This window comes from Musca domestica, unplaced genomic scaffold, assembly GCF_030504385.1.
Source record: "Musca domestica strain aabys unplaced genomic scaffold, Musca_domestica.polishedcontigs.V.1.1 2, whole genome shotgun sequence".
Lineage (NCBI taxonomy): Eukaryota > Metazoa > Arthropoda > Insecta > Diptera > Muscidae > Musca > Musca domestica.
In genome coordinates this window covers 41,974,457-42,118,635 of record NW_026712249.1, presented here as the reverse complement: position 1 = coordinate 42,118,635, position 144,179 = coordinate 41,974,457, and the positions used below count along the sequence as shown (strand labels likewise).

General features: G+C 35.3%; 6 protein-coding genes and 1 long non-coding RNA gene across 8 annotated transcripts in view; 3 read left to right on the top strand and 4 right to left on the bottom strand.

Annotated features, from left to right (window-relative positions):
• Positions 1-988, bottom strand: part of LOC101897866 (ADP-ribosylation factor-like protein 5B) — a 27,488-nt gene extending 26,500 nt beyond the window's left edge. The window contains exon 1 of one of the 2 annotated variants that reach the window (XM_005186679.4): positions 1-988. This exon is cut by the window's left edge and continues 465 nt beyond it. The gene's annotated coding sequence lies outside the window, so the exon portion shown is untranslated. The other variant, XM_005186680.4, reaches the window with a different exon arrangement.
• A 1,738-nt stretch (positions 989-2,726) lies between these two features.
• LOC101900045 (trichohyalin-like) lies at positions 2,727-8,241 on the bottom strand. Its single transcript, XM_005186692.4, has 2 exons — positions 4,004-8,241; positions 2,727-3,948 (listed from the first exon to the last, which is right to left on the bottom strand). Exons 1-2 carry the CDS (start codon positions 7,984-7,986, stop codon positions 3,894-3,896), a joined length of 4,038 nt encoding a protein of 1,345 aa, XP_005186749.1. The 5' UTR covers positions 7,987-8,241; the 3' UTR covers positions 2,727-3,893.
• A 4,859-nt stretch (positions 8,242-13,100) lies between these two features.
• Positions 13,101-18,063, bottom strand: LOC101900217 (trichohyalin). Its single transcript, XM_005186693.4, has 2 exons — positions 13,544-18,063; positions 13,101-13,488 (listed from the first exon to the last, which is right to left on the bottom strand). Exons 1-2 carry the CDS (start codon positions 17,551-17,553, stop codon positions 13,434-13,436), a joined length of 4,065 nt encoding a protein of 1,354 aa, XP_005186750.1. The 5' UTR covers positions 17,554-18,063; the 3' UTR covers positions 13,101-13,433.
• Positions 18,064-26,546: 8,483 nt separating this feature from the next.
• LOC109613280 (uncharacterized) lies at positions 26,547-30,797 on the top strand. Its single transcript, XR_002194889.2, has 2 exons — positions 26,547-27,357; positions 30,052-30,797. It is a non-coding gene; the product is annotated as an uncharacterized LOC109613280 (long non-coding RNA).
• A 7,732-nt stretch (positions 30,798-38,529) lies between these two features.
• Positions 38,530-62,507, bottom strand: LOC101900395 (centrosomal protein of 162 kDa). The gene is made up of 7 exons (XM_059121983.1): positions 62,469-62,507; positions 57,333-58,476; positions 57,062-57,269; positions 56,369-56,991; positions 44,638-44,816; positions 42,156-42,308; positions 38,530-38,655 (listed from the first exon to the last, which is right to left on the bottom strand). The coding sequence occupies exons 1-7, from the start codon at positions 62,505-62,507 to the stop codon at positions 38,530-38,532; spliced, it is 2,472 nt and encodes an 823-aa protein (XP_058977966.1).
• An 18,424-nt stretch (positions 62,508-80,931) lies between these two features.
• On the top strand, positions 80,932-105,418 carry LOC101898328 (titin). Its single transcript, XM_059122179.1, has 6 exons — positions 80,932-83,432; positions 83,469-84,713; positions 94,532-94,720; positions 104,131-104,272; positions 104,328-104,853; positions 104,930-105,418. The coding sequence occupies exons 1-6, from the start codon at positions 80,969-80,971 to the stop codon at positions 105,224-105,226; spliced, it is 4,863 nt and encodes a 1,620-aa protein (XP_058978162.1). The 5' UTR covers positions 80,932-80,968; the 3' UTR covers positions 105,227-105,418.
• Positions 105,419-114,300: 8,882 nt separating this feature from the next.
• On the top strand, positions 114,301-128,118 carry LOC109613279 (carboxypeptidase A2). The gene is made up of 6 exons (XM_059121975.1): positions 114,301-114,646; positions 115,702-115,745; positions 121,917-122,367; positions 126,884-127,081; positions 127,142-127,809; positions 127,869-128,118. The coding sequence occupies exons 1-6, from the start codon at positions 114,301-114,303 to the stop codon at positions 128,112-128,114; spliced, it is 1,953 nt and encodes a 650-aa protein (XP_058977958.1). The 3' UTR covers positions 128,115-128,118.
• Positions 128,119-144,179: the final 16,061 nt, after the last annotated feature.

The following is a 144,179-nucleotide window of genomic DNA, read 5'->3' as shown; positions in this document are numbered from 1 at the left end:
CAGTAAGCAACAAGAAAGAAAATAAACAACTTTGACGGTAGTGTTGTTGTTGTCGTCGTTGTTGTCTGTCTGTCTGATCGTTGGAACTGGCGAACTGTTTGTTGCGCGTATATTCGCGTACAAAAGTTTAACGAAAAATTACGTAAATTAAGTTGAAATTGTAATAAAATACGAAGAAGAAAAAACTACAACAGAGCACACCAATGTTAGACGACAACGATGTGGATGACGATTATGATGACGTTAGGTGGACGGCGACGATACCGATACCATTTCAACTGGTTGTTGCAATCAAATGGAATTTAACCAAATTTAGTTACTCAGAAAGGTGGTGCGGAACACACTTGAAAATATTGTTCAACAAATAATTGCTGATGTTTGTTTTAACTTTCACTTGTAAAAATGGTTTGCTACTTTTTTGGCACTAGGGTGTTGTGGTTAACCAGTCGAAGCTGTAGCAGCGTAGTAATGGATGACATTTGTCATACTTTATGGCAAAGAGACAGTAATGATCCAATGGGATGGGGAAAAGGGGATGTTTTCTCAATAACGGTATCGAAACAGCCGATTTTGTCATTAACACACAAAGCTTTTGTTGTTCCTCACTTCCTATATTGCTTTCCGGAAATTTGCCAGTTTGTTATTACAACAACTCATGGAATGTATTGTAACAATAAATTATTTCACTTTTTATTGCATCTCAACTTTTATTCTGTATTTTACATACATATCCTCTTTCACATGCACTTACACCAATACACTTCAACCACAAAGACAATGTGATGACTCTTTCCGCAGATTTCTTTATTTATTTATTTTTTTTAATTCTTTATGCAGAACAAAACGTACACAAATACAAAAAATAATTTAATTAAAAATCATCTCATAATTTTAATCCATTGAGGTATAATTTATTTAACAAACTGATAACTACGCGACTTGACTTTGTCTCTCGCCATGAGAATAGGGATACCGCAGTCGACTATCGACTTTTGGAATTGAAGGGTGTAGTGGTCGAATTTTGCCCGTGGTGAAAAGTGCTAAGTTGACTTTTTGTAATCGGTTTACGATTGTGAGATAATAAAATATGAGACTACATTTATACATACCAAGTTCACATGTTTCAGAACCAGAGGGAATGTACTAGTAACGGATTTTTTTCGATTTCATAAAAGAAACATTGGTTATCGTAGTAGATTTTTTTACATTCTTGCATTTCTGGAACAGAGAATTTTCACTTGAAACCATGGTAAAATAAAGCAATAGAACACCTTCGTTAAACTACAGAAATAAAGCCTTGAGGCTATGCCCGCTTTTTGCTGGAATTATTCAAAATTATATGAAACAAGATGTTTTCATTCCAATCTTTGATGATGAAAACATTTTGTTTTTTCGAAATAATAAAAACATACACAAACACACATCCAGAACTGCAGAATATAAACGTTTTTACTACAACAACCGATTTTTCCTGTATGATGTCTAAAAAACTTGCAAAAATAGTGTATTCTTACGAAACATTTCTCTCGGATTGATCTTATATTGCCCTGTGAAAAATTGATTTAGAGTATTGGTCGGTTCCTGAACAGCAAGAATGTGAAAGTTTTTACTACGATAACGAATTTCCCTTTATTGGACTGTTCAAAAACTGCAAGAATGTAAAAGTTTTTACAACGATAGCCGATTTTCTCTTTATGATATCGAAAAAATGCAAAACTTGTTGATTCTTGTGAGTTCTGGAACAAAGCATTCTTGCTGGTATTAGAAAAAAATTTTAGATTCTTGCTGGTATGATCTTACTGGTATGATATTCAATAAAATCCTTTTATATGGTTGATAACTGCTTTGTTCTATAATATGGTCTGAAAGAATGTAAAAGTTTTTACTACGACAACCTATTTTTCAATGAGATCAAGAAGTTTAAGTTATTATATCATAGGTTTGCAATTTTTTCAAAATTATTACTTTGACAACAACTCATCGTCAAAATGTATGTTTCTATATACACACAAATCAGTGATGGTAGCCTTAAAACTTTTCAGTGAAATTTGACAAGGTAAATTACAGAAAATACGGAGATGGATATTAATATTTCATATGACGTTACCTTCTTCATTTTACTATGGAACAGAGCATAGAATTATAAGTTTATTTTATTAAAGTTTTCATTTCAGATTCTCAGCGAACAAGAGTTGAGCCCCACAACTTGCAAGAATATACCAGTGGAACTTAGCAAACATATTTTAAATTGCAAATATTTTAACGTGTAAACCTGTTATAAATTCATCGAATCTCCAAAAATGTCAACCAATCGATTTGTCAAAAAATCGACTTTGGTATCCCTACACAACAGCTGTCTTGTTTTGTTATTTTGTTTGTTTACCGGCTGTCGTGAACGCCAAAATCTAAAAAATCTAAGGTAAGTTCTGACGATATTAAATAACTTCGAAATTATTATTGTTTTTGTGCATTTCCAGATGCGTAAACGCGAACTGCAAAGCATACCCCTCAAATTGGCCGAACTAAAGGAATACGATAACGCTAAGGCCGAGAGACTTTTAAACAAATGTAGAAACACATCTGCTGAGGGGAGCAATACTTCAAAAGAACCTTCACCAATAGCCAATGTAGGACCCAAAACCAAAAAGGAAATACAAGATCGTTTAAATACTACGATGTAATTAGGAACAAAATATAATTTTATACTGTCTTATATATTACATAAGTGTTGTGTTTATTGGAGGCGGATGAAGTTGGTTTTCAGTGCAGTGTTTAGTTATAGTAACGAAATGCGGGAAGTATTGTAGTAAATGTACTAGTTGAAAAATGTTAATAGAATGGAATCATTTTGAGATTTTGTAATTTGGATCGAGTGTTATTGAATTAAAAACACCTACATTTTAGCAATATAAGGAATATAAGGTCACAAGCAAATGCTGGCTCAGAATTGCTTACTTTTGCAATGTTAAATTTATAATGGAAATTGAAAGCATACTTCTAGGCGTTTATATTTTTACATTAAACCTTGAATATGGATCAAAAATTGCGAATGCTAACGTTTAACATATTCTAGGAAAACAAACAAAAAAAAAAAAAACGCCGTTTTATTGAACCTTAATGCCAGTTCGGTTAGTTATTAAAAATTTTTTCAATGGAAAATATTTCTATGGAAGGCTATTATTATGACCAGCGGCCTTGCAATAATACAACCTTAACGTTTATCAACCAACTTTGGATGTATAGTATGTACATTATTTTAGAAATTATGACGTTTTACACAGATATTACAAGTTTTCGACGTATACAACTTTTTGGCAGTCGAAAACCCAAAAATACTGTCAAACGGTCCATGTATGGATATATGGAACTGTTTTATGGTTCTAAGAAAGATTGAATGGGAACCTTACCCGATTTATCGAAAATTGTATAAGTTGTATCAAAAAAGATTCATGTCAGTAAAGCTGAACTAATTTAGACTCACACGGCATTAAGCACTTCCTCTAATAAGTTCTAAGAAGTAAATACATAAACATTTATGTTGCTTGTTTCATAATTTATTTGCGTAGAATGATGTTTTATTACAATTAAATATAGAATATTGTTTGTATATATACATGTATATTGTTTAAACTCTTTGAATTGTTAAACTCATTGCTGACAAATTTTTTTTACGGATAACACAAAAATATTGGATAACTGCTGCTGATTTTTATTTAAGGATATATTTACTTTGCTTTTAGGTACACATTTGCTTTAAAATACATGTTTGGGTCAAAAAAGAAAAAACGAAAATCTAAAATCAAATTAAAAAACGTACAGTGTTTCTAAAGAATCATATCCAAGTGTAGTCACATTATTCCGTTGATTTCGTGTGGTCCATATTCATTTATACCTTAAAATCCTAATAAAGCCAAAGTGTCTCGTAACTTTTGTGGAATATTTTGGTATCTAAAAATAGATAAACGTTATTTGGGTATTCGCTTTTAAGAAGGGGGATACTTACTTCATTATCATTTTGCCGCCTAGTGTTTGAGCCACAATGAGAGATAGGATTAAGCCTTGTCCCAGCATTACATATGTCCTCTTAAATGATAGGGAAGTCTCTACTACAAATTCTTCTTCAAGGTAGCGAATGTTACGATTCTCGTTTTCACCCAGATGGTTTCTTGTATTTTCAGCTGATATACGTTGCAAACGTTCCTGGTCGCGGGACTCAACTCGTTGACGACGTTCTTCATTTGCATCCCTTGGTGATCTAATAAACTCGAAGTTCCTATCACGGCTATCCCTGGTATTTTCTATCCGTCGATTCGACAGATGTTCATTTTCTTCTACAACTAATCGTCTTGACTCACGTTCCTGCCTTTCATAAACGCGTTGGGTACGACTGATACTAGATCTATTTTCGTTTGATCGTCGTGAAATATCATTTCGGCTAATGCGTTCAGTATGGCGACCCTGAGTTTCACGATCATCATCAATTTCTTGCCTTGATATGATATTTTCATCCCTGTCCGTTGATTCAACTCGTTGATTGTTATCTTCACTGAGGATTTCACGGTTTTGCCTAGTTTCCTCACGTCTCTCGCGAATTTCACGATGTTCTTCTTCAGCGTGCTGATGCCGTGCGATATCATATGAGCGAACATCGCGTCTTTCATTTTCGTGGCGTCTAGCAAGAGCTTCACGAGTTTCTTTATCATTACCTTGTTCTCGGACCTCGCGATTTCTTTTCACTGATCTGGTAGAATCATCATGTTCTTCTTTACGAACAATTCCCCGTTCGTTGTTCCTTTCAAATTCATCATCACTTGTTCCTCGTGATTCCGGTTCCTCGCGTTCCATTCGACGAGCGAGTTCTCGTTCACGTCGATCATGAATCCTTTCGGGATCAATGTCGTTAACACTTCGCGATTCGAACCTATTGCCGATATAGTCATTGCGTCTTTCTCGGATTTCACGATTCATTTCTCTTTCGGTATTATTAGATCCAGGTTCGGTTTCTCTCTTATTGCTAACAAGCCTATCATCTACTCGGCTTTCTCTAATTTCACGATTCAATGGGGATCTCTCTAGTCGAACATTTTGTGCGTCTTCACGGTTGACTTCACGAACTTGGCGTACATTGTTGGAAACCCTGTCACCCACATCACGGCGTTCATCTACATCACGAATATTTTCATCTGAAGAAATCGAACGCCGTGTTTCGATTTGCCGTCTGCTTTCGTTATTTCGCTCGAATTCCGCTTGCCTGCTCTCAGAGCGATCTTCCCTTAACGCATTTGGATGTGCTCGGGATTTATTGTCATCTCGTCGTTGTCGAACTTCACGAGCTCTTATTTCTCTTTCGATACGATCGGTTTGCCTTTGGTTATTTTCAAGACGTCGCTCGACGATTTGACGATTGGATGCAGAGTCTTCGTCTCGAACATTTCGTTCATCTTCATGGTTACGGCGTTCACGTTCGTTGCGAACATTGTCGGAATTCCTATTGTTTTCTCCGCTTCTGTTTTCTACATCGCGAATTTCAATTGATCGTCGATCGCTCTTTTCTCGCCGAGAGGTGCTTTCTTCCCGCAATGTCCTTTCTTCGTTCTCATTACGTCGTTGTTGAATTTCACGAAGACGATTGTCTCTATTTTCTAGGGAGCGTTCTTCACGTCTAGCCAGTCTATCATCAGCATTACGGTATTGGACATTACGTCTTCGTTCGAGGCTGTTTTCATTTTGTCGGATACGAGTCTCACGTTCTTCATTTCTGTTGTCCTGGTCACGCCTTTCTCGAACTTCACGAATTATACCGTTATCAGATCTTAGAGATTCAACTCGTCGTGAGGTTTCTTCCCTTCGTCGTTCGCTCTGTTCCTGTGCTTCATTTTCTCTTTCAAATCGTTGAGAGTTTCGTTCCCTACTGTCTTCGCCTCGTCTCTCTGAAACTTCACGAATTCTTTCAGGACGAGAGACATCTTCCCTTTGGGAGACATCTTCCCTTCGTGAGACTTCTTTCCTCTGGTTGCGAAGTTTGTGTACTTGAAGTTGTCGTTCAATTCGTTGACTGCTTCGTTCCGTATTATCTTCGTCTCGTCGCTCTCGAATTTCACGAATTCTTTCAGCAGCTGATCGTTCAGATTCAATACGTCTTGAGACCTCTTGCCTGCGTTCTCGTTCTTGCAGTTTATCATAGCCAGGTGTATCTCTAATTTCACGATCGTGGTCGATAGATTGCCTTGGTTCAACTCGGGAAATGTTGTCTTTATTTTCATCTCGCCGTTGTCGAACATCACGAATACGATCGGAATCCGTTTCAACCAAATTTTGGGAATCCTTTCGGCTTTGCTCATTACGTTCATTTAAAGCACGAAGTCCCCTGTTGCTAGATCGCTGAGATTCAACTCGTGATTTTGATTCTTCGTTTTGTCCACCCAAACGAATTCGACCGAATTTTTCTGCACTGGATCGCCGATGATCTTGCCGCCTGTTGTCTCGTGCATTGTCACGATCATCTCGAATTGAGGCCCTTTCCATGCGTTCACGTTGTTCTTGTCTATCACCGATACGAGTCTCACTTATTTCACGTCGACTATCACTAGCTCGCCGTGATTTAACTCGCAAGGAGGTGTCTTTGTTCTCGTCACGAATTCGATTGGTTGCAGCTTCATTGGAGCGTCGTAGCTCTTCTTGCCTATTCTCTCGTTCTTCATCAACACGTCCACCTCGAATTGTGGTTCTTTCCGTGCGTTCACGTTGTTCTTGCCTATCGTCGTTTCGATTCTCTCTAATTTCACGTCGGCTATAACTAGCTCGCCGTGATTCAACTCGCAAGGAGGTGTCTTTGTTTTCGTCACGAATTCGATTCGATTCAACTTCATTGGAGTGCTGTTGCCTATTATATCGTTCATCATCATAACAATCGTCTCGAATAGAGGTTCTTTCCAAGCGCTCGCGTTTTTCTTGCCTGTCGTCGTTTCGAGTCTCCCTAACTTCACGTCGACTATCACTAGCTCGCCGTGATTCAACTTGCAAGGAGGTGTCTTTGTTTTCGTCACGTCTTTGACGAAATTCGCTTATACGATCGCTAGAGCGTCCTGATTCAATTCGACGTGTTTCTTCTCGGGCATCTCGTTCTCGTCCACTCAATTCAATTTTATCATCGGCTTTCCTGGAGTCAAATCGCCGTGCATCTCGTTCTGTTTTAAGTTCACGTCTGGTCTGCACGTCACGTTCCAACTCCTGCCTATAAGCATTTCGTTCATGTCGAATTCGATAATTTCCAGTTTGCTGTGATTTGATTGGATTATTCTCTTCTTTACGCTCTTCCCGACGTCGCGAGGTTTCTTCATTTCGATCATTTCTTTGTAGCCTTTCTTCTCGAAGTGAAACATTTTCCTCCGTTTCAAACATTCTTCGGGTTTCTATGAGACGTGATGCAGTTTTTTCGCGGATTTCGTGTTCCAATCTCTCTTCACTGCGTCGATTTGTAATTCGCCGGGACCTTTCAGAGTCAACAACATTATCCATGGGATTTTCAGTTCGTTGGCTATGTTGTCCAATACGACGATTTTCTTGCTCATTAGGGTTTCGCAGTTCAGATATATTTTCATCGCGACGATAACGATTTTCATGATCTTGTTCCACACCTTGACCATCACGTCGGTCTTCTAAGCGTTCTCGTGTAATTCTCCGATCAGCATTTCTAGTGTTTATGTGGTCATCCGGAGATCGAGATTCTCTCTCTTCCCGATATTGCCGCATAGTATCATCGGTGCGATCAAGAATCTGAGCTCGTTCTCTAACAATTCGGTTGTCGACGATGTTGATATGGCGATTGATTAAGCTGTCAGGCGATTTCACTTCCCATGCTATGCCAGGGTCATTTCGTTCAAAACAATAGTCTCGTTCACATGTTCGAGTAAGATGTTGACCAAAAATAGGAACCAACAATAGAAGGCTTAAAGCAGATTTTAACTGCCAGGAGCCAAATAACATTTTCACTTTCAAAATTGAAATTAACTTCTCCGATACTTTTACTTTTGCGGATATGAACAAATTGAGTTATTTTCAAAACTTTTCGATTTGCTTTTAAATATTTACTTTTGTCGCGTTTGTACTCTCTTTATATTCGATTTATTTCGTTCGAAGTCGTTACAGTGACTGTGGTCCTGCCAACATTTTCCAACTCCTTTTATACTCTAAGATTCCTTAACGCAGAAATATTTTTTTGACGGCAATTTAATTGGAGTAAATGCAATTTATTTTTTCTCTTATCGCACATGTACACCAGGACATCCATCCCACATCCTTTGTAGATATGTTTAGGTTTTTATGAATGAAATGCCTTCGAAATTCATTCAAGCGAATATTTTGTAAATTGTGACGTCATTGAATGGGTAGAAAAATATCCATCAAGTTAGCTAATAAAATGGTGCCTATTTATAATCGAGTTAAGATTGTCACTCGATAAATAAGATATTTACATCACTATTTGATCAATTGAAGTAGTTAATAAAAAAGCTTGGTCAAATTTAAGGCAAGAACTGCCAGATTGAGCATTCCAATGCTGTTGCACCATTTGAAAAGTCCCTTATGTAATAATACGGAACATCAAATAATTATATAAGGTGGCTATAGGAAAACGTGGATCTATATAGACAATATTGTACAACATAATGTAGAACCCGTTGCTCTACTCTAAACACCAACTTTTAAACAATTCCAATAAAGAGTATGGCTAAAATCAAATATCGGATGGTACCGTTGCATGGGTGATATAGGATATCATTGATCCATGTAGACAATTCTCTTTGAGGGGGTAAAGTACTCACAAAAATCTCTACACCATGAAAAAAAAATTGCCCACAATTATCGAAATACCAAATATTGGGGGTATCGTTGTATGGGGGCTATATGATATCGTGAACCTATGTAGACAATTATCTTCCCGGGGATATATTACTCACAAATATCTCCTGGTGTTGAATTTCTGACAATTCTATTAAAAAATGTGGCCACAATCATCAAAATACTGAATATTGTTGTGGGTGGGCTATACGATATCGTGAACCTATACAGGGCGAGATGAAAAAACGGCAACCAATTTCAGACTGCTGTCATTTTTAAGCCACTCGTCCGACAGCTGTTAAAATTTTTTCAGTCACAGCTCATTACATTGTTTACAAGCGTACAAAAGCATTTTGGTAAGAATTTTCCAGAAAAAAGTTATTCGTGATGGAATTCAAGCGTGATTTCTTTATATTTGGCTGGAAAACCACAAGTGGCTATTGTTAAAGTAATCCTGGTACCTCCAGCAGAAAAGTTAAACAATTTTTCAAGCATAAAATAAAAATAATAATATTAAAAATAATCTCTTACTCAGTGAGTAACCTTCGCATATCGCAGTATTTGTATAAGACATAGATCAGAGGCGAAAATGGACTAGTGTGGCAATAGTCCATTTTCGTACCTCCATATAAAAGTTAAAAAAAATCACATGTATCGGTTATACAAATTTGGTCTGTGATAATATTTTAAAAGACTTATGTAAGGAAGCAATTTGGAAAATATTGGCTTTCAATTTCTCTTATCCTCCCCAAAAGGTCTATATTTTTCGCATGAAGATATGATGGTCGACTTCTTTTAATACCTCTGCTACAAAAGACGAATTCCGTAATTTTCTCAAAGTTATGCTGCATTACAGGGACGAACACAGAAACATATTTCGATATCATCTCAGGGGTGGGTCCAACTAATCAAAAAAAAAAAAAACAAGTAAGCAAAGGCTATAGTCGTGTGGGGCCGACCATGTGATACCCTACAACCCTAAAATATGTTAGAAGACCCCTTGTGTCCAAATCCATTTTGAAAGATTTTGAAGTTTTGTCACTGAGCACTGCCCAGATATTACCCTTAGTATTTTGACCAGGGACATTTGCCCAATATTTACGCACTCCGTCGTGCTGTTAGTTGTTGTGGTCCATTTTACAGCTAAATATATTCCAATGGCCATCCATTTTGGTTCATTTGAACCCCTAAATATTTTGTCATCATTTCCAAAAGCAAGAGACTGCTCTGTATCTCCAAATTTATTCTCATCTATATGATTTGCTTGTCTACGATATTTGTCTATATTCCTCAACGAAATCAGCGTAAAAAGCCAGAAGTTCGCCTTTTGTGTATTTTTGGTTTCGCATGCAAGTTATTTTCAGCGTTTCGATAAAATGGAAATGTTGGTATTTTTTTCACGCAAAAGTTTTGGTCCATACTACACGCTGTCCTAAACTGTAATTTCGTGCCAGATTTAGTGTTCTTTTGTTTCTATTTGTGACTTTTATAACGGCTGCAAAATCAGGAACATTTTTATTTGTTGGTCCATTTCAACCCCTAAATATATTGAGGACATCTTTGAAAACAATAGACCTAGCCCTTCTGTGCTTAACCCTACCCTTATGACAATTTTCGTGAGGATCCAACGACAAATGCAATCTGTATATAATAATCCCAACCTGTGTTGTAAGGTGTACAAAATGTACACTTATTTATTATAGGTTAAATTGAAGAAATCGCATGCGATTAAAAATATGAAAAAATAAAAAAAAAAATACAAAATACTACAAAATCTATATTAACATCATTATTGGCATCTTTTATGCGTTTTTTTTTTTACATTTTATACTTTTATCCAAGGGGCATTCTAAATTGACAAAAATTTGTCAAAATCCTTCCAGCCATTTTTGAGCTATAAACATTCTAGCTAACATCCCCTTCCTTTGTAAATACACATTGTATATATTTCGCTATATATATCCGATATATTAACTACCGGCATCTACGTAAAGGTCAGAATTGACATGTTCGTCAATTTGTGATTTTTCCGGGATTAAAAATATTCGCGTTTTAATCCTATGCAAACTTCCGCGTCGATTGGTCTATAATTGCGACCCGTAGAGCAACTGCAAAATCAGTAATTTTTTCAGTTTTTGGTCCATTTCAACCTCTAAATATTATGCGATCAAGCAATAGGCTTCTATTCTAGCCCTAACCCCACGTCCATTCTAAATTTCGTGATCGGGCCATAATTGCGACCTGTAGAGTGATTACAAATTGACATGGACAGACGGACATGCATAGCTAGATCGACTCGGCTCGGCGAGATAGGAAGATCCATATATACTTATACTAATAAAATTAGAAGATAAAATTTCATCAAATGTTGAGGGTGTATGTTAGTCGGAGTACTGACTGCAGTTTTTTTAAGTAGTTATTTTCAATTTTAACGTTTTGGAGATATATTGTCAGAATCGGGTGTATTTTCGAACATTTTTCTTTTTGTGCGCACATATCCATTAATCGGTCTTCAAATTTGGATTGTGTAACGAAATTCGGTACAAAAATAAATCTGCCAAATTATATTGAAATCGGTTCAGAGTTTTGCATATAGCTCCTATATATATATTTTCGGTCGATTTCATATATTTGATGCACCAAACACGATTTGTTGGTCCGATTCCCATGAAATTTGGAATGAATGACGCAATTTGGCACAAAAATAAATTTGCCTATTTATGTTGAAAATGGTTCAGATTTGGATATTATTAGTAACTGTAAAAACTAAAAAATAATTTAAATGAGATTGCGATTGTTTCGGGGAAGCATGTAGGTTTACACGTATAGCTAGCTCGAATCCCTCAATAGCAATAAAATGCCGTTCACCTTTAAAAGATTGTAGTTTTCTATATGCTTGGCATTTGCAACGACAATTAATACATCCCAAGGACAAACTCTTCGTGTATGCGTACTACATTTGGCATGTCCCTGCTTTTCTCATGGAAAGCTGTACCAGGCATGTTCACGCGTGGGTAGACCGAGTGATTTGTTTGTTAACGCTCCTGAAGGAAAAATAAAAAACATTGTATATCCTAGAGCATCATAATAAATACTTTTTTTCTAGGGTTTGTTTTATTTTTATTTTAAAAGAAATTCTGATTTTTAGTCCTTCAATTCGACCTTTATTTTAAATTCATTTCGACTGTAGTTTAATAAAACAAAGACCTCGACCACAAATTTATTAAACTTACATTTGAAACAAGTAAAAAATTATCGTTCGGTTTTGCCGACAGATGTATAACCTCAGCCAACGTTCGATTATTTAAAAATATTTTGACTTCTGTTATGATTATCCAAATATTTAATCTGTTATGCAGTAGGTTCCGAAGTAATGGGCCAATATTGGTCATTTCGTATCGGACCTAAATAAATATGATATAAACATTGCGACGTTCTAGGTTTGGACTGTGTTCTGTTGATGGAATCGGATGTCAATTTCGCGTTTTATAAGTTTAATGGATATTTAAAATTTCGATCTTGGGTTCATGAACATAATGGGATGTGTGAAATTTTAAGACAATCGGATTCTTACATCACATTTTATAAGACTTATAATTATTCAAAATGTTTACCCTTTGTAGGGGAGGCTTTTGATGGAGTGGACCGATATTATCCATTTTTGTACCTGACCTAGAACTGGCGCAAATATTAGGATTGCAAAGTTGGAGCAAACCCGAATTATTGCTTCTCTTTCTGTACAAAAAAAAAAAATTTCCTGTTTTTTTTTTTTGAAAATTTCGACCTTGTGTGGGGTAGGTACCAGAAGGAGTGGACCGATATATTCCATCTTAACACCAGACCTTGGGTTAATATAAATATTGGGGTGTGTGAAATTTGAAGACAATCGGATTCTTACATCTTTTTCTTTTATAAGAGTTGTAATTATTTGTAAAATTATTGTTGTTTGAGAAAAATATTACGATGTAACAAGTTTGGAAATTATCTAAAAACGAGAAGTTGTAAAATAAAAAAGTGCTTGCACTAACTTCTATATTCAGTTGAGTACTTTAAAATCTTTTAATATAAGACGGAATTGTTATATGGTGCCAAAGACTGAGTTGCTTTCTCATGAGCGATGATGAAGTAGTACTAATTATTTCGAATTGCATAATAAATTTAATAAATTATAATTTTTATAAGGTGAATCTCACATTTGAGGCTCCCAAAATTCTAAAATCCTCGTAAAATATGGAAGGAAACACAGATATATTCATGTTGCATATTTTATCATTTATTTGCATAAAATTATGTTTTATAACAATTAAATAAAGAATATTGTTTATATAGATATTTGTATATTTGGTTAAACTCGTTGCTCACAAATATATTTTTTTAACGGATAACACAACAATATTGGATAACTGCTGCTGATTTTTATTTAAGATTCTATCAACTTTGCTTTTAGGTACACATTTGCTTTAAAATACATGTTTGGGTTAAACAAAACAAAAATTTTAAATCAAATTAAAATATGTACAGTGTTTCTTAAGAATCATAGCCATGGGTAGTCACATTATTCCGTCGATTTCGTGTGGTCCATATTCATTAATACCTTAAAATCCTAATAAAGCCAACGTGTCTCGTACCTTTTGGGGAATATTCTGGTATCTAAAAATAGATAAATGTTATTTGGGTATTCGCCTTTAAGAAGGGGGATACTTACTTCATTGCCATTTTGCCGCCTAGTGTTTGAGCCACAATGAGGGATAAGATGAAGCCTTGTCCTAGCATTACATATGTTCTTTTAAACGACAACGAAGCCTCTTCTACAGATTCTTCTTCAATGTAGCGAATGTTGCGATTCTCGTTTTCACCCAGATGGTTCCTTCTATTTTCAGCTGATATACGTTGTAAATGTTCATGGTCGCATGACTCAACTCGTTGACGGCGTTCCTCAACGTCCATTGAACGACGTGATATATCTCGCTCAAGAACATAGAAATTTTCACGAGATTCAGTCCGCCGCTCATTAATTTGAGAAATTCGTCGAGAATCAACAACTACAGAGTGTGGTGATCTAATGGGCTCGATGTTTCTTTCACGGCTATCCCTGGTAGTTTCTACTCGTCGATTCGACAAATGTTCATTTTCTTCTGCAACTAATCGTCTTGACTCACGTTCCCGCCTTCCATCAACGCGTTGGGCACGATTGATACCAGATGTCTTTTCGTTTGCTCGTCGTGATACATCCTGGCGACTAATCCGTTCAGTACGGCGACGCTGAGTTTCACGATCATCATCAATTTCTTGTCTAGATATGATATTTTCATCCCTGTCCGTTGACTCAACTCGTCGATTGTTGTCTTCATTGAGGATTTCACGATTTTGTCTAGTTTCCTCATGTCTTTCACGAATTTCACGATGTTCTTCTTCAGAATGGTGACACCGTGCAATATCATATGAGCGAACATCGCGTTTTTCATTTTCGTGGCATCTAGCAACAGCTTCACGAGTTTCTTTATAATCACCTAGTTCTCGGACCTCGCGATCTCTTGTCACTGCTCTGGTAGAATCATCATGTTCGTCTTTACGAACAACTCGCCGTTCGTTAATCCTGTCTTCAGTTGTTCGCCGTGATTCCCGTTCCTCACGCTCCCTTTGACTATCTAGTTCTCGTTCACGTCGATCTTGAATTTCACGAATCCTTTCGGACTCAAAGTCGTTAGCAGTTCGCGACTCGAACCTATTGCCGACATATTTATTGCGTCTTTCTCGGATTTCACGACTCATTTCTCTTTCGACATTGTTAGATCCGCGTTCGGTTTCTCTCTCCTTGCTAACAAGCCTATCATCTACTCGGCTTTCTCTGATTTCACGATTCAATGGGGATCTCTCTAGTCGAACATCTTGTGCATCTTCACGGTTGATTTCACGAACTTGACGTACATTGTTGGAAACCCTGTCACGCACATCATGGCGTTCATCTACTTCACGAATACTTCCATCTGAAGAAATCAAACGCCGTGTTTCGATTTGGCGTCTGCTTTCGTCATTTCGCTCGAATTCTTCTCGCCTGCTATCAGAACGATCTTCCCTTAATGCATTTGGATGTGCTCGAGATTTATTGTCATCCCATCGTTGCCGAACTTCGCGAGCTCTTATTTCTCTTTCGATACGATCGGTTTGCCTTTGGTTATTTTCAAGACGTCGCTCGTCGATTTTACGATTGGATGCAGAGTCTTCCTCTCGAACATTCCGTTTACCTTTATGGTTACGTTCGTCAAGGCGTTCACGTTCATTGCGAGCATTGTCGGAACTCCTATTGTTTTCTCCGCTTCTGTTTTCTACATCGCGAAGTTCAATTGAGCGGCGTTCGTTCTCTTCTCGCCGAGAGGTGCTTTCTTCTCGCAATGTCCTTTCTTCGTTCTCATTACGTCGTTGTTGAACTTTACGAAGACGATTGTCTCTATTTTCTAGGGAGCGTTCTTCACGTCTAGTCAGGCTATCATCGGCATTACGGTATTGGATAATACTTCTTTGTTCGAGTTCCAGGTTATTTTCATTTTGTCGTATACGGGTTTCACGCTCTTCATTTCTGTTGTCCTGGTCACGCCTCTCACGAACTTCACGAATTATTTCATCATCAGATCTTAGCGATTCAACTCGTCGTGAGGTTTCTTCCCTTCGTCGTTCGCTCTGTTCCTGTGCTTCATTTTGTCTTTCAAATCGTTGAGAGTCTCGTTCCCTACTGTCTTCACCTCGTCTCTCTGAAACTTCACGAATTCTTTCACCACGAGAGATATCTTCCCTTCGTGTGACTTCTTCCCTTCGGCCGCGAAGTTCTCGTAGTTGAAGTTGTCGTTCAATTCGTTGACTGCTTCGTTCCGTATTATCTTCGTCTCGTCGCTCTCGAACTTCACGAGTTCGTTCAGCAGCTAATCGTTGAGAGTCAATACGTCTTGAGACTTCTTGCCTGCGTTCTCGTTCTTCTAGTCTCTCATCATCAGGTGTATCTCTAATTTCACGATCGTGGTCGACAGATTGCCTTGGTTCAACTCGGGAAATGTTGTCTTTATTTTCATCTCGCCTTTGTCGAACATCACGAATACGATCGGAATCCTTTTCTACCAACATTTGAGTATCTCCAAGTCCCCTGTCGCTAGATCGCTGAGATTCAACTCGTAATGTGGATTTTTCATTTTGTCCGTCCAAACGAATTCGACCGAATTCTTCTGCACTGGATCGCCGATGATCTTGCCGCCTGTTGTCTCGTGCATTGTCACGAATATCTTGAATTGAGGCCCTTTCCATGCGTTCACGTTGTTCTTGCCTATCGTCGTTTCGATTCTCCCTAATTTCACGTCGTCTATCACGCCGTAATTCAACTCGCAAAGAGGTTTCTTTGTTTCCGTCACGAATTCGATTGGTTTCAGCTTCATTGGAGCTTCGTAGCTCTTCTTGCCTATTCTCTCGTGATTCATCTTCACGTCCACCTCGAATTGTGGTTCTTTCCATGCGTTCACGTTGTTCTTGCCTATCGTCGTTTCGAGTCTCTCTAATTTCACGTCGGCTATCACTAGCTCGCCGTGATCCAACTCGCAAGGATTCAACTTCATTGGAGCGCTGTTGCCTATTATCTCGTTCATCATCATAACGATCGTCTCGAATTGAGGTTCTTTCCAAGCGCTCGCGTGTTTCTTGCCTGTCGTCGTTTCGAGTCTCCCTAACTTCACGTCGACTATCACCAGCTCGCCGTGATTCAACTCGCAAGGAGGTGTCTTTGTTTTCGTCACGTCTTTGACGAACTTCGCGTATACGATCGCTAGAGCGTCCTGATTCAATTTGACGTCTTCCTTCTCGGGCATCTCGTTCTCGTCGACTCAATTCAATTTCATCATTGCTTTTTCTAGAGTCAAATCGTCGTGCATCTCGTTCTGTTTTAAGTTCACGTCTGGTCTGCATGTCTCGTTCCGATTCTCGCCTAATATCATTTCGTTCTTCTCGGATTCGGTTATTATTTTCTTCTTTACTTTCTTCAACTTCTTGCCTTTCATTACGAATTTGGTCTTCCCGACGTTTTGAGGTTTCTTCATTTCGATAATTCCTTTGTCGCCTTTTTTCGCGAAGTGAAACATTTTCCTCGGTTTCCAACATTCCTCGTGTTTCTATACGACGTACTGCCGGTTGTTCACGGATTTCGTGTTCCAATTTTTCTTCACTGCGTCGATTAGTAATTCGCCGAGACCTTTCAGAGTCTACAACATTATCCATTTGATTCTCAATACGTTGGCTATATTGTCCAATACGGCGATCCTCGCGCTCATTATGGTTTCGTAGTTCAGATATATTTTCATCGCGACGATAACGAATTTCACGATCGCGTTCCACACCTAGACCATTACGTCGGTCGTCTAAGCGTTCTCGCGAAATTCTCCGATCAGCATTTCTAATGTTTATGCGATCATTCGGAGAACGAGATTCTCTCTCTTCTCGATATTGCCGCATAGTATCATCGGCGCGATCAAAAATCTGAGCTCGTTCTCTAACAATGCGGTTGTCGCCGATGTTGATATGTTTAGAAAATTCATGGCGGTTCACTTCCCATGCTATGCCAGGATCATTTCGTTCAAAACAATAGTCTCGTTCACATGTTCGCGTTAGATGTTGACCAAAAATTGGAACCAACAATAGAAGGCTTAAAGCAGCTTTTAACTGCCAGGAGCCAAATAACATTTTCACTTTAAAATTTGAATTAACTGTCTCGGTACTTTTACTTTTGCGGATATGAACAAATTGAGTTCTTTTGAAAATTTTTCGATTTGCCTTTAAATATTTACTTATGTCGCGATTGCACTTTTGTTATATTCGATTTGTTTCGTTCGAAGTCGTTACAGTGACTGTGGTCCTTTCAACATTTTCTAACTCCTTTTATACTCTAAGATTCCTTAACACCGAACATATTGTCATGTCGTATTTTTTTATTGGATTTCAATTAAATGGAATCTGATTTATTTCTCTTTTCCTTATCGCTCTGTCACACTACGGCACAGAATCCTACATCCTTTATTTATTTATTTTTTTTTTTGTATTTTATGCTTCAAGGAATTTTATTATTTGCAATTTGTTCTTCTTGTTGTTATACGTCGTTTCACACTTTTCATGAATGAAGTTTCGTTTTCTCAATGAAATTCATTGATAAGAGTTTTTTCTGGCATGTGACGTCATTGTGTGTCTTGTGCAGTAGAAGGATATATGTTGAGATATGGTATTTTGGTGTTGGTAGCGGCTGTGAAATAGATACTTATGTTTCATAAATGATTGAGTTTACTAGACTATTTTCCGTGATATGTGTTGATTTTAAATCCTGAGATGTGCTTTTTGGGAAATAATCACGTTATAGATAATTAGAGGATTGAATAGTCATTTCACACTTTTATATAATTCTGAGATAAATATAACCATGTGTCTTGTTTGGACCATATCAACTACTCCTATCGGATTATTTGGGAGACGCAAGTGTCTGTTACTTCGTCAGCAAGAGGTCCACCTTAAAACTTTAGATTCGATCTAACAGTTCGTGTAAGGGCTTTTTACACCCTCCACCATACCATGGAGGGTATATTCATTTTGATATTCCGTTTGTAACTCCTCGAAATACTCATGTCAGACCCAACAAAGTATATATATATATATTGTTGATCAGCGTAAAAATCTAAGTCGATTTAGCGATGTCCGTCGGTATGTCTGTCCGTCTGTCTGTCTGTTGTAATCACGCTATCTTTCGAAAGAATTGAGATAGTAGGCTAAAATTTTGCACACATGTTTATTTTTCCAGTGGGCAGGTTAAGTTCGTAAATGTGCCATGTAGGTCAACGATTTCATATAGCCCCCATATAACGGTACTTCCCGATGTTCGGTATTTTGATGATTTTAGCGACATTATTCGTCGAAATTGTTTCAAATTTGGTATTTGTTATTCGTAATGGATACTACAGCCCGTGACAGAAAATTGTCAGTGCAGGTCCACGTCTGCGTATAACCCCCATATAACGGTACCTCCCGATATTTGGTATTTTGATGATTTTAGCGTCATTATTCACCGCAATTGTTTCAAATTTGGTATTTGAAGTTTGTAATATATGCTACAGCCTATGACAGAAAATTGTCTATGCTGGTCCAGGTCTTCGCACAGCTCCGATATACCGGTACCTCCCTATATACGATATTTTGATGATTATAGCTATATTATTCACCGTTTATTTCATTTTATATGGTAATGGCTTATGACAAACAATGCCTATGTAGGTCCACGTCATATAGATCCCAATATAAGGGCTATATTCGGTATTCTTAAAATTTTTGCAGAATTTTTTAAGGATTTTATTTTTTTGAAAATTTCCAAATTCATTCCAAATGGTGGAGGGTATTCAAAGTTCGGCCTGGGCGAACTTACTGCTTTTTAGCTTGTTAGTACTCCAAATGTACAATTGGTTCAGTTTTACAAACATTTTTCAATCCAAACTACATACATCGTACCAAATTTCCAGACTTTCAAGATTTTATATATTATTCGAGTTTTTCCTCTTTCGGATATAATTATAGGAAAACATCAAAAATTCTTCAAAATCTTTAATTTTGAAGTTTATCGAGCAGGAAGGATATTAGTAAGATCATTGCACAATGGATCCACATCGAATTTTTCTGTTCAAAACTGTTTCAACGTTTCCATATATACACCCTAGAAACAAATAGTGGCCTCAATATCAAATTTAAGAATTTCAGATCTATCCCTTCAACCAATACCAAATTTGGTAACATTTAGTACGCATATCCAAAATGATTAACGTCTCTTTATTCTACAATCCAACAGTGACTCAAAAAGTAACGTTTAGTACCTTTGGAACAATTATGGTACACATTTGCAAAACCAGCACCAGATACCAACAGAGGCCTCTATATAAAATTTCGGGATTTCAGCTCTATCCCTTCACTTAATACACAATTTAGTAACATATTCCTTCCATATCTTAATTGTAGACATCAACAGTAACCTTAATCTCAAATTTCACGATTTCAGCTCTATTCCTTCACTTAATAGCAAATGTAGTAGCATTTAGTATTTTTCGAACAATTACAGTACACATTTTCAAAACCACCTCCATATCTCAATTGCAGATACCAACAGAGACCTCAATACCTAATTTGAGGTTACCATCCCTATTCATTCGCCAAATTTAGTACCTTTCTTACAAACATAGAACGCATTTTCAAAACCACCTTCATATCTCAACCTCAGTGACATGTCTACCAACAGTGATTTTAATATAAAATTTCGATCTATTCCTTACCACAATACCAAATAATTTGTTATTTAGTATTTTTCGTACAATTATAAGAGACATTGTCAAAACCAACTCCATATCCAAATTTCAGATACCAACGGAAACCTCAAAATATCAAATTTGAGGATTCTAACCCAGCCAATATCAAATTTAGTACCATTTAGTACTTTATAGTACGCTTTTTTTTAAACAACCTCCATGTTTCCACCTTATATACCAGTAGACATCTTAATAATCAATTTCAGGATTTTAGCTCTTTTCTCTCGCCCAATACCAAATATAGTACCATTTTGTACATCTCGTATAATTATAGTACATATTTCCAAAACCATCTCAACCTCAGATACCAACAGAGATCTCAATTCAAATTCGAGAATTTCAGGTCTATTTCTTCACCCAATACCAAATATAGTACCATTCGGTACTTTTCGTACAATTATAGTACACATTTCCGAAACAAAACTCCATATGTCCAGGCTACACATGAACAGCGACCTTAATACCAAATTTCAGATTTCAAGCACTATCTCTTCACCCAATAGTCCCATGTATCAAATGTAGTACTATTTAGTACTGTTCGTGCACTTTTACCACACATTTCCAAAATCACCACTTTATCACAAACCTACCACCAAAAGGGCGCCAATACAAATTTTCAAAATTACAACTTCATACGATCTCCCTAAGCCAAACAGTTCTATAGTTGGCACCAAATAGTGCAGAACCTTAAAGTTCGAATTTCCCAAAACCTTTTGGTATATCTATTCTGCGCTCCACCAATGATTTTCATTCAAAATTTCAGAATTCTAGCTCATTCCGTTTGTTCAATAATAATTATAACATTTTTAGTACATTTGAGTACGTTTCGTACCTTTTTTGTATGAATGAATTGTTTACACGAATTTTCAAAAACCCTGTCTTGTCACATACCTACACACATCACAATATTTTTACTAACCCAAAGTCTGATGTAAAAGTGTAATATATTGGTCCCATCCTTCTGGTACATCCCCCACAAGGGTCAGAAATTTGAATATTAGTGAAGCTTATAAAACGAGATTTGGTACATCAAGATCAAAATATATTTAAATAATCGAACCTTGGCTGAGAGTATACATCTGTCGACCAAACCGACGTATACTTTTTAACTTGTTTTTTTTTTTTAATTTTTGAACATTTTCAGAGAAGAAGAGAGAATATTTCCGAACAAAGTGAAAAAATTGAAAAAACAGCGACTGTATGATACCCTATACCACTTTGCTAATTTAGTAGAGCTCCACATAACAATTAAAAATTTTTGTGGGAGAATTCAATCATACACGCTATGATTATAATTCTAATTTACAGTTGAAAGGACTAAATATGCCGAAGCATTTGTATCTTTTAAATTCGGACTTGTATTGCCCATTTGGTGCAAAATTAATTTGAAATCATATAAAGATATATATGTGGGAGCTATATCCAAATCTGAACCGATCTCGATAAAATTTGGCAAAGATATTTCTGAGCTGTATTTGATATATTTCCCTGAATATTGTTGTTACGGAGTGCATATTACGGCTGTGGGTAACAAATACAACAAATCGGATGCACAATATATATTGTAGCTATGGCTATATCTGAACTGATCTTCACCAAATTTTGCATACTGCCTTCTAGACTTAATTCGGTCGTATGTGCCAAATTCCATCCCATTCGGGCAAATATTATACGTTTGGTGCACAATAAAAGGTAAATCGGTCGAGGTTATATATGGAAGCTATATCCAAATCTGAACCGATCTCGACAAAATTTAGCAAATGTATTTCTAAGCTGTATTTGATATATTTCCCCAAATATTGTTGTTACAGAGTGCATTTAACGGCTGCGGAAGACAAAAATAATAAATCGCCTGAACAATATATATGGAAGGGCGCCAATACAAATTTTCAAAATTACAACTTCATACGATCTCCCTAAGCCAAACAGTGCTATAGTTGGCACCAAATAGTGCAGAACCTTAAAGTTCGAATTTCCCAAAACCCTTTGGTACATCTATTCTGCACTCCACCAATGATTTTCATTCAAAATTTCAGAATTCTAGCTCATTCCGTTTGTGCAATAAAAATTATAAAATTTTTAGTACATTTTAGTACTTTTCGTACCCTTTTTGAATGAATGAATTGTTCATATGAATTTCCAAAAACCCTGTCTTATCACACACCTACCCTCATAACAATATTTTTACTAACTCAAGGTCTGGTGTAAAAATGGAATATATTGGTCCACTCCTTCTCGTACCTCCCCCACAAGGGTAAGAAATTTAAATATTAGTGAAGCTCATAAAACAAGAAATTCACATCCATTCCACTCAGATTTAGTACATCAAGGTGAAAATATATATAAATAATCGAACCTGAACCGACTGATACTTTTTAACTTTTTTTTTTTAATTTTTGAACATTTTCAGAGAAAAAGAGATAATATTTTCGAACAAAGTGAAAAAATTGAAAAAAAAAAGAAAATTAAAAAAATGACGATAATCGCAAAAGCTTACATTCTCGCATTCTGGAACAGAATTGAATTATTGTGCATTATTTCTTATTTGAGACATCAAGTAAAAAAAATTATGATGGCGCCGCTTCCGTGAAAATAAATGAAATACAAAATAAGTTTCCAAGGACCCTTTACAAATTACAGAGTAATTGCTTCCAAACATTTCGATTTGAAGGATCAATTTGTACCGTAATCCAAAAAAAAAAAAAAAAAAAAAACAAGCGAAAAAACATTAAGTTCAGCCGGGCCAAACTTTTAATACCCTCCACCTTGGGGTAAAGGAGATATTAGAGCCCATTATGACGCACATATACCAATTTTTAGACATATTCATGGGAAAATGTGCCAAAAATCATCAAAATACCGAATATCGGGAACTACGGCTATATGGGGCTATACAAAAACGTGGACCTATGCATACAGTATTTCGCCCATTAAGAACAACGAATACCAATTTCTAGACAAATCCGGAAAGAAATGTTGCAAAAACCATTAAAATGCCGAATATCGGGAGGTACCGTTATATGGGGACTATACCAAAACGTGGACCTATAATTACAATAATTCGCCACACGAACTAGGACCCATTATGACCTACAACTACCAATTGTCAGAGAAATTCGTGAAAAAATGTGTCAAAAATCATCAAAATACCGAATATCGGGAGGTACCGTTACCGTTTCAAAATTACAACTTCATACGATCTCCCTAAGCCAAACAGTGCTATAGTTGGCACCAAATAGTGCAGAACCTTAAAGTTCGAATTTCCCAAAACCCTTTGGTACATCTATTCTGCACTCCACCAATGATTTTCATTCAAAATTTCAGAATTCTAGCTCATTCCGTTTGTGCAATAAAAATTATAAAATTTTTAGTACATTTTAGTACTTTTCGTACCCTTTTTGAATGAATGAATTGTTCATATGAATTTCCAAAAACCCTGTCTTATCACACACCTACCCTCATAACAATATTTTTACTAACTCAAGGTCTGGTGTAAAAATGGAATATATTGGTCCACTCCTTCTCGTACCTCCCCCACAAGGGTAAGAAATTTAAATATTAGTGAAGCTCATAAAACAAGAAATTCACATCCATTCCACTCAGATTTAGTACATCAAGGTGAAAATATATATAAATAATCGAACCTGAACCGACTGATACTTTTTAACTTTTTTTTTTTAATTTTTGAACATTTTCAGAGAAAAAGAGATAATATTTTCGAACAAAGTGAAAAAATTGAAAAAAAAAAGAAAATTAAAAAAATGACGATAATCGCAAAAGCTTACATTCTCGCATTCTGGAACAGAATTGAATTATTGTGCATTATTTCTTATTTGAGACATCAAGTAAAAAAAATTATGATGGCGCCGCTTCCGTGAAAATAAATGAAATACAAAATAAGTTTCCAAGGACCCTTTACAAATTACAGAGTAATTGCTTCCAAACATTTCGATTTGAAGGATCAATTTGTACCGTAATCCAAAAAAAAAAAAAAAAAAAAAAAACAAGCGAAAAAACATTAAGTTCAGCCGGGCCAAACTTTTAATACCCTCCACCTTGGGGTAAAGGAGATATTAGAGCCCATTATGACGCACATATACCAATTTTTAGACATATTCATGGGAAAATGTGCCAAAAATCATCAAAATACCGAATATCGGGAACTACGGCTATATGGGGCTATACAAAAACGTGGACCTATGCATACAGTATTTCGCCCATTAAGAACAACGAATACCAATTTCTAGACAAATCCGGAAAGAAATGTTGCAAAAACCATTAAAATGCCGAATATCGGGAGGTACCGTTATATGGGGACTATACCAAAACGTGGACCTATAATTACAATAATTCGCCACACGAACTAGGACCCATTATGACCTACAACTACCAATTGTCAGAGAAATTCGTGAAAAAATGTGTCAAAAATCATCAAAATACCGAATATCGGGAGGTACCGTTACCGTTTCAAAATTACAACTTCATACGATCTCCCTAAGCCAAACAGTGCTATAGTTGGCACCAAATAGTGCAGAACCTTAAAGTTCGAATTTCCCAAAACCCTTTGGTACATCTATTCTGCACTCCACCAATGATTTTCATTCAAAATTTCAGAATTCTAGCTCATTCCGTTTGTGCAATAAAAATTATAAAATTTTTAGTACATTTTAGTACTTTTCGTACCCTTTTTGAATGAATGAATTGTTCATATGAATTTCCAAAAACCCTGTCTTATCACACACCTACCCTCATAACAATATTTTTACTAACTCAAGGTCTGGTGTAAAAATGGAATATATTGGTCCACTCCTTCTCGTACCTCCCCCACAAGGGTAAGAAATTTAAATATTAGTGAAGCTCATAAAACAAGAAATTCACATCCATTCCACTCAGATTTAGTACATCAAGGTGAAAATATATATAAATAATCGAACCTGAACCGACTGATACTTTTTAACTTTTTTTTTTAATTTTTGAACATTTTCAGAGAAAAAGAGATAATATTTTCGAACAAAGTGAAAAAATTGAAAAAAAAAAAGAAAATTAAAAAAATGACGATAATCGCAAAAGCTTACATTCTCGCATTCTGGAACAGAATTGAATTATTGTGCATTATTTCTTATTTGAGACATCAAGTAAAAAAAATTATGAAGGCGCCGCTTCCGTGAAAATAAATGAAATACAAAATAAGTTTCCAAGGACCCTTTACAAATTACAGAGTAATTGCTTCCAAACATTTCGATTTGAAGGATCAATTTGTACCGTAATCCAAAAAAAAAAAAAAAAAACAAGCGAAAAAACATTAAGTTCAGCCGGGCCAAACTTTTAATACCCTCCACCTTGGGGTAAAGGAGATATTAGAGCACATTATGACGCACATATACCAATTTTTAGACATATTCATGGGAAAATGTGCCAAAAATCATCAAAATACCGAATATCGGGAACTACGGCTATATGGGGCTATACAAAAACGTGGACCTATGCATACAGTATTTCGCCCATTAAGAACAACGAATACCAATTTCTAGACAAATCCGGAAAGAAATGTTGCAAAAACCATTAAAATGCCGAATATCGGGAGGTACCGTTATATGGGGACTATACCAAAACGTGGACCTATAATTACAATAATTCGCCACACGAACTAGGACCCATTATGACCTACAACTACCAATTGTCAGAGAAATTCGTGAAAAAATGTGTCAAAAATCATCAAAATACCGAATATCGGGAGGTACCGTTATATGGGGACTATACAAAAACGTGGACCGATATATCTCATTTTCAATACCAACCATCCTAGACACAATACAAATTGCTCTGCTAAATTTTGGCGCTCTACGTCAAATAATGTGGGCTGTATCGTGATTTCATCAGACAGACGGACAGAAAGACAGACAGACGGACATCGTTAAATCGACTTAGAATTTTATGCTAATTATGAATATATATCCTTTATGGGGTCTTCGCAAATATTTAAGGATGTTAAAACGGAATGACAAAGTTAATATACCCTCCTTTCCAAGGTGGAGGGCATAAAAATGCTCTGTTCCATTACTTTCAAGAATCTGCTAGTTTTGCAATTTTCCTCTATACCGGTTATCGTAGTGAAAACTTTTACATTCTTGCAGTTCTGGAGCAGACCAATAATGTTCCGTTCCAACCTGCAGGAATCTACTAGTTTTGCAATATTATAAAAAAATCGCTCATTGTAGTAAAAAAATACATTTGTGCTCAGTTGCAGAACCTGCTAGAATATACTGTTTTTACAATTTTTTTTCCGATGTAATGTGGGAAAATAAAAAGTTTCACATTCTTGCAATTCTAGAACATAATCTCAATCACAGAAAATTTAAGACTGTACACTCTACAATGTGAATGACGTCAATTGTTCCTTGTTTATAGTTTTGAAAAATCATTTTATAAATTTCATGGTTCAGCAACTGAATTTTATTAAATTAAACCGCATAAACCGATCAAATAAGGATTCGAACACCATTTGTTGATTAGAAATTTAATCGAAATTGGAAAATAATTGAAAACAATGCAGTTGGCTGCGGATGATAAATAACATTAGCTGGGAAGTAATAGATACTCTGTGGGCGATACTTGGATGACATCCAATCAGAAAAATGGAAAAAACCTATCAGCGGTTGCTTTTCTCGGCTGCTTATTTTAAAAGGAGTCCAAAGGAATGTGTGCACATTTGTGATAAGCAGGAATTCCTTTGACACAATACTAGTCTATTTCATATAAGTATAATAATGGGTTTTGGTGTTTCATAGCTTTTCCGTTATAACTTCCTCCATAGCCCCAGAATGGAATATCAAGCAAGGAAGTCATTTAAGCGTTAAATACAAATTGTTTAAAGTACATCCTTCTGTCGACACAACGCGCAACACACCAGTTGTGCTAAAGAAGATAGGACAAATAAAGCCAGTGAGGCGTAACCAATCCTTTGGGGTATAAATACAAATGTTAAGCGGCAAATCGTTAACAGTTTAACCACAAGCTTTGGTGTGAAAGGACTTATGTCCGATTTTTTGGTGTTAACTTGTTGAAGCTACGTTGACAGTTTTTTGGTTGTTGGAGTTTTTGAAACATTGACACGTAACGGTGTTGCAAAACGAATTTGGGATGTAGTCCATTAAAGGTAAGTAAAAATATAGTTATTTAGGGTTGAATATTTAACAAGAAAAAGTGGAAATAAATCCTATAAAAATAATTGATTCAAGATTCTCTGTTTGAATGAGTCCCATTCAATGTTGTAAATGTCAGGATGATAGAGATTTCCTACTCCGTAAATATAAAAAATTCCAAATTAGAGGAACTTCGGCCTTTCAATTCGACTAAAATTTTCAAAATACCGAATAACTTGTAGAAGTGTTACATATACCGAAAAGTGTGTCTAAATTGTAAATTTTGACCTACAAATCATTAAAACATTTCAAGAATGCCGAATTTCGGGTAGTTTTTCTAACTTTCTAGAATGGAAAATGCCAAAATTAAAGTACATATCGGGCGGTACATTTATATGAGGGCTGTATTTCAAGGTGGACCAATTTCTAAATGTTTGTGTATGGAGCTGACATAGTCAATGGAAACTGCAAATACCACCACCTAATAAGCTCGCATGGAAAATGTGGATACAACCTTCAAAATACCTAAAATAGAGCCATACGACTATATGGGAGACAATTATGAAAAGTTTTCGTCCGAATTTGACGTATCTTTTTATAAAAGAATGGTGAAAGGGTTTTTGGAAATTTCAGTTTAAGGTTACGAAAAGTTCTAAAATGTTGCTAAAATTCTAAAGTGGTATCATTTGGTATTATGTGAACATATAATGCTTGAAATCTGAAATTCGGTATTAGGTTCGCTGTTCATGTGTAGCCTGGACATATGGAGATGGTTTCGGAAATGTTAATTATATGGTAAAACCGCGAACTGTATTTTACTAAATTTGGAACAGTTTAGTTTAGGTTGAACGGATGAACTTGGAATTTTAAAATGTCATATTGGAGTTCTTGTTGGTGATAGGTTTTCCATTAAGAGATGGTTTTGGAAATATATACTACATGTGCACGAAAATGTCTAAATAGTACTATATTTTGTACAATTTGGTATTGGTTGAAGAAATAGGGCTTTAAATCTGAAAATTAGTATTAGGGTTGTGGTTCATCTGTAGTCCCGACATGTGGAGGTGGTTTCGAATATGTGTACTGTAATTGTACGAAAAGTACTGAATGGTACTATATTTGGTTTTGGGTGAAGGGAAATTCTGAAATTTGTTATTTAATACGTCCTAAATATGTACGAATAGTACTAAATGATACTAAATTTAATTTTGTTTGAAGGATTGGGTGAAGGGGTTGGTATTGGGTGAAGGGGTTGGGCTTGAATCCTTAAATTTGATATTGAGGCCTCTAGTTGGTATCTGGGTTTGAAGTATAGAGGCAGTTTAGGAAATGTGTACTATAATTGTACTAAATAGTACTAAATTTGATATTTGGTGAAGTAATTCCGATATAGATGTCACTGTTGGTGTCTGTGGTTGAGAGAAGGCGGTGGTTTGGGAATGTGTACTGTAAACGTGCGAAAAATTCAAAAACCTACTCTCAAATGTTGCTTCGAGGTTACTGTGGTTGTCTAAAGTAAAGAGCAGGAATTCTAACATTTTATATTGAGGTTTCTGTTGGTATCTGTAATTGAGATGTGAAGGTGGTATTGCAAATGCGTACTACAATTATTGGAAATGTATTAATTGGTACTAATTTTTCATCACTGTTGGAGTCTAGGTCTAGGAGAGATGTAGATTGTTTTGGATATCCCTACTAAATGTTACTAAATTTGGTAATGGGGAGGAAATTACGAAATAAAATCCTGAAATTGAGGTCACTGTTGGTTTCTAGGGTCCACATATGTAGACGTTGAAATAGTATTGGACAAAAAAAAATTGAAATTAGGTTTATTTTGCAATATCTTTACTAATATCCTCCTCGGTAAACTTAAAAATCAAAGATTTTGGAGACATTTTCCTATTATTCTTTCCGAAAAAAGAAAAAACTTAAAAAAATTGGTAAGTTCTTTTTCATGGCGCCAATACCAGGTTGAAACAATGTCATTAATTTTTGGAAAGAATTTTTTCTACATCCCACGAAAACGACACATTTTTCGGAAATTTTGAAACAAACGCTAACAAACTTAGCAGAGGGCACCATCATATGGCGGCTATACAAAAAAGGTGGCCTTATGAACACAATCTAAGGTTCATATGTCGATTCGTTTTGCCACGAAATTTAAAAATTGAATAGTTTAGATAAATTTTTTTCTTTTGTGATTTTTAATCCATCAACAATTAAAAAAAAGAGAAAAATATCAAATAATTGAGAAAAACTCTGCATTTAAAATCGAATAATTCTGACAAGATGGGGGTATAGTCTCGGGGTTGTATTTCTGTAGTTTTACGAACTTGTTGTACATTTTCAATGTACCATGATATTTACAGCCTTTTTGGAGAAACATTTTTTTACGTCTTGGAATAAAAAAAAGGAACGTTTAGGAGCTCGATATTGTTAATAATTCGGGACGTTCGCTCAATGCTCGCGATTTTCTCTTAAATTAAAATATTGTAAGATAAATGTTAAATAAACAATGCAACTGATTGCACTTGCTATTATTAAATTTGAAATCTTACTTAAGAGTTGTATCTTTCACATACAGTCAACCTAATTGAATCGCGCGTATATATACTTATGAATAGTTAAAATAAAATACAAAATAAAAATATTTAAAAAACTAGAACCCAATATTAAAAATATACATTTTCTATATTTTCTCCTTGCAGATTTTGTAAACCCGCCATGTTGGTCTGGGAAAAACCTTTTTCGTTTCGTTTGGCTGTATTTGTTTTTTTAATTCTTGGTTTTTAAGCCTGTAATCAGTAAAGAATCCATCCAAATAATATCTTAAAAAACTAATATAAAAAAATTTAAAAAATAATCAAACCCAATATTTTAACAATACTATGCAACAATTATGAATTTGGTTTTATTTTAGCAAATAAAAGAAATATAACTAAAAAAAGAATGTAAATCTTGGCTACCCTACTAGAATGAAATGTGAATCACAATAATGCTATGTTTTAAAACTCTAAATTAAATAAATTATTATCATTTTAAAGAAGAAATTATATCAAGTTATTGAAATATCGAAATTATAAATTCAGTATGATTACAAAATATTAATATATTTTTATCAAATATCAAATATATTATAACCAATAAACAAAAAATATAAATATATATTATGTATACTCGTTTGTTATATGCAATCAAATATCGAAATTACAGTGTGTAGTGAAATTTATTGTTCTCAAAATCGGACAGAAACATCCGACCATCGAGAGTCGGTATCCTAGTTTCAGTTACATTATATATGTTATCAATACCTAAAAAGTATATAAATTCAACAAAAAATGAAAAATTAAATAATTGTATTTATGTGTCATGTTGCTGTTGTTTGGGATTCGAATTATCTCAACGGAATAAATAAATAAATAAAGAATATTAATTGAAATGTATGCAATATTAACTATGTATTTTTATTTCACTTGGATAATGGTAGGCGATGTATACTTTAAGCATATGTACACTAACCGAATATGATGAGAAATCAGTGAATATTTTAAAATTTCATTTTTTCAAGAAGTCGCTAAAAACATTTAATTTTAATTTCGATTTTTAGCCGAGAAAATTAGTCTATTCCTTATTTAATCCATGATTTCTTTTCATGAAGTCCTTAGAATTGCGTTTCGTTTCATAACTAAGCCAAAAAATAACACTGTGCGACAAAATTCAATTTTTATACACTCCACCATACATAGTATGGAGGGTATATTAAGTTCGTCATTCCGTTTGTAACTCATTGAAATAATACTTTTAGAGCCAACAAAATATATATATTCTTGATCAGCGTAAAATTCTAAGACGATTTAGCCATGTTCGTCTATTGTAATCACACTACAGTCAAAACGAATTAAGATAGGAAGCTAAAACTTAGAATAGATCTGTCTTTTGTCTGCAGGTAGGTCAAGTTCGAAGATGGGCTATATCGGTCCACGATATCGATGGACCCCCCCCCCCAATTTTCGGTATTTTTATGAATTTCGGCCACATTTTTCAATGGAATTGTCTGCAATTCTACACAAGGAGTTCTTTATGAGTACTTTATCCCCTGAAAGAGAATTGTCTATATAGGTCCACGATATCATAGTATAACGGCACCTCCCGATATTCGGCATTTTGATGATTTTAGCCACATTATTCAATGGAATTGTATGAAAGGAGTTCCTTTTAAGTACTTTATCCCCAGGAAGAGAATTATTTATATCCATTCACGATGTCGTATAGCCCTCATATAACGGTACCCCCGATATTCGGTATTTTTACGATTTTAGCCACATTTTTCAAAGGAGTTGTCTGAAAATTCACACAAGGAGTTCCTTGTGAGTACTTTATCCCCTAGAAGAGAATTGTCTATATAGGTCTACGGTATCGTATAGCCCCATATAAAGGTGCCCCCGATATTTGGTATTTTGATGATTATAGCCACATTTTTCAACAAAAGGAGTTCCTTGTGAGTACATTGCCCCCTGGATGAGAATTTTCTATATAGGTCCACGATATAACGGTTTCTCCCGATATTCGGTGTTTTGACGATTTTTGCGACATTATTCACCGGAATTGTTTCAAATTTCGTATATAAACTTCGGAACATTAACTACAGCCTATGACACAAATTACTTATGCAGGACCACGTCTTCGTATAGCCCTCATATAACGGTTTTCATTTGAGCGGTATTTTCCGACGACATTTTTTTTTTGAAATATTTTCAAGTTTCTTCCAAATAATGAAGGATATAAAAGCAGCTTTTTTACTTGTTTTCAATCTAGCAGATTTTAAAAGTAGAGCTAAAAAAAGAAGACTCAGGTATCAGCATCTTGGAAATTTGCATTGCAAAGCAACCACATAGATAGGGTAAGTTCCTCCCTGTAAAGGAAGATCTTAATGGATATTAGAACCTATGACAAAAAATTACTTATATAGGTCCGCGTCTTCGTATAGCCCCAGTATAAAATTTATCATTGAAACGGTATTTTTCGGAATTTGTTGAAATCGTTCAAGTTCCTTCCAAATCGTGGAGGGTATTAAAATTCAACTTTTGCCAGTTTCGGAATGATTAATAGGAAAATATTTACATTTTCAACCAAAATGTCTTCAAAATCTTTAATTTTGAAGTTTTTCGAGGAGGATATTAGTAAAACCCATACATAATGGAGCCACATCAAATTTTCTGCCCACAATTATTTCAACATCTTCCAAGAAACCAACATAAACCCCAATATCGAATTTCGGGATTCCAGCTCTATTCCTATACCCAATAACCAATTTAGTACCACCTAGTACTTTTCAAACAATTATATAACACATTTCCAATAACACCTCCAGAGACACAAACAGTGACATCTATATCGAATTTAATGATTTTAGCTCAATTCTTTCAGCCTATATTAAATTTAGTACCATTTTGTACTTTTCGTACAATTATAGTACACATTCCCAAAACCACCACCATATCTCAATTCCAAAAACCTCAATATCAAATTTGAGGTTTCCAGCTCTATACCCAATACCAAATTTAGTACCATTTAGTGCTTTTGTACAAATATACCACACATTTCCAAACCTCCGCCAAATCTCAAACCAAACCATCATGTAGACATCACATTTTTTAAATTTATCTCCATACCGTCACAAAGTACCAAGCATGGTACAATGAAGAGAAGGTAGGCCAACTTTGAAAAAATTGCAAGTATAGAGGTCCACCTGTTTGGCTTGTAATGTCAGAATTAGTATCAAAACAATAAAAAATCAAGCAACTTGTTGCATTTAATTTGAATAAATAATTGAAAACCGCGATAACTGAATGAAAGGTCAAGACTTCTTTTCGAAACCATGTTCTATATATCTCTAAAGGATTATTTCGCTACAAAAACTCTAGATTTTGTCGATGCATACAATGAAATTAACATTTTGAAAACACTCGAATTTGAATATTTTCTAAACAATTTTTTTGTTATTGAAAAGAAAACACATACATAAACAAATAAAGATGACATATTAAGCCAAGAAAATAAAAAAAATTAAATCATATGGTATCATAGCCCTACCTTGATTTTATTGTACCATGGTACATTTCCGAAACCACTTCCATATGTTCATTCTATACATGTATTAGGGTTGCTTATACCAAATTTCAGATTTCAAGCGCAAATATTATTTTTTGTATCTTTTTAGTACGAGTTCTAAAAAACCCAGCCTTATCGCACGCCTGCGCACCAAGATTGAGCCTCGTGTAAAGTTGCAAGCTTCAGCTGTTTCGTCTTGGTTTTGATTCTAGGTCAATCAGTCAGTCCTTACACTACTCTTGTATAACATTATTTCTACAGTGAGTTGCAAGTGGAATATCTTTCGATGTGTGTCACCTTCCAAACAAACACTAAAAAAAACTTAAAATCAATAAAAAAGCTTCTAATCGATAAAAAAAAACTTCAAACTATTTTTAACTTTCAAAAAGTCTCATTCATAATTTATTGTTAATTTAATTTAAATTATTATTTCCATTACATTTCAATTAATTCCACACCATACGTATTACTATTAATTGTACCAAATCACTGATTATTTTTAATAATAAAAAAATGAATAATGCTAAGTATGTATACCATTTAAAATCTACAAATTTGATTCGCCATCATATCAATACTGTATAAATGAATTTCATAATAATAGACGACAGTTGTCTTTTACAATTGAGATTAAATTTTCTTCAAGTTTTTGTTTTGTTTTTTTTTTCTTTCGGATATTAAATGTAGAGGTAACAGTAAACGGAAAATTCAAACAATTTTTTTATATGATTATTGATATCAGATTAGAAAACTTATATTTTAATTTGCATCTAATTTTGTATGTTAGGGTTAAGGTGTTTGTCATTTATGCCAATAATTAATTAACGCCACCACATTGGAATTTCTTTTATCGAAATTAACACTAGAGTATTTTAAACAATTTAGACATTTTATATTAAATAATAATAAAAAAAAACAACAAATACAATTGGAATTTAATAATATGGGGATCACCGTTATAGCGATTCTAATTAAAGAACAGAACATTTCAATGACAGAAACTGTGGAAAAATTAAATAAATTTTTGGGTTTTTCGAAATTCGTACTTTAAGGGCACTGAAAAGTACAACATAGTTTGGTATCGTTATTGAGTGACAAATAAGAGTTAGAACTTTGAAATATTATGCGAGGGTCCCTATCCGTGGAGAAGGGTAAAAAAGCAAGGATATACCAAAATTCGTTAGAATTGGGAGTGAAATATGCCAACATTTTGGGAATTCGAACTAAGTACAAAGGTACAAAGGTTAATATGCGATTTGAGAAATTTGTATTTTAAAGGTTCGAAGGATGCATTATTATTGAGCGATAGGAAAGATCTAGACGTTTGAAGTTTTGCATGGAATTCTCTCTTTATGTAGAGGAAACGAGGGAAGACACTTTGTTACTAATGTTGTACCGTTAATTCTAGAATTCAGGTGGTCGACAGATATATACCGTTATAACTTAAATTACATTTTTTTTTAATTTTAGATCGTTTGTCGGGGAGGTACTAGAATTTAACTTTCTGTAGAGGTGTTGTAGGTTTAGTGCTGCTAGAATTCGCATTCAATAAATGCTAGATAAATTCAAAATGTTGACTATTTGTGGTGGATGTTGCCGATTTTCGCACCTGACCAAGTCCGATATAATTCGATGCTTTATTTGAAAATTAATATTGATTTTAATTTTTTTGTTTTTTTGGTTTTTGGAAGTGGCCGATGTACCCCATATAGGAATGTACAAAATTTAGACCAAACCGCATAATCTCTTCGAGGATAATCGTTAACACCAGTCGGCCAGACAGGCGGATGGACTCCAAATGAGTTTTATCCAAAGAGTGGTGTAAAATGCGGTACATTGTAGTCGTATCAAAGATGAGGGCACAATTATACCGAAATATGAAGGAATATAGCTAGAATTCCACAATGATAATTCTGGAGGTGACAAATGGATAGGTATATAAAAATATGGTCTTCAAAAAAGTGATTGAAACTGTTTGTGGTTGAATTGGATTCTACAAAGGAGGTTTATCCAACTCTGAATCGATTTTTCCAGGTAGTTGTACCTCTCGTACCAAATAACATAGCTATAGAGTGTATGATATGATTTCGAGAAGGATTATATTCAAAAATATGTAGGAGTAATAGATATATGGGAATCGAGTTTCATTAAATGTCGAATTTGCGTTCAGGATAAATATGATGGAGTGTGCAAAAATCCGTTCAGTTTGGGTTGATATTAAAAATTTGGTGCACAATAACCTTGAAATCGGACGATATATATGGGAGCTATATCCAAGTCTGAACCAATCTTGATAAAATTTGAGAAAAACAACGAATTATCGTTGTTGTATTATGAATTTGAGGGACTTAAACAAGTCGGATGAAACATATGGGAATCATGGAGCTATATCTGAACTGATTTTTATCATTTTGAAGTACCTACGTCTAGGTCGTTTTTGAACAAACATTATGCATATATCACACAATACAATTCAAATCGGACGAATATATATATATATATGGGGGATATATCTAAATTTACATCGATTCCTTCGTCCTTGGGCGAATCAAATAAATTGTAGAAAATGTCATCTCAATTGGACAATAAATGCGACTTGTACTTTGTTTACAAAAATAAATATAAATCGACTCATAATGTGATACTATGAAGATCACCAAAAGGGACTATAGAACTATACATGGTAAAAACTAGAATTCTAACATTTTGAATTCTATTAAAATAGGAAGCATAGTAGCAGTAAAGAGTTTAGGCACTATTTCCTATAATTGAACTTTTTATACCCTCCATCATAGTTCAACTTTTTCATTCCGTTTGTAACTCTGAAAAATAAGCATTTTAAACCCCACAAAGAATATATATTCTCCATATCCGTCCGTCTGTCTGTCTGTCTGTCCCTCAGTGGAAATAAAATTTAATTTCCATTTCCAGTTTTGAAGTTTTGGTATAGTCCCCATGCAACTGTTCCTTCAGATTAGGTATTTTACTGATTGTATCCACATTTCGCAATTAATTATTAAAAATTTGGTACCTGAAGTTCGGGGCACTATCTGCTATGACAGAAAATGTCCTGTCTTCATCAAGACCGCATATAACTGTACCTCCCGACTTTCGGTATTTTCGCGACATTTTCACCGGAATTATTTAAAATTTAGAAACTGGACTTCGCAATGAGTCCTACTTCCTATTCGCAATGGGTACTACTTCCGAACGAAAATAAGTAGATTGATAAAATTTTGCTGGGGTGCATATTAGGTCTGTAGAATTTTTGGTATAAAGAATCGGTTACGTAGTTTCATATTTTGATATAGTCCCTTACGATATGAGTCCAAGTTTTGTAGTTTTGGTATAGTGCCCATGCAACTGCTCTTCCAGATTTGGTATTTTTAAAATTTTAGCCAAATTTTTCACCGGAATTAATTATTAAAATATTTGCTACTTGGAGTTCGTGATAGGTACTAACCCTATGACAGGAAATTGTCTTCACATCTTCGTATAGGCCCCATATAACTATACCTTCCACTATTCGGCATTTTCCCCGCCGTTTTCACAGGAATTATATCAAATTTAGAATTTGGGTTTCGCTATGGGTACTGCTTCCATACAGAAAATAATTTGTACAGGTACACGGCTTCGTCTAGACCCCATACGATGGTACCACCCTATATTCCGAATTTCCATTATTTTAGCGACATTGTTCAAGGGCATTTATTTTAATGTTGTGTTTGTGTTATACAAAAATGTATATCTACAGACCTATCTGTACCTAACGATGTTCGAAATGTTGATGATTTACAGTACGTTTATATATATGAGGGTTAACCCACTGGATTTGGATTTAAATTGTCATTTCCATTACTTTTACTTCAAATAAATCCTCTCAAAGTAGGTTAACCCTACAAAAAGTTCTAACGTAAACATGGCATTATGCCACATATTTCGACGTAATTGTTTCAAAATTGGTATTTCAAAAATGATATAATTTAAACAAAAATATCTCTAGGTATACATTGGGTTGGTATATAATATTTATTGAATTGCACTGTTCTTTAATATCGCCACCTTTTACATATAGTTATGTAGTTATATCTAATATAAAAAATCCCAACTAGAAATACAAATAAATCAGTAATGAACATTTGTTTAAAGTCTATCAACTATTTCCATACATAATTATTAGTAAATAGTAAAGACATTTGAATTTGTTTTAAAGATTAGTCAATAAGCTACAGACGACATAATACTGAACTCAATAACATTAATTGGTAATTAGTTGTAGTTGTATTATTATTATTACTATTACTATTATTAAGATTCATTAAAAACCACTTATGTTATTTATTATATTTATGTATGTACGTATAATTGCTATGTATGTTTGTATGTGAAAACTCCTTTGGAAGGAAAATGAACGGTTGCGTTATTTTTTGAATATCAAATTTGGGGATATTCTCTTTAAATATTCCACCAAATCGATTTTGGCTTTGTTGTGTTCCTCTCTGACTAAGGAAGTCTCAGTTGTTCTTTGCTTAAACATGACTCTTAATTTTTAAAAAAATTACAAATTAAATTTAAAAAAAAAATTCTTCAAAATATCACCGTTAAAATTAATAAACAAAGAATATGTCATTAATTTATAACATCAATGAGAATGATCTGTGTGGTATTTAATCTTAAAATTCAGTCCATTTTTTATTTTTAATTTTTATAACATTTTGCAAAGTTGTTTTGTATTTTTCATTTTATAATTCTTTGCTTGGTTCCGTATAAAAAAAAAAATAATCAACTGACAATGACAATAATGTGTTAACAAAAAAATCAAAATTCCTTAAAATTGCTGCGAGTTGAGATCTTTTTTTGTAATCAATACAAACTTGATCTCAAGAAAAATCACTACTAATTCAAACTACTCTTCTGCTTAGTACCAAAAACATTTTCTCTAAATATCTTAAGAATAAAAAAATGTATAATTTTAAATATTTGTTTGTTGTTTTTGTTGTTTTTTTTTTTTTGTTGGTAAATTCTTTAAATTGTTTTGTGCAATTAGCAGGGATTGCTTGCATTTAGCTTATTTTTCATTGATTATTGTTGTCGGTCAGTAGATCGTCTAAAGCACCGTTCAAACGTCCTTTGCTGAGAGCCTCCACTAGCATATGCAGACGTTCCTCACGTTCTGTATGGCGTCTCTCTAGCGATGAAACCTTGTTTTGTGGTAGCATGAAAAAATAAACAAATACAGAGGTTTAGTAATTTTGTTGTTAGTATTAAAGGTGTTAGAAAGTTAGTACTAAAAATACGATATATTTATTATAAATAATTATTAGTTATAAATAAATTATATTTATTATTTAACGGCTAAACGAATCTATGAGGCTAGAATTTTGCACGAGTCTCCCTATCGACGTAAATGAGTATGAAACTCGTACTTTTAGGGTAGGAAAAGTACAAGAATGTATAAAATGACACAACCTTGTTGTGAATCGTCGGTAAGAGATAGAAATTTGAAATTTAGCATAAGGATCATTCTTGATCTTGTTTTTTTATGTAAGTTCCTTCAAAAAAGGTACATATTGGTACTACTTTTTTATTGGGTGGAGGATGAGACTTGAACATGGACACATGGGGGTCACTTTTGTTCTAGAGGGGGAAAATGAGGCGGAATTTGTTTTCATTGATCGATAAATGCTACACCTTTGAAGTTTCTCATGGAACTCACTCTTCGCATACTTGGTGTGATAGGGAGGAAACTCTATTGTCCTTAGATGACCTTGAGGTCGTCCATTGTTCTATAGGAGACCTTGAGTACTTCTATTATCCATAGAAGACTTTGAGAATTTATATTATCCATAGGAGACCTTGAAGACTTCTATTGTCCATAGGGGTCTTGAGGTCTTAAATTGTCCATAGGAAACCTTAAGGTCTCCCAATGTCAATAGGAGACCTATGGGTCTTCTATTGTCCATAGGAAGCATTGAGGTATTCTACTGTTCATAAGTCGATATTGTCCATAAGATACTTTAATGTCTTATATTGTCAATAGGAGACCTTTAATTGTTCTATTGTCCATAGGAGGCCTTAAGGTCTTCTTTTGTCCATAAGATATCTTGAGGTCTTTTATAGTCCATAAGAGACTTTGAGGTCTTCTATTGTGGGCTCCTTGAGGCTTTTCATTGTTCATAAGAGAGCTTTAAAGGTTCTATTGTCCATAGGGCCTTTGAGGTCTTATATTGCCCATAGGAGACCTTGAGTTATTCTATTGTTCATAGGAGACCTTGAGGAATTTTATTGTCCCTAGGAGACCTTGAGGGCTTCATAGGCGACGACAAGGTCTTCTATTGGAAGACCTTGAGGTCTTCTAATGTCCATAGGAGACCTTGAGATCTTTTACAGGGTGAGATGAAAAAACTGCAACCAACTTCAGACTGCTGTCATTCCTAAGCCATTCATCCTACAGCTGTTAAAATTATTCCAGTGACAGCTCATTATATTGTTTACAAACGTACAAAAGCATTTTGGTGAGAATTTTCCAGAAAAAAGTTATTCGTGATGGAATTCAAGCGTGATAGTGTGATTTCTTTATATTTGGCTGGAAAACCACAAGTGGCTATCGTCAGAGCACTCCAGCATTTAAATGTGAATAAATCTTTTGTGTCTCGTACCATCGCTCGTTACCGTGATGCTGGTAGCGTAGCCCGACGTCAAGGAAGTGGACGGAAGAAAACAGCAACATCAGCATAAATGGTTCGAAAAATAAAGAAGCGTCCCGCGTCGCAGTTGCCGAAAAATGGCTCGTGAGCTGAACATATTCCATTCGGTAAATATTGATAAATGAGCTCGGGGTAAAGCCATTGAAATTCCAAAACGTGCAGGAACTTACACCTCAGCAGAAAAAAATAGACTCAAAAGAGCTAAAGAGTTGCTTCGCTTGGCCGAAGGTGGTGCACTGTCGAATTTGGTTTTCTCCGATGAGAAAACATTCGTTGTCCAGCAGTTTGTAGACAAACAAAATGATCGTGTTTATTTGCCAAAGAGGTCAGCTGAAAATGTGCACCTTCGGTTGGCCACTAGAACTCAAGCGCCGGCCATGGTGATGGTGTGGGCCGCCATAACAGCCGATGGTCGCTCTCCGCTCGTATTAATCGGCCGTGCCGAATATTATCGCGAAAATATTCTGGAGGGTATATTAAAGCGTTGGCCACGCAAACATTTTGGCCGCAGACGTTGGAGATTCCAACAGGACTCAGTACCATCGCACTCAGCACGCGCCACCCAAGTATTTGGGAAAGGAATAGAGCTGGAATATGTGAAATTTAGAATGAGGGTCTTTGATGTTGTGTAGGATACACAAATCAAAGAGTTTTTGGGAATTCGAACAATAAATGTACCAAAAATAATAAAATGTACTAAATTTGGTACTATTTGGAATCATGTGAACGGAAAATTGGTAGGAATAAGTTTAGAAAATAGAGTTGATGTAAGGTGGTTTTGGTAATATGTACTGAGTGTAATGCATAAAAGGGAAATGTATAAATGTAGTATACAAAGAGGTCATTCTGGAAATAAATACAATAAGTGTACGAAAAGTACTAAATCGTACTAAATTTTTTACATATTATATCTTGAGGTCTTGTGGCTTTTATCATGAGTTTACAGAGCCAAAAATGCAACTGTTTCCACAACATATTTCCCTTGTTGATATTATTTTTGCTAATTAATTTACATAAATTGATCTTCTCTCAATATTTGACAATTCCATAATCATTTCACAACACAAAGATAAAATACCAATAATTGTAGTCAATTAACGGAATTCTTTCCCACTGAAAACCCATTACACAATTAATTCCCATCCCCAGGTAACAATGGCCATAACAAGAAGAAGTTATTGAGACATAAACTAATTACCAAATAGCCAAATTAAAAAAATAGCTAAAAATTAAGTTATTCCGAAAAAAAAAGTCACAACTATCACTTTGTTTGTCGTGTGTGATATAATTTAGATGAGAAAGAGCAAAGTAATCATCTCATCAAATATTTAAGTGGTGATTACAAAAGTCATCATTTCATTTCACTTTGGAAAAAATTTCACATACATGTCGTTAAATGAAATGGAGGAGGGGGGAAAGGGGGTACAAAGTTTTCAAATCTATGCAGACAATAGTCTCTGAAGAATGAAATAAATACACGACAAAAGCAAAATTAAATCGTCGAAAAGAGTGTAAATTTAATTTAATGATGACTGTCTGAACGACCACGACAACGACGACGATGAAAATAAATTACGCAATCGAGTAATTAATTTGTAAATGAAAATCATAAAAACTGTTACAATTGTTGCATAAAAGAAGCCACCGCTCGTTAAGATGCCAAAAATACAACGGCCATTATACAACAACAAGAGACCAGCAACAACAACAATGTCAGTGGTCAAATTATCGACGTTTTTCACACTTGCAGGCCACGGTGATGGTAATGGTAATGACAGGGCCGGTGGTCTGGTCATTGTGGAGTTGCGTTCAAATACTTGCGGAGATTGTTGCATTGTCTTGACACGAGTATGGGAAGTAACTCTTGTTGTTGTTGAAAAGCGTGTTGGCGAACAACAACAACTACACATGAGGTTAGTTGGGGGAACACTTTTGAAGTTAGTTATTCTGGTAGCAGACACTGCAGTAGGGTTAGTGCTAGTAGTACAACATACCTTGGCTTTGAGCGCATAATAGTCAACGGGTACTTTACGACGTTTTTGCATGGCAAATTGCTCATCACGTTCGTTGAGACGTTGCTGTAATAGACGCACGGTTTCGTGACATGTTGCCAGTTCACGTTCATGGGCAGTTTGTAGGGTTTTCAGCTGTAAGGAAATCAAAAGAGAGAGTAAGAAATTGTTAAGAGAGATTTAAGAGAATGTTAATTTTTATTAGTTTTGGCATATTGTACGAGGTCAGGTATGAATATAGGAAACATACGAACAACAAACCATTTTTATAACTTTTCACCACAATACTAATTTTTATACCCTCCGCCATAGGATATAACCTCCATATTAAGTTTGTAATTTCGTTTGTAACACTTCGAAATATACATTTTAGATCCCATAAAGTATATATATATTCTTGATCAGCATAAAATTCTGTGTCGATTTAACGATGCCAGTCCCTGCGGAAATCACTCTAGCTTCCGAACGAACTGAAGTAGGTTGATAAAATTTTACACAAATATGTGTTTGTCTGCAGGACTTTGGTATTCAGGTATATCCCCCATATAACTGTTCCTATCTATATTCGGTATTTTGATGATGATTTATCGACATTGTTTACCGGAATCGTGTGAAATTTCGTAATGGTGGTTCATAATGAGTACTAGAATCTACGACAGAAAATTGTCTATGCAGGTCCACGTCTTCGTATAGCCCCGTATAACGGTACGTCACTATATTCGGTATTTTGCTGATTTGTTTCATTTATGTTTCATAATTTTTATTGGAAGTTACTAATAGGTACTGCAGTCCATGACAGGAAATTGTCTATACAGGTCCAGGACTTTGTAAAGCCCCTTAATATTGGTACCTCTCCATTTGATGATTTAAGCGACATTATGCCCAGGAAATGTTTCAATTTTCGTATTTTAAAGTTCTTAATGGGTAATACAGTCTATGACAGAAAATTGTCTATGCAGGTCTAGGTCTTCGTATAGCCCCCATAAATCGGTACCTTCCTATATTCGGTATTTTTATGATTTTAGCTACATTATTCACCGAAATTACCTTCCAATATTCGGAATTTTGTTGGTTTCAGCGCCATTATTCACCGGAATTATTCTAAACTTCGTAATTGTACCTCGTAATGGGTACTGCAGCATGTGACAGAACATTGTCTATGCGATAACTCCCTTTATTCGGCATTTTTAAGATTTTAACGGATTTTAATTTATTATTTTCCAAATTTGTTCCAAATGGTAGAAAGTCCGGTCGAATTTACTGCTTTTTATCTTTGGGCCAAATCCGTTTCAGGACATTTGGGGTCGATCTAGCGATGTCCGTCCGTCCATCGGTCTGTCTGACTGGTGTGCACGATAACTCTCGAAGGGAGTTTCCGATTTGGTCCATACTTGATATTATTATCGTCACACTTAAATCAAGTTTGGAGATGGGCAATTACGGTCCACTCCTTCTGGTACCTTTCCCACAAAATGTCAACATTTTCAAAGAAAACAAATTACTGAACAGAAAAAGAAAGGATACTCCAATTTTGCTCCAAATTTGCAAATTCTAATATTCGCATCAGTGCTAGGTCAGGTGCGAAAATGGACAACATCGGTCCATTCCATCCAGTACCTCGCCCACAAAGGGTAGACATTTTGAATAATTATAACTCTTTAAAAATGTGATGTAAGTTTCCGATTGTCTTCGAATTGCATATATCACAATATTTTTATAAACCCAAAGTCTGGTGTGAAGATGGAATATATCGGTCCACTCCTTCTGGTACCTTCCCCACAAAGTTTCAAAATTTTCAATATTCAATATAATAAAACATATAATATAAAACACGAAAGTAATATTCGATTCCATTCAAACTTAATACGTTTCAATATTTATACCAACACAAGATCTTTTATAAATATGGTAGAGATCGGACCATTTCTTCTGGTACCTCCACCACAAAGTGTCAAAGTTTTGAATAACAAAAACAATCATAAAACCCGAAATAAGCATCCGGCTCTCTTTAAATTACACACATCACAATATGTTTATTAAACCGAGGTCTGGTGTGAAGATGGGATATATCGGTCCACCCATTCTGGTACCTCCCCCACAAAAGTTCAAAATTTTGAGTATCCATGAAGCTCATAAATCGGGAAATTAACATCCGATTCTAATCAGACTAGGTACAATTAACACAATATCTGTTAAAAATATGGTAGAAATCGGACTATACCTTCTGGTACCTCCCCCACAAAGGGTCAACGTTTCGAATAAGAAAAAAAGTAATAAGCATCCGGTTCTCTTCAAATTACACACATCAAAATCTTTTTGATATCGCAGGATTCCATATTCGTAAATTTTTTTTATTCATTATTTTTTTCTTTTTGTGTACATCCTTGATTTGATGCACTTATCATACCGAACCTCGTAACAAATTTTACTTAAAAAATTTACAAATATTTTATTATTTACTTACATCTTGCAACCGTTTGTCATGCAACGATTTGTAATCGGCTTCCAAGAGTTTGTATTTACTAAGGGCTTCTTTTAAAGCTTGAGATTCCGTTGTGGCAGGCATGTGATCCATATTCGATCTAGACGTACTACTGCTGGAAGCGGAGGCAGTGCTGTGCTGATGCTTTTCATTTTTAAAGGCTACAAAAAGAGAGGCGAAACAAAATTGCAGACACAACATTAAAGCAATTAAGAGAAACAAACAAAATAATAATAATATTTTTTTCGAGACACTATAAATTAAAGTATTAGCTCAGATATAATATAACGGGGATCGGTTATAGTGGTCATAAATCATTTGGGTTTTATAATTTTGGTTGTTTTAATTTTTGGTTATTTTGTTGTCAATCAAAAAAAAAAAAAAAAAAGTTCATTAAACTTTTAAAGCAAAGGCATAACGACAAGGGGAAGAAGAAGAAGTAGTAACAAAAAATAAAGCATTTTGCAAAATCGATGACGTCACATGGTCGATGGATAATACTGCATGGTGCTAATCACATGTATCGCATCGTCATGCTTCACCCACTGGTTTAAATGATTGATTGATCGCCGAGTTCATTTTGGAGGGAACCACCAAAGTTTACATAATTTCTTAACTTTGCCCCACGAAGAAAGTCTGGCCAGAGATTCGAATACAAAACAGTTTCCGAACACTATTCCTATTCCATTGCAAGTAGTGATAAATTTCTTCTTCAATTCTATGGAAACTTTTTTTTAAATAACTTTCGCTTTTACACCGCCTTGTTTCTGTCGGTAGGTGACCTTTGCTCCCAATCAAGTGTAGAAATTATTTTAAAAGATGAATTGAAATTAATATCTGCCAGATTATGGCCCCGGGAGTTAATGAGTTAAATTATGCAATTTTCCATTTAGAAAACAAATCTTCGATTTAAAATGATGTAATGTTTCAGGAGATTTTAAAATCGTCTATCAACTTGTCTAATGACTAAGTTGACAATTTTCAAAGTCCCTAAAATTTGGGGGTTCCGAATATGAGATCTATAGCAATATTGAATATTTTTGACAAAAATGTATCTAGCCTGATCGAATTATCAAAATACACCTGGGTATGTTGGGAATTTGTAACAAAACATGCCAAACACTTGGTAAAGGTAGCCACCGAAACGGGCCAAAAACTTTAAAATACCTACAAATAAGAGGTACGTTATTGCTATTACTGTACTGTTACATTTCCAATACAAAACAGCACAGGAATACTATAAGAACGAGTGCAAATTTTAAAACTCTATCTTTTAATGAGCAGGAGAACATGCAAAAAAATGCCATTCGATTAAAATACCAAATTCCAGAAAGGGATTTAGGAATGTCATATCACAATGTTAACGGCGGACCTATAGACAGACAGACGAAACGGCTGAACCTAGAATCTTGACATTTTGCACGATGATCGGTCTTGATGCGAAGGCATATGATAAGACTGGGCTTTTATGAAATTCGTACTAAAAGGGTACGAAAAGTACAAAAATGTACTGAAAATTTAATACTTTGTATTGGACAAACGGAATGAGCTAGAATTCTGAAATTTGGAGTGAGAGTCACCGATGAAGTGCAGGATAGGTTATTAAAATTGGTGTGAGAATCGAGGTTGCAAAGTAAGTTTGATATGTGAAAGTGGGTTTGGAAATGTGTACTAAGTGTGCAAACTGTACTAAATTTGGAACAATTTAGGATGAACGGATGAAGCTGGAATTTTGAAAATTTTCTATTGGGGTCCCTGTTTGTAGTAGATTTGTTATATAGAGGTTGTTTTGGAATTATATACTACAAGTGCCGGAAAAGTACTAAATAGTATTATATTGGGTACAATTTGGTGTTTGGTGAAGAGATAGTGCGCGAAATCTAAATTTTGGGTCACTGTTCATGTGTAGCCTGGACATATGGAGGTGGTTTGGGAAATTTGTACTATAATTGTACGAAAAGCACTGAATAGTACTACATTTGTTATTGGGTGAAGCAATAGAACTGAGATCCTCGAATTTGATATTCAGTAGTATCTGGGTTTTGAGATTTGGCTGTGGTTTGGAAATGCGTCCTATATTTGTACGTAAAATACTAAATTGTACTAAATTTGGTATTGGGTGAAGAAATAGAGCTGAAATCCGGAAATTTTATATAGATGTCACTGTTGGTGTTTGTAGTCAAGATGTGGGGGTAGTTTTGGAAATTACTACTATACTATAATTGTACGAAAAGTACTGAATGGTACTAAATTTTGATATTGGATGAAGCAATAGAGCTGAAATCCTGCAATTTGATATTTGGTTTATTGATGGTATCTGTGTTTGAGATTTGGATGCGGTTTGGAATTATGTCTTATATTTGTACGAATATAACTTAATTGTACTAAATTTGAGATTGGGTGAAGCGATTGAGCTGGATTCCCGAAATTTAATTTTGAGGTCTCTGTTGGCATCTGGAATTGAGATATGGATGTGGTTTACGATAATTATACAAAATAGTTCTATAGAGCAGAAATCCTGAAATTTGAAATTTAGTTTACTGATGGTATTTGTGTTTGAGATTTGGTTGTGGTTTGGAATTATGTCATATATTTGTACGAAAAGTACTAAATGGTACTGAATTTGGTATTGGGTGAAGGGATATGGCTGCAATACCCAAATTTGTTATTAAGGTCTTTGTTGGTATCAGGTTGTTTTGGAAATGTGTACGATAGTTATACAAAAAGTACAAAATAGTTTCAAATTTCGTATTTGGTAAAGAAATGGAGCTGAAATCAGGAAATTTGATATGGATTTCTATATTGGTGTTTGTGGTTAAGATGTGAGGGTGGTTTTGGAAATGTGTACTATATTTGTACGAATAGTTCTAAATTATACTGGCTGGAATCCCAAAATTTGATATTGAGGTCAGAAATTGAAATATGGAGGTGATTTTGGAAAAATGTACGATAATTGTACAAAAAGTTCTAAATAGTTCTAAATTCTGTATTGGATGAAGGCATAGAGCTAAAATCCTTAAATTAAATATTAAGATTACTGTTGGTGTCTGGGTGCCTATATTTGTACGAATATTTTTAAATTGTATCCCGGAAATTGATATTAAAGTTTCTGTTGGTATCTGGAACTGAGATATGGAGGGGGTTTTGGAAATGTGCGCTACAAATGCACGAATCGTACTAAATGGTACCAAATCTGGAATTAGGTGAAAGTATAGAGGTAAAATCCTGAAATTCGATAATTATATTACAGGTGGTATTGGTGTTTGAGATTTGGCGGTAGTTTGGAATGTATCTTATATTTGAACCAATAGTACCACATGGTACTAAATTTGGTACTGGGTGAAGGGATAGGTCTGGAATCCTCAAATTTGATATTAAGGTCCCAGTTAGTATCTAGGATTGAAATATGGAGGTGATTTTGGAAATATCTACGATAATTGTACAAAAAATACTAAATAGTTCTAAATTGGGTACTACTTGAAGAAATGGAACAACAAATCGGAAATTTGATGCAGATGTCACTATTCGTGTCTGTGGTTAACATATGGAAGTGGTTTTGAAAACGTGTACTACAATCGTTCGAAAGGTACTAAGTGGCACTAAATTCGGTGTTTGGTGAAGGTTTCTGTTGGTATCTGCTGTGAGATTTTATGGTGGCTTTGTACATGAGTACTATACAAAATTTTTCGAAACTTACTAAATAGTACTGAATTTGGTATTGGGTGATAAAGAGAGGAGATGAGATCTTGAAATTTGGTATAGATGTCTGTGTCTGTGGTCGAGAGAAAAATTGAACTAAATCTGGAATTAGGTGAAGGGATAGAGCTGAAACCTTGAAATTGTATATTGCAAATCCTCTTGGTGTCTAGGATAGGGGTGTGGAACGGTTTTGCAAATGAGTACTAAAATTACACGAAAAGTACTAAATGTTACAAAATTTAGCATTGAGTGAATGTTTGGAGCTGAAATCCCAAATTTTGAAAAGGAAAATTATGAACAATATATAAAATCATAAAAGCCTGAAAATTTAGTACGATTTATGAAGTTTTAATACAAAGGTTTTGTCAAGCTGAACAAATTGTGCATTTTGAGTGCTTAAAAGCCCTAATACGAACTGTTGCAACAAAACTAAAATCATAAGGCGGCCATTTCTCTTCAAAAAAAAAAGTTGTTAAAAGACAACGATTCTTAAAAAGTTCTCAAATATATCTCCATCCATTGGTCATTCAAAAAAAAAAAAAAAATATGCTTCTAACGCAAACAATTCTTTTATACGACAAACAAGTTGTTCAGTATTTCCTTTTGGTTGGTGCTAATAACTAACTTTCTTACCTCAAAAGTAAACAACATGAAATGTTTACGGAAAAAACCCCCACAATTTGAATAAATTTGAAACGTAAACAATCACAACAAATGACATTTCTTTTCGCACGCACATACCTACGGTGGTGGTGCTCCTGTTGTTGTTTTTTTTTTTAATTATTACATAAACTTTTCGACGCATGTCAAATGACAACAAATCACCATAACCATCAGAGCCTATTTATGACCATTTAAAGTAAATTCACGCACGTATTTAACTTGATCTAATTTGAACTAAACAATGCTATATCAGCAGCAGAAGGAACAACAACAACATTTTACATAATATTATTTTTTAAAAAAAGAGTAGAAGAGTGTATTAACAAAATGAAATACCAAAATAGTATCATTCACTGGCGAGAGAAGGTTCATTTATATGTCATACGCGTCTAATGTTTGAACGCATTGTCGAACGTGTGTCAAATCTTCCATTACTTTTTTTAATTTCATTCGGTAATAAGCGAAAGACAATTAAACTTTATTTTCAAAGCGTTAATTTTGTTATTATTTCTTTTATTTTGTCATTTCTTAACTGAAGCTAACTAAACAAGCAATTGGCCGGACGGACATGATGTTAGCCGGTAAGCTTACCGATGCGCGCGCGTATTGATGTTGACATTTTTTTAACATCTCAATCCGGCAAATTCTCTTCCCACACAGGGCACACACACCTTCTAATGGTGGCAAAACAAAAACAGACCGAAGAAGATAAATAAACAAACTTAAAAACGTAAAAAAAACAATAACAACAATATTCGCTATTGACAAATGTTTGTTGTTTTTGTGATTTTTTTTTTTGTTGGTTTGTTTTGTATAACAAAAACTTTTGTCAATGATTTATTTCCGCATAATCATTATTTGGTGTTAGTTTTGTTATTTGCCCAGATGTACGTGTCTTTTGTTCAATTCAGAGAAAGTCAATAAATAAATCAGTTAAGAAAGATATCACCAATGCCCCCAACAACAACAACAAAAATAACGATGCAGAGTCCAAGCCACTAAACATCCGATCAACAGCAATAACGTCTTTCCATGCGACCGAAAGCACTGTGGTATTATAATCAAATATTGATCAAATGTATTTAAAAATCTAAATGATTTATATATGGCAGTTGATTTGAGAGAAATATATGAATCGAAGAAAAAGTGAGAATAAAAAACGTGATTCAAAATTTTCAGATAAAATTTTACTCAAATGTTGTTTAGAACCTTAAAATTTCTGGTATTAAAAATGGGCTATATACATCCACGACTTTGGCAACATAGGTCCCCCATATAACGGTACTACGAGATTTAAGACATTTTTGTGATTTAAGCCATATTGTCATCCGAATTTGCTGTAAATTTGTAGTTGGAGTTTCCAATGGACAAAATCACATTCCTACAAAAGAACCACATAGCTCTTAATTGTGGTATCTTCTACCAAATTTTATGCACATTTCGGATTAAGTCTTTTCTGAAGCCGTTGATTTTAGGTTTTCGGCAATACTGCAGGTAAAAGCACGAGGATTATTTTGATCAAGATTTATAGCCCTCAAGCTATTCAACAAGGGTATTTTAAGAATAGGATGTCTCTAATTCTAGTTTTCAGATAGTGGAGGGTATAAAAAGTTCGGGATACCGTAACTAAACTAAATATATATTGTTTAATTTTGCTCTCATTTCCTTTAACCAAGATGAACCCTATTGAAATTTTAGATAAGCGATTCAGATTCGAATATAGTCAATGTGTAACATGCTCCGATTTAAAGTTTATTGTGTAGTAAATGATTAGTATCTGCCAAAAAAGGATATCAACCGAGACCTCAATATTAAATTTCGGTATTCCAGCTCTATCCTTTTTATACTTTTCGAAAAACAGAGACTTCAGTATAAAATTTAAGGTTTTCAGCTCTACTCTTTCACCCAATACCAAATTGTGTATCACTTAATACTTTTCCATTAATTGTAGTACACATTTCCAAAACCACCTCCCACAGACACCAATAGTAACATCCATATCAAATTTCATGATTTCAGCTCTGTCCTTTTACCCAATACCAAATTTAGTACTATTTGGTATTTTTCGTACTATTATTGTACACAATTCCAAAACCACCTACATATCTCAATTCCAGATACCAACAGAGACCTTAGTAACACATTTGAGGATTCCAGCCCTATCCCTTCACCCAATACCAATAATGCATTTCCAATCCACAGCTCAAACACAGATACCATCAGAAATTTAAATATCAAATTTCAGAATTTCACCTCTATCCCTTCACCCAATGCCAAATATAGTAGCATTCAGTACTTTCCGCACAATTATAGTGAACATTTCCGAAACCACCTCCATGTGCCCAGGCTAGACATGAACAGCGACCCTAATACTAAATTTCTGATTTTGAACACTATATTTTCACCTAGTACCAAAATGTACCAAATATAGTACTGTTTAGTACTTTTCTTACAATTGTAGTAAAAATGTCCAAAACCATCTCCATATCTTAATTTCAGATACCAACACAGACCTAAATATCAAATTTCCGTATTCCAACCCTTCACCTAGTACCAAATTTAGTACTTTTCGTACAAATATAGGACACATTTCCATATCACAGCCAAATCTCAAAAACAGATATCATCAGTAATCGAAATAACATATTTCATAATTTTATATCAATCCCAATACCAATTATAGTACCATTTACTACTTTTTTTACAATTTATAGTACACATTTCCGAAACCACCTCCATACGATCAGATTACACACGAACAGCGACCCTAATACCAAATTTCTGATTTCAAGCAGTATTTGTTCAACTATTCATATTTCCAAAACAATCTTCATATATCAATTCCAGATAACAACAGAGATCTCAATATCAAATTTTGGGGATTGCAGCCCTATCCCTTCACTCAATAACGAATATGGTTCCATTTAGTACTTTTCGTTCAAATATAGAATAAATTTGCAAACCACAGCAGCATTTCAACACAGATACCATCAGCAATCTATATATATCAAATACCAGAATATTATATCTACCCCAATACCAAATATAGTACCATTCAGTACTTTTCGTACAATTATATTACACATTTCCGAAACCACCTCCATACGTACAGGCTATACATGAACAGCGACCCTAATACTAATTTTCTGATTTCAAGCAGTATCCATTATTGGATGAACAATACCAGATTGTACCAAATATAGTACAATTTAGTCCTTTCCGCCACATTTAGTTCACATTTCTAAAACCACCTTTTTATCACAAACCTACCGCCAACAGGGATTCCATTACAAAATTTTAAAATTCCATTTCCATCCATTCACCCTAAACCAAACTCATACCAAATTTCAATGTTTTACCTTTATCCCTTCACATAATAACAAATTATACCATTTTGTAAGTTTAGTGCCACTTTAAAATTTTTCATTACCTTAAAGTTCGAAATTCTAGTTTCGAATTTCATTGGAACATATATCCTGCAGTCCGTCAGAGAATTTCATTCCAAATTCTAGCTCATTATGCTTGTCTTATAAAAATTATTACATTTGAAGTACATTTTATGTACATTTTAGTACAATGCACAATTTCAAGATTCTAGCTTGAGCCGTTTCGTCTGGGTGTTGATTAATCAGTCAGTCACTCACTCAGTTTTTTCTCTTTTATGTTCCATAATTTCATATTTAACAATACCCAAAGAGTAATTTTCAATTGATTGGAAAACGTCTAAAATTGCTTTTGACAGTCGATTTTCGATTTTTCGATCATGGACATTTTGGAGTTTTGAAGTTATGTGTTTCAGCACTTCTAAAAATGTCCATTAAAGGAAATAAAAACGATCCCATCTTTGGAGAAAATACAAATATCAAATTGAAAACTAAAAATCAAAAATCGATTTTAGCTAGAAGTTAAAGTAGGAAAACTTAAAGCCAAATTTTGCTCCCATTTTCGTATCTCTAGGGCATATCCATTATTATGTAATATGTTGACACATTATGACATTTCATACACAATCCGTGAGTACCACTGTGCACCAATTAGCCAAATGAGGTAACAGTCGAATAGCAAACGATGCCTTGTTAAAAACAAACGAAACGTGTTATATTAACGCTTCACATGGCTTTAAAATATTCAACATGAATTTAATGTGAAATTTGAGAACTGAAACTAACTGCTATTGTGTTATTATGTTACAGTATAATTTCTGGAATCACAATATTATTATATTGTCTAATTATTATACTTTTAGCAATAACACAATTGATCTACAAATTAAAACAAAATGTTACAATTCTGGTGCAGCATAAAAGTTCATTTAATAATTGTGATAAGTAGAATAATGTGTGCATATAATTAACATCCAATTAGAAAGTAATTCTCAGATTCAAATATATATTAAATAAAATAAAACTTCATTCGACAAAACCACCAAACCGAATATCAAAATGTTTTTCCTTATCACAAAACGATTGGCACTAAACTTGCAGTCAATTTCGATTTGTTCCAACAGCTGTCACCGACGTTCATTACAATAAAAAATACAAATGCATATGAGTTGCCTTGTCGGAAATAACAATCCAAATGCTGGGCACATACTGATAGAGCGCACATTTGCTACCTGTATTTTATTAAATCGAATATAAATTTTAAAGAAAGGCCGTTACATCCACCCTGGTATCAAATTTAGCCGACAAATTTCAAATTACACTTGCCAAGTCACATCTATGGCTGAAATGCATTTTTAATTTACATGTAAATGTTACATTAATTTGAATGAAATGTCAATAAACGAGCGATTATAATTTATGGTGCGGCCAGAAGCATTAATTCCCACCACAATTTCCAAAGATAGCGGCGAAACAAATTGTACCATTAAGAGATTATGTTGATAATAGTAATTTTTAAAAATTTTGTTAATCGTGTGAGAAATTATGAAATTATATGTTGTTTTGTTCCCAAAAGAGGGCCCGGCCTAAGAATGAGAGAAATTGGAAAAAATATTATGTAATTTGAAATTAATTAATGACTTATTTGAGTGAATAATTAATGATCGTTTGATATAACTTGAGGCAATGGTGTGGTAGAAAATTAAAATAAAGCAGTTATTAAACTTAAATATATATTTCTTAAAACGAACCTAAAGGATGAAGAATAAGTCAGAAAGAAGAAAACAAAATAAGGGCGGAACCGACTATATCATACCCCACACCACTCTCCACATTTAGCATAACTATCCGTAACAAATGGACGTTTGCATTGGAGATTTCTATAAAGGAGAGCATGTTATTAAATGCATATTGTGGTAAAAAAATTAAATCGGATGATGCATGGATGGATCGATTGCCCACAAACTTGATAAGCTTTATTTTTTATATTTTGTACCGAATATCGTAGAGAATGTCTATATGTCGTGAGGAAGACTTAAATATGAAACCGAATGAGAGGTATAGCAAACAAATCATACCATCCTATTTATCATATTATACCATTCCATTTTAATTACCGTAACATAGCTTAAATTTATTATAGTTGTAAAAATCAGATTATTTTTACAAATTGGAGAGAATTCCACATTAAACTACATTTAAATCTTAACGGAGAAAGCTTTCTACAAAATTTTGCAGGGATATTTGTAGGCTGTATGTGATATGTGTATGCTACATATTATTTGTTTCAATTTTTTCTAATCAGAATATTCAAAATGAACAATTGGTTCCGTTTGACAATATTTTTTAATTAAGACCAACAGTGACCTCAATATCAAATTTCAGAATTTCAGCTCTATACCTTCAATCAATGGCAAATTTATTAACATTTAGAACGTATATTCAAAACATTTTACATCTCTCCACCCTAGAACCAACACTGATCCAAAATTAATACCATTTAGTACAATTATAGGACGCATTTGCAAAACCATCACCACATCTCAACATCAGATACCAACAGCGACCTTAATATCAAATTTGAGGATTCCAGGCCTATATATTCATTGAATTACAAACAGTGTAGCATTTAGAACTTCTCATATAAGTTTAGTACTCATTGCAATCCTAGACACCAACAGTTATCGCAATATTGCATTTCAACTCCATCCCTTTACCCAATACAAGATTTAGTACCATTTGGCACTTTTCGAACAGTTATAGCAAACATTTCCAAAACAACCTGCATATCTCTAAACCAGATACCAACAGAGACCTTAATATCAAATTTCGGGATTCCAGTTCTATCCCTTCCCTCAATACCCAATTTAGTACTTTTTATATAATTATAGTACACATATTCAAAACCAGCTTCTTCTTTCAACCACAGACACCAACAGTGACATCCATATCAAATTTGAGGACTTCAGGTTTATCCCTTCACCCAATACCAAATTTCGTACTATTTATTACTTTTCGTACAAATATAGAATACATTTCCAATCCACCGCCAAATCTCATGTTCCCCCAATACCAAATTGTATCAAATATAGTACTATTTAGTATTTTTCGTGCACTTGCAGTACACATTTCCAAAACCACCCATTTATCACAAACCTGCCACCTACAGAAACCCAAAAAATGTTAACTTCATCCGTTTACCCTAAATCAAACTGTTCGCACACTCAGTACACATTTTCAAAACCACATTCATATATCAAACTTAACTCTCCAACCTTTATTCTAATACCATACATCAAATTTTTAGCTCTACCCATTCCCATAATACCAATTATTATTAGATTATTTTAGAAGTTTAGCACCACTTTAGAACTTTTTGTATTCAAAAAATAAAACTCGAATTTTCAAAAACCCAAGCCTACGCACCAAGACTAACCCTCGGGTGAAATTTCAAGATTCTAGCTTTAGCCATTTCGACTGGGTTTTCTTTACGAATTTTGTTTATTTTTCGGACTTTTGATTTGGCCTTTGACGGATATTATGGATATCAAGGGATTTTCAAATGTTTCACCCGTTTATTAAGGATTTAGCTAAATGGTGGGGCATTACTTTTTTCCTACCTTTCTTCTTAACTGTTGCATTACTCAGATAATCAAATTCTCGTAACTCATGGTCAGTTTTTAAGGTTGGAGAAATTTATTTTTTTTATAAATTATAATTTAAAATTTATATCCCAAATTGAAAGTTGCATATTTTGCTCAAGGCTAAACATACAAGTAGGGGTAGATGAGTCGGCAACTTAAAATTTCAATTTAAGTTGACACACCATGAATGATTGAAGCGCTATGCTAATTTCGTATTTTTTTTTTTAATTTTTTGACAACAAACACTTCCTCAAAATTAATTGACAACCCATTTCTTCAGTCCCCTTTTGCGAAACTGAATTCGCAATGCTTTTCCCAACTTACCATCTTTCTCCTTTTGTATTTTCTTTATTGTCTTTTTACATTCGTCCAATTCACGGGTTAATCGCTGCATTGCCTTATTCTTGATGGCCAAATCGACCCGCATACCACGTATGGTGGCCAGCAGATGGGCATCTTCTTTGGCATTTAGGGCAGCCTGGGCTGCGGATAGAGAAATTGTCGAATCGGATTGTGAGACAGGTAATTTTGAGGCAATTGCAGAGGACAAGTGTTGTCCCGAAGCTGTGGCCATGGGTTTGCGTATGCCACTCTGTTTGGAATTCGGCCGTGAGTTGTTGGGTGTGGAATTGGCTGTACTGCTGGTACTCGAGCTGGCCGAGAGGGCCTGTGCAACTGCGGTGCCAATTGTATTGGTACTACTATCACGGGTGCATGTGGAATTTATTGGCGTTTGAGTGCAAACGGTTTTGCGTATAATCTTTGGTTTGGGTTTAGCAGCAGGAGGTGGTGGTGTGGGTGCTACCGGCGGTGTGGGTGGAACATATGGTTCTTCGGTCTGCGTACAATTGTTGTAGAATTTCTCCGCCTTCTTGGAGACAAAGTAATCCAAGGTGCGCACCTGTGATTCGATTTTTTCATTGAGTTTTGTATTGATTTCCTGAAGGCTGTAAAGGAGAAGCAGAGATTTTTTGAGAGATGTTGTTTGTAATGAGTGTTCTGGATTGAAGACTATACCTTAATACTTGGGTTTCCAAATCAGCAATGTGGGTTTCATATTTTGCCTGCACCGAGTTGAAACGTGCCTGAACATTGGCAAGTATCTGCTGGGCTTTAAAGTCTTGTTCTTTGGCATCCGCCTCGAGTTGTGCAATGCGCTGCTCCAATAGTTTCCTGCTATTGCGATCTTGATCATTGCTGGACATGCCACCACCCTTGGAGGCAACTGGAAGGAGAAAATAAGGGATATGAAAGACTGGCTGGATATTTATATGGGAGTATACTTTACCTATTAAAGCTGACACCGAATCGGGATGTTTGCGCATTAGTATCCTCTCCATTTCTCGACACTGCCTTTGCAGGTCTTGTATGGTCTTGGCATCCTTCTCCTTGAGCTCCAGGGCCCGTTTACGTTCCGCCCTAGTCTCTTCAAGTTCTGTTTGCAAAACCTTTTGCAATTCCATGGCCTCATCACGATCGTGGCGGGCCGCCTGCAATTCAGTCCTCAACACATTGGCACATTCATTGAGATGTTGGACATCCAGCTTTAACATCTCCGACTCTTCCTGCAATTGGGTATTGCTCTCACGTAACTTTCGATGTAGCTGTGACACGGTGTCATGTTGTATACGAAATGATTCCAAACGTTCCTCGGTGTCTTTTAGACGTTCTTGCAACTGTTCTATTTCCAGTTTGAGAGCATGCTCCCTGCTAAGGTTGTGATGTTGCGGTATGGTCTCACTGATGGGCGATGTCAGGGTGGAGACAACACGCACCGGTGATGAATTGACAGATTTGTCACAGTACGAACGTGTTGTTGTGCCAATGCCAATCGATTTGACAAGTGGTCGTAGGGGGAGTGGAGGGGCAGTAGCAGTGCTGCCACTACTGTTACCGGGCAAAAACGATTGGCTACTGACACCACTATCGGGTGTAGTCATCGATGATCGGCGCCCCAGATAACTGCCGGAATTGCAACGTTCCCTGGCTGGTTGATTGGCGGCAGCAGTGGTGGTGGTGGCGACATTGTTACCTGCCAAACGCTGCAGGGGACTAGCCAAAAGATTTGGTGTTGAGGCGGTTTGTTTCTGCAATGCTTGGGCCGAGCTGTGGTTAATTTCAAAGCTGGGACGCCTAGCAGTGTAACCATATTCCATGTGCATTCCTTGGCCACCATAATGTTGTACCGTACGTGCCGAAGTTATTGAAGATATCGAAGAGAATGTGGAATCGTTGTTGGCAGCAGTAGACGATTGATTTGCCCGCCTTGTATTCAATGGCGGTGGCTGTGGCGACACAATGCCAACGACGAATTGACGTTCCAAATGGGCTTCGCCATCATAATCGCCTTCTCCTCCTCCTCCTCCATCTTCTTCATCCTCGTCGTGGACAATTAATTCAATTGTTTCCATTGCCTCGGTAATTTCTTCAATCTGTAAAAGTGAAGAGAATGAAAAAAAAGAAATTAATAAAAATTAGAGAAAAAAGGCGAAGCAATAAAAAAAAGAGAAGATTACACGCTTAAGTCAAAGCTGATTATTATGAAAGAATGCGAGAAGATAACTATGGATGAATAATGTAACCAATAAACAGGCTTTCACGCCGGGGATACCACCAGTGGTTAAGTATTATGGAAATATGTGACTAATGGAAATTCAAATGAAATGGAAAGTGATGTGGATGCGCTTTTTCGTTCGTCTGTCCGTCCGTCTGACGCTGCCCTGGTGTTGGGTCATTGAAATTTCACACCTCTAAGTATTCTATTGTTCGATCATAAAGCATCAACATCATCCATGGCGTTGGCTATTTGCCCGCCTGCCTGCAAGCCAAGAGCATTATTCATTGCCCTAGGGCGTTTATTGATTTTGAGACGGTAAAGTCTATTTATTCATCAACAACATGGAGGAGCGTTTTCAATTGTTTTCTTCTTTAGGGTTAGTTTTATTTTTGAATATTTTACAACTATTTGAGTATTGGTGGTATGGTTTGCATGCTGGACGCACATGCCTCGTCCATGTATTTGGGTAAGAGCTGCCTAGCTTTTGTTTGGCCACAATTCGTTTTGGGGCGATGCCCGTCATGACAACGTCGTTGAAGGCGATGATGATGATGATGCTGCTGCCGCTTCCAGGTTTGGCTTCTTATTTAGTTGTTTTTTTTTTTTTTTCATCTACTCGACCATTGTTTTCAGGTTCAATGGGACTTGTTAAGGGATTTACACACGAACATGGGTGAATTGTTTCTAAGACGCTTACTTTCGCTTTCAATTGCCATACGTATAGTAAAAGTTAGATGAATGGTAAATTTTTTGTTGGTGTTTTTTTAGAAATTTGGATTTGTTTCAACAGTATATTAGGCGTCTAAGATATCCTAAGAAACTGAATGTATCGTGACCAGACCTACACCAATCCAAAAAGCCCCAGAAGAAAAATTTCGCAACATCATGAAAAACATTCCAAAAATTACGATATTGGGGTCGAAAATTCAAGTCTTGGAAATTGCATAAGATATGGAGTATTTTTGTCACTATTATAGTTTTTGTTGTTGCAGCAGACATACTGTTATTACAGCATAGACTGAAGTAACAGTCTTTCAAGAAACAGAACTCGGGTCTATATATAAGAGCAACAAAATAATTGATTTACTGACTGACTGAACGAGAATCAACGCCCAAACGAAACGGCTAACCGTAGAATCTTGAAATTTTGCACAAGGGTCAATCTTGGTGCGTATGCGTATTGGTTGGATATTCGAAAGGGTACGAAAATACTTAAATATACTAAAAATTTAATACTTTGTATTGGAAAAAGGGAATGAGCTGGAAGAGAAATTTGCAATGGGTGACTCTGATGGTGTGCAGGAAATATGTGCCAAAGGGTTTTTGGAAATTCGGACTTTAAGGTTACAACAAATTTTAAAATAGTACCACTTGGTGCTATGTGAGCGGATAGAGCTAAAAACTTGAAATTTGGTGTGAGAATCAAGGTTGACAATTAAGGTTGATATATTAAGTTGATTTTAGTAATGTTCACTAATTTTACGAACTGTACTAAATGGTACTAAATTTGTAAGAGTTTGGTTTAGGCTGAACAGTTAAGCTGGAATTTTAAAATATGATATAGAGAACCCTGTTTGTGGTAGGTTTGTAATGAAAGGGTAGTTTTGGAAATGTGCAATACAAGTGCACAAAGAGTACTAAATAGTACTATATTTGGTACAATTTTGAATTTGGTGAAATGTAAAATTAGTCATAGGGTCACTGTTCATGTGTTGCCTGGTCATATGGAGGTGGTTTCGGAAAAGTATACTATAATTGTACGAAAAGTATTTAGTGGTACTATATTTGATATTGGCTGAATGGATAGAGATACAGTTCGACTACTAATAGCATCTGCATTTGAGATTTGGTGGTGGTTTGGAAATGCGAGCTATATTTGTGCAAAAAGTACTAAATTTGGTCTCGGGGATAAGGCTGGGATCCACAAACTTGATATTGAGGTCCCTGTTGGCATCCGAGATTGAGATATGGAGGCGGATTTGAAATGATTACTATAATTGTACGAAAAGTACTAAATTTGGTATTGGTTGAAGGAATAGGGCTGGAGTCCTGAAATTTGATATGGATGTCACCTTTGGTATCTGGAATTGAGATATGGAGGTGGTTTTGGAAATGTTTGCCATAAGATATGTGTACCATAAATTAGGTATAGGGTGAAAGGATAGGGCAGGAATCCACATATTTGATATTCATGTCACTGTTGGGGTCTGCGGTAGTAGTACTAAATTTGGTATTGGTTGATGGAATAGAGTTAAAACCCTGAAATTTGATATGGATGTCACTGTTGTTGTCTGTTGTTGAGATATGGAGGTGGTATCGGAAATGTGTACAATAATTGTTGGAAAAGTACCAAATGGTACTAAAATGGGTATTAGATGAAGATATAGAGCTGGAATCCGAAAATTTGATATTGAGGGGCCTTTAAGTATCCGAAATTGAGATATGGAGGTGGTTTTGAAAATGTGTGCCATAATAATGCTAAAAGTACTAAATTGTACTAAATTTGGTATAACTTGGAAGGAATTTCGAAGTTTGGAAATTCAACCTACATTTTACTAAATTGTACTAAACTTGGTAGTGGGTGAAGGGATAGGGCTGAAATCCTGAAATTTGATATTGAGGTCTCTGTTGGTATCTAAGATTGATATATGGAGTTGCTTTTGAAATTTGTACTATAATAGTACAAAAAGTACTTAATAGTACTAAATTTGGTATTGGTTGAAGGAATTGTACTGAAATTCTGAAATTTGAAATGGATGTCTCTTTTAGTGTCTGGAATTGATATATGGAGGTGGTTTCGGAATTGCGTACTACAAAGGTACGAAAAGTACTAAGTGGTACTAAAATGAGTATTGGGTGAAAATATAGAACTGGAATCCCGAAATTTTATACTGAAAGGTCTGTTGGTATCTGGCATTGAGATGTGGAGGTGGAAATCCTGAAATTGTATATGGATGTCACTGTTGGTGTCGGTGGTTAATCTATAGAGTTGGTTTCGGAAATGTGTTCCATAATTGTATGAAAAGTATTAAGTGGTACTAAATTATTCAGTATTCAGTAAAGACATAGGGCTGGAATCCTCAAATTTGATATTGAGGGGTCTGTTGATATCTGAAATTGGGATATGGTGGTGGTTTTGGAAATGAATGAAAATTTGAATTAAGTGAAGTAATAGAGCTGAAATCCTGAAGTTTGATATAGGTGTCACTGTTGGTTTAGGGTGAAGCGCTGATTTTGAAATATGTTCTAAATGTTTACAAAAAGTACTAAATATCTTATTGGGTGAAGTAATAAGGATGGAGGGATAGAATAAAATTCTGAGACTTAATATTCAGATTGCTGGTTGTATCTGTGTGTGAGAGTTGGTGCTGGTTTTGGAAATATTTGTAAAAAAGTACTATATTTGTAAAAAAGTACTTAATTGGACTAAATGTCGTATTGGATATTCCTTCATCCAGGGATGGAATGCTGAAACTGTTGCTGTCTGTGGATGTGTTAAAAAGCGGGAACTTACTAGATTTTTTTTATTTTATATAAAAGTAACTGGTTTCAAACGTGTCCCACTGTAAACTACAAATACCATTGAGACCGGTTGGAGAATGCATTTAGAGTTTGCAAACAACAATAATGTGGGTGGAACCATTATACGAATACGGTTGGTTAAAATCTTCAAAATATCAAAAATCCGGAGGCACCGCTTTATGTGAACTTAAGGAAAACGTGGACCTACCTATACACAATGTTCTGTCACCGGAGCTAGAATCCATTACAAACTACAAATACCAAATTTTACACAAATCGGTGAAAAAATGTGGCTAAAACTTACAAAATAACGAATATCGGGAGGTACCGTTATATAGGGTCTACCCCAAAACGTGTACCAATGTCATTTTCAATACCAACCATTTTAGACACAATACAAACTTTTTTTTGTAAATTTCAAAGCTCTAAGTCAAATGAACTGTATCGTGATTTCGACAAAAACACAGAAGAGCCTTGTTAATTTGACTTAGAGTTCTATGCTGATCATGAATATATACATGCTTTATGGGGTCTACGGCTAATATTTAGAGATGTTCCAAACGCAATGACAATTTTAATATACCCTCCTTTCCATGTTGTAAGATTTAAAAATGTGATGAACTTAACATACCAACCTCCACTTTATGGTGGGGTTTGCTGGTGTTTCCCCAGATCTACATTTGAGATGATATCTGTATTCATTTTAAGTTTCGTTTTCAAATCTATTATTTATGGATAGATAAATGATAGGTAAATATTATGGGATGCATGCACACAGATGGATTATAAAATTTCTCATATAAATCATATATCTACATATGTCTATCTGTTTATAATGGCCATTGTAGCTGCTGTTGCTGTTTTAGCCACTAGCACCAGTACTCCACCACCATCGGTGATGGTGGTGTCTTCTGGAACTACGACAACGAATTTCGTGTAAAGTTATCAAACAAAACAAGCAAACCACTTTCCATTTTTCTGAAAACTTGTCCCGAAATAAAAAACAACAACAACAAAACCAAACTTCCAAACCAAGCCAAAAAAGACTACATCAGCAGCCAATGTTAGCGGTGGACGGACAGACAGACCGACCGACAGTAACAATATAAATAACATGGCTTAGAAAATAAAAGACATATAAAAATTTTGGTATTTATTATTTCTTTCTTCGATGGTGTTATTTGAAATTGTTTGTTGTTGTTGTTGCAAGCGATGGTGGTTTATGCTGGACCAGAAACAACAAACACACCATCAAAGAAACAAAACAAAAAGATCAGCAACAGCAGCTACAGCGTTTATGTAAATGCCGAAAGCTACTGTCACTTTCAATGAAAAGTGATACCATTTGGAAGACTCTTTCGATACCGCCACCGCTGCCGTTGCCACTAGAGGGCAGTAGAAGCGGTAGCGACCACAAAGAGGATACACATCACAAATTTGGTATGAATTCGTTTGCCATAGGAATGAGAAGTGGCCTGCCAATTGTCATGACACTAGCCTTCACCTTGTGCAAAGGATACTCCTTCCCAAATTGCCATACTCGTAGCCAGTGAGTGAGCGAGTGTGTCAGACAAGTCAATTGTAGATTGCATGTTTGGTCTTGCTGTGGTGCCTTTATTGCATTCGTCCACTTCTAGCGGTCTGATGCCTCATTAAACTTAATAAAGTATTTGAATTGGTTTTATTACTTTGGCATTTCTTCTGGTTGGGGGATTTTACTGCATCCACAAAATACGACGAAGACAACGACCATAACAAAGACATATGAGATATGCAAGCAAGGAAGGAGACCGACATACAGTGGGCATATTTTTTAAAAATAATATTTTAGATTTTTTAAAAATAATATTTTTTAAGAATAAATTTCGAAGGATTCTCATACTGCCACTAAGGCGGATTATGTACAATTTTTTAAAGAATATTTAATCATGGCCAACCAAAGCATATTCGTGGATTTTCAATGAATTATTTTTGAGCTTTAAAATTATTTCTTAGAAACGAAACATTTGAAGATTTATGGAAAAAATATTTAGAACAAAATAAACCAGTAAAGAAAAGTCAAAAGTTGGACAGGCGGGTACCCCATGATACCCCACACTACTATGCATATTTAGAAGAGCTACCCGTAACAAATAAACGCTTCTATTGGGGTTTTGAAGTAGATCATACGACAATGAACCTTTTCGAATACGTATTATGGCTTTAGAGCAGTTGTAATTTGGAATCAGAAGGAACTAAAATATAGGAGAGGTATATCCAACTCATAATGGATTTCCACCGACTTTGAGAGTGACATTTTTCCTTCTATATAAGAAGCATAATATGACTTCGAGAAGAATTACATCAAAAATTTAAGATTCGTTCCAACAGTTGGCGTTAGTCCTTTTATACCTTCCTCCACTACAGCCTATGATTGAAAATTGCCTATGCTGGTCCACGTCTTCGTATAGCCCCCATATAGTGATACCTTGGGATATTCGGTTTTTGATGAATTGAATTGTTTCAAATTTCGTATTTGATGTTCTGAATCGGTACTACAGCCTATGACAAAAAAAATCTACGAAGGAACACGTCCATGTATAGCCCCCATATAAGGGGTTTAATTTGAGACGTATTTTTCTACGATTTTTTTTTTCTAATTTTCAAGTTCCCTAAAACTGGTGCAAACAGATAAAATTAGTACTCCAAATATCACATTTGTATCTCCATCCCTTCGCCCAGCAACAAAATTTAGTACTTTTCGAACAATCATGGTACACATTTCCTAAAGTTCCTTTATATCTTAACCAGAGACACTAACAATGACATCTATATCAAATTTCAAGATTTCAATTCTATTCCTTCATCCAAAACCAAATTTAGTACTTTTCGTATAATTATAGTAAACATTTCCAAAACCATCTCAATATTTCAAATTCAGATACCAATACCAATTTAAGGAATCTCGCACACACTTTTCGTACTTTTCATACAATTATAGTACACTTTTCCAGAATCACCTACATAATTTCATCCCAGATACTAAATAAGTCTTCAATATCAAATGTCGGGACTTAAGCTCTATCCCTTTTCGTACACTCATGATACATATTTCCAAAACCACCTCCATATCTCAATTCCAGAAGGCAACAGAGATCTAATATCAAATTTGAGGATTCCTGGCTATTCCTTCACCCAATACAAAATTAAGTAACAGTTAGTACTTTTTGTACAAATATATTTCAGTATTTAATCTCTACCCCTTCATCCAATACCAAATATAGTACACATTTCCGAAAGTATCTCCATATATCCAGGTTACGCGTCTCATATGTAAACTCTAGAAACCAACAGCGATCACAATATCAGATATTAAGTTTACCTCTTACCCAAATCCCACATTTAGTCCCATTGAGTACTTCTAATACAATTTTAGTACACGTTGCCGAAATCACCTCCATATCACAAGTGCAGACACCAACAGTAACATCCACATCAAATTTCAGATTTTAATATCTATTTCTGCACCAAATACAGTACTATTTAGTACTTTTCGTACAATTATAGTACACATTTCCGAAATCACCTCCAAATGTTCCAATACCAATTTGTACCAAATATAGTAATATTTATTACTTTTCGTGCGCTTTTAGTACACATTTCCAGAACCACTCCCTTATCACAAGCCTACAACCAACATGAATCTTAATACAAAATTTTAAAGTTCCATCTTTATCAACATCCTAAACCAAACTGTTTCAAATTTAGTACCATGCTGTACAGTTCGAATACTTAGTACATACAGGGTGAGATGAAAAAACTGCAACCAACTTCAGACTGCTGTCATTCTAAACAACTATTGTTTACAAGCGTAAAGAAGCATTTTGGTGAGAATTTTCCAGAAAAAAAGTTATTCGTGATGGAATTTAAGAGCGATAGTGTGATTTCTTTATATTTGGCTGGAAAGCAACAAGTGGTTACCGTTAAAGCACTCCAGCGTTTAAATGTGAATAAATATTTTGTGCCTCGTACCATCGCTCGTTACTGTGATACTGGTAGCGTAGCTCGATTTCAAGGAAGTGGACAGAAGAAAACAGCAACATCAGCAGAAATGTTTCGAAAAGTAAAGAAGCGACTTGATCGAAACCCGCGTCGCAGTGGCCGAACATATCGCAATAATCCATTCGGTGTTTACTTGCCAAAGAGGTCAGCTGAAAATGTGCACCTTCGGTTGGCCACATGGCGCCGGCCATGGTGTTGGTGTGGTCCGCCATAACAGCCGATGGTTGCTCTCCGCTCGTATTAATCCACCGTGGCATTAGAAAAAATTCCGAATATTAACGCGAAAATATTCTGGGGGGTGTATTAAAGCCTTGGGCACGCAAACATTTTGGTCGCAGACCTTGGACATTCCAATAGGACTCAGCACTATCGCACTCAGCACGCGCCACCCAAAAATTGTTACAAAAAGAGGTTCCTCGCTTCATTTCCAGCGCACAATGGATACCAATATATCAGAATACCAATCCGTTGGACTATTGTGTCTGGAGTAGTTTTGAAAGCAAGGTTGGCACTAAAAAATACAAAAGTGTAGATCACCTCAAGCAAGCGCTTCGCCGGGAATGGGCCAAAACACCGCAGAGAAACACTCGGGCAGATTTGACGGTTTTATTGGCCGTTTGGCCATAATTCGTGCCAAAGGTAACCAATACGAACAGATCTAAACTCATTCAAAAATTTTATGCTATTTCCGACATTTTTGCTTTCATTCAATAAATTTTAAAGAAAAAAAATGTCAAAATTATGGCGACTTTGTTGCAGTTTTTTTTTTATCTCACCCTGTACATCTGTCTGCAAAACCGACTTATATTTTTAACTGATTTGAATAAAAAATTTAAAAAAAAATAGAAGATATTTTTTTAAATCGATATTTTTTATAAATCGCAGATTTTGTCACTGTACGCTGTCGCTGCTCTTCTTGCACTTGCTCACATGTAAATTTGTGTTTTTACAAAACTAAATGGTTTCCTTGTGCTATCGCAAACTGTTAATCTTAAAAAGCAACAAGAATTGGTGTGCTTATGGAGCTCTCCCTCATTGTTGGCACACCAACACAGCTAACAAGTGGATTTTGGCACAGGGCTGTATCGGCTGGAAGGGGAGATACATCTGGAAGATAGCGAACCATAATTGGGAACAAAATGGTGAATTTATTTTATCACCGATAAAAAAAAGTGTCACAAAAAATTTGGGCTGTTGGACAGGAAGAAAAAATCAGAATCTAATATAGCTTTTTTTGTGGGAAACCTAGAAATCCGCAATCTGGGAAATTAGCATGGAAAAGACGAGGTATTTGTTTCAATAAATTTACCCGTATAGGGCTCCCCTCATAGTATCATTGGTCAACCCAAGAACTATCTTTTAAATGTATCTACACCTCTGGCCACTTAAGACATTATTATCCCCCCAAAAGCAAAATAGTCTTCGAATATAATGTGAAGATATGTATGTACACATAGATATCACATATGTAGATTGCAGGCACACACACTCACACATACATATATGCAAGACAAGAGCAAAGTACCTCTATCAAATGCAATTTCATCGAGTATTTCGGATGTGGATGCTGTGAGGGCAGTTAAATTGCCTGTTCGATGTTTACATGATGCTTGTGGTGGGTTCTCATGTGTTTGGGTTTGGGGGGGAAATGAACACCGGCAACAACAACAACAACATTATCACAAGATGTTGTTGGCCAGTTTGAAAATACATGACGGCCTTTAGTTGCCACCCAGATAAATCTGTTTAATTTGAATGGAGGAACAACAAAACAAATGCCAGTTACAACAAACACACACACAGTTCGTCGTTGAAGACAAGCAAATAAACAACCGGACAAAAGTAAAATATCGAATTCGGCCTGTGGTTATAATAATGGCCAGGAAAGTCTATCATTTAATGGCAGGAGAAATAAAAGACCCACTGGCAATTTAACAGACAACAACTAAAAACAATCAATGGATCACTTGGTCAGACAGACCACATTACCTATCTAGCTGGCGATCCATAGACCAAGCAGCAGCAGCCATCCAGCCAACCGGCAATAGCAAGTGAAGTTTGTGGGTTTTGTTTGTGTGAAACAGAAGATGAAGAAAAAAAAAACAAACAACGTCACCACCACCATCTCCACCGCCACATGTAAATTGGGTTAAGTTCATGTTGATTGGTTGTTGTAGTTGTTTTTGTTTTGTTTTATTAGAAATTGAAAGAATTGTTATTTTCATTTTGGCTTCTCGTTTCGAAGTTGGTATATTTTTATTGACAGCCATTAAAAAATAGCAACGAAAACTAATTGAACTTCATTTTATTGTCGATTTTCTAAAGCAGAGCGACTGAGCGACCGATCAGCCCCCTCGTTTCTCTCCCTCTCTCTCTAAAAATTGAAAGTTGTAATTGGACATTTAAATTGTGCTAAGGACAAATTCACTACACTTGAAATTTATTTCGAAATGGAAAGTTTTTTTATTGGCAAATTATTTACCAGAGATTGTTTTGGGATTTTTTTTTCAAAACTTATTTTAATGAAATACAATTTAGTTTTGTAGCGAAATTTGTTCAAAGACTTTCATTTCTTTATTGGTTTGCAGCGAGTAATAAAATCATGAAAATTGGAAGAAGTTGGAGTTTATATTCCTTGCGTGGTCTTGTGAAAGGTTTCGACATTTTTTACTGCAAATTGTAAATTAAAAAGGTGGGAGTAAATAAATTTTGTGTGCCTTAACTAAATAAATAATTTAATAAAAATAATACTTTCTACATATTAAAATATCCTTTATATTAAAATGAGTGTCTACAGTTTCAAGTGAAAAATATGTCATAATGAGGTATCATAGAAAAAATCTTGAAAATTCTTCACAAAAAAAAAAAGGCTCAGAGGATCAACAAAAAATTTAGTTATAACCCCCTGACACAATTCAATTTGCAATTCAATTTTATTTATCCAATAACTATTTTCTAAGGAACATATAATACAATTTTTGAGATATATCATCTGACACAATTTATATATTTTTCTTAACATTTATTTGTTTAAACGTTAAATACACACTTCCAGTAACATATTAAAACCACACAATTACAAACTCGATTTTCTTTCGTACTTTTTAAATCAACAGACGTTCTACAGCCCGGTCTCTGATCAGATGATGATCACACCAATCAGAACATGTACAGGGTGAGATGAAATAACTGAAACCAAATCCAGACTGCTGTAATTTCTAAGTCACTCGTCCGACAGCTTTTGAAATTATTCCAGTGACAGCTCATTATATTGTTTACAAGAGCATTTTGGTGAGAATTTTACAGAAAAAATATTATTCGTGATGAAATTCAAGCGTGATAGTGTGATTTCTTTATATTTGGCTGAAAAGCCAAAAGTGGCTGTCGTCAGAGCACTCCAGCATTTATATGTGAATCAATCTTTTGTGTCTCGTACTATCGCTCGTTACCGTGATACTGGTAGCGTAGCCCGACGTCAAGAAAGTGGACGGTAGAAAACAGCAACATCAGCAGGAATGGTTTGAAAAGTAAAGGAGCGACTTGATCGAAATTCGGCAAATATTAAAAAATGATCTCGGGGTAAAGCCATTGAAGTTCCAAAAAGTGCAAGATCTTACACCGCAACAGAATGAAAATAGACTCAAAAGAGCTAAAGAGTTGCTTTGCTTGGCCGAAAGTGGTGAACTGCCGAATTTGGTTTTCTCCGATGAGAAAACATTCGTTGTCCAGCAGTTTGTAAACAAACAAACAAACTGAAAATGTGCATCCACGGTTGGCCAACCGAACTCAAGCGCCGGCCATGGTGATGGTGTGGGCCGATGGTCGCTCTCCACTCGTATTAATCGACCGTGGCATCAGAATCAATGCCGAATTTTATCGCGAAAATATTTTTGAGGGCGTATTCAAGTCGCACGCAAACATTTTTGCCGCGTTCCCATAACACTCGGCCCGCGTCACCCAAGAATGATTATAAAATGAGTTTCCTCGCCTTATTTCCAGCGACAATGGCCACCAAATTCTCCGGATACCAATCTTTGGACTATTATGTCAGGAGTATTTTGGAAAGCAAAGTTGGCACTAAAAAAACCAAAGTGTCGATCACGGCAAGCAAGCGCTTCGCCGGAAATGGGTCAAAATACCGCAGAGCAACATTCGGGCAGCGTGTGACGGTTTTATTGGCCGTTTGAAAGACATAATTATAATAAAATTTAAAAGAAATGTCAAAATTATGGCTTTGTACCAAACATAGTACTTTTACTGCACTTATAGTACACATTTCCAAAATCACCTTTATCACTTCTTAGCAATCATAAATAATTTCAAGTTTTTATACCCTCAGCCATATGGCTACAGTGGGTATATATCATTTAATACGGCCAAAACGTGCCTCATCGAAATAACAGGACATTTTGAGCCGATCTAGCGTTGTCCATCCGCCTGGCTGGCTGGTGCCCACGATAACTCTCGAAGGGAGTATTCGATTTGATCCAAACTTGGTAGATCGTAATATTATTGTCAAACTTATATCGATTTCGGAGATGGGCTATATCAGTCCACTCCTTCCAAAAAAAAAAAAAAAAAAAAACAACAAAAAACAAAAAAAAAACACTCCACACAAAGAGGAAACATAATCCGATTTTGCTTTTTGCATCCATGCTATGTCAGGTGCGAAAATTGACAATGTCAGTCCACTCCATCCAGTACCTCCACCACAAAGGGTCAAAATTTTGAATAATTATAACTCTTCTAAAATGTGATGTAAGTGTCCGATTGTCTTCAAATTACACACATCACAGTATTTTTATAACCCCAAAATCTGGTGTGAAGATGGAATGTATCGGCCCTCTCCTTCTGGTACCTCCCCCACAAATGCTCAACATTTTGAGTATCCATTAAGCTTACGAAACGGGAAATTAACATCCGATTCAGACCTTGCACATCTCAACATTTCCATTAACACAAGTTCTGTTATAAAGATTGTAGATATCAGACCATTTCTTCTGGTACCTGCCCCACATAGGATTCAAGATTTCGAAAAATAAAACTCTCAAAGAAAGCGAAATATGCATCCAACCCTCTTCAAATTTCACACATTCAAAAATTTTGGCTAACGCAAGATCTCTTGTGAAGATGATATACATCGCCCAACCCCTTCTGGTACCTCATCCACAAGGGGTCACAATTTCAAAAATATATATATATATATATATCTGTCATAACTTGCGAAAATTTGATATAAATGTTCGATTTTCTTCAAATTTTGCACATACCAAAATTTTTTCTGTATTAGATGAAGTAATAAAATGGAATACACACTTTCCAAAAATTTGCAAATATCTCATATAAACAATAGGAAGTAGTCGATATAGTCCAAACCTGGCACGTTGTAATATTTATCTGTCGGCAAAACCGACTAATATTTTTTTACCATACCGAATACCGGGTAATACCATTTTAGAAGTTTAGTTTAGAATTTTTCGCAACCTTAAGGTCAGAATTTCCAAAATCCATTTGGCACATCCTTACCCCACCAGTTTAGTAACATTTTAAAACTATTCGTAACCTTCAAGTTCGAATAAAACCCCCTTTGGCACATCTTTCCTGCACACCATCAGTGTCACCCAGTCCAAATTTTCGAAATTTCCGTTTGTCCAATAAAAATTATTAATTTTTCAGTACATTTCACAACTTTTTGTACCCTTGTAGTACGAATTTCCAAAAACCCATGCACACGCACCTCGAGGTTGACCTCGACAATGTTTCATAATTCCAGCTTCGTCTGGGCGTTGATTTTCGATCAGTCAGTTATTTCACTATTGTTGCGCATATATATATATATAGAGGCTATATGTTGAAGATCTAGGAAGAGTGGTATTCTTTTCTATCAAGAACAAAAGGAAAGGAATGTAATATGAGGAATTTTATAAAATAAATATATTTCATTCCTTTTTTTTTAGAAGGATTCTACCCATTTAAGATATTCTACAAGTTGTAGACTAATTGGATGCCTTTAACATTCCTCAACGTATTTTTTACAGGTCCTTTTAAGAACAAAGTCATATACTTTGCCGCATATCTTGGGCTTTCTTTATTGAATACTATTTTAGCTTATTTTATAATTTTCCATCAAGTATTAATTTCAGGAACAATTGCAACGAAAGTGAAAAAAAGTGTGCATTTTTTCTTGGGGAAATAAATTTTCATTTCATTAAAAAAAAAACAATAACTATGTTAAACAGAAATGCGAAACTTTCCTCGACATGTGGAAGCGTTATACGATTATGACATACATCTACCAACAAATAATGTTGATATCAACGGTCAAATGAAAACGAAAGAAACAACCGAGTAATGAATAATCAATTATTGTGTTTAGTTTTAATAGATCCAGCTGGCCGGTTGACTTGCTGACCGGGAGGCTTCCTCTATTAGTCGGTAATTGGCTTTAAAAATGGAAATAAATAGAAGAAAAAATAACTAAGCCAAAATGGCATATTTTCCTGTCCGTCAGTCAGTCGTTTGAGTCTTTGGCATCTGTAATAATGTAAACAAAAGAAAGTCAAATACTGCGTATAAAAACATGTAAATTACTTGACGTTGTTGTTGTTGTTGTTGCTGCTACTTTTATTATTTGCATAAACTAGATTAAAATGCAGCAGCGTACAACCGATGTAAATATTCAATGATGGATGGATATGGATGGCGCTTGCAATGGATGGATGGGTGGATGAAGAAAGAAAAGAAAATAGCAAAATGAGTTAAGAAAATCAACGGAAATGGTTAGAGGTGTTGGCTAACTTGCATCTGCAGGTGACAATAATGGCGCCACTCACTTCGCATGCAGCCGATATGATGCATCTCAGCGGTCCATAAATTGTTGTGGTACTTTGAAGTCAAGTTGTAAAAGACTTGAGCAAATATGTGTTAAGCTAATAAAATTTGAACTATTTGCATAGGTATGAGCGAGTGTGTGTGCGTGTGTGTTTGAGTTGTGAAATACCAGAGTTTGTAATGTGGTATGAAAATGCGGTTGAAAATAAGCTTTTAGAAATTTCTACGATTCTAAATACAAACAATCTATATACATAAATGAGTAGTGAAATAACTGACTGACTGATCTAGAATCAACGCCCAGAAGAAGCGATTGAAGCTGAAATCTTTAAATATTGCACGAGGGTTAGACTTGGTGCGTAGACTTGTGTTAGGGCTGGGATTTTGGGAATTCATACTGGAAGAGCACGAAAAGTACCAAAATGTACTAAGAATTTAAAAATTGTATTGGACAAACGGAATGAGCTAGAATAACGTTTGGAATGAGAGTCCCTGATGAAGTGCAGGATAGACATACCATAGGGTTTTTTCTTAAATCCCACCTTAAGGTTACGAAAAGTTCTAAAATGGTACTAAACATATAAAGTGGTACCATTATGTTTGATATTTGAAGGTGGTTTTTGGAAATGTGTACTTAGTGTACGAACTGTACTAAATGGTACTAAATTTGGAGCAGTTTAACTGTACTAAATGGTACTAAATTCAGAGCAGTCTGGTTTAAGGTGAACGGATGAAGCTAGAATTTCGAAATTTTGGTATTGAGATCCCTCTTGTTTGTAGGTTTGTGATAGAGTGATGGAACGATAAGTACAAAATCGTGCTATATTCGGTACAAATGTAATTGGGTGAACAGATAGTTCATGAAATCTGAAATTTGGTATTAGGGTCGCTGTTCATATGTAGCCTGGGCATATGGAGGTGGTTTCGGAAATATGTACTATAATTGTACGAAAAGTACTAAATTTGCTATTGGGTGGAGGAATATGACTTAAATCCTAAAATTTGAGATGAAATATGGAAATATGTACTATAATTTTACAAAAAGTACTAAGTGGTACTAAATTGAGTATGGGGTGGAGGAATAGAGCTTAAATTCTGAAATTTGATATGGATGTCTGTCACTGTTGATATGGACGTGATTTTGAAAATACGTACAATAATTGTACGAAAAGTACTAGATAGTACTAAATTTGGTCTTAGTTGTTTGGATAGAGATGAAATTCTAAAATTGGATATTTAAATTACTGACGGTATTTGTGTTTGAGGTTTGGCGGTGCTTTCGGAAATGTGTGCTACAATTGTACAAAATGTACTGATTTGTACTAAATTTGGTATTGGGTGAAGAAATAAAACTGAAATCTAAAATTCGATATAAAGATCTCTGTTGGCTTCTGTTGTTTAGATATGGAGGTGGGCTTAGAATCACGTACTATAATTGTTCGAAAAGTACTAAATGGTAATAAATTTGATATTGGGTGAAGGAATAGAGCTGCAAGCCTGAAATTTGATATTGAGGTGCCTATTGGTATCTGGAATTCAGTTATGGAGGTGGTATTGGAATGTGTATTATTATTGAATTGTAAGAAAAGTACAAAGTGGTTATAAATTGGGTATTGGGTGAAAGGATAGAGCTGGAATCCCGAAATTAAGAATTGAAGTCTTCCGTTGGAAATGTGTCCTAAATATTTACGAAAAGTACTAAATGGTACTAAATTTGGTATTGGGTGAAGGGATAGGGCTAGAATCCTCAAATTCGACATTGATCTGGAATTAAGATATGGAGAGGGTTTTAGAAATGTATACTATGATTGTACGAAATGTACTAAAATTAGTAAAATCTATTCCATAGAGCTGAAATTCTAATATTTGATATAGATGTCACGGTTGGTGCCTGTGGTTAAAATATGTAGGAAAAGTTCGAAATAGTACTAAATTTGGTATTGGGTGAAGGGATAGTTCTGAAACCGTGAAATTTTATATTGCAATAACTGTTGATATCTAGAATTGAGATATGGAGGTAGTTTTGGAAATGTGTACCATAGTTGTTAGAAAGGTACTATGTGTCTAGAATTGAGATATGAAGGTTGTTTTGGACGATATTTGTTCGAAAAGTAGTAAATTGGGTCTTGGGTGAAGGGATAGGACTGGAATCCCGAAATTTGATATCGAGTACGAATATTACTAAATTTGTTATTGGATGAAGGGATAGAGCTGAAATCCTGGAAGCTGATATGTATGCCACTGTTGATGCCTATGGTTGAGTAAAGGAGCTGGTTTTGGATATGCGTATTATTATTGTATTAAATGGTACTAAATTTGAAATCCTGTTATTTTTCTAGAACTTCCCCAGTAATAAAGCATTGATTTTTTAACGAAAACTTTTCAAGGAAATCCAGTATTTATGGATTTTTTTTTTAATCTTTTCCAAGGATGTCCTGGTAAAAATTTTAATTTCTTGAAAAAAAAAAAAAAATCACTGAATTTTGTGTCATATTGTTATTTTTGTTGATTTGAAAAATGTATTTGCGAATTATATTGAAATGTTTGGGTGGATATCAACTGTTTTGTTTATATAACAGGGTTGCAGGGTGCAAAAAAGTGAAAAATTTAGAATTACTTCAAGAAAGAAAGACAGAGTCAAGCCAAAGACAGACGGACGGAAGGATGAACATGCCCGAATCCTTGCTCGGGGTTTAAAATGAGTATTTCATGCAGTTACAAAGGGTTACAAGATCTTCCCATCGCAAGAAAAATCTAAAATCCCACCAACATTTATACACCTCACCCCGGTTAGGGAAAAACATAAATAACGAATTTTAAAATAGGTTAAACGTTAATAAACCGCAAAATGAGAAACAAAACGAAAATAAATGAATTGTTCAAAATAACAAAACTGAACTGAACGATAGCTGGTTTCTGTGAGATGGCTTTTTTTAACTAAACTTATAAATAACTAAACCAAGCCGGGCAACCCAACTAAACGGCCAAATAATAATGAATGACGCTAAAATGATAATTGTGGCTTAAAGCCATGAAAGAAAACCAAGAAACAAAAAAAAATGAAAAAAAAAAAAAAACAAACAAAACCAATTAAAGACAGCCAGTTGGTCAGGCAAACAAACCAACTAACAAACGGAAAAACTAGACATGGGAAGTTATCTTAAGTAACACATATTGTCACTTGAATGAACGTTTTTAAGAGATTTCAAAGTTAAGAGAGTATTTTTTTATTTTCTCTTAATCGAATAATCGAATAATGAGAGCATAGATGAAATGAGTCGGAAATTTTTATTTTTTTTTTGGATCGTTCAACAGGTGAAATAGTAAATAATATCATTAAAAAAAAAATTCAAATTAACATAAAACGTAACCGGCTTAGCGCGTGCACTAACGACCATATTAACGATGCCGTTACGACGAGGCACAGTGGTTAGTGGCAGCAAGCGGTAAAATGTGACAATTAATTACACTATTACAACACACCATAAAGTAGATAGATAAGCGTTAGTGAATTGTTATGCGTTTTTGCGTTAATTTTTTTTTATGTCAGTAATTTAAGTTGTGTAAACAAATATAAAAAAAAAACATTTAAAAGAAGTACACTTGTACCGAACATTTTCTTTAGGACAATGAGCAAACCAAAAACATTGTGTGACTGATTGTATCATCAACGCCCAGACTAAGATACAACAATTTTGCAAATTTGGGGTACTTCTTCTGTGAAGGTTCGGCATAAGGGATTTCTAAAATTCGTACTTAAAAGTTCAAAATTGTGTGTTTTGAGCAAAACGCTGTTTATTAAGACATATTCTTAAAATTTCGAATGTAGGTCGCAGTTTTTGTAAGATAGAGCTTTTAGAAATAATATAGAACTTGAATTCTGAAAGAAGAAAGAAATTTGATCTCGAAGTTTTGCAAGAGAGTCAGTCTTGGTGCATAGGCGTGTGATAGGGTTGGTTTTTTGGAAATACATACTAAAAGGTTACCAAATACTAAAATGTACTAAAAATGCAATACTTTGTATTAGACAAACGGAATGAGTTAGAATTCTGAAATCTTTGGAAAGGTTACGAAAAGTTCTAAAATGGTACTAAACTTCTATAATGCTACCATTTGGTATTATGTGAACGGATACAGTTAAAAACTTGAAATTTGGTATGAGAATCAAGGATTGAAAGTAAAGTGTACGAACGTGGTTTTGGAAGTGTGTGATAAGTTTCCGAACTGTACTAAATTGTACTAAATTTGGAACAGTTTGGTTTTGGGGTGATCGGATGAAGCTGGAATTTTCATATTATGTATTGGGATTCCTGTAAGTGGTAGGTTTGCGATAAGGAGGTGGTTTTGGAAATGTGTACAACTGGTATTGGGTGAAGAGTTGCATGGACGGTACGAAGAGTATAATTCTAAAATTTGATATTTAGATTACTGAAAGGATATACATTTGAGATTTGGCGGTAGTTTGGAAATGCCTCCTATATTTGTACGAAAAGTACTTAAATTAGTATTGGGTGAAGGGATCAAGGGATCCTCAAATTTTAAATTTAGATAACTGTTAGTATCTTAGGTTGAGATTCGGAGTTGAGAATGCGTACTATAGTTTTTAGAAAGGTACTAAATTTGGTATTGTGTGAATTAATAGGGTTGATATCCTAAAATTTGATATTTATGTCACTTTCGGTGTCTAGAATTGAGATATGAAGGTGGTTGTGGATATGCGCGCTATAATTGCTCGAAAAGTGGTACTAAATTGGTGAAGGGATAGAGCTGGAATCTTGAAATTTGATATTGAGGTATCTGTTAGAATCTAAGTTTGAGATATGGAGGAAGTTTTGGAAATGCGTCCAATATTTGTAAAAAAAGGTCTAAATGGTACTTCATTTTGGATTGGGTGAAGGGATAGAGATGATACCTAGATTACTCATGGTAAGTTTTTGAGATTTGGCGTTCCTATACTTGAACGAAAAGTAATAAAGTACCTATCGGTAAAGAGATAAGCCGGAAACGCTCAAACTTAATATGGATGTTACTGTGTGTAACTGAAATTTAGTAATGGAGGTGGTTTTGAGAATGTGTACTAAAATTATAAGAAAAATACTAAATGGTACTAAATAGAGACAGAATAGAGCTGAAATCCTGAAATTAGATAGGGATGTCACTTTGGTTTTGTTGGTTTCTATGTTTGAAAGAAGGAGCTGGTTACGAAACTGTTGCTGTCTAGGATTGAGATATGAAGGTGGTTTTGGAAATGTGTACTATAATAGTAATTTTTGTATTGGGTGAAGGAATAGAGTTAAAATCCTGAAATTTGTTATGGATGTCACTGTTGGTGCCTGCGGTCGAGAAAAGATGTAGGTTTGGATATGCCTAATATAATTGTACTAAACTTAGTAATTGGAAAATTAAAGAATTTGATTTTAAGGTCACTGTTGGTATCTGAGGTTGAGATTATTTTGACAATGTGTAGTATAGTTGTTCGAAAAGTACTAAGTGCTACTAAATTTGGTATTGGAAAAAGGAAGGAATCCTGAAAATTGATATTGATGTAAATGTTGTTGAATGTGGTTGAGAGAAGGAACTGGTGTTGGTGTTTTTGAAGAAAAATTTTCAAAGATTTCCGGCAATGAAATCAATGAAAAAATATTCATGCTTGTGGCTGAAGAACGAATCCAACATTTTCTGATATTTAAGTTTACCGAAAGCCATAATAAGCACTCCACATTCGGTAACAGATCTAGGCCTAGAACTTAGATGAACAAAACAGTACGTTTGCGGTGATCTCAGTCGTTGATTAGACTTCAACGAATGTAGACATGCGTGGGGGATGCACGCATTGTTGCTCCGTTAATATTAAGAAAACAATTTATAGATAGCTTTTGTAGAAAAATATAAATATATATGGGGTTTATATTTAATGTTTTTTGATAATTTTGCTAACATAAAATTAAAATTTTTGCTACAAAACGTCCAAAACAAGAAGGGAGATATTTTTACGTGCTTTTTGGTTTCTCTCACACACACAAGCGCAATGTTCATTTTGTGCATCATAGGCCTAGAAATACATCTCCAAGAGGGGTGTTGTCGTGTATAAAATAGAGCTCATTTTCCCTCGGGAGCGAAATTTGCTCGCGAGCAGGATTGCTCAAAGAGAACAAAGACAACGGACTATACTTTTCACTTTTTTGTTTTGTGTGGTAGCACTCCTGAGTCACCCCTGTTTGAAAAATTTAAGTGGGGGAGAACCACTCAAAATAGATCAAGAGTTTCAAATGAATTTTGCTCCCACTCAAAAACGAGTCAAACATACTAACTCCTTTTAATGTAACATCGAAAAAATCGAAATCCGCTTCCGCTCGAATTCGAGTAAGTTTCACTCTTTGTAAAACTTCGAGCAATTTTTTCCAAGGTCTCCTTTTTATTTTACCTCAGAAAATTTGAGTGGATGGTTATTGAATGTTTCCACGATATCTATATTTCTTAGCACAATAACGATATGACAAAAACTAAAAAGAATGCTCGGCGAGAGTAGAATCGGCTCGATTTCGAACGAATTTTACTTCCTCTCAACATCGAGGAAAAAAGTGAGCATATTTTCGAGCGGATCAAAAAAAAAGAGGATTTGCTAAATTTTTTTCTTCTGCTCCCAGGAGCTCTCCCGCTCAAATTCGAGTGATTTTTACTCTTTGCAAAAATTTGAGCGAGTTTTTCGAAGGTCTGCTTGTGGAATACAGTTTGATATTTATTTTACCGCTGAAAATTTAAGGTTGGATGACTTGTGAATGTTTCTAGGTCATCTGAATTTCGAATCTGAAAAAATAGTTTCAAAAAATTTCCATTGCGATTTTATCACCTCGAGTACTGAAATTTCCCTACAATCCAAATTTCAAGTATAGAAATCAAATTATATATCAATTTTTAATATTTTTTACAACTTCTCAAAGTAGCTTTCGTTTTCCATACTCAAAACCAAAAAAATAATCTCATTTTGATTGAAATCCGCTTATCCCTCTTGGCTTTGATGTGTACTTTCTCACATTGGTCGGCAAAAAAAAAAGTTGGCAGAAATTGTTGCTAAAAATAGATTATGGGAATTATGGGGTATTACCACCAATACCGCCATCGCCGCCACCATCATGCCATTGCCAATGGGAAGTCGAAAAATCAATTAAAATCCACTGTGTGTCGCCCAAGAGTGCCACAAGAGTGACTCTTAAGAGTAGCACTTAGAAGAAGAGTGGAGAGTTTAAGAAGAAATTTAGAAGAAGAAATAAAAGATTAATCATTGTTGTTTTTGTTGTTGTTGTCGGAACATAGCACATGTATGTATCGGGCGGACGGAACGAATGTAAAAAAAATATGTATGAATATATTCACACACAGATGGGCCCATGAGCGCATGCGCACGCGTACCAAAAGCTCTTATTTACATACAGCAACAACAACAATGGCAACTACCGCTGCTTTTCTTCTGCTTTGGCTGGCCAGTGATGTTGTTGCTGTTATTTGTGAATGAGCCATCGACAGACCCCAAGATATTGCCGTTTTATGCTGTTATGGTTGTTTTTTGTATGAGTTGTTATTGAATGCGGCCAAAAAAAAAAAAGAAGTAGAAAAACAAAAACAACAGAGCCATGTGTATATGAGCCATGCTTTGTTTTTGTTTTTATATTTCTGTTGTACGCTGTGCCGTATGACTGTTGTCGTTTTGTGTGGCCAGCCAGCCATCCAGCTAGCTGGCTGCGCTATGGATAAACATATGGCCAGACGGACGTTCGGGACGGACTATGCGATTCCTACTCACACACAAATGCGAAGAGAGTAACAAAAACGCCAAGAAACACAAAATACAACCGAAACACAAACCGAAAGAAAAAAAATAGTCAAATGGGATTTACTTTCCCAGCTGAAGTATAAAAGCACACACCGAGCTATGGGACATGTCTCATTAGTGTTTAGTAACAGATCTCGCAAAGATGTTTGCCAGAAGGAGATCTTCGCCGTTGTCATCGTCGTCGCCGACAAAACTCGCGTTAATATCGGGTCTATTCCTGTGCCTAGTGGCACTACAAGTCGATCGGACAGGGTCCATGTCATTGGATCGCCTGGCCATAGATCGTAGCAATGAATTACAACAACAAAACGACAAACAATTGGAGTACAGTGAAGAGTTGGCCCTTGAGTCGGAAAATAAGTCAGAACAACAACAACAACAACAACAAGAACAAAGTGTCAGTGAATTGAGTGATGATGAAAATAGTGGTGATATTACATTGGTGCCCGTGGAAGAGGGACAAAGTGATGTGTATCTCTTGGTGCCAGCCAACAAGGAGGAAAATTCTCTCCAAAATTTAATCGATTTCGATAACAATGAAGAGGTCGGTAATTTGGAGAATTCCTCGGATATGTTAATGTTGGAAAGTGTTGATTCGCCCGTTGTTCAAATGTTGGAATTGCCCCAGGACGCTGGGGAGGAAGAGAAAAATGAAGAAACACAAAACGATGACAATGAAGTGAAAAGTGAACAAGAAACACTGGGAGAAACTACCAGCCAGCAGGATGCTGCTGCTGCTGCGGAACCCGAGGCAATTTTCGAAGCCATGAAACAAATTGAAAAACAATTCGAAGACGAAGAACAGCATGGACATGATTCGGAAGAGCCCAAAAAGGAGGAATTCGAAAATTTGCCCACTCTTATGGCTGCCAGCCAGGAAGCTGAAGAGGAGGACGATGAAGAGGTTGCCGTACCCCAAGAATCGGATAACCAAGAAATGATTGGTGTCGTCATGGAACAGCAGCAGGCTGATGAACATGAAAATGTTGTCGAGGATGCCTTGGAAACTTTGGAAAAGGAGGAGACCGCAAAACCAGTTGAGGAAGTGAACGCCGAAACTCATGAGGAATCTCAGGCCAATGAGGAAGTGAAGGACGCTGAAAAAACCTCTCATGATGATGAGGAAGAAATTAAGACCAACGAAGAATCAGAAACTCCAATGGCTGAGGAAGTTGAGAAAGCTGAAGAAGAGCCAATGAAGGTTGCCGAAAATCAGGAAACTGAAAATTCCACAGTGGAAAAATCTGAAGAACCCATGACCGCTGAAGTAGAATCCTCGGGAATTCAAATGGTTGAAGAACCTGTCGTCATTGAAACCCTTGTCGAAAATGTGGCATCTCCAGCCGCTGAAGAAGCTGCCCAAGAAGAAGAGCTCAAGACGGAAACTGCTGAAGAGGAGAAGAAAGAGGAGGAGCAGGAAGAAGCTAAGCCAGAAGTAAGCATTATGAATGATGAAACTTTGGATGTAATCGAGAAGCTCGAGGGTGAAGCTTCAGCTGAAGAAACTTCATCGGCTGATGTGACCCACGAAGAAACTCCCAATGAAGACATTACCCAGGACAAGGCTGAAGAAAGTCAAGTCCAAAATGATGCCGAAGAAGAAGCTATGCCAACAGAAGAAGAAAAGCCTGTACAATCTGTTGCTGAGGTCAGTTCTGCTGAAGAAACTCAAGCTGCCCCAGAAATGCCAGTTTCAGAGGAATCACAGCAAAAACCCGATTCCATTGAGGACGAATCAAATTCGGAACAGAAAGTGGAAGAAGAACCAATGCCAGCAGCAGCTGAAGAGGCTCAAGCTCCTTTGGAAGATGAAAAGCAAGTCGAAGAAACCCAAGAACAAGAATCCGAAACAGAGACAGCTGAAGAAGTTCCAGTTGCTGAAGAAATTCCAGATGCCGAGGAATCTCAAAACGCTGAAGAAGAAACGCCAGCAGAATCTCAATCTTCTGAAAATGATCAACAAGCAGAAGCCACCGAAGAAGAAAAAACTTCTGCCGAAGAAGAGCAAACAGAGGCTGCCGAAAGCCATGTTGATGAAGTAAGCCAATCCCTGGAAGAAGCTAAACCTGTTGAACAGGAAATGAGTGAAGACAGCTCAGTGGTAGCTAATGAAGAAGAACAACCAAAGGAAGAAATGATTGAAGAATCCAAACCTGTGGACGAATCCCAAACTAACGAAGATGCCCAGTCTGATGACGAAATCCAGCCTGAAATTCAAGCTGATGAATTGCCAGTCGTTGAGGAAGCCATGCCAGCCGAGGAGAGTCAAAGTGGGGAAAAATTGGAACCTGCCATGGAAGCTCATACCGTTGAGGAAGAGCAAGTCGCTTCTGAGGTAGCTCAAGAATCTGTAGAAGTAGCCAAACCCGTGGAAGAAGAACAGGACAAATTGGAAGAAGTCAAACCTGTCGAAGAAGCTCAGGAAGAGAGTCAAACCATGGACGGTGAACAACCTGCCGAGGAATTGGCATCCGCCGAGGAAGCCAAGCCCGTCGAAGAAACTGAGACTATGGAAGCTGATAAACCCGCTGAAGAAACGGAAACCATGGATGAACCTAACCCCGTTGAGGAAACCCAAAAAACTGAAGTCATGGAAGAAGTTAAGCCTGTTGAAGAAGCTGATGCTCTGAAGGAAGCTAAACCTGCTGAAGAATCTGCTGCCGTTGAGGAAGCTATGACTGCTGAAGAAACAAAACCTGTTGAGGAAATTGAGGAGGCTAAACCTGTGGAGGTATCTGAAACTATGGCCGATGAAATGCCTGCTGAAGAGTCTTTAACTGATTCTGCCGCCATGGAAGAACCCAAACCCGTTGAAGAAACCCAGTCCATGGAAGCTGTTGATTCTGCTCCCGAAGAAGTTCAACAAATGGATGAAATTGTCGCTGCCGAAGAAACCCAACAAATTGAAGAAAACAAACCCGCTGAAGAAGTCCAAGGTGTGAAGGAAGAAAGCGCATCAGTTGAGGAAGCTAAAGTCGAGGAGGAAGTTAAGCCCGTTGAGGAAGTTCCAGCCATAGAAGAATCGAAACCCATTGAAGAAGCTCAGGAAATGGAAGAAGTCAAACCCGCAGAAGAAATGCAAACGCTTGAAGAAGTTAAGCCCGTAGAAGAAACCATGGAAGAGGTCCAAGCTCAAGAAGAAGCCAAACCTGTTGTCGCCATGGAAGAAGTAATAGAAAATGAAGAGAAAGAACAACAATCTCAAACCATTATGGCCGATGAAACTCAAAACGATGAAGTTATCCCAGCTGAAGTACCCGCTGAAACTGAGATCATTGCCGAAACCCAAACGCCATCTGTTGAAGATGTCAAACCTGAATTGATCAGTGCAATCTTCCCCCTGTCCGATGAAATGCAAGTCATGGTTGAGGACCAAGCCGTCGAAGCAGAAAAACCTGCCGAAGAAGAAAATACTCACAAAGAAGCTGAGACAAATGTCCTAGCCAATGAAGAATCTCTACAAACTGAAGTGCCAAAGGAAGAATCTACCCAGGAAGTCAGTGAAAATAAGGACGATACCGTACTCAACGATGACACTGATAATGCCATTAATGTTGAACAGCCACAACAACAACCCACACAACAAACCTCCATTTTGACCACCATTGTCCAGGTGCCAGTTGTTGCCAAGCCTGAAGAAGTCATTCCAGATCAAGCCATTGTTACTACCGAGAAACCCCTCAACGTTGTCGACAGTGTTCTTAACTATGTCAACGCTTCGTTTATGAATCAAATGAGCTATGAGGAGAGCAACCTGCCTGTCCAGAAACAAGAAGATGCACCCTTCAACTCGAAATTGAGACGTTATGATGGCGCCCAAGTATGGCGTATTGTTGTGCAAAACGATCGCGAAAGAAAGTTGGCCGATGAATTGCAATCGAAATTTGGTAAGTTTTTTTTTTTATAGAAAATGAAAAAATGTATTGTTGCTGTTGATGTTCGAAATGGAATAGGGTGTGGCCACGCGTAGTGGTGATAGTCGCACTAAATCCAAAAGACAACAAATGAAAAGAAAAGCGAAACAGCCTCTGCATGTTTTGTGGAACAAAAGCGCCAGAAGAAGAAGTGTGCCAAATGATGTTTTGCATTTAAAACCGTAAAAGGCCACAATTCAAGTGGAGATGCTTTGGAATGCAGCTTAACGTATGAATAGCGCTTCCCCATGCGCCAAGAAAATTATGTTATTGCCTCAGTAGTGAAAGGAAGACACATGGTGGTGGCCTAGTTGGGGAAAGAAATTGCCACCGAATTGAGTGTTATTGTTGATATGCATATATTGTATTATTTTTTTTTTTTTCATAAAAGAGCAGGTGATAGTGAATTCTGATGACAATCTGAATTTTGATCACATTTGGATAAAGTGACCTCTGGGCCCTAACTCTAATGTGCTCTGTTATCAAATTTCAGCCTTTAGTTTTTTCATTGTCCTAAATGCGACAAGGATCGACCAGACGTTTCACCTAGGTGGTACCCAAGATTTTGGCGCACGTATGTAATCCATTCTCTTCTTGGTAAATTTTGGTCTAAATCCGGGATTGACTACCAATACACGACACGACCTAAATGCGCAACGATTTTAGGAAAATTGTATAGATGTATTTTTAGGCTGATATTTTTTGTTTTGAGTCATCTCCGGGTCTAGAATGCTGTAAAAAAATTGAGCGGAGCCGAAGCCCTGCTCTCGTTGAACATCTTTAGTCAAATCTTGCATAAATATGAACATATTAGCATCTTAAAAGAAAAAACGCCACCCTAAAATTCTAGACTAGTTGCAACTTAAGCCTTTAGGTCTTCTTAGTGCTCAAAATGTACAATTTGTTCAGTTTGACTTTTTTTGTTTGATCAAAACACTATAAAACGTACTAAATGTCAAGGTTTTATGTATCAATCCTCCTTCTCGGAAATTTAGTTGCATTAGATGAGCATATCAAAAACAATCTATATTTTTCCATCCTAGACATCAATACGGATCCAAAAATTAGTACAAATTATTGCTTCTCCTACAATTATGGTACGCATTTGCAAAACCAGCTCCAGATACGAACAGAGACCTCAATATAAAATTTCGGGAATCCAGTTCTATGAATTCACTCAATACCAAATTTAGTAAAATTTAGTACTTTTCGAACAATCTCAATCCACAGAGACCTCAATGACAAATTTCGGGATTTATACACTTTAATAACCCCCTACAACATTTAGTACCACTTGGTAGAATTATAGTACACATTTAAAAAACCACATCCATATCTTAATTACATTTACCAACAGTGACCTCAACATCAAATTTCTGGATTCCAGCCTATCCCACCATCTAATGCCAGATTTAGTACCGTTTAGTACTTTTCGTGCGCATTTCCAAATCACAACCAAATCTGAAACATAGATACCATCAGTAATCTAAATATCAAATTTCAAAAATTTATCTTTATCCCTTCTCCCAATATTAAATACAGTAACATTCAGTTCTTTTCGTACAATTATAGTACCCATCCAAAACCACCAATATCTTAACCACAGACATCAATATGAAATTTCGGAATTTCTTCTCTATTTCTCACCCAATAACAAATTTAGTACTATTTTGTACTTTTCATACAATTATAGTACATACCTTCATATCTCAATTGCAGTTACCAATAGAGACCTCAATAACAAATTTGGGGATTCCAGCCCTATCGCTTCACCCAGTACGAAATTTAGTACCATTTAGTACTTTTCATACAAATGCAGAACTAAATCTCAACCTCAGATACTAACAGTATATCTATATATAAAATTTCAGAATGTTATTTCTATCGCTTCACCAAATATAGTACTATTTAGTACTTTTCGTGCACTTATAGTACACATTTATAAAACCACTTCCATATGACTAAGCTACACATGAACAGTAACCCTAATATCAAATTTCAGAACTAGCTGTTCACCCAATAACAATTTGTGATACGCATTTCCAAAACCACTTCTTATTCAGAATTAACGTTTTTAGAAATTTTAGGATTTTATATAATTGGGACATCCTTAAAAAATTATGCTCTCTATTCCTTATTTTTGGTCTGCAGGGTTCTGAAAAAAATTTCTTGGTTTTGAAAACAATATTTCTTGTCGGGAGGGTTTTGAAATATTTTTCATTAAAAAACTCTTCTCGTCTATATAAAATATTTTCTTTATTGTGCTAGATTTGAACTTTTACATGTCTAGATCTTCTCTAAAGGGATTGCGTTAAAACCGGAGTGCCTTCAAAGAGACATTGTGGGTTTAAGGCCGCTATTTCGATGTGGCACATTTTTGACCATATCAATTAAGGGGAAAAAAGTTAGGAGTCGAGGTTGAGTTATTATCCTCGATTTAGACACCAACTCCAACAAACGTGCTTGAGGTTAGGATTTTGTACAAAAAACACACACAGGAGTGCTCTTTCCCCACATACTCATGCGTGCACACTTTTCTTCTATCCTTGGTCTAAATCAGCATGACACAATGAATCAGAATTCGGCTCTACCCCAAAAACAATTTACGAATTTTTAAAGTGGTTGGTATATGAAGATGTCAATTTCCAATTGACCGTAAATTCCAATTTTATGATCCCGTTCTTTACTTTTTTGGAACTTTTAATTTTTCCACTCCAGAGATCGAATAATACGTCCCATTATATCCCATCAAAATTGAATAGGGCTCCACTAAAAAAATACAGAGAAAAAACATTGGAATCCCTTAAAAATCCAAAACCGATGCTTTTATCAAAGAAATTGCCGCCAAAGAAAATGTTAAACTTTTTTCGTTTAATTTGCCATTATTGTTTAACCTCTCACACAAGTCTATCGCATTTTTGTGTTAATTATAAAACGAAAAAATTAATTTGCCATGGATTTTCATTTCATAGTTTCGTTGTGTCAAAGAAATTTAACTTTTGAACTGGCATTGCACATGTGTGCTGCGAAATGAGATGCCAACGACTACCATGTCGGTGCGTCTGTCTCATTTTCACTATTCCTTTTTTGCAGAGTGTCTGTCTGTGTCTGACAGAAAAACAGAAAACAAAGCTGCAGAAAACTACAAAACACAAGTGACAATTGTTCATAACAATGATTATTGTTTAACTTTAGCGAATGCAATGGATGCTTTGCATTACAAATAGAGGCAACTAGGTTGCCAGAAAATTTCTGTTGTCAGCCATGGCAAGAGTATGTTCAAGCTGGAATGTAAGAAGGGCAAAGAGGGAGGGGAAACACAATAGTTAGCAAATAAAGAGCAAAAGAATTTGGTGGAAATATGTGAGATACAAATGTGTGTGTATGTGATACATTTTCACTTTCATCTTTGTATTAAAAGAAAATGTTGCAATTAACTCTCGGAAGCAGGTGAGGATTTATATGCCACTGTCCTTCGATACGGCCAAAACGTCTATATGAAATATGTTCTTCATTGTTCTAAATTTAAACTTTTATATGTTTAGATCGACTCTAAAGGAATTGCGTTAAAACCGGATTGCCTTCAAAGAGACATTGAGTTTAAGGCCGCTATTTAGATGTGCCACATTTTTGACCGTATCAATTGAGGGAATAACAGTTCTTTTACTAAGAGGTGTCAAAGTCGAGTTATAATTCTCGATTCAGACTCCAACTCCAACAAACATGCTTGAGGTTACGATTTCATACAACATTTAACAGAACATGTTAAATTTTTGAGGAATTTTATGCCCTACAGAGGTATATGTCTTTTGATACGGCCAAAACGTATTTTATCGAAATAATGATTTTAGACCCTAGGATTCTCTGGACCAAATCTTTTTCAGGACATTTTGATGTAGGGTTGTCTATCTGTCTGGCTGGTGCGCACGATAACTCTTGAAGGGACGATAACTTTTGGACGAAATTTGGTACATCGTACATATAATTATCAAACTTAGGCCGAGTTCGGAGCTGGGCATTATCGATTTTTTGAACAAAAAACCCTCATAAAATCGGAAATAAGCATCTGATTCTGTTAAATTTTCATACATCCCAATATTTCCACTAATACAATTTCTGGTATGAAGATCGGATATATATGTCGAACCACCCCTTCTGGTATCTTCCTCACAACGGGTTAACATTTTTAATAATTATATGTCTCATAAAATGTGAAATTAGCATCTAATTATTTTCAACTTTCAAAAATCGGAATATTTTTACCATCACAAGATCTGGTGTGAATATAGGATATATTGGTCCAACTCTTCTGATACTTCCCCCACAAAGTGGTCAACATTTTGAGTAAAAAAACGGTCATAAAATGTGAAATAAGCAACAGATTCTCTTCAATTTTCACTCATCCCAATACTTACGCAAAGACTGGTGTAAATATGATAGATATCGGACCACACCTACCTCACAACGAGTCAAAATTTTGAATAACAAAACGTTTATAAAATACGAAATAAGCTTCCGATTCTCTTATATACCTCGAAACTCGCGATTTTTTTAAACATGGTATAATCAAATATTTCTCTCAACCAGAGATCTGATGGGAATATGAAGTTTATGGGTCCAATCCTTCTGGTACCTCCACCACAGAAGGTAAAAATTTCGAGTAAAAATTATTCGCATAAAATTGAAAAGACATTTTCGATTTACTTTAAATTTTGCACATACTTCGGTATACTTCGGTCCACTATACCTGGTCCCTCACGCACAGTTCAAAATTTTCCAAAAATCATCGCCTATGCCACATTAAAGAAGTAGTCGATATAGTCCAAGTCTCTTAGAGGTAGGAATTATTCTATAGGCAAAACAACTTCTATAAGTCTTCTCCTACCAGAAGACTTCGTTGGGATCTTCTAAGGATAGAATACCTCTTATAGATCTTAATTTTGGTTCATATTTTTTATGGATAGTAGACCTTTAAAAGAAAAAATTGGGCGAATTACTCCCCATAGGCCTTATTTTGAAAGAAGTCCTTCAAAGAGGTCTCTTTTCATATAAGGTCTTTTTGTAGGTCTTTCATTTACAGAAAACTACTCAGGACTCAGCTTTACTGTCGCTACGGAATTACAATCCTACCAGACTAACAAAAATAAATTTAAAATCTTAAAAGTTAAAAAAATTATTTTTTTTCAAAATAGAAAAATTGAAAATCAATATCTAAAAATTACTATTTTTTCGAACATTTTCACCTGATTAGTTTTCAAGATTTGATTGCCGATTCTCTTCAATGTTTTCAAATCATTCATTCCCATTCATTCCCAAAAATGAAAATCAATTGATAATCAATATTCAAAAATTAATTTAAGAAATGTTTTCATCTGATTACTTTGATATCTTAGTTTTAAAAATTTTATTACCAATTCTCTTCAATTTTTTCAAAACAGTGATGTCCAAAAATGCAATTTTTTGGCGAGAAATCTCAGATTCTGAATCATACTGGGCCGTGTTATTGAATTGATGCTGTTCTGCTAATTGGTTATATTTACCCCTTTTCTCAAAAAGACTTCATTCCGAAGTTCTACCATTTTCCTCCCATTTTCCCCACCAAAATATGACAAGAGGAGAATTTAAAAAAAAAACCTTTCAGTTGCCAAAAAATATTTTGCTTTTGTTTTCGTAAATATAATTTCACTTTGTATTTTATTCTTCTCTGTGTGTACACGATTACAAATTGCCCTGACCACCACTGCGGCTGCATCTGAAAAATTAAGGTCATGTAACCAACGCTGCTTTAAATGTCGTTGCTGCATTTGTATGCCTCTCATTTGGCATTTAACTTTTTTTAGTTTTTTTTTTTTCTATTTTTTATGAATAGTTTTCTCTACAATTCATTTCACTTGGAGTGACATAAAGGGTCGTTGTACACAGTTCCAGTGGCAACGTTTTTCATTTTCATAATGAAAATGAAATTTTGTTGGTTTTTGATGTTGTTGTCGTAGTTGTGGTTGTGATGCACATTATACACTAGACTACAATAACTGAGTACTTTACAAAAAAAAAAAAAAATCTAAGTAGAGTAGAGTGAATGTACCACTCACTCGTTTATGCACTCAGTTGGTTTTAATTGTTGTGCAGTGTCCCAGCAAACGAAACTGTGAGAGTTCGTTGAGAAATCGGAGCTGAATTTCTGTCGACATTCGGATTTCGTGAGAACTTCGGCATGTTCTGAGTTTGAATGGAATGGAAAGCACATTTCATTTCGTTTTATGAACTTCGTGGTTTTTAACAATTTTGATGCGTTGTGGGGGAGGTACCAGAAGGTGAGGTAGGGTCCCAATCTTGTGTTAATCGAAATACTGGTATGTCCCGAGTTTTATGAGTTTCATGGTTATTCAAAATTTTGACCCGCGGTGTTTGGAGGTACTAGAAAAAGTGGTCCGTTCTGTACCAGATCTTGTATTGGTAGATATATTGAGATGTGTCAAATTTGGGGAAAAGTGGGCGAGGAGTGGACCGATATTGCCCATCTTCGAACTTGATCTATATTTGATAATAAAATTATGAGGCGCCAAGTTTGGAACAAATCTATCCCTTACCAATACTCCCTGGTGTGCCAGTTAGACAGACGGATGTCCGGGCACCTCTAGATCGAATTCAAATGTCCTAAAACGGATTTAATCCTAATATACCTGGGGTCTTAAACCATTATTTAGATGACGTACGTTTTGGCCGTATCAAATAACACAACCCTTTGTAGCCAAATGGCTTGGGTATAAAAACATTCATCCTCATTAAAAAATCCACATTTCCCTTATTATGCTCCAAATTGTTCACTGGGTTACTGCTTTGTTTGTTATCATCAGTTCAAGGTTAAGGAGTCAATTAAACGTCACCCAAAAAAATAGCATGAAATTCTTGTTCATACAATGGGGGGAAAAGACCAGTGACGAACAAGAAACGGCTGTTTGATTTTGATGGCTAACCACAGGATATTTACTCAGTTGGAAAATCAAATTGAATGCCTTTCAAATGCATGATTTGTAATGAAATACGAAGAGATTTTATTTTTTTGATAACTTTGCTCTAAGCCTGGGGCAGGAGGCATAAAAGAAATTTTGGCAAACAAGTTGATGTTATAAAGAATGTATTAGTACTATAATGAAATGCGATAAAGGGGAAACCCCACTGGTGTTCTGAAATCAGTATGCTGTTGTTACAGAATGTCCGGAGACCTTAGCCCAGGTTAACTTCGGTCATTACAAGTTTGAGTTTAGAAATTTTACAGAGAAAGTTGCATATCTCACATTTGGGATCTTGGAAATTGAAAATAATTCATATCCTTTCTTTTTTCGATAAAAATCCAAAAAATTAATTTTGATCGCAATAATCCTGATTGGCTATTACTCTCCTCGAATAAAATTTTGAATGTTGGTTCAAATGTTTTACTAATTTTGAGATATTTTCAAGGGTTTGCTTCGAAAAGTTTTAAATACCCATAGTGATTAAGGTATTATGTCTCTGTGCATTTGTGTGTAACATGAAGAAGGAAGCGAGATAGACCCTTAGTTCCATTTGAGGATTTTCATAGAATCACTTTCTGTGTCGATTTATGCATGTCAGTCCGTCCGTCTGTCCATTCAAAAAAGGCAGATCGCATTTATTATCCGATTGAGATGAAACTTTCCAAACAATGTTTGTTTGGTCCAAGGACAAAATCGGTTCAAATTTAAATATAACTCCCATATATATCTTCGTCCGATTTCGGGTTAATTGTGCTCCATAAGGCTAATATCAGTCCAGATTCATCCTAGAAACAAGTACTTCAAACTTGGTAAAAATCGGTTACGATATAGCTATAGCTTCCATATAGATGTTCCATCCGATTTGGGGTTTTAAGTCCCTCACGTGCATAATATGCACTCTACAACATTTGGAACTAGATTGCAGATACTGCCCAGAAATACCTCTGTCAACATCGGATCGGAGATTTGGATATAGCTCCCATATATATCTTCGACCGATTTCGGGTTAATTGTACACCAAATGGTTAATATCAGTCCAAATGATCTGAATTTTGGGCACATCCGACCGAATTAGGTCAAGAAGCAAGTACATCAAATTTTGGCAAAGAAAATCGGTTCAGATATAGCTATAGCTCCCACATATATATTTTTCATCCGATTTGGGGTTTTAAGTCCCTCACATTCGTAATATGTACTCCACAAGTACATATGCCTGCCTCTGTCCACAACAATGATATTTGATACCAGAGATCAGATACAGCTCGAAAATAATTATGTCAAATTGTTATCGAGATCGGTTCAGATTTCTATATATACCTTCGACATACATCTTCATCCGATTTTAAGGTTATTGTTCCCCATAGGCGCAGTATCAGCCCAAATTGGAGAGTTTTTTTCATATTTGGAGAAATCGGAGGGCTCTTTGTGTAGAATTTCAGATAATGTCAAAATGTGCCTAAAACCATCAAATACCGAATACCGGGGGTATCGTTTTTCTTACCAAAAACACCCTTTTGATTAGAAAAATTGAATCTAGTAACAGTTATTTACATCCGATAGTTTGGCTACCATTTTTACTACTCGTTAGGGGAAGGAAACTATTTTCAGGAAAGAATATCACAAATTGTAAAAATTATAGGTTAGGGACAGTATTAATCTCAGGTTGGTGTATCCGCTATCTACAAAAGTTCTTGCCAGAATATAGCAATGAAAACCATATGTTAGAAAACAGGGATTCGTGCCTCCACTTTCAATCAATTCGACTTTTAGTATTGAAAAGTTGAAAAAAGAAGTCAAATTGTGTTTTTCGTAAAATAGCAATATCGCCTTTTCGAATACGACTTTCGATTTTGTGGTCAAAGGATTTGGTCGATTTTTTTAATAACCTAAATTTATGAAATAATTAAAGTGCTTGTAGTTTTAACTTACTCCAAATTTTAAATCAAAATTTTAAAATCGAAAACCGAAGACCGGAGACCAACATTTTTTTTTTTTTTGTCGCAAAAGATATATACTTTTATTAAAGGACCCTCACGAGTAAAATTACATTTTTGACCTCTTACTCGAAACCCCATCTTATAATGGAAATACTTGAAATCAAAATTTTAAATAAGAACGTTTAACAACTTTTTAGGCAAAAAATCGTTGGTACAATAATTTATAAAAAATCAATTTGAATTTTCGAAAATTTTCAATTCTATGATGTTGTGCTGTTTCTTTGTGGGATTGGAAGTTCAACTTCATTTACTTCAAAATATTGCCATATTTTTTACAGTTCTCATATAAAAGTTGTTGAAAAAATATCCGATTTCCTTAATAAAAAAATCAACTTCCAATTATTTTCAATACCCACCTCAAATCTTCGACACACAGCAAAATATAGCCACTACTTTTTATGGTTAGCAATTTCCCAAAAAAAAAAAAAAAAAAAAAATTCAATTGAAATTGAGAAACTACTTTTACTTTCTATAAAAAAAAAAAAAAACACAAAAAAAATTAAATCAAATACAGAGAATAAATAATAGCCTATAATCAAATGGAAGAAGACGACGACGTGCATGGAGGAAAAACTACGCCCACATCCTCTTCTATCGACAAAGCAATGCCACCAGCCAGTTAGCCATCCAAAAATTCCAACACACAAACAATCCAGTCTAATTACTCAAACTGGACACCACTACTGGACTGGTGGTGCTGCTGGTGTTTGACTACCTTACATTTCTCCTTTATTGGTATTAACGTGTATTTTTGTCTACTTTTTTTTCTTGCTTGCAGATGGTCAATTATGGAAGGAGGTCAAACAAGAAGTCGACTACTTGTTGAAACCACAAGTCTTGGCCGATGCTGAACGTCACGTGAGAAGCGCCAACTTATCGCGCATTGTGCTCATTGATAATTTACAACAGGCCATTGAAGTTGAAAATCCACCGGCCGAAGAAATTGCACAATTGCAAAATAGAAAGGGTAAGTGGAATTTCTTTTTTTTTTTCTCTAATGCCAATTGGGTATTGATGTGGGAAATTTATTGGGTTGCAGAGGTGGGAGAACAGTGGGGTAGTATTAGGAAATAATTTCAACCATCCGATTTTTGAAATAAGAAAAAAATATCAAGTTCTAGGAATGTTGTTATTGAAATCCACACAAGGAGTTCCTTGTGATTACTTTATCCCCTGAAAGAGAATTATCTATATTGGTCCACGATATCGTATAGCCCCCATATAACGGGTCCCCCGAAATTCGGTATTTTGATGATTTTGCTACGTTATTCACCGGAATTGTTTCAAATTTCGTATATAAAGTTCGGAACAGTTACTGTAGCCTATGACACAAATTACTTATGCGTATAGCCCTATGAAAGAGTTTTCAATTGAGCGATATTTTCCGAATTTTTTTTAAAAAAGTTCAAGTTTCTTCCAAATTGTGGAGGATATAAAAAGTTTGTCCCGGTCGAACTTAGCTGCTTTTTTGCTTGTTACTCCTAAAACATCTTTGGAGAAAAAGTTGTTGTGAATATTTTAAGACACAATTGGTGTATTATTTATTTTAACAGAAAAAATGGATCATTTTTCAAAAACTGAGAGATCACTATGAAGTATATTTTGGGTCATTTGGCGATCGGAGATCGAATTTCTAAAATGCTAGTCTTCTTTCGCAGCAATAGTAAACCTGTAATTAAGTTAGTCACATTAAATTTTCAGACTTTCAAGGTTTTATATTTTTTCAAGTTCAAGGAGGATATTAGTAAAACCATTGCACAATGGTCCCACATCCAATTTTTCTGTCCAAAATTATTTCAACGTCTCCATATGTAACCCGACAAACCACCAGAGACCTCAATAAAAAATTTTAGGATTTTAACTCTGTAATTTCACTCTGTAATTTCCCAACCCACCTTCAAATCTCAACTTTAGATTCTAAAAATTATCTAAATATAAAATTTCAGAATTTTATCTTTATCCCTTTAGCCAAGAAAATATTTAGTACCATTTAGTACGTTTAGAATAATTATAGAACACTTTTCTAGAACTATCTCCACCTCTTAATCACAGACACCAACAGTGGCCTCAATATCAAATTTCGGGATTTCAGCCCTATCCCATCACCCAATATCAAATTTAGTACCATTTAGTGCTTTTCGTACAAATATAGGACGCATTTTCATTTGAGGATTCCAGACCTTTCACATTACCCAATGGCACCTTTGGTACTTTTTCTACAAGTAAAGAACACATTTACAAGCCCATCTCCAAATTTCAAACAAAGATACCATCAGTAATCTAAATATCAAATTTCAGAATTTTATCTCTATCACTTCACCAAATACCAAATATAGTACCATTCAGAACTTTTCGTACAATTGTAGAACACATTTCCAAAACCACCTCAATATGTCTAGGCTACACATGAACAGCAACCAAACATGAACAGCAACTAATACCAAATTTCAGATTTCAAGCACTGTTTGTACACCCAATGCAAATTGTACCAAATATAGTACAATTTAGTACTTTTCGTGTACTTGTTGTACACATTTCCAAAACCACCTCTTTATGACAAATCTACCACCAACCCAAATACAAAATATCAATATTCCAGCTTTATCCGTTCACCTTAAACCAAACTGTTCCAAATTTAGTACCACACTTGGTACATAATTCCAAAATCACCTTCATATATCAAACTTACTTTCCAATTTTGATTCTAATAATAAATTCAAGTTTTTAGCTGTATCTGTCACATAATTCCAAATGGTACCATTTTAGAAGTTTTGTACCGTTTTAGAACTTTTCGTATCCTTAAAGTTCAAATTTCCAAAAATCCGTTGCTACATCTATCGTACACTTCATCAGAGTCTCAATTTCCTAATTCTGGCTCATTCCCTTTGCCCAATACCTTTGGTACGAATTTTGAAAAACCCAGCCTTATCACTTCTAGCTTCAGTTGTTTTGACTGGGGGTTTATTCTCAGTCAGTTATTTCCCTTCTCTTTTATTCATAGATTTCTAGCAGGTATTTAGTCTTCCCCAAAATAGTTGCCATATTTCAGCGTTTTTATCTATTTTTAATCCCATAAAAGCTGTTGCATACTTTTAGGCCACAATTTTCTTTTTAATCCATCATCTGATCCTGCTTTCAAAAAATCCTCCGCTTATAACTTTTTAACGACAAAACACAATTATTGCAATTTCTAACGAATCGTAAAAACGCCAGACAATCAGACAATTTGATTTTCACACCTATCTCCCTGGTGTATGCCAGCCACCCCACACACAATCAGGTGTAAACAAAAAGAAACCCAACAAATAAAACGAAAACGACAGTAGTGAGTGGGTGAGAGAGGGAAGTGCCAAAAAACCCAAATCTACCAAAAGGATAAAGTTTTCTTTTTGTACAGTTTTTTGGCTGGCTGGCAGTCTGAACGACTTACTTAACTTGACACCCCTTTGGGGACAAAGGTGTTGTAGCGTTTTTTTTTCCAAGTCGTTACAAATAAAAATTATGTTCTGGGCTGTTTTTTGTTTCTCCTACTGAATGCCAAAGTGTGTTTGTGGTGGTGGGGGAGGTATAGGCTTAAATCTGCCATAAAAACTGTTCCATTTGGCAACACACAAAAAGTTTTGGCGTTTTTTTTCTTTTGTTTGGCTGGTCGTTAAGTTTCTTTCTCTTTGGGCTGTTTTTCTGTTTGGTTTTTGTGGGGGTGGTCGTTTAGCTTCTTAGACTTTGGACCCTTTTGCCAAGGGGTTAAATACTTGAAAGAAATGTTTGTCAGCAGAACTATAAGAACGACTTGCCTGTCATCGTAATAAAAAACTTAAACGCGTGAAAATCAATTAACAGAAAAACAACCAAAGGGGTTGTTAAAATTAAGCCCGTAGACAAAAAAAGGATTAAAGCTTGTTAAAAGAAAAGAGGGCTGGGTAGGGTTGGCCTTTAATTGTTTTAAGCCTTCTGTTTGATTGACCCTAAGGACAGAAAGAGAACTCGTTTAAGTGACATTGAAACATGATATGTAAACATTTACTTTTTTCCAAGGGTATTTACAATGAAGTACAGGTGGTTTTTATGGGATGGATTATTGGAAACCAAAGTTGTGGTGGTAGAGGTCATGGTTTGTGGTATGAGCAAGATGGATGGAATTTTGAAATATTTTTTAATGGTATTTGTAAGAAAAATTACATAAAAATGTTGGTATTATGAGAATATTGAATTTATAGGAAAGGAATTTTCATTCAAATAAAATTTGTTGTCCAAACAGCTGATTGTTGATACAGTTTCGATTTTGATGTATACTTTTAGGTTAAAAAATAATTTAGAGCTTGGGAGATGATAAATTCTCTTTTCGAACATTTTACCAATTTCTTGGCAATAATTTAGCATTTTATTTATATAAACATAATATATAGACATAATATATGATGAAGCCACATGTTGGGCGCCACTTTGATAGGATGCTAGAATATTGAGAAGCTCATGATAATTTTATAGGAAATATTTGAAGTCTTAGTTCTTCAATCCTTTGCTAGAAGCTAGGTAACGAAAGGAATTTTCATTACGATGAAGCCACACGTTGGGCGCCACTCTGATATGATGCTAGAACATTGAGAAATTATTTAACACTTTGCTAGAAGCTAGGTACCGAAGAGAAAATTTCATAACGATGAAGTCACACGTTGGGCGCCACTTTGTTAGGATATTTGAAGAGCAGTGATTTCATGATAGAATTAAACTATTATATGATTTTAGTCCCTCCACCATTCTTTTGATGATAAAGACTAAAGGTGAATTTCAGTAATGATGTTCGACATTACTTTGAGTTGGTAACAGAAATATTCCTCTGTATAAAGTAATTATGTCGAAGCCTTCGAATTTGCTAAATGGCTCATGAAATTTGAATGGTATCCTGGCACTGATAGATTCTTCAAGACCTGTCCTGAATAACATTTTATCAAAACTAGTTTGAAAACTCATCATCTGCTAATTAAGTATTAACTCTTCACGAGTATTCATATTAGATATTATATTTATAAAACAGTGTTGCCACGTTTGTTCGGGATGCCGGAGTATTTTGTTATTGAAAAATGGTCAGGCTTAATCCCATTATTGTTGTTTTTATAAAAACAACGTTTGTTTATTAGTGTGGAAGGATGGTAATGTTTACCAGGGGGTAAGGCAGGGAATAACTGGGTTTCGGAAAGAGCCACCAATTCCTATCAGTTCCCTGATAGGGAATTTTTCTCCTAGTGACGTGATCGTAAGCTCAATATTTTAGATTACTATGCAAGACCTTGCAAAGTCTATGGTATGATGTGACAGGTCTGCAGGTCTTTTGGTATTGAAAATAGGCTATATAGGTCCACATGTTGGTATAGGCCCATATACTGTAGGTTTTTGTCACAACCGAATTTGCTCTAAATTGGGAGTATGTATTTCCAGAATACATAGGAAACATCATTACAGAGAACTGTACATATAGGTCCAAGTTTTTGGTATATTGTACTCCATATAATTGTACCTCTAGATATTCGGTGTTTTGACGAGTTTTGCCACAGTTTCACCAGAACTAGTTCTAATTTCATATTTGGAATTCATAATGGGTTCTACCTTCTAAATTTCCAGTACTGGTACACATTTTCGTACAGCTCACATATAACTGTATCTTCCTATATTCGGTATTTTGACGATTTTAGCCGCATTTTTATACCCTCAGCCATATGGCTAGAGAGGATATATATCATTTGATAAGGCCAAAATGTGCCTGATCGAAATAACGGTTTTAGACCCTAGGTCTCTTTGGACAAAATCCATTTCAGGACATTTGGAGTCGATCTAGCGATTTCCGTCCGTTCGTCCATTTGTCTTCAAATTACACACATCACAATATTTTTATTAAAACAAGGTCTGGTGCGAAAATGGAATATATCGGTCCAGTACTTCTGGTACCTCCCCACAAAGGGTTAAAATTTTGAATAATTATGTAGCTCATGAAACGAGAAATGAACATCCGATTCCATTCAGACTTGGTGCATCTCAATATGTCTATGAACACAAGATCTGTTATAAAGATGGTAGAGATGGGTCCATTCTTCTGATTTTGGACATATGCCGCCATTACCCATTATTTGGTAAGGGGAAATTAGGTCATTTTACCTGGTGTTTTTAATGGAATAACGCGTTTGTTTAGAAAATGAGAAAAATAAATTGTTGTATTTTGACCTTCTCGTGATGCAGATGCTTGTTTGTTGTCTTTAACGTGTAATGTCGAAAGCTTCACACATGATTAACAATTTTTTGCTGAATAAGTTCGACCGAATCGAACTTTCAAGGTAAAGAACTACAGTTGAAAAGAACTCCTTTTTGCAGACTTATTGGTGAAAAAAAATAATTACTTATTTCGTTGGACATGGCCCTATTAAAATAATGTGTTAGTAATCCGATTTGTAATGAGTTTTTTGCTGGGTACCTCTTCCCGGTTGCCCTATTTTCTCATTTCCTATTTGGCTCTTCCAAATTTCAATGCTCTTGTATTTATCATTAATTTTGAAATATTTCCGACAAATCAATAGCATTTTTAACCGTTAGCACCGTTTTTTCGCTCATTGTGTATTTCGGTGAGTGCGGACTTCCACAAAATCGGACAATTTGGCATAAACAACCAGCGGCGAATGGGGTTATTTACATTTATCCAGTTTTTTTCTTGTGCGTATTTGTTTTCCTCAGTCTTTTGTTTATAATTCACACCCTCTCTGTTTGATTCGCAATCGTTGTCGTTGCTACAGAAAACGCATATTAAATGCAATCAATCGAACGGCGATTCGATTAAGAATTCAAAACGCATTGTTTATTTTGTTTACGCAATCATGGCAACAGTCAGTTAGCTGTGGTGTTAAATAATGGCAAACGGGAGGAGTAATTAAATGGAATCTCAATTTAAATGAAGTAAACAAAATAACAGCGAAAAAAGTGTGTTATGGAAGAAATGGGAAGTAATGAGGGGAGGAGATAACTTCCTATAGATCTACCGGGCTTTTTATCAAAAATCAATTAATGGATCCAAACTTAGGAGAACTTGTTCTGAAAATCCACAAACTTTTCCTCCCACAAAAATCATTAAAACTTTTATTCTTCCTTTCTAATTGATCTGAAAACAAAAATTGCAAGACATTTTACTTTCACCATATTCATCAAAAATTCACTAATTTCATTTCCTTTTCCAAATTTCAAAAGATTGATTTCGTTTTGATTTCTTGGCAAGAAAGCAAAAAAAAAAAAAAAAAAAACAAAATAAAAGCGATACGAAATTAAACTTTGCAGACAACTTATTAAAGTCCATGACATTGCATGTTTGGTGGTTATGAGAGTGGCTTAGGTGTTTCCAATTTATTTTCGATATCGTAAATTGTAGGCAAAACGACCCTTTTCGATTGTTGCATTGCATGTTCGCTGTCTGGTGTTGGCTGACATGGAAATCACCATCAAAGGCGTTTTCTTATTGACACCTAACAAACAAATGCCAGTTCTACTTTTTTTCCTCCCCAAAAAAAGAAGCATATAAACAAAAGTCAAAATGAAATTCAATGCCGTTTTTATTTTTAGAAAAAAAAAATAAAAATGCAAGTTTTGAACAAATACTTATTCCATAATGTAACCAAAATTTTTCAAACATGCAAGATATGTCAAAGTTTATGATAAAATCGAACCTTAATTGTCATTTTCTTGGCTAATTTTTGTCAGAAGCCAAAACCCATGGACATCTGCTTTTGATGAGGGTCAATTTTTGGTGGAAATATATTTATTGGATTATCTTTTTTTCAAGAATTTAAGAAACCATGAAAGCATTGCCTACATTGAAGAAAGTTGTTCCGATATGTTCCGATATGAGAGTTGTTTTCCTCGGAAGAAATTATTCAAGCGGAGAGAGTTATTTATGAATAATGTAACAATTTTTGTATTTATTTATTATTATTATTATTATTATTATTATTATTTTTTTTTTTTTTTGGAAACTTCCCATGGCTTCCCGACATTCTTATGGGAGCAAAAGTTTTCAGTCTCTGAGAGAATAACTTAGAACAGCTTTGCCACAATATATGCATTAGTGGTGGTTAATTAAAATAAAGAGAGAATACGTGTGCTTTGTTGATACTTCCCTACCACTCCCACTCGAGGCTGCTCATAGCTGATTTATAGCCAATCGACTATTGTTACAATAATGGGTTGACCTTAAATTTCCTATTCCCCGCGGCCCTTTTCTCTCATGGTTCTTCCAAATTTCAATGCTCCTGTAATTATCATTAATTTTGAAATACTTCCGACAAGTCAATAGCATTTTTAATCGTTAGCAACGTTTTTTCGCTCATTGTGTATTTTGGCGAGTGCGGACTTTCACAAAATTGGGCAATTTGGCATAAACATTGCCAATCGACTATCGATTTTTCGACTTTTTTTTCAATGAGCCAAAAAGTATGCAGCATTAAATAATTTTGAATCTATCCAGTAAAAAGTCAAAAATCGATCGATCGACCATCTGAAATCAACTGCTTTGGATTTTGATTAAATGAGTAAATTTCGAAAATCAGTTTTAAATTATTGAACCAATTGAAAAATATGAGTTTTAATTTCAACTACGACTCCCTCGAATAAAAACTTTTTTATAAAAAAAAATATTTTTAGGAAAAGTTCCATCATCTCGGATGAAAGATTTTTTAGTTGCAAACATTGAACGTAATATCATCCAGGCCTCCGAAAAACAGGCTCAAATTTGTACAAAGAGAACAGAAAAAAATCAATCGAGCACACTCTTTTTTTCGATGTCAATTTTTTATGGGAGCAAATTTTTTGAGTGGAAGCAAAATTCGTTCGAAATCGAGCAGATTCTACTCTTGTTATACCGTTGATTTATATTCATATGTGTATGTGTATTTTTTTCTGTACACCATCAGAGCTGTACCCTCCCTCCTACCCTCTCCTCCTCACCACATACACAAATCAGCAAACATAACTAAATTCTCTCATTTTCGCTCTCAGAGCTAACTATATTTTGAGCGATTCTGCTCCCACTCTAATTTTTCAAACAGGAGTGACTCGCGAGCACTGCCACACAAAACAATAGAATGAAGAGTAGACACCGTAAAAAACTCCCACTATTCGAGCAATCTTTCTCGCAAGCAAGTTCCGCTCCCCAGTGAAAATGAGCAAATCTGTGCTATAATCTCATCTAAATATACAACACCTGATCTACTTTTTTGTCTACAGATATAAAAATTGCAGAACAGCAGGTGACAGCATAAATTTTCCATTTTTTTTTTTTTCATTGCTCGAATCCTCTCGATTTTACCCGCGAGTGGGAGCAATCGAATAGTTCTTATTTTTCAAGAAAATTATTCTCCACTCATTAATTGTGATTCCTTGAAAAATAAGAGAAAAGGAAGCCAGTAAGATTGAGTAAGTGAATGGTGTAGGAGTTTACTTCTGGAATGAAATCGAGTAGAGCAGAAAAATAAGTGTGATATTTGAAATTGGCTCGAATCGAAATAAGGAAGGTAGCTTAAATTCGAGCGGAAGTATTCCTGTGAGAAAACAAAATGAAGTTGAGTATGCGAGCATTTCGGGGCACTTTTTTCACTCTCATAGTTTTTGCTCGGTTTTTGTATTTCAAGTTGAGCCTAAAAGTATGCAAAGATTGAAGTGGTCTTACTTTCAATTTTCTGCTATTTTGACAAGCCCCATAATAGTTGCAAAATCGATCGATTATCAGAAATCGAAATAAAACCCGAAATTCAAAGAGTCTAAAAGTCTAATTTGGCTTACCACTAAGTATCCCTCAGAATGGAAAAAGTCATTAAGACAGGGAATATTTTTTCAGAAGAAAGACTTTTCCCATTATCCTTCCTTCAATACCGTGATCTAAAAATAAAGCACTTTTCTGCCTAAAAACGATCCTTAGCCAGGGATCCTCTGTTTTTCTATGCCATTCTATGATCATTTTCGAGTGGGAGTATAATACTCTCGAAATATAGCGGATTTTTTATTCTGAGTTTTTTTGTTTTATTTCTGAGTATTTTCACAACCCACAGCTCTCTTGGATTAAAATCTCACACCATTTCGAAGATTTTTACTTACACTCTTTTTTTCAAAGCAGGTGTACTCGAGAACACTCCAACATAAAACAAAATTGTGGAGAGCATATTTTTTGTAAACTCGTACTATTCGAGTAGTTTCACTTCCTAGCATTAGTCAATCACGAACAAAATCGACCAAATCGGAGCTCTGGTCAAGTTACATTTCCACAACTTTCCCCTCCTCTACAGTAAAAAAATTTTCAGTAATCATAACTTAATCATTACTAATTTTTTATCTTATGTTTGTATTTTCCAGGACACCGTTTGACATGGCAGGCCTATCATCGTTTGGAAGATATCCACGGTTTCTTTGATTACATGGCTAAAACTTATCCCGACATTTGTTCCGTTGAAACCATTGGTTATTCGATTGAAAAGCGTCCTTTGAAGATTTTGAAGTAAGTAGACAAATTAAACCCTCAAGCCATCGAACTAACGCCCAAAATCTTTCAGGATCTCCAATGGCAATGCCAATAACCCCGGTATTTGGATTGATGGTGGTATGCATGCCCGTGAATGGATTAGTCCCGCCGTTGTCACCTTTGTTGCCAATCAATTGGTTGAGGGTTGGGATGATTTGCCCGCCTACATGCGTAATGTCAACTGGTACATTCATGCCGTGGCCAATCCTGATGGTTATGAATATTCGCACACCACTGATCGTTTGTGGCGTAAAAATATGAGATCCCATGGTCGTGCCTGTCCCGGTGTTGATTTGAACCGTAACTTTGGTTATAAATGGGGTGGTAAGGGTACCTCGGCCAATCCCTGCGCCCAAACCTACCGCGGCTCCAAGGCATTCTCTGAACCTGAGACATTCTATATTTCCAAATACATTAGCAATTTCCCCAGAGACACATTCAAGGCATACTTGTCGTTCCACAGTTATGGTCAATACATTTTGTATCCATGGGGCTATGACTATCACATTACCAAGGATATGGCTGATTTGGATTTGGTGGCACGTCAAGCAGGAACAGTAAGTTACAAATGTTTAAGGCCATTGGAAAACATGATTGTCTCATCCTTCTTTTTTTCAATTATTTTTTTCACAGACCATAACCCGCAGAAGTGGTGTTAAGTACACAGTTGGTGCCTCGGCTCACACTTTGTATCCCGCTTCCGGTGGCTCCGATGACTGGGCTAAGGGCTTTGCTGGCATCAAATATGCCTACACAATTGAAATGGGTGACACTGGTCGTTTCGGTTTTGTTCTCCCAGCCTCCTATATTGAACCGAATGGCAAGGATGGCTATACATTTGTGGAGACTGTTGCTCGTGCCATTACCATGGGCAAGAATGCTCGCAGACGTAAACTGAAGGCCAGCATCGCCAACACCACCACACAATAGAGATAAGGAGTAAGGAACAAGCAGCCTAGAAAGGAGGCCATATAACGGTCTAGTAATTTTAGTGCCAAGATTTATACAAAGTATAAATCTTTTAATGAATGAAACACAAAACACACTAACAATGTATAAGGATAAATTAGCATAAATTATTTATTGATATATTTTAGGTAATTTATTTATTTATTTATTATTTATTGAGAAAAAAAAAACAGAAAGAAAGATGGCAGAAGAAACTTTAAAGAAATAAGAAATTATTTATTTATTTATTTATTAAAACATAAATTATTTATTTAAATTAATTTAATGAGACAAATATGAAGAAACCCTTATTTATTTTAATTTATTTATTTAAAAACAAAAAGAGAAGAAATATGTATTTATTTAATTTATTTATTGTACTCTAGTTGTGTCGAGCAATGAGATGCATTGGCGTTGTAAAATGCCGATTTAAAAATATAAATTTAAAACAAAATATTTAAATTTTATTTTTTTATTTGGGAATAAGGATTAATTTATGACTAGAAAGAAACAAATTCTAAAAATCGAGTTTAAAAATGGCTAATTCTTGGCTTTCGAACGCAGCGGACAGAAAACTCTGCTTAAACCCACATTTATGCCATTATAAAGAATGTTTGGCTTAATAAACAGTAAGGAAAATTCATAAGTCGGGCGGGGCCGACTATATGATACCCTACACTACTATGCATATTTAGTAGAGCTCCCGTAACAAAAACAATATTTGAAGTAGATCATACCACCTATTAACCTTGGGCTTTAGAGAAGTAATAATTTGGTTTCAGAGGGAACTAATATAGGGCAGGCATATCCAATTCTGAATCGATTTTAACCAAATTTGACCGAGACATTTTTATCTTTTATACCAAATAACATTGCATGATATTACTTCGAGAAGGGTGTATTAACAAAATATATATCGTTGTCGAGTTCAACCAAATGGAAACGTGCGTCCCGAAATTCACTCCATTAACATTAGCCATTATTGACTCAATAAACCTGAAATCGGAATAAAGATATATAAGGAAGTTATATCCGAATCTTAGACGACTTCGATAAAATTTATAAAGCTATTTCCGAGCTCTTTAAGATATCTAGTACCAAATATCATCGTTGTCGGATGCATATTACGAATGTGAGGGACTTAAAAACCAAATTGATTGAAACACATATACAAGAGCTAATCTGAACGGACCTTCGCCAAATTTGTTGTACTTGCTTCTAGACCTAATTCGGTCGGATGTGCGAAAAATCAGTTCATTTGGACTGATATTGGCCATTTGGTGCACTAGTAATCCGAAATCGGTCGAAGATATATATGAAAGCTATATCCAAAACTGGTCCGACCTTAAAGACCAAACTGGTTGAAACATATATACAAGAGCTAATCTGAACGGACCTTCCCCAAATTTGTTGTACTTTCTTCTTGACTGAATTCGGTTGGATGTGCGAAAAATCAGGTCATTTGGACTGATATTGGCCGTTTGGTGCACTAGTAATCCGAAGTCGGTCGAATATATGAGAGCTATATCCAAAACTGAACCGATCTTGATACAATTTGGCAGAGGCATTTCTGGGCTGCATTTGATATCTGGTACCAAATATCATACTTGTGGGGTGTATATTATGAATATAATGGACTCAAACACCATATCGGATTAAACATATATATGGGAGCTAAAGCAATATCAACCGACCTTCACCAAATTTGATGTACTTGCTTCTACACTGAATTTGGTGGGATGTACCAAAATACAGGTCATTTGGACTCATATTAGCTATTTTGTGCACAATTAACCCGAAATCGTTTGAAAATATATATAGTAGCTATATCCAAATCTGAACCGATCTTCATACAATTTGACAGAGGTACTTCTGTGTTGCATCTGCTGTATGGTACCAAATATCATTGTTGTGGAGTGTTTATTATGCATATGAGGGACTTTAGCATCAAATCGGATGAAACTATACAGCGTGAGATGAAAAAAATGCACCCAACTTTAGACTGCTGTCATTTCTAAGCCACTCGTCCGATAGCTATTAAAATTATTCCGGTGACAGCTCATAATATTGTTTACAAGCGTACAAAAGCATTTTGGTGAGAATTTTCCAGAAAAATAGTTATTTGTGATGGAATTCGAGCGTGATAGTGTGGTTTCTTTACATTTGGCTGGAAAACCACAAGTGACAATCGTTAGAGCACCACAACATTTAAATGTAAATAAATCTTTTGTGCCTCGTTCTATCGCTCGTTATCGTGATACTGGTAGCGTAGCCCGCTGTCAAGAAAGTGGACGAAAGAAAACAGCAACATCAGCAGAAATGGTTCGAAAAGCATAGAAGCGACTTGATCGAAACCCGCGTCGCAGTGACCGAAAAATGGCTCGTGATCTGAATATATCGCAATATTCCATTCGGCAAATATTGAAAAATGAGCTCGGGTTAAAGCCATTGAAATTAAAAAATGTGCAAGAACTTACCTTCGCTTGACCGAAAGTGATAAACTGCCGAATTTGGTTTTCTCCGATGAGAAAACATTCGTTGTCCTGCAGTTTGTAAATGATCGTGTTTACTTGCCATCAGAATAAATGCCGAATATTATCACGAAAACATTCTGGAGGGTTTATTAAAGCCTTGGGCACGCAAATATTTTGCCCGCTGAATTTGGACATTTCAACAGGACTCAGCACCATCGCACTCAGCACGCGCCACCCAAGAAAGGTTACAAAATGAGGTTTCTCGCTTCATTTAAAGCGCGCAATGGCCACCAAAATCTCCCGATACCAATCCGTTGGACTATTGTGTCTGGAGTATTTTGGAAAGCAAAGCAAAAATACTAAAGTGTCGATCACCTCAAGCAAGCGCTTCGCCGGGATTGGGCCAAAATACCGCAGAGCAACATTCAGGCAGCGTGTGACGGTTTCATTGGCCATAATTCGTGCCAAAGGTGACCAATTCGAACAAATCTAAATTTATTCTAAAATTTGATGCTATTTCCGACATTTTTTGCTTTCATCCAATAAAATTAAAAAAAAAAAAAAATGAAAAAATGATGGCGTTTGACTTTGATGCAGTTTTCTTATCTCACCCTATATATGAGAGCTATAGCCATATCTGAACCGATTTTTACCAAATTTAACGTACTTGTTTCTACACTGAATTCGATTGATATGTCATTTGGACTAATATTGCCCATTTAATGCACAATAACCCAAAATTTTGTTGAAGATATAATATATGTGAGCTACATCTAAATTTGAACTGATTCTCACAAATTTTAATAGGGCTTGTTCGGAAAATTTCATCTCAATCGAATAATAAATGCGACCTGAATTTTGTTCATAAGAATACTTACAAAGTAATTCTATGAAGATCCTCGCTCGCTTCCTTCTTCTGTGGTATAGGATATGAAAACAAATTATCACATTTGAATTAGAATCTGTAGCAGAATTTTATAACAAATAATTTTGTAGTATATTCGGACTTACTACGATCCCGTTTAAAGGTAGATTTTAACCATATCTTTAAAATATTACTAACAAGACCCCTTTGTTGACTTGGTTGAGGGCTAAAATTTTGCGACCAAAAATATTCCTAGAATTTTTTTGCACTATTGCCGCAGACACTATATACCTAAAATGTCCGAATTCCGAAGAATCTTAAGTCGAAAAATTATAAAAATTGTGGAAGACGGGGGAACTTGTCCCCTCTACTTAGGTTACTGCGATGGAAAGTTTGAAAATGTCAATACACATGTCTCTACTGTAATAATCTGCCATATTCTCCGCGTTTTTTTGTGCAGTGTAATTTTGCATAAATTGTGTTTCTATTGGACCTAAACAATGAATATGTTGAAAAATTGTGTGAAGCGCCTTAAGGTATGTTATAAAAATGCTTAACACAAATGTAGGAAAAGTAGCTTTATATATGACAAACAATATGTGTTTACTAGCCTCTAGTCCTTACGTTTACGTCCGGCTGGTAGCAATATGACAGTGAGTAGGGGTATTTTTATACCCTCAGTTATAGTCAGGCTATAGAGGGTATATATCATTGGAATATAAATATATTCAATTAGATGACAATGCAATGTACTAAATGAGCTCTGCTCAATTCTATTCCGTATTTGTTGTTTTTTTTTTAATTAGAAATATTGTAAGTGTAATAAATCCCTAAGTATATATCTTCTAATATTTGAAGGCTATTTGATGACAAACTTACAACGTTAGTATATCCCCCGACCTTCAGGTCCTTATTTAACAATTTCAGCTGCCTTGGCTACTTCTTTCCAATCAACGGCAATAAATCTGTAATTAAAAATAAATTGCTTTCCACAAATCTCTCGCAAACACATTTTTCTGACACAATTGTCGAACTTTTGGAGACTTATTTTTAATACAATCTAAATTAATTTGGCCAAATCCAAAAAAATAACTACAGCAAGAAAATACTCTCTTAAGTGCTTGTCTTAGCCATGTATTATCCAGTCCCTCCATTTCATTTTTCTTCCGTCAATGTTTGTCTTCGCTGTTGAAATAGTCCGTGTTTGCCAAAGGATGTGACGGTTGGTTCTTCTTCTTTTGTGTGGGTTTTCTTTTGTGGTGAATGGAGAAGAGGAAGACAAAAAAAGCGAAAACTCTTACCAAGACATACACTGACTGTGGCATTGGGCTAGAGCTATATTAAAGCTTTTTTTCGGCAAATTTTCCCTGCAAACACACGCACACACACAGCGAGGGGAGAAATTATAAAAACTACAAAGAATAAAGATTAATATTAAATCTTTATGCCTGTAATGCTGCAAGATTGTACAACAACAAAAGAAACAACTTAAGTTTACTGCTGTCGTCGCCGAACATCGAACAATCACGGACGAATGGATGACTGCATCCTGCTTGAATGGGTGACATTCATCTTTAACGTATTTTTTTTTTCTGTCGCCTTATTTTACTTCTTTTATTCCAAAGAATTTTTGGTATAGCTAAAGTGGTTTACATGAAGATATGTCTTTCATTTCATTTTAATTTGAAATATTGGGATGGAAGAAGTTTTAAAAACAAAAATAAAATAAAATTTTGGCCAAATATTTAAATTATTAAAAAAAAAACATAATTATGAAAAAATTTATATATCTTTTTTAATTAAATTTTTTTCTTCGTTTTTTCTAGAAACTTTTTATTTTGTGTAACAAGTGATTCGCCCCACCCTAGTGCACATTATTGTAAAGCATATTGATATTGTGACGTAAAGGACAAAATAAAGCACCCAAATTGTAACCTTGAACTTTCTGTTTCAGCTTTTCTTTATTACATTTGGGGGTTTTGGAATTTACATGATGGGAATTCGAAGCAAACATTCCTTGCTTACATTGGTGCTAGAATCCATTAAGACGCCAAACTATGACGGAAAATTGGAATGAACAAAAAAAAACGAAAAAACTATTTCTTCGACGACGTGAAGATATATTTTTGTTGTCAAATTTGAAGAAATGAATTTTAATAAATTCATCTTTGCATTAGCAGCAATTTGAAATGAAAATTTAGATATTTAGACCTCATAAAAGAACATGTGTACGCCAAAATTCGGAACGTTTGAGAGGAATTTTGCAACCAAAATCCGATCTCTATCATCTTTACAACAGATCTAGTGTTGATGGAAATATTGAGATGCACTAAGTCTAAATGAAATCGAATGTTAATTTCGCGTTTTATTAACTTCTGGGGAGGTACCATAAGGAGTGGACAGATATATCCCGTCTTCACAGCAGATCTTGTATTAGCACAAATAATAGGATGTGTGAAATATTTAGAGAACCGGATGCTTATTTCGGATTTTATAATCGTTTTGGGGGAGGTACCAAAAAGAATGGTCCGATATCTACCATCTTTATAACAGATCTTGAGTTGATAGATTGATAATAATTTCGCGTTTTATGAGCTTCATGGTTATTAAAAATGTTGACCCTTTGTGGGGGAGGTAGTTGATGGAGTGGGCGATATTGTCCATTTTCGCATCTGACCTAGCACTGTTGTAAATATTAGGATTTGGAAGGTCCTTTCACTTTTTTTTTTTTGAAAATTTTAACCTTTTGTGGGTGAGTTACCTGAAGGATATTGCCCATCTTCGATCTATGTTTGATAATAATATTGCTTTGTACCAAGTTCGGACCAAATCGGATATTCCCTTTGAGAGTTATCGAACACACCAGCCACACTGACGGACGGACATCGCTAGATCGACTCCAAATATACTGAAACGTGTTTGGTTCAAAGAGACCTAGGGTCTAAAACCGTTATTTCAATGAGGCACGTTTTGGCCGTATCAAATGATATATACCCTCTCTAGACATATGGCTGCGGGTATAAGAACAGAAAATTTTAGGCCATCTACTTAAACAGTTATTCTAAATTTTTATAATGGTACTAATAATGCATAACTTACATTTGTTTCATTTTACATATTTTGGATTTACATACCTGAAATTAGAATAAAAAAATAAATGTGATTAATTTTGTATTTGAAATCTAAACTAATAACAAGCAAAACAGGTTTAGAAAGTATTTTCCCGACAGATATACAGGGTAAGATAAATAAACTGCAACAAAGTCAATCGCCATAATTTTTACATTTTTTTTAAATTGTATTGTATGCAAGCAAAAAATGTCGGAAATAGCATCAAATTTTAGGATAAGTTTTGATTTTTTCGAATTAGTCATCTTGGCACGAATTACGGCCTTTAAACGGCCAATGAAATGGTCACACGCTGCCCGAATGTTGCTCTGCGGTATTTTGGCCCATTCCCGGCGAAGCACTTGCTTGACGTGATCGACACTTTGGTATTTTTTAGTGCCAACCTTGCTTTCCAAAATACTCCAGACACAATAGTCCAACGGATTGGTATCCGGAGATTTTAGTGGCCATTGTGCGCTGCAAATGAAGTGAGAAACCTCATTTTGTAACCATTCTTGGGTGGCGCGTGATGAGTCCTGTTGGAATGTCAAAGGTCTGCGGACAAAATGTTTCCATATCCAAGGCTTTAATACACCCTCCAGAATATTTTCTCGACAATATTCGGCATTTATTCTGATGCCACGATCGATTAATACGAGTGGAGAGCGACCATCAGCTGTTAGGGCGGCCCACACCATCACCATGGCCGGCGCTTGAGTTCTCGTGGCCAACCGAAGGAGCACATTTTCAGCTGACCTCTTTGGCAAGTAAACCCGATCATTTTGTTTGTTTACAAACTGCTGGACAACGAATGTTTTCTCATCGGAGAAAACCAAATTCAGCAGTTCACCACTTTCGGTCTCCGAGCTCATTTAATATTTGCCGAATATTGCGATATGTTGCCATTTTTCGGCCACTGAAACGCGGGTTTCTTCCGTCCACTTCCTTGACGTTGGGATACGCTACCAGTATCACGGTAAAGAGTGATGGTACGAGACAGAAAAGACTTATTCACATTTAAATGCTGGAGTGCTCTAACGATAGTCACTTGTGGTTTTCTGGCCAAATATCGCACTTGAAATCCACACTATCGCACTTGAATTCCATCACTAATAAATTTTTTTTCTGAAAAATTCTCATCAAAATGCTTTTGTACGGTTATAAACAATATAATCAGCTGCCACTGGAATAATTTTAACAGCTGCCAGACGAGTGGCTTAGAAATGACAGCAGTCTGAAGTTGGTTGCAGTTTTTTCATCTCACCCTGTATATCCAGCACTCCATCAGTGACTTTCATTCCAACTTTCAGAATTTTAGCTCGTTCCGTTCGTCTAATATAATGTATTAAATTTTTAGTACTTATCATACCCTTTTAGTACCATAAAAAAACCTAGCCTTATCACCAAGGCTGACCCTCGTGCAAAATTGCAAGATTCTAGCCGTGTGGGTTACAAGATCATTTTGACTTTTGAACTTTATGCTGGCATAATTTATTGGTGCTTCTTTCCAATTTTCCCATACAGGGCAGTAAAAACGCCATTAGAAAACCTCCGACTGTTTATCTTTTCCACACACAGTTTGTTGATTTTCGTTGGATTACCCAACCAGCATACAAAGAAAGTTTACGTAACACATAAAAATATTAACCCTATTCAGATGTTAGATCATTTTTCATAAAAATAAAATAAAACAAAATAAAAAAAAAACTTCAACCAAAATCAACAGGTAATCAAAAGCAAAAATGATCATTTGTTACGTCGGTAATCGATGATGGAATCAAAAGACATGTGGTGGTAAAAGTTATGACCCCCAAGACAGACAAAGACGAAAAAAGAAAAAGCTAGAAGAAGAAAAAGAAAGGTTGAAGAAAAGGTAAAGAAATTCAAACAATGGTCCCCCAAGAGCTGGCTGGCCCTTTATAACGAAGGTTCGAAATGTTTCTTTGGCTATTTTCAATGACTTTGTTTGCCAATGGCAGTCAATCAAGTTGAAGTTGAAGGAGAGAGAGCGAAATTGATTTGATTGTCTGGATTTTGGGGGGCCCTGTGACAAATGCAAATTATTTTCATTTGATTGCTAAGCATCAAAGCAGGGCAAGACAGCTTGGTTTTGCAGATTTTTACAACATCATTAAGTTTGCCATAATTAAATCAAAATGCCAGTTAAGGTGCTTGGAATGTAGACCAATGAGCCGTTAACTTCCGAGTTTTGCCATAAAAGAGGGGCTTTTTAATGGCATTGTTAAACGAAGTGTTTGGCAGAGGTGGCGATGATGATGATGTTGAGATATTGAAAAAATTTGCATTTCATTTTTTTTTTGTTTTTTGCTCGTTGAGTGTCCAAAAATGTCTCTTCTCGTTGTTGTTGTTGCCGTTGCTATCGTTTCCATTGTAACTGTAAATAATAACAATAATAATGATGATAGCTCCAAGATCGCAAAACAGATGGTCCAGCTTTCTGTCTGGGGGATGTCTTCGATTTCGTTGGCATTCATTTCGAATTTGCATTCATTTCAGTTAACATCCAAACGACGCAAAACCGAGAAAAGTTCCGACTTAATCCGCTGACAAAAGAAAAGACAAAAAAAGATAGAAAATAAAAAAAGAAAATGATTCGAAATCGGAAAAGTCTTTTTAGTTTTCCAAGTGTTTTTGTAATCCTTTATGTGATTGTGGCCACTGTCGGCATTGACCCGACAACAGCCCATCAAAATGTATTCCACCTCGAAACACCTCGCACTAGAATTTTTGCAAATATACCATTCCTTCGGAATATTTTACGTGCCGTACGGCCAAATGCCCACGTTGGCAGGAAATCGGATTATCGCAGTGATTACGATGAAAACTATATAAATTATCATGGCGCCCAATTGTGGAAATTAACATTCGATAAGACGATCAGTGAGAACAAGACAAGGACGGTGCAGGAAATGAAATCGTTTGTGGAGAAATTTGGTGAGTACAGAAACACAGAGAAATTTGAGAAAACAATTGAAAAATATCACCATTGCTGAGATTTTTTTCTCAAAAAAAAAAAAAAAAATTACTTCGTTATGCTCTTTTTTTCTATAGAAAAAATCCTCGGTTTTCCGGAGGATTGAATTTTTTTCTTGGAGAAAAATCCTCTGTAATGCTGCAAAAATCATAAGTTAAGACTGAGGATAGATTTATCTATAGAAAAAAATCCTCAGTAAAGATAGAGGATCGATTTGTTTCTATAGCAAAAATGCTCAGTTAAGACTGAGGATCAGTTAATCCTCAGTTAAATTTTTCCATAGAAAAAATCGATCCCCCATCATATTTTTGCGCGAGGATCAGTTTTGATGCGTAGACATTTGATAGGCCGGGTTTTTGAAAATTCTTACTAAAAGGGTACGAAAAGTACTAAAATGTACTAAAAATTGTATACTTTGTATAGGACAAACAGAATGAGCCAGAATTCTTAAATCACGGATGGAGTGCAGGATAGAAGGCCTTTTGGAAATTCGAATGTTCTAAAATGGTACTAAACTTTTAAAATTGTACCGTTTGGTACGGATAGAGTTAAAAACTTGAAATTTGGTATGAGAATCAAGTTTGAAAATTAAGTTTCATATATGAAAGGGGTTTTGGAAATGTGTACTAAGTGAGCGAACTGTACTAAATGGTATTGAATTTGAAACAATTTGGTTAAGGACGAACGGGTGAAGTTGGCATTTGGAAATTTCGTATTCACGTCCCTGTTGGTGGCAGGTTTGAGATAGAGAGTTGATTTTGGAAGTGTGTACTGCAAGTGCACGAAAAGAACTAAATAGTAATATATTTGGTACAATTTCGTACTGGATGAACAGTTAGTGCTTTGAAATTTAGTATTCGGGTCACTGTTCACGTATAGCCTAGACACAGGTGGCTTCGAAAGTATATACTATAATTGTACGAAAAGTACTGAATTGTACCATTTTTGGTATTGGGTGAAAGGTGTAATGTACACGGTTTAAATTTTCTGATCTAATGCATTAAAAACTTTTAAGCCTTAGAGCCTTTGGTTATGAGGACTACGGGAGCCATTGAGTTGGTAGCTACAGTCGGAATGGGGGGGGTGTTGTCCTACTAAACTCAAAGGCATGTCTGTTTACAGCTATTAATATAGACTCCCTAAATAAAATAAATATTAAACTGAAATATGGAATAATTTAAAATAAATTAACATAATTTAATCAAAACCCCATAACAAAAATTAAAATTGAAATAGATCGTTAAAAGTAGTTGTCTTAATCTGTCACCTATATAGAATTTAAAGTTCTCCGATGTTATGAGAATTGGCCTCTAAACCCTCGCCAACCATTGTCCAAAAATGGCAATGTTTTCTTTGGACCCCAAATTTAAAAAACCTTCAAACTATATAGCCAGCCCTATTAAGATAACGTCTTCTTAGAAATTTAGAAATTCATATTGAATTCATATTGAATTTATTCACATTATATACAAAGATGATTAAACTTAAACGTATTTAAAATATACAGAATAATACTAAACGCATAAAGTTACAATATCATAATTTCTTTTCTGCCCCTGAATGGGATAATTCATGTTGTATAAATAAGAAATACAATTTTCACCACAAGGGAGAATTTGAATAAATGTAAGAGAATTGAACTTCGAGAAATTAATATCAGAGTGTACTCTCAACAAACAAAGAGAATACATTAAATTAGATCTCACTTAATTATTCAACTTTACCACAAACAATACAACAAATTTATCAATGATGTTCTCAATCACTTACCACGCTCTCCTGTATTGTTGAAGGCCTTCTCCAATAGCTGGATGCTGGTTCATTTTGATCTGTGAAATTAGTGTGTTTGTTGTTGGTGGTAATGATGTTATCTCATGCGATAAAAATAAAAAATATGATGATAATGAATATAGGTACTAAATATTTTGCAGCATGATATACACTCAAAGACTAAATTGTGTTAATTTAAAAAGAAAAATTATTTTTACCATAGTAATAGATTTTGATATGAAAAAAAAACAATTTATATCTTTGAATACATGTCATGTGCGTATATATAGATAGATTGAGGGAATTATCAATTATACTTATTTTATATCATTTGGGTAAATTGTAATTATATTTTTAAATAAATCCGGTTATTGTTGATATGAATCTATGTAGATCCCATGATTTCCAAAAATGTGGTTATGGCGTATATTCTGTATTGCTGGTCGATCATTCGTTTTGGACGACTGCATGTGTTGAAGCAGGTGAATTCTGACCACAAAGAGGGATGTCAGGATGTAAAACAAAATATCCTCAGAATTCCACTATCAGATTGGGAATAGTTTCAGACACCCAAAACGTAATCTTAGGATATAGCGGGTTTTCAGAACTTCACAAGAACTTCGAGTCAGCAAGAAATCGTAATAGCGTTATATGTCTTGTTTGGTTACGTTCAGGCAATATATATATTTATTGGTTACTGTCAGAGTTAACCTCGATGGGCTTATTTACAGAAAGGTTTCTTGTTCCAACAGATGTTATGTTATGTGTCGATGGTCTTAGTTAAAGGCAGGGTTTTTGTTCACAACATCCACGATGAAGCTATATTTGATCTTCAGCAGACGTCTGCCAGTCGGGTTACGGAATTGGAATAATTGTGCACGAGAGGTTTGTTGATGTTTATGGCACGCCAATAACCCTGTGGCCAATATGGTCCGTTTATAGCCTGGTTATTTGTATCGTCAGAAATCACCAATTTGGAGTTATTTAGGGTTTCCACAATATATTTTAAAAAAAGGGAGGATACTGATTCCAGTGGCCAGGTCACGTTGTGTTGTCGCAGAGCCAATTAATATTTTTTTCAAAAATCACGTAGGAGCAACGCGAAATATATTTTTTGAAGAAAATTTTATCACTTTAAAGTTGATTTAACAACGGGATGCAAATGATAAATGTCGATTTTTTATAAGGATTTTTCGTCTGCTCACGTTCAAGATTTTAATAGAAAAGAAAGATTATTTTACTTGAAAGGCTTAAGCTATTAAGTTAGCAGCAGAAAAATGTCAACAAAGAGAAGAATAAAGTTTTGTAGTTATCGTTTTTGGTAATGTTGCCAGCTTCGAATAAGGTTTAATCGATGTATATACCACATTTAAAAGAAACAAAATGTATTATTTTGATGAAAATAAAGCTGTAGATTACGAATAACCACATCAGAAAATTGTTTTGAGTGTATTTCTAGTTAATAGAAGTGAATTAAATTGTGATCGGTAGTGTAATTTTATTACTAGTGGAGACTCAAACCATTACTATACTACTGAGGTGAGTATAGTAAGTGGGATATCAATGAAGAGAAAAATGAAATTTATGAATGAAATGTCAATGCGAATCAAAACAAAAACTATATTGATAGAAGAATAGACTGACATAGAGAAAATACGCATTTGTGGAATTTGGGCGTGAAATGTCTCTCAAAATTTTTATGAATTAACTGAATAGTAATGTGAAATAAAGTGGACAATCGAGTATTTAGTTTGGTTTCAGACACCAAAGAATGGAAGGTGTACGGAATGTCGGATAAAACTTAGAAGCAAAGCTCTGGCCGATTGTGGAGTTATCCTAAATCCGAGTGTGTGAAAGACGTGTATAAGAAATAAGAAGAATAAGATTATCAAAACAAAAAAGATTTATATTGGGTAAAATTCAATTGTGAAATATATTATTTTAAATGGCTAACTGAGACTGATTTTGTCCAAATAAAAATGTGAGGATTTAAATTAAATATTTAATTTTAAGTGCCTTTTAATAATGCTAGCATTTCCAATCCAGATTTGGTATCTTATTTTAATAATTTTATTTTCAGTAAAAAAATTATATTGCCCACTTTGTAAGGGGATTGTGGATAATAGATGTAATAAAAATTATTTAATAATCTTTTGGCTGTTTGTATAAAACGTCCCTTACAAAGGATATAGAAAAAATTCTGAATTTTGTTATCTTAGGTTGAGATTTCGAAGTGGTTTTGGAAATGCATCCTATATTTGTACGAAAAGTACTAAATGGTACTGAATTTGGTTTTGTGTGAAAAGATAAGGTTGGAATGCTCAAAATTTATAGTGAGGGCCCTGTTGGTATCTGAAATTGAGTTATGGATTGGTTTCAGAATTGAACGAAAAGTTCTGAATGGTACCATATTTGGTATTGAATAAAGGAATTTAACTGAAAACGTGAAATTTTTATGCAGGGTGAGATGAAAAAACAGAAACCAACTGTCATTTCTAAGCCATTCGTCCGACAGCTGTTAAAATTATTCCAGTGACAGCTCATTATATTGTTAACAAGCGTACAAAAGCATTTTGGTGAGATTTTTCCAGAAAAAAAGTTATTCGTGATGGAATTCAAGCGTGATAGTGTGATTTCTTTATATTTGGCTGGAAAACTACAAGTCGCTATCGTTATAGCATTCCAGCATTTAAATGTGAATAAATCTTTTGTGTCTCGTACCATCGCTCGTTACCGTGATGCTGGGAGCGTAGCCCTATGTCAAAGAAGTGGACGGAAGAAAACAGCAACATCAGCAGAAATGATTCGAAAAGTAAAGAAGCGACTTGATCGAAACCCGTGTCGCAGTGGCCGAAAATGGCTCGTGAGCTGAACATATCGCAATATTCCATTCGGCAAATATTGAAAAATGAGATCGAGGTAAAGCCATTGAAATTCAAAAAATAACTTACACCGCATCAGAAAGAAAATAGATTCAAAAGAGCTGAAGAGTTGCTTCGATAAGCCGAAAGCGGTGAACTGCCGAATTTGGTTTTCTCCGATGAGAAAAACATTCGTTGCCCAGCAGTTTGTAAACAAACAAAATGATCCTTTTTACTTGCCAAAGAGGTCAGCTGAAAATATGCCCCTTCGATTGGCCACCAGAACTCAAGCGCCGGCCATGGTGAAGGTGTGGTCTGCCATAACAACCGATGGTCGCTCTTTGCTCATAATAATCGACCGTGGCATCAGATTAAATGCCGAATATTATCGTGAAAATATTCTGGAGTATGTATTAAAGCCTTGGGCACGCAAACATTTTGGCAGCGGACCTTGAACATTCCAAAAGGACTCAGCACCATCGCACTCAGCTCGCGCCACCCAAGAATGGTTACAAAATGAGGTTCCTCGCTTCATTTCCAGCGCACATTGGCCACCAAAACCTCCGGAAACCAATAGGTTGGACTATTGTGTCTGGAGTATTTTGGAAAGCAAGGTTGGCACTAAAAAAATCCAAAGTGTCGATCACCTCAAACAAGCGCCTTGCTGGGAAGTATTCCAGGAAAGCAAGGCTGGCACTAAAAAATACCAAAGTGTCGATCACCTCAAGCAAGCGCTTCGCCGAGAATGGGCCAAAATACTGCAGAGCAACGTGTAGCGGTTTTATTGGCCGTTTGAAGGCCATAATTCGTGCGAAAGGTGATCAATTCGAACAAATCTAAATTTATTCTAAAATTTTATGCTATTTCCCACATTTTTTGCTTTCATTCAAAACAATTTAAAAAAAAATTAAATTATGGTGTTTTACTTTGTTGCACTTTTTATATATCACACTGTAGAACTGAAATTTCGGAATTTGATATTGTGGTTAAATAGTTTTGGACAGAAAAATGAGATGTGGGGCCATTGTGCAAAATTTGCTCCAATTCCAAAATCTAAAGATTTAGTATGACGCTTTAACTTTTGATTAAAAAATGTTGTTGAACTGAGTAAACTCTTCATTTTGAGTTCTAAAAAGGCCTAACAGGAACTGTTGAAACAAATGTACATTTTAAGCTGGATTTTCGCTGACGAAGTTGCGGGCTAATTTTTTTCTATAGAAAACAATTCTTGGTATCACAGATAATCTATTTTTTTACTTAAAAAACGCGGTATTCATGAGGAACGATTTTTTTTTTTCAATTATCTGTGCTCGATTTTTATCTATAGAAAATATCCTCAGTATTTCGGAGAATCCATTTTTTTCCAAAAAAAAATCCTCGGTATTCCGAAACTTTGACTTCTTTCTATAGAAAAAATCCTCGCTGTTCCTGAGGGATCGATTTGTGTCTATCCTCAATGTTTCCGAGAATCATTTTTTGTCTATAGCAAATAATCCTCAATGTACAAGAGTATCGATTTTTTATTGAAAAAAATCCGTTGGCTTTTTAGGGGATCGATTTTTTCTATCGTCACTGTTCTATTTTTTTATCGACCAAAATACTTAGTTTTACTGAGTAGCGAGTTTTTCCCTAGGAAAAAAATTTCTAAAGGAAAGCAATCGACCGTTAGCTTCTGACAATTTCTTTCTTTTTCTTCTATATACAAATTATATCCTCAAGAACTGATGATTTTATACAAAAGAATATTGTCTATGGAATTACCCATATGTCTTACAACGTACCCCATAATATTATAGTTTCCTCTTTTTAAAATTCTCTATATCATCCAAAGTTTTTGTTTGGCATTAAAATTTGATTTGTTTGTTTAGAACTGTGTAAAACAAAATTAGCCGGTTTATTAGCCCTCAAGTTATGACCAATATTACGATAAGAAAAAAAAAAACTAAAACAAAAATCAAATCAAATGCTTCAGGTGTTATGTGGCCAAGTCGCTGTTTGTTCTCTAAAATATGAATATTGCTGACTGCGATGTTTAATTTATAACCTCAATGAGATTTTAATCTCAAAAGCTCTGCTGGAACGAAGAAAAAACGTGTTCAAACGCTTCAAGCGAAACTTGACCTAAGCTAAAATTGTGAGAGAAGAAGAAAGTAGAAAAGCCACTCAAAAGTCACATGTCTCACGAAATTTTTGAAAATTCAAATTTTTTTTCTAATCAGGAAATGCTTCCAAATGCGATAAAAAAATGAAATGAAGAACAAGTGACCCAAAAATTAATACAATATGCAGGGTTGAATCATAAATCTAAAATTGGCTGAAATTAGGGCTTAATGACTTGCAGTCGCCGTCGTCGTCGAAGAGGAAGGTGTTCACGCAATTCCATTACGAATTCATGGAAATAGAAAATGAAAAAACAAAAACTTCTAACTCATTTAGAATAGAATCCACTTAACAAGAAGATGTTCAAAAGAAGTAACCCAGAGAAATGACACACACGGTCAGAGAAAGAATGATATGCTGACAATCTCAAGAATTTCGCTTTAATCAGTTTCTTCGTTAACGCCGTGGCCGTAAGAAGTTCATTTCGTAGAATCATTAGTCGGTGGAAAAGAAAAGAGAACACAAACGAAAATCATCGCAGATAAATATTTTTCTAATGACGTCGATTACCATGACGTCGACGACATCGTTGAAATGTGTTTTAATAGTTTTCACCGCCTTTTTGCCCCTGACATGGCCCTATCGCTACTTTACGCTGCACCGTTCCGATCCAAGTGATTTGTTTTTCCTGGTACGACATCCCACGGATATGAACTCGATTTTCTTCAGCGGTGAAGATTTGTACGATAATACCGTGGAAAGTCTCCAGTGGTTGGTGGGACCGACAGACATTCGTCGCTATAATATTTTCTCACCCTCGTCAACGTATCAAATTAATTTACGCTATCGCAATGATCCATCGGTTGTACGCTATTACGGTTATCAGTTGTGGAAAGTGCATGAAACTAATATGAAACATCCGGAATTGAATAAATTTTGGCAAATGTTTGGTTAGTGTTATGAAAAACAAAATAATTTTGAATATAAAATAAAAAGGAGAGTGATCTCCGCAATGAGAAAAATAAAAGAGATTAAAATCCTTTTATGTGGGAGATACCAGACAACCGGCTAAGAAAGAATTACGCGCGGTTAAACTCACACATACAAAGAAAAATTAAATTGTGTAATCTGTAGTAGCACTGTCTGTTTACCTAACATTCTGTAACAATTGTTGTAAATAGTTACTCGAAATAATGTGAGAGAACGACTCAAGAGAGAAATGTTGGCAGCTCTTTTATTTTAATCATGGATGGGCAAAATAATGAAAGAGAAATGCTTAAGAGAATGTTAAAATAGCATTCTTGTGTCGAAATTTTACTAATTTAATATTTTTCAAACACAAACAAACATCGAAATAAGCTCAAAAAAAGTTAAACAGTATCAGTCGGAATTGCCAACAGATGTATACCCAAAGTTCGATTATTGAACTATATATGGACTTCTATTATTATACCCTCAGCCATATGGCTAGAGAAGATACGTCCCAAGTGTGCCTCATCGAAATAACGGGTTTAGACCTTTGGTCTCTTTCGACCAAATCCGGTTCAGGACATTTGGAGTTCCGTCTGTTTGTCTGGCTGGCTGGTGCGCACGATAACTCTGGAAGGGAGTATCTGATTTTATCCAAACTTGGTACTTCGTAATATTATTGTTAAACATAGATCGTGTTCGGAGATGGGCAATATCGGTCCACACCTTCTGGTACATCCCCCACAAAATGTCAATATTTTCAAAGAAAATAGTTTACTGCACAGAAAAAGAGGGCATAATCCGATCTCGCTCCAATTTTGCATATCCAAATATTTGCATCAGTTCTATGTCGGGTGGACAATATCGATCCACTCCATCAAGTACATCCCTCACAAAGGGTCAAAATTTTGAATAATTACCACTTTTATAAAATGTGATGTAAGAATCCGATTTTCTTCAAATTTCACACATTTTTTTTGTGCGCAGAAAAAGAAGCGATAATCCGATTTTGCTCCAACTTTGCAAATCCGACTATTTGCATCATTTTAGGTCAGGTGCGAAAATGTACAATATCGGTCCACTCCATCAAGTACCTCCCCACAAATTATTTTGAATAATTATAACTTTTTTTTTTTAAAGTAGAATCCGATCCGATGAAGTAAGAATCCGATTGTCTTAAAATTTCACACATCCTAATATTTTTATAAACCCAAGATCTGGTATCGGTCCACTCCTTCTGGTACTTCCCCCACAAGAGATCGAAATTTAGAATATCCATTAAGTTCATAAAACGCAAAATAAACATCCGATCCCACATCTGAACATTTCTATCAACACATAATCTGTTAAAGAAACTATAGAGATCGGACCATTCCTCCTGGTACCTCCTCCACAAAGGGTCAAAGTTTTAAATAACCAAAACGTTTATAAGATCCGAAATAATCATCAGGTTCTCTTTATATTCCACACATACCATTATTTCCACTAATAAAAGATCTGTTGTGAAGATGGGATATATCGGTCCACTCCTTCTGCTACCTCACCCACAAAGGCGCAAAATCTTGAATCAACTTTTGAAAGCTCATAAAAAACGAAATTAACATATGGTTCCATTCAAGACTTGGTACATCTGAATATGGTATATACGATTTCGCATAAAGTTTGATAAAAATGTTGGATTTTCTTGTAATTTTGCCCTTACCAATATTTTTATGTGTATTAAGTGAGGTATGAAAATGGAATACTTCGGTCGACTTATCTGATACCTCACGCACATGTTAAAATTTTCTAACAATTATCATATTATCATGTAAAGTGAAGGTTAGGTGAAGTTACCAATATAGTCCAAACCTGGCACGTCGCAATATTTATATCATGGTTATTTAGGTCCTATACGAAATTGCCAATATTGGCCCCTTCCTTCGGAACTTAGGGGGTTAAACATTTGAATAATCATAACAGAAGTTAAAATAATTTTAAATAATCGTACATTGGCTGAGGGTATACATATGTCGGCAAAACCGACAGATTCTTTTTAACTTGTTTTTTTTTTTTTTTTTTGAAAATTTCGACAATTTTTAAGAAGGTACCAGAAGGAGTACACCGATATTGCCCATCTCTGAACTCGGTCTAAGTTTTATAATAATATTCCGATACACCAAGCTTGGACCAAATCGGATACTCCCTTCGAGAGTTATCGTGTGCACCAGCTAGCCAGACACACTGACGGACGGACGGACATCGGTAGATCGATTCCAAATGTCCTGAAACAGATTTGGTCCAAAGTGACCTACGGTCTAAAACCATTATTTCCATGAGGCACGTTTTGTCCGTATCAAATGATATATACCCTTTGTAGCCATATGGCTGAGGTGATATGCATATCAACTTTCAGCTCTGTTCCATCACCCAATATCAAAAGTAGAACTTTTCGTACAATTATATTACATATTTCCAAAATAAACTCCATGACTCATTTTCAGATACTAACAGAGACCTCAATAACAAATTTGAGGATCCCCGCCCCATTCCCTTCGCCCGATACCCGATTAAGTACCATTTAGTACTTTTCGTACAAAAATAGGACGCATTTCTAAACCCACCTCCATATCTTAACCTTAGACACCGAAAGTGATATCAATAGCAAATTTAAGGTTTTCTGCTCTCTTCCTCAACCTCAAAACCAAATGTAGAACAATTTAGTAAATTTCGTACAAATATGGGACGCATTTCCAAACGCACCTCCACACCTCAATTTCAGACACCATCACGCAATTCCAAGCCCACTTCCAAATCTCAACATCAAATATCAACAGTGACCTTAATATCAAATTTTAGGATTTCAATAATTTAATTTCCCTCATTACAAAATTTGGTACAGTTATAGTACGCATATCTAAAACCAGCTGATTTTCTCAACCACAGACACCAACAGTGACATTCATATCAAATTTCAGAATTTCAGCTCTGTCCCTTAACCCAATTAGTACTATTTAGTACTTTTCGTATAATTATAGAATACATTTCCAAATAACCTCCATATCTCATTTCCAGATACCAACAGAGACCTCAATAATAAATTTAAGGATTCCATGCCTATCCCTTAACCTAATACCATATTTGGTACCATTTAGTACTTTTCGAACAATTTTATTACTCATTTCTAAAAACAGCGCCATATCTTAACCACAGATGCCAACTGTGACATTCATATTAAATTTCATCATCAGATTTACTCCTTCAACTAAGACCAAATCTAGTACCAGTTAGTACTTTTCGTATAAATATAGTACAAAACCACATTCATATCTCATTTCCATATACCAACAGAGACCTCAATAACAGATTTGAGGATTCAAGCCCCATTTTGTATTATTTATTACTTTTCATTCAATTATAGCAGACATGACCAGACTACACACGAACAGCGACCCTAATACCACATTTCATATTTCAAGCACTATCTATTCACTCAATAGCAAATTGTACCAAATTCTGTACTATTCTTGTACTATTTTTCTTGTGCACTTGTACTACACATTTCCAAAACCACCCAAAAGGGACCCCATTACAAAATTTCAGCTTCATCCATTTACTCTAAACCAAACTGTGCCAAATTTAATACCATTTAGTCTGGTTTGCACACTTTGTACACATTTTCAAAATCGCCTTCATATTTTAAACTAAATTTCCATCCTTGATTCTCATCCAAATTTTCAAGTTCTTAGTCCTAGCCGTTGACATAATACCAAGTGGTACCATTTTAGAAGTTTAGTGCCATTTTAAAACTTTTCGTAACCTTAAAGTTCGAATTTCCAAAAAACCCTTTGTTACATCTATCCTGACCTCCATCAGTGACAAATATATGAATTCTAGCTCATTCCGCTTGTCCAATACCAAGTATTCATTTTTAAGCGATTTTCCTTCCTTTCCTTTTTCCTTTTAGTACGAATTTTCAAAAAATTTCCAGTCTTATTACACGCCTACACACCAGGACTGACCCTCGTGGAAAATTTGAAGATTCTAGTTTCAGACGATTCTTCTGATCGTTGATTCTTAGTCAGTTATTTATCTATTCTTTTGTGTATATAAAAATATGTATATCCATACATGACTCTTGTTTCCCGAACTTTTTGAAATTTTGGGAAAGTACGAAAAGGACTGACCCGACTCACTCTAGGTCAAATATAGACTAAAGTATTTAGATGTAAAAAATTTAAAGAAAATCTACATGCATTTCCTACTTTTATGGTTGATATGGGAATGGGTGGTTTTGTGGGTGCTGAGCAACAAAAATTCGACTGAATAGACATTTTGCGAAAGTGACTGTTTCAAAATTTGAAAGGTCCATTTTGTGAGGTCCATTTTTGCAATATTGGTCCACTTCTTCTTAAACCTGTTCAAAAAATTAATATTTTGAATTAAATGTTTATTTTTGTTAAAAAATATGTAGTTTTCCTTGTTGTTCGTATTTATAATCCCTATTTTTTGTTCCAGGCAACGAAGTATGGAACATCAATCAGGATGGTGTCGATATATTGATTGATTACAAGAATACGGCCAAAGCCAAGGAGTACATGACTACAAGTGCTTTCACCTACAACATAATGATTGACGATCTGGAGACGGCCATAGATGAGACTTATGTGGAGGTTAATAATACCAATCCGGAAATGCCATGGCTGGAATTGGAGGGTAAAACAAAAACGCTTAACTTAAAAAGATTAAATTTTAAATTTCAAATATCCCTTCTAGGCAGCACAATGACATGGAATCGTTATCACGACATGATGGAAATCAAACAATTTATGCAATATATATTGGAAACATATCCGGAACAGGCGGAGATCGTACAAATTGGAGTTACCAATAATAAACGTCCCTTGGAAGTGTTGAGATTTTCGAATAATAATCCCGAAAATTGGGCCGTATTCATTGATGCCGGTATGCAGGGACGTGATTGGTTGAGTCCCGCAGCCGTAACCTTGGCCATCTCAAAATTGGCACATCAATGGAAAGTGGGTCCTTCGTATATGCGACACATTGATTGGTATTTCTTGCCAGTGGCCAATCCCGATGGTTATCAACATTCTAGGATCACTGATCGTCTATGGACTAAAAATCGTCATTTTGATAGTAAATCGGGATGCTTTGGTGTGAATTTAGATCGCAATTATGAATATAAATGGGGTGGACCAGGTTCATCGGATAATCCTTGCAAAAATCTCTATCGGGGTCCCAAGAAATTCTCTGAACCGGAAACACGTGCCGTACGCAATTTTATGCTGAATATGAAAGATTTCCTGGGGGCATATGTGTCGTTTAATGGTTATGGCCAGGATATAACCTATCCCTGGGGTGATGCTGATTTTGTGACCGATAATCAGAAACAACTGCACAACGTTGGCCGTAAGGCCATGATGGTAATATTATTTTTTCTTTATGTAAAGAATTAAAATCAAGTAATTTATTTTGATTTCAGAATTTCCGTAAATTGAATGAAGCCGAATATCGTGTGGGTTCCAGTTATCGTTTGAAATTGGCCAGGGCTGGTAACTCAGCCGATTGGGTCCAACATCGCATCAATCCCCACTTTGTCTACAATGTCTTCTTGAAGGATCAGGGCCGCTATGGTTTCCTAATGCCACCCTATTATATCGTGGAGTCTGGCGAAGAGGCATACGAATTTATGCGAACAGTGGCCTTGGCTCTGTATAGATTAAATTAAAATAACGTCGTTCTTTCTAAGTGTTTTGTTTAGTATTTAATTTATTATTTTTTAAGTTATTTATTTTTATTCATATTTTATGTAAATAAATTTAATATTTTATTTTGTATAGGAAAATAATTGTTAAGAGTCATAGCGGAAAAAATATGAGAGCGAAGGTAGCAAAGGGAGTAGAGAAAATTTTCTATGTATATAACCACGAGGAAAAAGAAGATGAGAAAGGTGTCTCTATAGACTAGCATAGGGTTTTCCATAGACCGTCAAATTGGGTAACTATAGACCACCATAGGAGATATCCATAGACTAAAAAAGGGGATAGACAATCAAAAGGGTGTATACTTGGACTTGATATGGGGACTCTGGTCTCACCCATAAAATGTAGGTATCTATAGACTAGCAAAAGGATGGTTTATATGAACAACGAAGACATATATATAGACCAGAGAAAGGCGGTACCTGGTCATTGACCAGAAAAAAGGGGTCGAGTTGGGAGGACGTCTTTTTATACGAATTATGAAGTGAGTCTTCATAGCCAACTTGTAGAGAGTGTCTTTAGAGACGAGTTTGGAAAAGAATTTTTAAAGACGAATTGAGATTTTAGGGTGAGTTGAGAAGGTAGTCTTTATAAGCGAGTTGTGGAGACTTTATATGTGAGTTGGGGAAGAGTTTTTATAGGCGAGTTGTAAAGAAAGTACTCTTTTTTGACGAATTTGAAACTAATCTTCGTAGACGAGTTAAAAAAACCAAATAGTTTTTTTTAGGAGATATGCGAAGAGACTATTCATAGACGAGTTGAAAATGGAGTCTTTTTGGGGGAGGTGGATCCATTATAAGCGAGCTTGCAGAGGTCGGTCTTTCATAGGTGATTTGGGAAAGAAGTTTTATAGCCGAGTTAAGAAAGGGATCTTTATAGATGAGCTGGAGTCTAAGGGGTAAATAATTCATGAAAAGCATCAGATTAGCATTTTTGCTAGTAGTCTATAATATTGTTCTCCTGCAAAAGCCAAGTCTTAAAAATTCAATTGAAAATTTAAAAAAAAATAAAAATTTTTTCGGAAAAAAAATTCAAAATATTAAAAAAATTAATTGGCGAAAAAAATTAAAAAATTAAAAAAAAATTCGGAAAAAAATTAATGATTCCGAAAAATGCCAAGGATATCAAAATAATTTAAAAAAAATCAAAAATAAAACTTAAAAAAACACACAACACAATTTGCCAGGATTTTTTACGATATCTATAAAAGACTAGCAAGTGCCCGCTACTTCCTCAGCGAATAGACTACCTTACATTTTTTGATTGCTTCCAACAGTTCGTATTAGGCCTTTTTATACCCTCAGTCATATGGCTTAATACGGTAAAAACGTGCCTAGTCGAAATAACAGTTTTAGACCCTAGCTCTCTTTGGACCAAATCCGATCTAGCAATGTCCGTCTGGCTGGATGGTGCGCACGATTACTTTCGAAGGGAGTATCCGATTTGGTCCAAATATTGTAATATTTTTGGTCAAACTAAGATCGAGTTCGGAGATGGGAAACGTTATTCCACTCCTTTTGGTGTCCCCCCACAAAAAGTCGAAATTTTCAAAAAAAAATTATTTTTTGCACAAAAAGAGAAAGGATAATTCTATTTCGCTCCAACTTTGTAAATCCTAATATTTGCGTCAGTGCTAGGAGGTCTGGTGCGAAAATAGACAATATGGGTCCACTCCTTCTGGTACCTCCCCCCACAAAGGGCAGGTGTGAAAATTGGCAATATCGGTCCCCCCATCAAGTACCTCCCCCACAAATGGTCAAATGGTACAACTCTCATAGAATGTAATGTAAGAGTCCAATTGTCCTCAAATTTCACACATCCCAATATGTATATTAACCCAAGGTCTGGTGTTAAGATGGAATAATAAAAAAAATAATAATATAATAAAAAAAAACTAAAAAAGATATTTTTTTTTCTGCACAGAAAGAGGAGCAATAATCCGATTTGATCAGGTAAAAAAATGGATAATATCTCCCACAAATGGTTAAAATTTTGAATAATTATAAGTCTTATAAAATGTGATGTATCCGATTGTCTTAAAATTTCACAAATACCAATATTTTTATAAACCCATGATCTGATGTTAAGATGGAATATATATTGGTCCACTCCTTCTGCTACCTCCCTCACAAAAGGTCGAAATTTTGAATATCCATTAAGCTCATAAAACGCGAAATTAACATCGGATTCCATTTTGACTTGACACACCTGAATATTTGTATCAACACAGGATATGCTAAAAAAAACGGCAGAAATTAGGCCATTCTGATACCTAACTCACAAAAGGTCACAATTTTCCGCACTTTTAACTGTCATAACTTGAGAAATAAGTCAGCGATTCTTTACGACTTGCTATATCTAAATATATCTCTCTTTGCCAGAAACCTGAGAAGAATGTGAAATTTATTATTTCGATTTAATTTGGATATAAATGTTCGATGTTCTTGTAATTTTGCCTATACCAATATTCTTATCTGTATTAGGTGAGCCATGAAAAGGGATCGCTGGACTATATCTGGCACCACGCACATTTTAAAAAAATTATCACATATCGCAAAAAAGGAAAAAAAGTAACCAATATAGACTAAATCTGCGACGTCGCAAGATTTATATCGTATTTATTTATGTCCGATTCAAAACGGACAATATTAGCCCATTCTTTCGGAACATACTCCAAAGAAGGTCAACAATTTGAATAATCAAAGCAGAAGTCGAAATATATTGAACCAATCGAACATCGGCCGAGGTAATACATTTATATACTTTTATACTTTTTAACTTATTTTTAGTATATTTTTTATTAATTTATTATTTTTCACGGAAACTCAACCTTATGACATGCCCACGCATCAAGACTGGCCCTCATGCCAAATTTCAAAATTATAGCTTCAGCCGTTTCATTTAGGCGTTTATTCAAGATCAATATGTCAGTTATTACGTCATTTTGTATATACAGGTAATATAATAATAAAACCAGTAAAGAAAGTCTTAAAGTCGGGCGGGACCGACTTGATGATACCCTACACCACTTTGCTAATTTAGCAGGGCTCCGCATAACAATTAAAAGTTTTAATGGGAGAATTCAATCACACACGCTATGATTATAATTATAATTTAAAGTTCAAAGGACTAAATATGCCGAAGCATTGGTAGTTTTTAAATTCGGACTTGTATTGCCCATTTGGTGCATAATTAATTTTAAATCGGATAAAGATATATATGGGAGCTACATCAAAAATTGATAAAATTTGGCAAAGATATTTCTGAGCTGTATTTGTTACGGAGTGCATATTACGGCTGTAGGTAACAAATATAACAAATCGGATGAACAGTATATATGGGAGCTATAGCTATATCTGAACCGATCTTCACTAAATTTGACATACTAGCTTCTAGACTCAATTCGGTCGTAAGTGCCAAATTCCATCACATTTGGACAAATATTAGACGTTTGGTGCGCAATAAAATGTAAATCGGACGAAGTTAGATATGGGATCTACATCCAAATCTGAACCGATCTTGATAATATTTTGCAGATGTATTTCTGAGCTGTATTTGATATATTTCCCCAAATATTGTTGTTACAGAGTGTATTTACAGAGGCTGCGGAGGACAAAAATAACAAATCGGATGAACAATATATATGGGAGCTATAGCTATATCTGAACCGATTTCGATTATCTCCAATTTCAATAGAGTTCGTCCTTGGGCCAAACAAATGATTTGTGCAAAATTTCATCTGGATAGGGCAATAAATGCGAACTGTACTTTGTTTACAAAAATACACGGACAGACGGACGGACGTGCATAAATCGACTCAGAATGTGATTCTATACAGATCATCAAAAGGAACTATGGGTCTATCTCGTTTCCTTTTGCCTATTTCAAACAAATGCACAAAGACATAATACCACCTTGTAGTGTAGGGTATAATTAAACCCCTTAAATATCAAACGGCGGTAGACGCACTGAAATTAAGTAGTGCCAGCTTTTAATGAAATGTTACGAAGCTCTTATAAGCTGTATTTAAATAATCAACAAATAAATTCTAACATCAATTGATATAACTCATGTATTTTTCTCTAATGGGTTAATATTCGTTATGACTGCGAAAATAATTACAAAATTAAAGCATACTTGTAGGCTGTTGTAACAAAAAACAAATATGTACTGTACAAACAATGCCACACATTCTCTGCAAACCAAAAATTCAGCATATTGGAAAAGATTAAATGGAATTCCGAAATGATTGAAAATGAAATTGAAATTGAAAGCCAACAAAAATGTGCAGACAACTGCATGTTCGTCATTTAGGCACAATCTCATCATGGGCAGAACTGAAAGAAAATCACAAAATCGAACTTAGTAGATGAGGGAGAGCCATTCAAGCAAAGAAACAAAACCAATTGTTTGTGAGGATAATGGTCTTCCTCTCCATGTCGTTAGTACTTTCTAGCCTTTCTCGCCAAGTTATGGTGGAGGAAGGGCAGAGGACAAACTCTTTATTGTCGGAGAAATGGCCATTCCACAGAAAAAAAGTGAAGCAAAAGAAGAAAAAAACCAAACGATAAGAAATGTTTTTTGGCCTGGCCTTTCATGGCCGGTGAATGAATGAATGGTTGGTTCGTTGTCGGTGGTTGTGGTTCAATGGTCCATTAGCTGGCTGGAAGCTGTATTAAATTTGTAGTAACAATAACTAACAAAAACAACCAACGAAAAACACAAAAACAAATGAGCTCTAGTTTACAAACAAAAGCCAGATTTTTTTTAGTGGAGCTTGGCTCGTTTACTTTCATTCGCCAGCAATGTTGGCTAGTTGGCTACTGCTGATGATGGGCGGTTTGAACCAAAAAAAACTGAGATTTAATTAAACAATTTATTGCATTATCGATATTGTTTACAAATAAATGCGATTATTTGCCCAAAAAAAGAAAAAAGACGAAGTTGCACACCATTGTTGTTGTCGAACAATAAACAACAATTTGCTAAATTGTGTGGCTCTCCATACAAACTAAGAAAAGTGTAACACTTTTTTGGCTTTGTATGCGGCCAATTATTTATCACTTCAATTGACTCTAAAGTAAAAGTGAAGCAAAATGAGAATGAAGCTGCTGAAATTGCCATTATCACGAATCGACCCTTGCAGATAATTGAGAATGCACGAGAAAGAGTGGTGTTCGAAAACAAAGGTATGATAACTTTTACTTTCAATTGTTATTGTAAATTACCTCTAATTATGGGTATTAAGTCGATTTTTTGAGTGAGTTCTTATTTTTTAATGCTATTATTATCATTGTTTTCAGGATAGTTTGTAATTTCGCTTTTATTTCCACGAAATACTAGCTTCAGGAATTTTAAGGAAAAATTGTTTAAAGGGAAGTAAATGAGGTATTATAAGAATATTTTAAAGTCTCAATCATACATAACACTATGCGTCACAAAAAATGTACAGGGCAAATCCAGCAGATCATGAACATAGAGCTAAAAAAAGCTTTGATATACAGGGTTAAATAAAAAAACTGCAACAAAGTCAAACGCCATAATTTTTACATTTTTTTTAAATTTTATTGAATGAAAGCAAAATATTTCGGAAATAGCATCAAATTTTAGAATAAGTTTAGATTCAAACGGCCAATGAAACCGCCACACTCTGCCCGAATGTTGCTCTGCGGTATTTTGGCCAATTCCCGGCGAAGCGCTTGCTTGAGGTAATCGACACTTTGGTATTTTTTAGTGCCAACCTTGCTTTCGAAAACACTCCAGACACAATAGTCCAACGGATTGGTATCCGGAGATTTTGGTGGCCATTGTGCGCTGGAAATGAAGCGAGGAACCTCATTTTGTAATTATTCTTGGGTGGCGCGTGCTGAGTGCGATGATGCTGAGCACAAGGCTTTAGTACACCCTCCAGAATATTTTCGCGATAATGTTCGGCATTTATTCTGATGCCACGGTTGATTAATACGAGCACAGAGCGACCATCGGCTATTATAGCGACTCACACGATCACCATGGTCGGCGCTTGAGTTCTGGTGGCCAACCGAAGGTGCACATTTTCAGCTTACCTCTTTGGCAAGTAAACATGATCATTTTGTCTGTTTACAAACTGCTGGACAACGAATGTTTTCTCATTGGAGAAAACCAAATTCGGCAGTTCACCACTTTCGATCAAGCGAAGCAACTCTTCAGCTCTTTTGAGTCTATTTTCTTTCTGTCGCGGTGTAAGTTCTGGCACTTTTTGGATAGTCAATGGCTTTACCCCGAGCTCATTTTTCAATATTTGCCGAATGGAATATTGCGACATGTTCAGCTCACGAGCCATTATTCGGTCACTGCGATGCGGGTTTCGATCAAGTCGCTTCTTTACTTTTCGAACCATTTCTGCTGATGTTGTTGTTTTCTTCACGATAAAATTATCGCGAAAATATTCTGGATGGTGTATTAAAGCCTTGGCACGCAAATATTTTGGCCGCAGACCTTACACATTCCAATAGGACTCAAACTAAAACAATATCACAGTGTCGATCACCTCAAGGAAACGCTTCGCCGGGAATGGGCTAAAATACCGCAGAGCAATGTTCGGGCAGCGTGTGACGGTTTCATTGGCCGTTTGTAGGCGATAATTCGTGCCAAAGGTTACCAATTCGAACAAATCTAAACTTATTCTAGTTTTTTCCGACATTTTCGCTTTCATTCAATAAAATGCAAAAAAATGTAAAAATTATGGCGTTTGATTTTGTTGCAGTTTTTTATCACACCCTGTATATATCATTTGATACAGTCAAAATGTGCCTTACCGAAATAGCGGTTTAAGACCCTAGATCTCTTTGGATCAAATCCATTTGGAGTCGATCTAGGGGTGTCCGTCCAACTGTCAAAAACAAGATGTGGTGTGAGGATGGAATATATACGACCACTCTTTCAGGCACCTTCCTCGCAAAGAGGTCAAAATTTTGAATAACCATGATGCTCCTAAAATGTGAAATAAGCATTCGATTCTTTCCAACCTTCTCACATTCCAACATTTTTACTAACGCAAGGGTAACTTTCAATGGGTAATTTTTCAATGCTTATATCTCGCATAAGTTGGGAATCAAGTTAGCGACTTTTTCAAACTTGGTATATATACATTTTTCTCTAAACCAGAGACCTTTGTATATTTACTTATTATTTGTATTAAAAAATTCTTGAATGGATCACTGTAGTAAAAATGAGTTTTAGGTTTAAAAAATCCCCCAACATTTTAAGTGTGAAAGTAATTTCAATTATGCCATTGGGCCCATTCTACCTCATCGTATTAGTTCAAACCACTTTTTTATTTTTAAAATACAAGACATAATTTCTAATTAATCATTATGTTTAGATTATAATTATTATTAGTTGGATAATTAATTGATTTAGCCAGAGGTATAGGCCAAAGTTTGAGTTTTTGCAATGATTTATGATAGATTCTTTTTAATCGATTTTAAATGATGATTTTAAATTTTAAAAGCTTACACTCGAAAAAATTTGCGAAATCATTAATACCGATAAATTTCATATTCATATCAGGTTTTTGGTTGAGAGAAATATTTAGGAATATCGGGTTGTAAAGAATTGCTGACCTGTTTCGCAAGTTATGACAGATAAAAGTATTGAAAATTGTGACCCTTTTTGGGATAGATATCATATTTACAAAAGATCTTGTCTTAGCAAAAATGTTTGGATGTGTGAAATTGGAAGAGAGTTGAGTGCTTATTTCTCTTTCTTACATAGCGTTTTGTTTTTCAAAATATTTAATCCTATGTTGGGGAGGTTTTAGAAGAAATGGTCCGATCTCTACCATCTTTATAACAGATCTTGTGTTGATAGGAATATTGAGATGTACCAAGTCTGAATTCAATCGGATATTAATTTAGAGTTTTATGATCTTCATGGATATTCAAAATATTGAGCCTTTGTGGGGGAGGTACCAAAAGAAATGGTCCGATCTCTACCGTCTTTATAACAGATCCTGTGTTGATAGAAATATTCAGATGTGCCAAGTCTAAATTGAATCGGATATTAATTTCGCGATATTCAAAATTTCGACCTTCTGGGGGGAGGTAGCAACAGGAGTTGACCGATATATTACATCTTAACACCAGACCTTGGGTTAATAAAAATATTGGGATTTGTGAAATTAGAAGACAATCGGACTTATAAGAGTTGTAATGTAATTATTCAAAAGTTTAACCCTTTGTGGGGGAGGTACTTGATGGTCCGCACCGATATTATTCATTTTTGCACCTGAGCTAGAACTGACGCAAATATTAGGATTTGTAAACTTGCAGCACAATCGGATTATCGCTTCAATTTATGTGCAAAAATATTATTATTTTGTTTGAAAGTTTCGACTTTGTGTGGGGGAGGTACCAGAAGGAGTTGACCGATATATTCCATCTTAACACCAGACCTTGGGTTAATAAAAATATTGGGATTTGTGAAATTAGAAGACAATCGGACTCTTACAACACATTTTATAAAAGTTGTAATTATTCAAAAATTTGACGCTTTGTGGGGGAGGTACTTGATGGAGTTAGCCGATAGCACTGACGCAAATATAAGTATTGCGAAGTTGAAGCAAAATCGGATTATAGTTTCTCTTTCTGTGCAGAAAATATAGTTTTGGAAAATTTCGACCTTTTGTGGTGGAGGTTCCGGAAGGAGTGGACCGATATTGGCCATCTCCGAACTCGATATAAGTTTGACAAAAATATTACGATGTACCAAGTTGGGACCAAATCGGATACACCCTTCGAGAGTAATCGTGCGCATCGGCCGAACGGACGGACTGACGGACGGATGTCGCCAGATCGACTCCAAATGTCCTAGAATCTAAAATCATTATTTCGATGAGGCACGTTTTTTGATACGGCCAAATAATATATACACTTTTTAGCCATATGACTGAGGGTATTAAAATATATTTTCGTAGGAGGACTTTTTGTCGAAAAAGTAGCGACCACTTGCTACTCTGGTATTAATGTCACCACGGACAAAGTTTGAAATTTATCGGGTACTTCCTTAACTCTATATAGATATTTTAAATGGAAAATTTCTTTCTCAAAATATTACGATGTGCTACGTTTGAACTATATGGGGTGTCCTCTTTGCTTAATATGAGAGATGTATTGTTTCTGCAAAAATGCTTAATAATGGATCACATCTGATACGAGTATGGCTATATCGTCTCAAAATATTCTAAAACGGATATTGTCCCATAGAACCGGGTAAGGATATATAAAATAACCAATCGAAGGCAATTGCCGAATCGAACCTTCCACATCGTCACAAATATTTAAATGCTTCTCGCTGATCTCTTGACAACAACCACCCCCCCCTGGATATTAAAATGTTGATAAAGTACTATTCTCATACATATTTCGATTTAATTCTGGAAATTTGTTTAAATTCGATCCTGGAAATTTTAACTGGATATATTTTCACTTTTTGCAAAACTTTCCAAAAAAATTATAAAATTTATAAACTGAGCATAAAATTTTTATAGATATACGGAGGAACAATTTCATACAAAAAAAATTATTGCTTCCTTGAGAAAACATTCGTCATACGCCAAAGAACATTTTTTTTTCTTCGAGTGTAACGTACACTCTCAATACACGATTACCAAGATAAACAAATTACTATATTAACGATGCCATATCGATTTCATAAAGATGATCTTCTAGGCAGCTATTTAACCTGCAGCATAACAATAACAGCAACTCCATGCTCAAATTACAAGAACAACAACAACGGCTATGAACATTAATCAATTCGTGATGGCTGATTGTTACACATGGTTTTGAATATGAAATTAACACCAAAATTACAAAAAAGTGTGGCGGCATTCAAAGTGGTTAGCTTTAGCGTCTAAACGACCGACAAACCGACTTTCTGTTGGTATTTTTCCTTCCAAAACTTCTGCGCTTGAAATGAAAGTGAAAGTTTTCTTTGGATTTTTTGGAGTGGTGTGGTGGTGGTAGTGGTGTTACCCGTTCGATGTTTGTTTTGGTTATGAGGGGTTTCGGTAGCATTTTTTTTTCAGTTTCAGCTTTTGTAAAAAAACACCGTAGATTGTGGCTTACAAACCCCACTGAATTGGGGCCCCATGGATTAGTGGTGGTGCAAGTGTGTGCCCGGTCTGCGTCTGCGTGTGGGTCAGTATGTCTGCTTCTCCTATTTTGGCTTTACCTTGAATTTGTTTTTATTATTGCATAAATTAGTGATTCTAATTAACAGTTGTTGTGGCCGTGTAGACGAAATTCGGTAACAGATATTGATCTTTTTCCGCAGTATTGCATAACTTTTGGCTTTTTATTGCAAAAATTAACATTGGATTCACAGAAAAAAAAGAGAATCCCCTGTCTTCTCTGCTGAAATGAAAGTTTGAATGAAATGGTAATCATCGGAGTTTTCAACATCCATTAGCCTGGTTTTAATTGATGACTTTTGAAAATGAGTGTTGACATTTTTTTTATTATTCACCGGAACAATTGACATAGATTTACGATTACGATCCGAAGAAGACGAGAGGTTATTAAAATGATTTATATACATATCGTGTTGACGACGTGCTCATTTTTAAACATTATTTGCAGAGGTAAACAAGCGAAACTTATGTTAAATAAATTGAACGAAAGTAAATATTTTGAAGGTAATCGAAAGATATGTAAATAATCAAGCTGCGATTAAAATACAGTCAACATGTTTAAGAGAAATTAATACAAATAAATATAAATTTTAATATTTTGTGGAACTTATTATTTAATTGAGTTTATTGATGAAATAAGAATTAACAGATGTATACCCTAGGCCAATGTTCGATTATTTAAATATATTTGGATTCCTGTTATGATTATTCAAACGATTGACCCTCTATGTTCCCCACCAGAAATGGGTTCCGAAGGAATGGACTAATATTGTCCATTTTGTTTCGGACCTAAATAAATATGATATAAATATTGCGACGTGTCAGGTTTGAACTATATCGACTTCACTTCCTTCACTTTATATGAGTTATGTGATAATTTATAGAAAATGTTAAGATGTGCGTAGGGTACCAGAGAATTCCATTTTCATATTTAAAAATATTGTTACGGGCAAAATTACAAGAAAATCCTGAAATTTCTCTGAAATTTTATTCGAAATCATAAATTCCATATTTATCTCAGTTTTCTGGTTGAGAGAAATGTTTAGATAGAACAACTTGCAAAGAATCACTGACTTGTATCGCAAGTTATGACAGATAAAAGTATTGAAAATTGACACCCTATGTGGGTGATGTTCCAGAACGGGTTCGCAGAGCATTTTGGCGTACAAAAACATTTTGGTGAGAATTTTCCAGAAAAAAAATTACTCGTGATGAAATTCAAGCGTGATAGTGTGATTTCTTTATATTTGGCTGGAAAACCACAAGTGACTATCGTTAGAGCCACCCAGCATTTAAATGTGAATAAATCCGTCAAGAAAGTGGACGGAAGGAAACAGGAATATCCGCAAATATGGTTCGAAAAGTAAGGAAGCGACTTGATCGAATCCCGCGTCGCCATGGCCAAAAAATGGCTCGTGAGCTGAACATATCGCAATATTCCATTCGGCAAATATTTAAAGAATGAGCTCGGGGTAAAGCCATTGAAATTCCAAAAAGTGCAAGGACTTACACCGCAACAGAGCTAAAGAGTTGCTTCGCTTGACCGAAAGTAGTGAACTGTCGAATTTGGTTTTCTCCGATGAGAAAACATTCGTTTTCCAGCAGTTTGTAAACAAACAAAATGATGAAATGAAAATGTTTACTTGCCAAAGATGTCAGCTGAAAATGTGCACCTTCGGTTGGCCACCAGAACTCAAGCGCCGGCCATGGTGATGGTGTGGGCCACCATAACAGCCAATGGTCGCTCTCCGCTCGTATTAATCGACCGTGTCATCAGAATATTATTGCGAAAATATTCTGGAGGGTGTATTAAAGCCTAGGGCACGCAAACATTTTGGCCGCAGACCTTGGACATTTCAACAGGACTCACCCAAGAATGGTTACAAAATGAGGTTTCTCGCTTCATTTCCACGCACAATGGTCACTAAATCTCCGGATACCAATCCGTTGGACTACTGTGTCTGAAGTATTTTCGAAAGCAAGGTTGGCACTAAAAAATAAATAAATTTGAAGAGAGGTGGATGCTTATCTCTTTGATGAAAATATTGAGATGTACCAAGTCTGAATGGAATCGTATATTAATTTCGTGTTTTATGAGCTTCATGAATATTCTGACACCTGACCTACTACTAATGCAAATATGAGGATTTGCAAAGTTGTAGCAAAATCGGATTATCCCTTCTCTTTCTGTGCAGTATTTTTTTTAATTTCGGACTTCCACCAACTATGATCTAAAATTAGTACCATTTAATGCTTTTCGAACAATTATGGTACGCATTTGCAAAACCACTTCATATCTCAAACCCAGTTATCAATATGCAATTTCAGAATTTCAGGCCTATCCCTTTACCCAATACGAAATTTGATACCATTTAGTACTTTTTGTACAAATATAGGACGCATTTCGAAAACCAACTGCATATCTTAACCACAACACCAACAATGGTAAAATTCCAATTCTGGTAAAATTGCAGTAAACATTTCTAAAACCACCTCCATATCTGAACCTCAGATACAAACAGTGACTTTAATATCAATTTTCAAGATTTCAGGCCTATTCCTTCACCCAATACCAGATTTAGGACCATTTAGTACTTTTCGTACGAATATAGCACGCTTTTCAAATCCACATCCAAATCTCAAACACAGATATCATCAGGTACGAATAGTACAGATACATTTCTGATATTTGATATAAACATAAACAGCGACCCTAATACCAAATTTCAGATTTCAAGCACTACCTGTTCATCTAATACCAAATTGTACCAAATATATAGTACTATTTAGTACTTTTCGTGCACTTGAAGTACACATTTCCAAAACCGACTCTATATCACAACTCTACCACGAACAGGGACCCCTGCACAAACATTCCAAATTAACAGCTACTTCCATTCTCTCAAAACGGAAATGTACTAAATTTAGTAACATTTAGTGCAGTACACATTCCCAAAACCACCCTCTTTCATCAACCCCATTTCCAAGAATTTTGTATTTTGTACTTATACATACTTTTTAGGACGAATTTTCAAATCCTCCACCGCACAAAAGATTATCCTAATGCAAAATTTTGAACTTACAACTCAATCCCTTACCAAAATACCAAATTCAGTACCATTTAGTACTTTTTAGCATGTATCTTCAAGCGACCTCCAAATTTCAGCCCTACATGCTAACATTGATCCTAGTGTAAAATTCCTGATTTCAAGCAGCACCCGTTCACGTTCCTTTCCTAAGCTTGCTGAACACATTTCCGAACCCAACTCTTTATCTTAACCCTTCCCACCCGAATAGACCCCAATACCAAAATTTTCAATGTACATACCAATTCCTTCAACCAAAATCAAATTATACCGAATTTGGTTACCAAAACACATATCATATCAAACCTACCTCACAAACTTATGCCAAATGTCATGATTTTAGCTGTATCCATTCACAAAATACCCTCTTTGTTCGAATTTCCAAAAACTCAGCCTTATCTCACTCCTGCCCAATATTGAACCACTTGCAAAATGTCAAGATTTTAGCTTCAGGCGTTTGCGCCGTGGTGTTGATGAATCAGTCAGTCAATCATTATAACCCCAGCCATATGGCTAGAGAGGGTATATATATCATTTGATACGACCGAAACGTGTTCATCGAAATAACGGTTTTAGACCCTAGGTCTCTTTGGACCAAATCCGTTTAGGACATTTGGAGTCAATCTAGCAATGTCCGTCCGTCCATCTGTCTGTCTGGTTGGCTGGTGCGCACGATAACTCTCGCACGGGAGTATCCGTTTTGGTCCAAACATCGGAATATTACTATCAAACTTAGATCGAGTTCGGGGATGGGTAATATCGGTCCACTCCTTCTGGTACCTCTCCCACAAAAGGTCGAAATTTTCAAAAAAGAGAAAAAAATCAAATGTTCCAACTTTGCAAATCCTAAAATTTGCATCAGTACTAGGTCAGGTGAGAAAATGGGCAATATCGGTTCACTACATCAAGTACATCTCCCACAAAGGGTCAACATTTTGAATAATTATAACTCTTATACATTGTGATGTAAGAATCCGATTGTCTTCAAATTACACACATCTCATTATTTCTACTAACACAAGATCTGCTGTGAAGATGGAATTTATCGGTCCAATACTTTTGTTACCTTCCCCACAAAGGTCAAAATTTTGAATATCCATGAAGCTTATAAAACGCGAAATTAACATCCATTAACATTCCCTTCAGAGTAGGTACATCTAAATATTTCCATCAACACAAAGTCTGTTATAGAGATGGTAGAGATCGGACCATTCCCTCCCCCACAAAGGGTCAAAATCTTGAATAACCAAAACGATTATAAAAACCGAAATGAGCATCCGGTTCTCCTCATATTTTACACATCCACAAATTTGTGTGGATTTAACTAACGCAAAATCTGTTGTGAAGATGATAGATATCTGCCAACCCCTTCTGATACCTCACCCACAAAGGGTCAAAATTTCCAATTTCACTCTCAAAGGGTCACAATTTCTAATATATTTCACTACTTGCTAAACAAGTCGACGATTCTATTCAACTTGCTATCTAAATATTTCAGAAATCTGATATGAATATTTAATTTATTGGGATTTATGATTTCGTATAAAATTGGACGTAAATGTTCGATTTCCCTTAAAGTTTGCAGATAGCAATATTTTTATCTTCATTAGATGAAGTTGAATATTTTGGTCCGCTTTATCTGCTATCTCACACAAACTTTCAAAAATTTGCACATAGGATTTTCGCGTTTTTTCAATTATTACAAAGTTAATTTATTTATTTGTATAGTTTTTGCAATAATAAATAAAGTTTTAATAAGTTTTTATTAAATTTCATAGATTTGTAGTTTTATTAAAACAATGCTTTTGTGCCAGTAGTCGGCACCACTTGCCAATTGTCGGTATGGCATGTTCCAACAGTCGGCATACCAATTTTTTTGTAAGAATAATTAATAATAATAATAAATTAATTCATTAAAATATAATATTTTTGTTTAGTTAAACTTATTCGACGTCTTTATTGTACTTTTCTTAAGAATATGGATTGTTTAGGACCTTCACAGATAAAAATTTGATTTTTATTAGATTAAATCATCTTTTCTTGTACACAAAGATAGCTGACAATATATTTGAAGTAAACAAAATACATTTAGTTGTAAAAGTTTCATTTATTTTGGCTTAAAAATAAAAAATGACGACTACTGGGACATGCCGAACTTAGGCACACTTATTCTATCTCATATAAAGTATAGGAAGTTGACAATATAGTCCAAAATATGACACGTTGTAATATTTATATCAGTCTTAGGTCAGATACGAATTGGACAATATTGGTTAACTGCTTCGGAACCTCTACCTTAACTCAAGACTGGGGGTATACATCTGTCGGCAAAACCGACTGAAACTATTTAACTTGTTTTATTAAAAATTAGTTTTCTTATAGTTTAATAATTTAAGGCTTAATACTTCATATAGTAACTTTCGAATATTTAAATTTTCCTGTCAAATTGAAGCCAATGCCCAAAGTTCATATCTCAGACTAAGGAATTTATAAAATAATATCTACTCCCACCACAATCTATTCATATCTCCCACATTAGTTAATAGGATGCCTACGTATGCCTCAAACTATTATGAAATTGTACTATGGTCGCACAACAACAAAAAATAGAATTGTAACAATTCCCGGAAAATAAATCCCACAGTTTACAATTTGGTCGCTTAATAGAATAATCTTATTAAATAATAATGTAACCCAGTGATGAGGCAGACAGTTAGTTGTCTGTCATTTAACCCAATAATCTAGAATCACACAAACGCAGTGCCGCAGCA

Coding starts and splice junctions, on each gene's coding strand:
- LOC101900045 (XM_005186692.4), bottom strand. CDS start 7,986: ATGTTATTTGGCTCCTGGCAGTTAAAATCTGCTTTAAGCCTTCTATTG. Junction 3,949..4,003: donor GGCGGCAAAATGATAATGAA/GTAAGTATCCCC, acceptor ATCTATTTTTAG/ATACCAAAATATTCCACAAA.
- LOC101900217 (XM_005186693.4), bottom strand. CDS start 17,553: ATGTTATTTGGCTCCTGGCAGTTAAAAGCTGCTTTAAGCCTTCTATTG. Junction 13,489..13,543: donor GGCGGCAAAATGGCAATGAA/GTAAGTATCCCC, acceptor ATCTATTTTTAG/ATACCAGAATATTCCCCAAA.
- LOC101900395 (XM_059121983.1), bottom strand. CDS start 62,507: ATGGTTGGTATTGAAAATGACATTGGTACACGTTTTGGG. Junction 58,477..62,468: donor ACATTGGTACACGTTTTGGG/GTAGACCCTATA, acceptor TCACTTTTACAG/ATTGAAGAAATTACCGAGGC. Junction 57,270..57,332: donor TTCGGTGTCAGCTTTAATAG/GTAAAGTATACT, acceptor TTCTCCTTCCAG/TTGCCTCCAAGGGTGGTGGC.
- LOC101898328 (XM_059122179.1), top strand. CDS start 80,969: ATGTTTGCCAGAAGGAGATCTTCGCCGTTGTCATCGTCGTCGCCGACA. Junction 83,433..83,468: donor AGTCATGGAAGAAGTTAAGC/CTGTTGAAGAAG, acceptor AGGAAGCTAAAC/CTGCTGAAGAATCTGCTGCC. Junction 94,721..104,130: donor ACAATTGCAAAATAGAAAGG/GTAAGTGGAATT, acceptor TGTATTTTCCAG/GACACCGTTTGACATGGCAG.
- LOC109613279 (XM_059121975.1), top strand. CDS start 114,301: ATGATTCGAAATCGGAAAAGTCTTTTTAGTTTTCCAAGTGTTTTTGTA. Junction 114,647..115,701: donor ATCGTTTGTGGAGAAATTTG/GTGAGTACAGAA, acceptor AAAACTTTTAAG/CCTTAGAGCCTTTGGTTATG. Junction 115,746..121,916: donor CTACGGGAGCCATTGAGTTG/GTAGCTACAGTC, acceptor TAGAATCATTAG/TCGGTGGAAAAGAAAAGAGA.